At 32.4% G+C, this 108,067-nt stretch overlaps 3 protein-coding genes across 10 annotated transcripts; 1 reads left to right on the top strand and 2 right to left on the bottom strand.

Moving 5' to 3' along the window:
* Nucleotides 1-26,190: 26,190 nt before the first annotated feature.
* On the bottom strand, nt 26,191-50,859 carry LOC148614800 (KH domain-containing RNA-binding protein qki.L-like). Of its 5 annotated transcripts, none has more exons than XM_088589179.1 (9): nt 50,604-50,859; nt 45,302-45,435; nt 44,544-44,660; nt 43,062-43,205; nt 38,738-38,840; nt 36,433-36,534; nt 34,920-35,201; nt 32,986-33,074; nt 26,191-30,732 (listed from the first exon to the last, which is right to left on the bottom strand). In XM_088589179.1, exons 1-8 carry the CDS (start codon nt 50,728-50,730, stop codon nt 33,001-33,003), a joined length of 1,083 nt encoding a protein of 360 aa, XP_088445305.1. In that variant the 5' UTR covers nt 50,731-50,859; the 3' UTR covers nt 26,191-30,732; nt 32,986-33,000. The 5 variants fall into 5 exon arrangements, with proteins under 5 accessions (XP_088445305.1, XP_088445304.1, XP_088445308.1 ...); XM_088589178.1 differs by lacking the exon at nt 38,738-38,840 and adding an exon at nt 38,545-38,662; XM_088589182.1 differs by lacking the exon at nt 36,433-36,534.
* Nucleotides 50,860-60,490: 9,631 nt separating this feature from the next.
* Nucleotides 60,491-98,909, bottom strand: LOC148614799 (uncharacterized). The gene is made up of 14 exons (XM_088589173.1): nt 95,713-98,909; nt 94,452-94,511; nt 93,894-94,109; nt 92,552-92,614; nt 91,412-91,550; nt 90,680-90,780; nt 90,267-90,466; nt 88,809-88,923; nt 88,399-88,538; nt 86,694-86,855; nt 77,312-77,464; nt 62,800-62,970; nt 62,271-62,448; nt 60,491-61,071 (listed from the first exon to the last, which is right to left on the bottom strand). The coding sequence occupies exons 1-14, from the start codon at nt 95,867-95,869 to the stop codon at nt 60,938-60,940; spliced, it is 1,989 nt and encodes a 662-aa protein (XP_088445299.1). The 5' UTR covers nt 95,870-98,909; the 3' UTR covers nt 60,491-60,937.
* Nucleotides 98,910-99,139: 230 nt separating this feature from the next.
* On the top strand, nt 99,140-107,850 carry LOC148614798 (uncharacterized). 4 transcript variants are annotated; one of them, XM_088589176.1, is made up of 6 exons: nt 99,140-99,215; nt 104,399-104,493; nt 104,893-105,193; nt 105,415-105,600; nt 106,128-106,464; nt 107,248-107,850. In XM_088589176.1, exons 1-6 carry the CDS (start codon nt 99,200-99,202, stop codon nt 107,327-107,329), a joined length of 1,017 nt encoding a protein of 338 aa, XP_088445302.1. In that variant the 5' UTR covers nt 99,140-99,199; the 3' UTR covers nt 107,330-107,850. The 4 variants fall into 4 exon arrangements, with proteins under 4 accessions (XP_088445302.1, XP_088445303.1, XP_088445300.1 ...); XM_088589177.1 differs by having other exon boundaries at nt 99,195-99,338; XM_088589174.1 differs by lacking the exon at nt 99,140-99,215 and adding an exon at nt 99,244-99,302.
* Nucleotides 107,851-108,067: the final 217 nt, after the last annotated feature.

Here is a 108,067-nt window from a genome sequence, read left to right as displayed (position 1 = left end):
CAAACAAACATTTTTCTAATTCAAGTTGATCTTGAATGAAAATGAAAAGGATGCATGCGCATACGAACAAGGAGAGGCATTTCCGGTCAAGAGGGAGATATATCGTGATGAGGGTGATATATCGACGTGACACATCTTAAATACCAATCATTTCTAGGAGGCGGAGCTAGAAAGAAATAGACCAATTTGTGATCTTTTTATGAAGTATGAGATATCCGGATACACCGTCTCTACTTGTGTCTATCTTTGGCTGCCATTCTTGCTGACGCCCAACTACACCAGCCCAATTGTAATCTTTCTTGTCCATTAGGCCTCCTCTATGTTGTTTTAGGCCGATTAACCTTTCGCTTTTATGATGCCACGTCAATGCTGTTGTGCATATCATGGTGTTAATTCTGAATACATTTCTAATCAATCTCCATTTCAAGCGTGCTATTGTATCACTTATTTTTGTTGTTCTTGTTCTGCGGTGTAGTTTTTCATTTCTTAGTTTTTTTCTGGCCATATTGTCCCTTTTATCCGTCTCAGGCATCTGTTTCAAAAGTTGGCAATAACTGGTGAATTAGAAGAAATTCTGAAATTCTGAAAATTTTCCTTTTTTACGATTATATAATAAAATGTTTCGCCGAGCGCAGCATGTTTCGACCGTAGCCAGTTGACCTCTGTTCACTTGGGACAAGTGTGGACACAATATTAATAGGATAATTTATTGGAAAGAGTGTATAACCATAATATAATCACGAGTGCCGACGAATGACTAGATTTAACGAGTATGCAGAACTTTGCTCCGCCCACAAGTTAAATCTAATGTGTTCTTGGCACGAGTGATTATATTATTGCAGCAAGTACAAATGTTTCAAAATTTCATGACATCTAGTTGACTACTCCTATAGTTATCGCACGGAAAAGAAAATTTAACAATGACGACGAAATGTCATGAAATTTTGAAATATTTTTACCTGATGCTAGAAGAACTTGCTATCTAAAGTACGATCAAAAAGGGCCTAAAGGGGTAAAATATGTGTTTATTTAAAATTAATGTAAAAAGTTTATTTCTCAAATCAATATCCTCAATATTCTTGTTTTGATTTATTTCTTATGAAATACTGTGTTATGAATTTTGAAGATTTAAAATAGCGTTTTCAGTTTATAGGGGGCCACACCCTAAAATCAACTTTTTAAACGTTTTTGAATTTTTCTTATTTGATTCTTTATAAATCTTGTATTTTCAGATTTCAGATATCTCTTACGGTTTTCAAGTTATAAGGAGTATCTGCAGGGGCCAGATCCCCTAAAAAAATTATTTATTTTCGGTCCGGTTAATTTGAATTTTTTGTTGGATTGCTTATGAAAATCCCTGCCTGTGGATTTCAATTAGATTTCATATATCACTTGATTACGGGTTATTTTTAGTTATAAGAGGTCTAAGGGGTTGTATCACAAAAAAATCGCCTTTATTTCTGGTCCAATTTTGATTTTTTTCTTAAATTCCTTCTGGAAGTCCATAAATGCTTTGGTGTCGACATCAAAATGTAGCGAAACGGGCAAAATGGAAAGAACGAAGTCTGTGTGTCGAATGTTGTATTGTGAATGAAAAAACGTAATGAATATCCCATAATATAAATGTAACAATATATATAAATACGTCAAAGTCATCGCGTTGTGCAGATCTATCTATTCTCAACAGGTAGTCACGCCAAAAAAAAAAAACAAAAAAAACGATCAATTCACTTCACTTTCTCGAAAGCCATTCCACTAACATTCGAGCAGTTGGCAGGAGTCATTTTCGATTTGTTACAGACACTTATCGAAAAAAATACTCAATCAAGTCAGCATAAAAAGAAGAGACGAAAGTGATGTATTTCTTGTGAAGGGCACACAGACAGAAGTTCCGTGCGATTGGAAAGCATTTATGTGCAACATCCAGAACAAAAACTAACTCGTACTTTATTTCTTCTGCGAACGGTGTTATCAAAAGACAAATATGCACGCACACTGATAGGAAAAAAGGTTTTGTTTGTTTTCAAAAAGAAATGCGATAGCATTCAGAGTATTGATGGTAGGTATAAGTGTGATAATCAGTCAACAAAGACATCTTATCTCTTCTCAAGAGGAAGCTGATACAAAAATGATGTTACATCTTATCAATGCCGACTAAGCGGGAAACATGTAGTGTACATAAGCTTGATTGAAGCACAGTATTGAAAATGCCCGTTTCGCTACGGCTATACTATCAGCAGTAGCAACAGTCTAACAAACAGGACCAAGAGGATATGACAGTTCTTTTCCACGCTAACATTGTGCTGTTCTGTTAATAGTGTAAGCTACCCAAATAGATTTATTTCGGCTTTAACCTCAAAACTTTCTTTTGTGATGTTATTAAAGATTGTTTTTGTTTTCAATTATGCAAATGACAAACGTGAATGCCAGAAAAACAGACTTCTCAACAAATGCTCGTTCGCAAATTGGATAACGCCATTATAACCCATCTTATTAGCTTGTAGCCTGCCACAATGCTAATAAAGCATCATGCCTTTTTTTAACAGCAAGATCAAAGGTCAGTTTGCATGTATATCATACACAAAATCCACAAAATGACTTCTAGAACCTCTGAACTTCTGTGTCAACAGATTTAATATCAACATTTAGAAGGGGTTAATTTCTTTCTTAAATGGAACAGGTTTCAACAATAGTCGGCTTGTAGATAACAGGACGTCTTTTTGTTATTAGAACAGTTTTCTTTGCTATAGTCTTGTTCGTTTCTTTCTTGAATTACAATGCCGTGTGATGATTGAGTTGTTCCGGAACCCGAAGGAGTCTCTTCATTCAGACCAAAGTGGTGCCAACAAAGATGTGTGATATTTCTTTTTGGGGAAATAGTTTGCGGCAGAACAGTGTCCCTCATACTTATGTTATCACGCATCGCAGTTTTCTGACTCCAAAAACTGTGAGTATGATTGGTATTGGTCAGACCGATTAATCAAGGTCAGAAGTTTTGCAAACCCGGTCAAATGTCTTAAATTGATACCAAGTAAAAACAGTACATATATATATATTTTTTATTTTCCAATTCCCATTTGTACAATCTTGAAAAAAGAGTTGACATATATCCATGCCTTTTGATAGGATCTTTGAGCTTGTTTACCTGATATTACAACATTAAGAAACAAACGTAAAAGGAATGATATTTGACTGTTTTTTCTTTAATAACTAACAGATCATGAACATTTAAAAAAATGCAAGTCACCGAGAATTAATTATTAAGCTTATCCTTAAGCTTTTATGTCTTGCAATTAAAGTTGTATACTTTTGGATATTGTCTTTTATATAAGAAAGATACTTAATACTTCTCTATAAGCATAGAAACCCTCTCAACATTGCCTCCTCTAATATATTTTGTTTACTTAAATCACAAAGAAACCGAAAATGCATTTTTGTTCTTTTTTAGGGTTTATTTGATGTTTGAGCTATCTTTTATACATTTTTGTTCAGTGTTCTTTCTGTGGATTTATTTGATGTTTGAGCTACCTCATTGCCTAAGCAGCAACTAAACCAACATGACTGATTCGACAAATGAGAGACGCATCGCATTTCTTTTCCGGAGAATCTTTAATAGTCTTCTCGGCAGTCTATGTTACACATTTAATATGATCACTTCTTTAATATTTTCTGTTCTTTTCACAAAACAAACATTTTTCTGCTGGAAACACAATCGATGAAAGATTGCTTCGATGATTACTTTTGTTTCAATTGTAGTGACTGCAGTTTCGATTTCTTTCTTTCTGTGCTTCCTTTTCTTGAGTTTGCTATGTTGGCAGAGTTTTGGTAGCACCATCCATGAATTACATGAAAATCAGGTCCATAAAAATCTGTATATATTCCCACAGATGTCATCAAGTCTTAAATGCGCGCCAGGTTCACTTTGATGGGTTTCTTTACCGACTGAATTGTTTTGAAAGATGTAACGAAAAATGTTCGAAAAATATTGTCTGCACTGTTTTGTGGGAAATGAATAATGCAAAATCTTTGTTCATTGGATTTTCTTTACTTTTGACTTTGACTGGTCGCTCACTCAATCTGGAACAAATTCAGGAAAAATACACTGTGTTGATATATTTCAACTAAAAACAATCAATATTTCGAATTTGTACTTGTTTCTAGACATCTTAGTTAGAACCGAACGGTCACCACCAACGGTCAACAAGGTATTGTAACAAACTCTGAATGTATCAAAATTCACAAGATGAAGACGCACATTCTGGTCTTTAACTTAATAAAAAGCTGACACAAGATGTCGATAAAAGGAAGAACCTTTAGATCTTATTACCTTAACTACAGGAACCACAATAAAAGTCTTGTTTTGGATATTTTGAAAATTGAACTCAGAAATTAAATATATATATTTTTTTGAACGACCGAACGGAACGACCAAAAATTTGCATCGCAAATTTGACAGTTCTAACATCGTTGGGAAATTTTCAGACCATTCTATACGTTCACATATCTTCTCTGTGTCAATTTGATCCGATGGAGCTGTGTAACGAATATAGTCGTCACATTCTGAGACGTTTGTATATATATATGAATCGAAATTATATTGGAGGAGTATGTTTATTTATTTATTTTCAAACTTACTGTATTACGACTTAAGTTGAGATAATAAACCATATATTCATTCGGAGTGTAAAAGCTAAGCTTTATTTTGCTATCAATTATTGGCTAGTTTGTTCAAGACCAATATCGTTATAGTTGATTAACCCATTTATACCCTGTTTCTTTTAATTGTACTTCTGACGGCCTTTGATTTATCCTGGCAATTCCGAAAACCAACTAAAATGTGTTTTCATCTGTAATGGATCTTTGCGTGTATGTCACACATGCATAATGACTTTATACAGCGAAAACTTAAAAAGAACAATGTATACTGAATATTACATCTCAAAATCTGTATCACATACCGTACCAACCCGAGACTCCTATATTACCCCAAGGGCAAGCGGTCCGCGGGATGATATAGGTCGAGGGTTGATATCACATGTGATACAGATTTTATTAATTCATTAGATTTCATTATATCATATATTTTATCAATACTTCAAGTGTGTTCTTTGTAGTGGTGTGATATAGGGTATGCGAAATAGGTCTAGTGGTGTGATATAGGGTATTCCATATAGGTCCAAGGGTATGATATAGGGGTAACCGACATGGATTGAAACAATCAATTATAACACGTACCTAACAGAGGTATATTTTAATCTAAATATGTAATATATTCCAATATTACAAATTACATACCCTGCTTCACAAGCGACAGATATCACATGTGCCCTAGTGACTCCGAAATGAAGTGCATTTTCGTTCCGACTACCCGTATAAATGATGTACTATACAATGACTCTTTTAGATCGCATTTCGATCACAAAATGCCAAAAGAAAGAAATTGGTGGTTTTTTTCTAGAGGACACTAAAAGAGGATAAACTTATAAGTTAGTAATTTATGAGTTTTACACCGATTCATCATTGTAGAGATTGTAAAACACTAAGAATAAATCGGCGTGGTAAAGATTACCTTGGGTAAAATATAGTGCAGTTTAGATGTGTAACGTGAAAATTTACTGTTGGTTAGGTAGTATTTGAGATGTGTAACGCGACAGTGTACTGTAAGTTGCCAAGTCAGCAGTTGAAATATGGTTTGGATCAGCATATTGTCACACAATTGATATCTTTTTTTCAGTTGTGAAATAGAAAAAAAGTTTGCAAATACTGTGCAGAAGAGAAATGGACTGATAGTCACCAACACAATCATAGAAATTGAATTAGGCAAATCATCATCTGTAGATTTTCATTAGAAATTACTATTTTTAGTTGTAATATTTGGTTAAATAGGGGTAAAACATAATCATGTCTCTAGATTTATTTGTCAATTAGTTTAATGAATTCTTGTTAATTGCTTAATTAATTTTATTAAGTACTTCGTTTAAAAATCGGGCAAAATGTATATAGGGTGTGGGAACATGAAGGAAAAAAAATCGCAGAGATTTTATTGCATTAATCAATTAATTGTAACTGATTATCACCAGAAATAACCATCAAGGTGTTTCTAGAATTTGCCTTTTGAAGATATTGACAGGTCAAATTCAGTTGAAATGCATTATGGAAAGATGGCTGGAAAATTTTCCCGCACTCTTTCCCTATATAAGCAGTCAAAACATATCTACGTCGCAGATGCTTCTGGATAAACTTAAGTAGCTTTTTGGTTGTTTTCTAGATGTACTGAATATATTTTAGACAAAAACGACTAAATTGGGGAAAATGATGTGCCACCCATTGCCTGATTCTTACAAAGAAGTGTACCTAAATGTTTTAAAAATCCTGAAAACGAAACGTGCAATGGTTTATTCATTTAATATGAACATCCTTTGATCTAACAACAACTTACCTGTAATATATCATGTTAACGTTCGAGGAATACGTGTAAGTAGCAACAAAAGTGCATGCTTATCAAACAATCAAATACTAATTAAACAAATAGGTAAATTACAGGTCAGGTAGATGAATCTACTTCATTTTTGTCAAGCAGTTGAAAATCATTGTTTCCTGTTACTGTTGTGTATGTTGTGATATCCTCCCATATTACTGAATGGAATATCTTGAAACTTTGTTTCTCGTGTTATTATTTTCTTCAATTGTCCAGGATATTTTTCTTGTGGAAGATATGGTTTTTTTTTTTACTTTTTTCATTGCATAAAAATAATTATAAAAAATCAGTTTTTGGTGATATACCATTTATTTGTACACTCAGCGCAGAGAAAACAATACATATTTTAGCATTTTGACAAAAAGCACTGCATGTGTGATCTGATAACAGTTGTTGAATAGTTTATACAAGCACTTTTCACATTAAACAGTCTATTACAGATGCTGAGTCTGCAAACTGTATAGCTAATTGCCATTTGCCTGTCGACGTGTCGCTGTTTGCAGTTTACCTAGTACGGTCTCCATTTCTCTTTATCCGACGCAGTCGGTATAGTTTCGCTTTTTACCCTTTGACCTTCAAGACGCTCTTCCATGGAAACGCAAGTCACCTGATCAAAATACTGTTTCCAGATTGGCCAAATACTGATAACTTAGTGGGGATCGAAAAAGGAAATTGAAATTGCGTGCCTTGCGTTATTTCCTGATGAAAATTATAAAAAAAAAATAATAGTAATGAATAGTAAAAAAAAAAATACAAATTTTACTGCGTCGGCTATATTTTTTAAAGATAGTACTTGTTTTTCTGTTGATCCGACTTGGGAGATGTCTAATTAATTGTTCAATTGAAAATTTCATATAGTTCATATTAACTAATAAAATATTCAAAATGATACGAAATTAAATGAATTTATAGTTTTCTGTTTTCAGTTTGAAATAATTGTATTTGACTAACACTTCTAGTTAATCCAGAATATCTTTTTTTTTTTTAATTAAAAGTAATAATAAATGTTTTAATTTTCTTTACTTATTCGAAATTTGTAATATTTTAACCCAAATGTACTATTTTTCGTGCAGGTCCGGGTATCAAAAGAATAGGCTTGCAGCAGCGCTAAGCTTGTCGTAAAAGGCGACTAAATAGTGCTCACAAACCTATCCGGTGGCTAGGAGCTCTGCCCACAGAGCAACTGGGATGTGTGCTCCAGGTGGTGGAATGGGGTATCCCTGGCGTGTTACATGCTGGGGTTGTCAGGCTATAATACGGAAAACCTGACCGAAAACCATAGTGGTGCACCGTGTTGGGAAAGATGCCACGTTCCTTGCACGTTAAAGAATCCTGCTGTGGTATTCGATAGGAGTAGGAACCTTTGCGCCCCGCCACAGGAGGCTAAATTGCCCGACCTTACCCATCCCTCCCTTTTTAGTGGCAATTTAAATTTGTCGACCCTATTATCATTGTGTCCCATCCCTTCATTTTATTTCATCATCATTCATGTCCATTTTATCATCCATTTCATGTTCATTGTCTGAATATAGTTGAAATATTGTTGCTGCTCGGACGTTAAACCCCAACAATCCATCAATCAACTATTTTTCTCATCAAAAAGAGATAGAATGTAATTTTATCAAGTTCACAAATTGTTTTCAACAGTTAAATACGTTTTAAAAACATTAAAACAGTTCTAAAAACACCTATTGTTATTATATAAACATCTATTGAAATATTTTTGTTGACGTTCAAGGAATTGGTGACGTAAAAATGTTGACATTCGAGGAAGACACCTTTGCAACGTCCACATTTAAAGTTGCTTTAGCTGTCATTTTCGTAAACATTTGGTTCTTTTGAAATATGCCTTAATTTCATTTGCATTACTACAAACTTATATCATTAAATCAGCAAAATTCAGTAGAAAGAAATTGAACAAATTTGGCAGAAAAAGCAGGTATAAAATCGATCTCCAATTTTAAGCTTTCAAAATAAAGGAACTGAGATCAGGTCAACAAAAACTGATACAAAAACTAGAAAATACCGTGAAGATATGCAGTATCGGACATTCATGTCCTCCGCAAAGGGGTCGATGAAATTGTTGAAGAATTCTAAAGGCTTCTGAGCATTCCTCTTGTTGGAGCAATCTCTGAGCACTTGAAAAACAGCATGACAAGTATTGTTATTGGAACTCATCTGAGCAAGATCAAAAGAATCTAAAGCAACTTGGAAGTAAGACGCTTCATTATGGCGCGTGCCACATCTGTGATAAGCAATCAGATTTCAGGGTTTCAGAGTTCAATAACCTGCAGACCTTGCATGGTAAATAATGGTCTGCCAAATAATCATGTCTACTGCAGTCCGCGAATCTATCGACAGAATCATTTACACGTAACATGTCTTCAACTCCAGGATGCGCAGTTGCATAAGTTGCATACCTCGCATAGTTCTGGTGATCAAATGCAAAAAACGTTTCACACATTTTTGCAGTCCGCGATTGTGAACATCTAGATCACTTTCTTTTGTTACTCGAAGAAAATGTAGGATAAGTCATACTTTGTCTACTAGGTCTGTAGTTTATCCAAAATTGTGCAGTCTTCCAAAATGACCTTGTCGAATTGCCTCTATTTGATATTTATGAAAGCCATGGCAATACCTCATGTGCCTGTCCCGAGTCAGTGTAACCTGTAGCTGGTCGTTTTTTTTTATCTTTATCTTTATTCAGTTTACGTTCTTCTATAGATTCGGTCCATTGTCGTCTTTTACGAATAGTTTCACTTCATTTTTGTGGGGCCTTTTACAGCTTGCTTTGTGGTATGGGTTTTGCCCATCATTGGAAATCGTGTGATAATCTGTAGAAGTGTAGTTGTTCGCTGCTTTGCTTTTGGTTGATGACTGTCTCATTTGCAATCATACCACATCTCCTATTTCTATAAATGATTTTGTCATTATCAATTAATTTCACTTGGTTTTCATGGATAATGTGAAGAGAGTCACCGCATCCTGGTAAAATACATGCTCTCCAACAAACTCTGGCATTCAATTGTAAGCATGTGAACTCGAAGAGACCTACTAAAATGTTTGCCTGACACCACCTCCATGATCGATACACTAGCACATATTCAATAATCAATAATAATTTCCTCGAATTCACTTCCAGTCTTCTGATGTCCTAGAGTAGGAACATACCATATAAAGCACCCAAGATGTACAATGACATCATCATAAACTCTCGAAGACTGCCACGATAAATCGTATGCCTTTTTTGCAACAGCAAGTTTAAAGGTAATGATTGTTATCTGTCGTCCCACCTCCCTCGAAACCTTTTGTGAAACCTTTAAAAATTTCCTGGACAATTTATATTGTCTGTTATCGGAATATTGATAGGAGCCATGTAATTAATCACTGATTTTGGGTTTGTTTCTTTATAAGATATTAGTGTTAACCAACCAAGCACCCGTTCGTCATCTGTAGCTATCTATACACACAAAATCCATAAAATGTTTAAGACTTCTAGAACCTCTGGAACTTCTGTATCAACAGATTGAATAACAATAATAATCTAGAAATGGTTCATTATTTTTATCGAGAAAAATGGTTTCATGGTTTCAACAATACACAACAGAACATAATGTTTGTACATAATAGAACGTCTTTTCTTTATTGCAACAATTGTATTAGCTATAGTTTGTTTGTTTGTTGGGGTTTAACGTCAGAGCAGCAATATTTCAGCTATATTCAGACAATGAACATGAAATGGATGATAAAATGAACATGAAATGAAAAAAAAAAGGATGGGTCACAAGGATAATAGGGTCGACAAATTTTGATTGCCACTGGAAAAAGGGGGATGGGTAAGGTCGGGCAAGTTAGCCTCCTGTGGCGGGGCGCAAAGGTTCCTACTCCTATCGAATACCACAGCAGGATTCTGTAACGTGCGAGGAACGTGGCATCTTTCCCAACACGGCGCACCACTATGGTTTGCGGTCAGGTTTTCCGTATTATAGCCTGACAACCCCAGCATGTAACACGCCAGGGGTACCCCATTCCACCACCTGGGGCACACATCCCAGTTGCTCTGTGGGCAGAGCGCCTAGCCCCCGGCTAGGTTTCTGAGCACTATTTAGTCGCCTTTTACGACAAGCTTAGCGCTGCTGCAGGCCTATTCTTTTAACACCCGGACCTGCACGGGGCTATTAGCTATAGTACCATTGTTTCGTTTCGGTCATGAATTACAATGCCGTGTGATGAATAAGTTGTTCCGGAACCCGAAGGAGTTTCTCCATTCAGATCTAAGTTGTCACAACAAAGATGTGTGATGATTTTTTTTTTCTATTTGTAGCAATATATGGTGACCATAAGATTTATGCTATCACATATCGCCCCGTTTCTATAATACAATACAATGTAGGAGATGTCTTGGCATTTTCCACTGCCCATTTGTACAATCTTGAAAGAAAGAGATGGAATATCTCCATGCCGTTTGATAGGGTTCTTGGCCTTTTTTTACCTGATATTTCAATATTAAGAAACAAAGGTAAAGGAATTGGATTTGACTCGGCAGATGGTGGCAAATAAGGGTAACAACAAAATTACCAGACATTAATCCGATCCATAATCAAGTCAAGCCCAAAATAAATCTGGAAAAATAGAAAACTTCTGATTTGAACCTGAATAACCTCCTGAAACCCCCTTGTGGTCCCTTAGGTTTAGGATCTGAAGATTTTGGAAACTTAGCACCTGACGTTTCTGACTTTTCACCACCATCATATATCCTCTTCATGAAAGAGAACTCTAGTAAAAGTTATTACACCACCAGAGCAGCTGGTACCGCAATGGTCCTGACTTGGTAAAGAAATGGTGGGTTAAATCTAGGTTTTACATGCTATTGTGCCATAATCGGTAAATCAGCGGTCCAATCAGCACAAAGAAAGAATTACAAAAACAATCATTACTCATTACTTTAGAAGAAACTGAGTATTTTTCAAGGATAGATATCGAAAAAAAATTTGTTTAGGACAAAACACCAAATGCAGGAGATGAAGGTATATTGCTGCACAGGTAAGGAAAATTTGTGATATTAAACTCAAAGTCGTCTCTTTTATCATTAATTTTAGTGCTAAGATGATCACTGTTTTTAATTCGAGACGCAGATCCAAAAAAAAGATGCAGAACAAGCTGTTCCTGTAGTCTCCCTTTTCTCGAGCTCCGGCGGATATATTAAAGGTAACCATTTATCAAAAGAAGGATTGTTGATGGACAGTACATCATCATTACATCTGTATATAAAACTAGGATTAAGTATTTTTATATTTTAATTCTTTAAGAGATTCTGAAGAAATGCAGTCTCGTACGAATACAAAAACAAATCAGCCAGGAGAGGAGCACATTTAATGCTCATTGGAATGCCATGCCAACTTATTGTTGTTAAATAGCTCATCCAAATATGACAAATATGTTACCAATGAGGAAATCAAACATATCGCAAACCTGCTTTTCCGGGTAGCACATTTTGCTCTTCTGCAATGTTTTAGAAAAAAATTGAGGATTTGTTACCAAGAACAACATATTTTTTTTTTCGAAATAGCAAAAGATTCCCTTTCAAACGAGATTTCAATTTATCATGTGGCAACGTAGTGTAAAGAGTTGAGAAGTCAAAAGTATGGAGAGAAGTAATTTCCGAAAAGCTGCGGGATTTTAGATTTTGAAGTAAAACTTTATAATGTTTAAGTATCCACATATGATTAATGCCACTGTAAGAGTAGTTGGTATTGCAACTAGCTTGTTGTCCATCCTTCACTGCGGACAATATCTTTTTAAGGTGAATTGACATCTCCTTCGTGGAGCTAGATGAAGATCCAGCTATCTACTTTTTGTATGATAAAAATATAGCTTATTGTCCCCTTTCGGCAAATGCCGAAGGGGACTTAGGTTTGCACTCCGTCCGTCCGTCAGTCTGTCAGTCAGTCTGTCAGTCCGTCAGTCACACTTGGTTTTCCGGACTTTTTTTGTAATGCCTCATCCAATTGATTTCATATTTGTTAGCTAGTCTTATCATGACAAGTTACAAATTAAATTTAAATATTATTGCGGCAAAATGGTTTATATGGAACTTATGGCCCTTTGACATATAAAATTACATAAAATTTTATGTTTCATCATTTTGATGCAAATTGCTGCTGTCATTTTAGAGTTATTTGCCCTTTAATTCATAATAACGAAGTTTGTTTTCAATTTTCCAGGTGATAGAAAGAGAATGTCTTTATGCAGCTTTCTGTAATGCAAAAATGTTATTATCTACTGTAAAATGAAGCTCAGGTTTGATTTTGATGGAATTTGCCTTTGCTGTTCAAGAGTTATTTTCTCTTGATTGTTAAAAATAACACCATCCATTGTTAGTTCACATATATAAAAATCTCATAAAGGCAATGAGTTCAAAGGCCGAAAGGGGACGCTGTATTCCGACTTACAGTCATGTACTCAACGAAAACCATCCGAAATTCTTATGAAACAAAAATACAATACCAGTATATAAAGGACTTTAAGGCTATATCCATCGGTACTGATCCACAAATAACACTTCAAAATCAATATTTCAACTAAATCTTGTTTCACACAATTTTATCTAATTCTAAATAGTCACATACATTTGTAGCCTGTTTTGCAGCTGTATGAAATAAATCAAGAGGCACTGCCAGTATAATTTGGTTTCAGAAGCAACATAACGTGTATGTACATTCAGCACTCCACAACACTCATTAACTTTTCTTTAGAATATTTATTTGTATATATATAGACAATTGATGTCAGAGCTTCCAATTCCGTTCTTTCATAGCCCAAGTCAGAAAAAAAAGCTTACCAGACAATCTCTAGCACTACTGGAGTAATAAATAGACCATCTGTTTAGGCCTAAAAATGTTTCCGGTCACCCTAATGACCCTCCTTCAGACCCACTACTACATTTTATTTGAAATTATGAAGAAAAAATAAGGTAAAAATTCTGCCGATTGTCTTTCCGAAAAAAAAGAAGAAAATTGAAAACACACGTCATGAGTGTACTCTTGGTCGTGGATAATCCCTTTTTGGAATTAGATATTCTTTGTTTTCACCACCTCCGTCAAAACAAAAAAATTACCATGATCTTACCTGTGTATTTTTGTTTAGCGCTACAATTTTTTTTTTCACAACATAAAAAACGCGTAAAAATCAAAAACAAAATTAAATCTCATACAGTTAGACAACTACGATTTTTGGTTGTACTGTAAAAAAAAGTTTATATTTATATGCAAAACGCATGTAAACTTTGGCAGTGCATAATATTACTGTAGCATTAGAGTATTTTTTACCAAACCTAATCACTGCAGTTACACTAGTCAACTGAACCATAGAGTGCGTCAACTATTACCCTACCTGAACCTGACATTTCCTATTACTCCTGCAAATATATCGTCTGATTTACTCGTAATTCTTCAGATTACAACGATCAACTATATAACAAACTCGACAATTGTACGGTACTGATATGCACTGTCCTGAACGAGCCCGGTTTAGATTTTTTTGGGACCTGGTTTCGATAACGCAAGATGGCGGACGGGCACATTGACGAAAGGTAGTACTCCAGCAATGCTAGAGGTTGTCAGGCAAGCTATTTTCTGACTTGGTGCCATCCTAACCTCCAGCATCTGACACGTTGAAAGCCACAGCAAATGTGAATTAGCTAAACGTTGTAGGAGTATAAAGGTAGATATCTCATATAACTTTCTGGTACGACCTTATGCATAGTTGTAACTACTTAAAATTGTAACGCACAAACAGCAATGATATTATTTCTTTTTTTTAATAAAAGTAGTCGTATACGGACGAAAATGCCTTTAATCTCAACAGAACATCGATTGAAATCCCGTTTATTATGAACAAAACGAAATCAAATGAGATTTAAGGATCTAGCTAAACGATATTTTCTTTCGGATGAGATCAGCTATAAAGTTGGCCTCATAAGAGTGAAGGAAAAGGTCAGCAAGTAGAGGAGCACAGTTTGTTCCCATTGGAATATCGACCGTTTGTTGAAAAACGCGTCCACCACAATGCACAAACATGTTGTCGATTAAAAATTCCAGCGTTTTTTAAACATCTTCTTCTGTATATTTGGAAGATGATTTGGAATTATTTCTTACAAAGTATGAGGAATTTCTACCAAGAACTATATAATTGTATCTAGGTTTACCATCTGTTCTTTTGGAAAAACAACGATTTATAATGTTTTTAAGTCGGGATTTTAACTGAGTATGGGGAATAGAAGTATACAGTGTTGACAAATCATAGGTTTTAATTCTATTATATTCTGTTAATAGACTTGAACTGATTGACTCCAAAAGATCTTGTGAATTTTTCAGGATCCACATTGAATTTATACTACTACGGGAGTAACAAGTGTTGTGGTGGGACTGCAGACCCTCTTTGACAGCTGTGAGTATAGGAGTTAAAAGTTTTGAAAGAGGTTTGGTGGTACATATTGCAGATCTATGTAACGTTGTTTGTATGGATTCTTGTGGAGTTAAGGAATCTAGTACATAGACGGTAAATCACAATCATCGTCCTTGGTAGATAGACCAAAAGAGGATAGCACAGATTTATGGTTTTCCACAATATCTTCTTTGGAGAGTGTGGTAGCAGTATAAGTCTTATCACTGGTATTATTTTCTTCGTCTACCTCTGATAATAAGCATTGGACGTAAAACGTTTTGCAGACAAAAACAATGTTGTTTTGGGCTTTGGCTGCTGGAACGACAAAAACTTTCATTCGTTTCAGAATTAAAGACCTCACGGCCTTCAATCACTCTGACAGAGAATCAATGTCTTCTTGTTCTCGTTTTACCCATTTTCTTGTGTTGTCCTCCACGGCATCCATAAGAACTTTAAAGTTATGATTCCAATTTATGGAGCGTGGTTCACGGTACTTGGGACCTTTAGAAAGGATATTACGCAGAGATTCGTTTTCGGTGATGGACAAATGTCCCGTAACGACGTGACCGGAAAGACCATATTTTAATAAAGATTTTTTGCAAGAACAATCAGGTGGTTTAGTCTTGAAGTCCTCAATCTTGAGTTGCTGCAATAGCCTTTTAAAATTAAAAATTTTGGATGCAATGGGTGAAGTATAGGAATATGAAATGATTGGTATAGATTTGTCTTTGAAATATGGGGGAATTTTGTTGCAACGTTTTTGTGATGGAGGATGTTAGCCAAATTAATCGCATGTATACCTTTGTTGACAAACGGTAGTGGGAGGAATGATCGTTTTTCTTCGTCTTGACTTTTCACACAAACTGTTTTAAAGAGTCTGTGGAAACCAATATCTAAAATGATGGCAACAAGTCTGTATAATGATGAGGTAGGGTCAAAAAACAGGAGTGTCAAGACTTGTTTTGTAAAGGGAGTCTAGTAGAGTGAGAGGTATAGAATAGACTTTGGTTCTAATGTGATTGGTCCAAGAGGTTCTTGTATGAAAGGAAGGAGACCATCTATTGAGACATCATGTAATTTAGGTGACGTATAATGGCGATGGCCATGACTCCTTTCCCGTCTTGGATTTTTGTCAAATAAATTCATCATATTTATGCTATTGTTATATTGGCTTGAAAGGTTTCCTATAATTTTGATGTGTCATTTCATCCGTAAGGTATTGCAGTACCTAGTCTGCGTATCCAGTACTCCTCTCTTTCCCTACGATAGCTTTTACTTAGAACGGGACTGTTCATAGGATGGTAATTTTTTTCTAAAATACGAACTTTCATAGAGAGGATAGAATGATCTTGTTGATTAAAATGTTGATAAACTGTCGGGAATTTGGTGGTATTTATTCCCGAATGATGACCACACATTCTTTTGTTTAATCGTTCTTGTGTTTCACCGACATATATTATACCACATAAGTTCTAATTCTAATCCATATATTTAATTTAAGTTTGTTGGTTTGCAACTCAAGTAATCGAGACTTCTTGTGTTGAAGGTTTTGTTTGTAAGAGAAGTAAGAGTCGGTTATTAAAATGTTGAATGTTTTGCAATTTTTAATACCACGTTTTGATATAGCACAATGTGGTTTGTCATCGTTGTAGTCAAATATATCATTTAAAGTGATGGAACGTGGTTTGATTATTTTTAAATAGTCAGAATTTATGTACTGGAATAGATGGTCTGCAGACTGAACGTGTGATTGGGTAAAATCTACAAAAGGACATTTATTTGTGATGTATCGAAATATGCTCAGTGAACTTAGTTGGAAACAAACATTGTTTCTTATTTATTATTTTTCATATAAATCTTTAACAGTTTCTGCTATTAAGATGATGTATTATTGTTAAATAATCCTAGTTTCGTGGATTTCATATATCGCATCCACCCCAAAGAACTTGAAATTAAGGATACTACAGACACTGTAAAGTCGGCCTCATTTCTTGACCTAACTTCGAGATCGACCGTAATAGAAAAAAATTACCAACTATACGACAAACGCGATGACTTTTCATGTCATATTGTCAACTTTCCTTTCATCTGTGGCAAACTCCCTTTAGCACCTGCGTATGGAGTTTTCACATCACAACTCAAACGTTATGCCAGAGCTTGCCGTAAATACACAGATTTTTTTGGTACCGCGCTAGTCTTCTTACAATTAGGCTTCTGGAACAGGGCTATGTTGCTACAAGATTGAAGTCATCACTGCAGAAGTTTTATGGTCATCATCATGAACTCATGGACTGTTACGGTGTATACATCTGCACCATGAAAACTAATTAGTTCAACGTGTCATAGTTTTCCTTTCCTCATTCGTCTATTCTTGACTTGACTTTTTATGAGCAACTCGGTTGGGTGTTTCTAGAAAAGCACAGGATGCTTACCCTACCGGTGCAACGGGTCCATGCTCCCAGTTTTTAGTGGAGTCCGAGTCACTCATTCACATTTGTTACTTTGTATGTATTATTTTGGTTATTTTATGTTCTTTGTGGTGTGTGTCTGTTTCTTATGTCTGGTCTTTGTCACTGGATTACATTCTTTTGATTTCCGCTAGAATCTTGGTTTCCTTTTATTATACTCTTATACGGAAATCGATGGGAACACGCAAAGAAAACAAACAAAAATGCGCACATAAATTATCACTTTTGTGCTCACAAAAGTATTAAATGCGCAAATAAATAATTAAATTGTGCTCAGAAAAAATATGAAATGCGCACATAAATATTATACTGTGCCCACAAAAAAACGATAATGTGCAAATAGATAATTATATTGTGCTCACAAAAATATATATAATGCGCACATTAATAATTATATTGTACTAACAAAAATGTAAAACGCGAAAAATGAAATCAATTAGCACTGTTTTATATTATATGTGTAAAAAATATCATGATTACCAGCTAATTCTTTTAAAAAAGAATAATGTTAGTAAAGGTACAGACACAGCTACTTTATTCACCAAGCTGTGGTGACCGTTAACCGATAGATGGAATTATAACAAGAATTATTAATAATACAATACAATTATACTTACATAAATAGAAATATGGACATAAAAAATAAGAAAAAAGTAGAGTTAATCTTCTTTGCACCAATAGCAAAGCCGATTCGACCTAAACCTCCTATTTTGTTCTGCATGTTGATACGTCAGATTGATCGAAAAGCATACTTGCCAACATAAAATGATTCTTGGACTTGAGTGACAGTAGTGAATTAGTATTACATAACGTGAGCAAAATTGTGTTCCGTGGTTGGTTAGATCTACGAGATGGTGAAAATGTGACCCATCGAGGGTCGCGGCACCAACCATTTTATATGCGGAGATGGGGTATGATTCAATATATCCCCTAGTACTGAACAATATAGATTTTCAAATACATTTTATAACTCCGGATGCTGCTGGAATTATTGTTTTTCGCTTGGGACCCCGGCGATCTAAACACGATTATTAAGATCACGAAGGTACTGTGTCGACATTGAAACGAAAATGAATTGCACAACCGTAATAACTAACAGGGAACAAAAAGCAGGAGATAATGTCGCGGATGTCCGAAATAGACGAGAACCTTCTTGCAGAATGATCAAGATTTATATACTTACTTATATAATTTTGCAGTGCACTTAAAGAAACGTAGTACTTATAGTCTAAACTAAACTCAAGCAGAAGATCGAAGCAGACATTGTAACAAAAAGGATTCTCTACATTGCACCTGGGAAGAAAAGGAGATCCCTGGTGAGTGGTGTACAAACTAAAGGTAAAATTATAGTGAAGAGACGTGATTTTTGAAGATGTGATTACTGGATAGTAATAATACTACTCTAAGTTCTTAGTAAAATCTTCTATAGAATGAACCTGAACAGAGTTGATCAGAGTAAATAAAGAACATGACAAACCTTGAGACAAGATGTTGGTTTCAGAAAAGGAAGAGGTTGCTAGATCATTACGATGAAGAAAGAAGACACCTCTTTACATCAATAAAATGTATCGACAATAAACGCAGAGAAAATACTAAACAAAATATCGGTAGTAACCCTTATCAAAATTCGTATGTCTATGAGTCGCGGAATTACTCAAAATTATCATTATTTAAGGAGCTCTAAGTTTATTAATGGACCTCCTCAATAATTTCTCGATTCCACAATTCGATTTCAGGAGCACCTTAAATATTTGTGCACCTTTACAATTCGATTACAAGACCTCTATAAATATTGAAGGAGCACTACAATTCGATTTTATGACCTGAATTATGTAAGGGCCTCCATAAAGGAAGGATTGTTTTACTTCAGGACCCACAAAAATAATTGTGGAAGTCCTGAAATATTTGAGGACCCCCTGAAATATAACAATTGTTTTTATAAACTTCATGTCAATTTGTTAAATTTTGATTGGTTCAATACAAGGGTAATATTATGCTCTATAACATGTCTCAGAGGGTGATCGGAGATCAGAATTGATATAGCAGTCGCTAGAATCTTTAGATTTGTAAAACCTGTTTGCATCGGAAATTATCTTACACAACCACAGGGATATAATCCCACTGGCATACCCCATTTAGGTTCAAATGCAGATAGCTAGGTCCACTTTATAGGTATTTTTAGTATATCATATTTATTTCTATGCTATTTCCGCCAATAAATAAATCATATAAACAACTTTTATTGTGAAGTAAATATGCTAATTAATTTGGTTTGTATTAACAACGATCCAATTAAAAATAGTTGACCTCTGACCTCTTATCAGTACCTATTTATTTCTATGCATTTACTCAAATAAACCAATCGTTCATGATATTATATTCAATATGTCAATATATCGATATAATTAAGTTGCCTACAAATGCAATATTCTTAGACTCATAATAAACCATTTGATGTTTAGCAAGAAATGAAAACCCTTCTAGATTATGAATAGTCATCGTTCATAGAAACGAAAAAGAGCAATGCTGAGTGCAAATTGGAAGAGCTGTCTTCAGATATTTCATGCAGGGCCTGGCGGATCCATATATTTACAAAAAGGGGGCAGTGGTTCCGATCAAGAAACTTATTTGAAGAAAGAGGTTCCAGGAAGTGACTACACTCTCTGTTTCACGCTAATATTTTAATATTTGCCGCTCATTTTTTGCTAAACTTATAGCAAAAGGGTAGTATAACGCCCGAAACCATCCTGATCTATCACCCACTGTATCATGTGTTTCATTACGCATCGGAAACCCAGAGATGACAAATAAAAATGAAACTTAGTTTATAGACGATGAAATAAGAATTACGATAATGCATTTCTCAGGAATGGTGTCAGCCTGTAGTCTGGTATATTGCTTCTTGTAATAATAGTTATAAGGATACTGTTGTAGGTGCTTCAGGGCCTTAAAACTGCATGGCGAGTGCTTACTGCACCAGACATAACTGTTGAAATTTTATTCTAAGACTTTGGCGTTTATATTAATGTACGTGCCTCCGGAACTAGGTGCCTAGAACAGGTGTCTATGCGATAACTTGTAGGACTTGTCAAGTGAGAAATGTAGCTAGTTGATAGAGACATGTATAGAAGGGCATGTTTTATTTTAATGATTATGACTTAAGTTTGAATCATTTGACAGACAGTCTCGACCTGTAGATCTTTAGATTTAATTTCGACTTGAAAATTCAGAAACTAGGAAAGGCCAACTAGTAGTTTACAGTTCAATCGTGTAGTATGTTGGATGTTTTGTGTTAATTCATTTAGGATTCAAAGTAAACCAACATAAAACCTGAATACTTCACAAACTGGTGCACTGCATGCTACGATGCATGGCAAATTTTGTTGCGTGTTTATTAAATTCCTTCATTATCAGAATGATGAATTTAAAAATAAATCAAAGAGTTCCATATTAACCATTTACAATAATAATTTTGTGTTTTGATACATTTGAATTCGATCCTCATGATTTCCTTTTCTCTCTGCCTTTATCCCATATTTTTTTTGCAATTTAACGATTAGTTGAGGCGTAAAAATTCAAATGGTCGATATAAATTGGTTCAGTACATGAGTACTTTGATTTTTGTCTATTACCGTCTCGTGCAAAGCTAAACTGGTCCCGGTAAAAATTGTGTAACAGTTCTTGCATTTGAAGGAATCAATAGGCGCAACGTCCATACCAATATATGGATATAACATCGAGTAATAGACTTATAAATTTATTTTTTTTTACTTATGATGCCAAATCTACTACGAATCTAAACCCAAACATTTCTAACTGTATTGTCAAATTAAAAAGTCACTGAGGTAGGAACTGGAAAACTTAAAAAAAAAAAAAAAACAAAAAACAAAAAACAAAAAACAAAAAAAAACCCATCTTATTGACATTTCTGTTTGTAAGTCCATCACCGATAAATTGAATAAAAGTCACAAAAAGGAGTGCCATCCACAATTGACGTTTCAAAAAATCCGCGCTTCATACGTGTACTTAATATCTATCTATCTCCATGTAAGGTTGCATTGTACAAATGTGATTTAGGTGCACTGTTCCGTACACAAAACTGACCCGGTCTAATTTTGTAAAACTTAAAAATAAGAGGTGAAACTTGGTGGAAATATTGATTGTGGGTAGTAGAGCAATCGTACATAAATAGATGCAATACTTGTGAAGGTAAAGAGGTGTAAAATGCATGATTTAAGCTATCCGAAAAGATTCAGGTCCTTACCGGATTGGAGTCTCTTCTCTCCATCAACAGGCTGTTTCAAAAATGCAAAATTTCGCACGAACTTTCGGAATTAAAATCATGAACAAATGAACAGAAAATGGTCCACTTTTTATTTGTTTTTCTTACAATAATACCATGCCAAATTACTTTTTCTGGCAGTTTTTAAATTCCTGATATTTTAGAAAACCTGTTTTTTGACAATTAATTTTGGGAAGGCACCCAAAATTTGCTATGAAAACTGCTGTATATTTTTACTATGTTACCATGGCTACAGATTTTCATAACAAAATAGAAAAGAATATCTATCTTATTTTTATGGATCTCCATACTGAAAGGTTTTGAAAAATATATACCTTTAATGTCTCAATATAGCTTTATTTCCACAAATTGTCATAAAGTTATCTGCAGTGACCTATCTATATAGTGGAACCTAACCATTGAGCGGGCAATGAGAAAGACCAACAAGATCAACATTGCGACGACTACGAACGATTTGGAATTCCAGTCAGTGGAGTCATAGATAAAGCTGCAAATTTTACAATAGCAATGTAAAATGGGGTGAATGACGGAGTGTGACTAAATGTAACAAGGGACGCTGTCCAATTTTCTTTATGAATGCCTCTCGCCAGGAACGTAGACTATATATATAATGACCACGCAAATTAAACAAAGATTTGTTAAAAGATTTGTTAATTATGACGAAGTTCAACTGTGTCAACAACTAGATACAGGAATTACGTTTACAATTACATGGCATGTCTTCTGGGTGCCAGGGGCTCACATGAATGAACTATCCCAATGGACAGGGAAAGAGACCTAGAGGAACACCAAAGATTACCTATAGATACAGTGTTGAAATATTTATGGGGAGAGACGGAGGCAAAAACTAAGAACTGAGCCAAATGGGGAAAACTTCCATTTTTTTCTGGTTTACATATAATTAAAACACATTGAAAGCGGTACATTTGTAAATGTATGAGAAGAAAACTTAAGACACGAAGAGCTGACAAAAACACATATACAAACATTTATAGAATAATGCATACCAGTGTTAACAACACCATATCACGCTTATGCTCCTTTAAGTCGTCAATGAAAATAAATCGCTGTAGCACCCTGCCTTGTGGAAACAAAGTAAACCCTTTCCAAGTAATGAATTACTAGTATGAGGGGAATAGCTATATAGTCTAGGAAAATAACCCTCAAAATATATCCTCAACTGCGATTATTTTTGTACTGTACATAAATATTCTATTTCAATTTGCAGAGATATTCATTTTCATGTCTCAAAGTTCCATCACATAGTCCATGTTCAATACCACCACTTCGCGTCGAATACAGTACTAAATAGCATAAGTGTCCAAGTCATAAGCTTTTGGTTTGGTTTATTCTTAGAATTTTATTTTGTTTTGTCAGGATGTAGAAAATTGATGCAGTTTTCGAAACTTGATTTTATATATTTCTCGCATTTATTTAAAATAAAGAATTCTAATAGTACTACCGACACCAAGTCACAAATCCTACGTTATGCCAGAGCATCCTGCGTTATGTGACCGATTTGTTTACCGTGTCATAGTTTTCCTCTTCCGACGTGACCGAGGCGAGTGTTTCTAGAAAAGTAAAAGACGCTTAGCCTTCCAGTGCACCTGGTCCATGGTCCCAGTTTTTAATGGAGTACGGTTTTTTCATTCACTTTTATTTCTATGATCTTTTTCATATTCTCTGTTGTATGTGTCCATTTTAATTGTCAAGTCGTTGTCTCTAGATTCTGTTATTTATGACTAACGTATGCAAACATTCGAATCTAAGGTCTATGGCAGTACAATACAGTTAGGTCATTTCTGAAAATGTTGTCTCGTTTTGTTGAAATAAAGCTGTTTTGAGGCAATCATCACAGAAATTTCTAGTGTTATGTCATAAAAAAAGTGCATATTTTTGAAATCCTTGGTGTGTGGAGGTTCAAGTCATTTATAAGTAATTCAGTGATTATTGTTATAAAATCCAGTAGCCATGGTAAAATACTGAAAAAATATTTTTAGTACAAATCAGGGGTGCCTTTTCAAAACTAAAAGCCAAATACTGTTTTATAAAATATCAGGTACTTAGACACTACCACAGAATGAAAGCATGCATGGAGTAGATGGAAAAAGGGTATAAATAAGACCCTTTTCGATTCATTCTGTCACAATTTTAGTCCCAAACGTCTGTGCGAAATAAGGTATTTTAAAAATCAGCTATCTGATGCTGAGGAGAGAACCTAATACGACAGGGGACTGAAACGTTCCGGATACCATTCTTCATTTAAATTACACCTGTTCACCATTACATATATTACATCTGTCTATGTATAAATGCTTAACTATATTCAAGCAATGTATCCACCAAATTTCAACTTTTAATTTTAAGTTTTACAAAATTTGAAACAGTGCGCCTTAATGTAACTGTATAGTGCACCCTATATATGCTGTCTTGGGTATTCCGATGACTGACTGATGAAAAAAATATCCGCATTCTAAGGAAACAGAAGAATTATTTTGTTGCTTTTTACGCTTTGATACAAGAATGTTAAGGTGCAAGTAAACTGAAATATAATTTTTTAATGATTCGCAGGGTGCTGTTTGACTCGAATATAAGTTGTCACGTTTGGCCCCTTATTTCTCAGTAAGAACCCCAAAAATCAATCCCAGCCTTCCTTTGCTATACAATTTTAAAAGTGGTCCATTCATTTTGGTGGTAAAGTACATTACTGTACAATATTAAAGAGATCCATTTACTTCTAAACAGTCAAGTTGTCTGGATATCAGGAAATGTTTGATTTGATCCCATTTTGGTCTTTGATTCCTGAAAACTTCAAGTAATAACCCCAAAGTTAATCTCAGTCTACCTTTTGTGTACGACACCTTGTAATAAGATTTCAAAGAGTTCCATATATATTAACCCAAGTTATAGTGCGGACATCTTGAAATTGCTTGTTGCTGGCCCCTAACTTCTAAACGGTTCAAGTCACAAACCCGAACTATTCGTGGTATAATTCATAAAGACCTATGTTATTGTCCGGACATTGAATGTCTACGTACGATTACGACATCATACCGTTATACGACTCAATTGTAAATTATACTGGTACTTTTTAATTGTTCGAGCGGAATTGCACGTTCAACTCTGCCTTAGATTTCCTTCTCTTTTTAATTCAAAGTAAAGTTATGGGTTTCAGCGACAGTACTAACAAACGGTCAACATTTCATTGTCGTCTTAATAAATGAACTTGTGAGAATAACTACGAACATGACCTTTCGTGACCCTTTTTTTTTCATACATCTTTCTATATGTGTGTGTTATTTAATGTACTAGAGTAAAGAATTACGTTTAACAAAAATGAGGTTTTTTAATGTATGTACTCAGGTCAACCAACCACTTAGCAATTCACAAGTCTCTTCTTTCAAGTGTAGGTTTCATCAACTGTGTACCATCCAGATCAGCGAGACTTCCAACAATATACACAGACAGTCGCCGGAGTGTTCCCCGCATTCTTTAATTCACGAGATAAAAATAAATTTTGTGATAATGGAACTAATCGAAATCGAAATATACCCAACCAATGAGTTAAATATAGGAGTCTACTATAAAAATCATCGACTGGTTGAACCACCTTTGACTACATTACGCAGCTTGACAATACCTCACAAGTCAAACCCATCGTTATGTTATTATATTAACTGGAAGCACAATCCCTTAAATCAATCCACTCGTGGCCCAATTTCAATCATGGAGAACTGCCCGTAATTTTGTTAATGCCCGGAGACCAGAAATATGATTGTTTCAGCCCCCTATTCCCTCCATGGTTGATGTTTCATCAAAATCAATACCAAAATGTCTTTCCGGTACGGAACTATGCTGGAAAAATATTCATATCCACGGGCTAATATTCAATTATCGCGCGTAAACGAAGTGTTTTAGGACCACGGCATAAATTACACCAGGATCGATTTTGGCCTGCATGGTTCGTCGAACCCCATAAATCTGTCGGTCTACCTTTTGGAGAAGGGTACTTCGTGGTTAAATCACTTCTACTCAAGTTTTCATCATCAGATCAGGACAGTTCTTGTTTCGGGCCCATAATTCCTAAACGATTTAAGTCACAACCCTAGCCTTCTTTTTCATGGCATGATTTCATAAATATCTATTTAACTGTACTTAATTGTGTGGAAACCAAACTGCCCAAGAACATAAACAAAACGGCGACAGCATACTAGTTTTTTTTTTTTGCGGTCGTATAAAAACCTCTGCGACATGCAATTCCAACACATTTTGTTTCGTCTGGGCGCAATATGTAGATACTGTGTTTTGTACCAACACATTTGTATTCGAGTGCATGTATGTACAACGAATTCTAGTTGATGCCGTTGTTTTTAATCAACATTCGTATTAGCGTTTAAGTATATCACCTTGGCTAATATCGCAAGGCTCTCCAGTACTTATCTGCAACCATCAATAAGAGCAAAACTTGCTACTTCTAACAAAAACAGTCATCAAAATTTATTTTGATTGTATAAAAAAATCTTTATTTCTTTCTCAATATAATATAAATTGTGCCGACCTAGCAACACATCTTTCACGTCATGAAATGAGATTCAAAAAATGATGTCAAGACAAAAATGGCCAATTACAACAACTTGTAAATAAAAATACTGACTAAAAACCACTGTCAAAGTGAGCACAGTATAAAATGTCATGGTTAACTCCCTTAATATCATTTAAAAATTAAGAAGTTACTTCCCCAGCTCAAAATGTTAAATAACTCTTTACTCTGTGAATCAATGGAGAACAAGATGAAGTTGGACATGCTTAATTAAAGGCAAGACAAAAGTTTCTTTCCACAAACATGAAAATGGCACATAAACAGTAAGAAAAAAATATCACAGCTCACATATATTTGATTGATCATGCCATTGCCATTTAGTGCTGAATAAAATTTACTATGCATATTTCTTTTTGTAATATTTAAAGCTAATATTGTGTCAGGGCAGCTGAAAAAGGGGATTGCTTCATTTCTGATTGTTCCAGTGCAAAAATATTAATAAAGACTAAGCTAAAGGACGAAAATATACACCTGAGAACGGGTCATCCCCCATGCCAAGTTAATAATTCCTAATTTACCTACTATATTTACCCTTAAAGATAACTCAGCAAAATAAGTAATATATTGTGTCAGTATGCAAAGATGGATTTCAGTAAGGGTCATGCCATTAATATCACTCAAAGCAGGTTAGTTATACAAGTGTTATTCTCTACTAGTTTATCGGATTGTTATGGTCAATATTCCTTACTACAGCACTCGGTGGTAGGATACACCTGGTGTCAAGACGTAAGTTTCTTATTTTGAATCCATTTCAGCCAAATAGCAAACTTTTCTTCACTGGTATCATGGAAAATGCATTCATTCATTTACTAGAATGCAATATTCTAGACAAAAACTAAACTTACCTTCAAATCTGGGGAAAATTTAGGGACTTCAGGGAAAAGAATGATTAGTTAGTTCAAGCTCGGTCAAAACAAGCAACAGGAAAGAATAAACAAAATATCATTCAAGTTTCCAGACAGGACCAATATTCAAATGAAGTATGATTTATCATTAAATAATTTTCTTGGCAAAAGACCAAAATTTTATGTATGCACCATTTGAATACTGGTCTATCAAAAATCACAAAATGCATGCGATGAGTTGTGTTAGTAACAAACGGAACAGAAATCAGTTAAGTCCATTTTTATTGACAGCAGCAAAAGATTAGCAGCAAGTATGGAGTATTTATAACATGTATATATATAATGAGATTCATATTCAACATCAACAACACTCTGGCAGAATAATATACATGTACTTTTAAATCAACAGTCAGGGTCAACATCTTTACATGTTTCTTTTTAGGCTATTTTTTTTGCAAATAAGATGCATTATTTACTTCATAAATACTTATTTTGCACCCTACTAATGTGAGGTAAAAATGTGTTTATTCTTTATTTTTTGAGCGGGGTTAAAGACTAAAGCTAGCAGATAGTAACAATTTCCTTTCAGATACACTAGATTTTGTCATATTCTGCCAGAAAGTTAAATGATGAGCTATCACAAAAATACATCTCCCCCCATCCCAAAAAAATACTATAGATTATTTTCACAATTGAAATAGTCTATTAATTCAATAGCAACAATTTACTAACAGTACATTTTTTAGGGGTAGGTGAATATGAGTATTTAAAAATGATAAATCTGAAAATTTGAAGTCTCCATGGTTTTGATTAATAAACAATAATATCCTTCTTAAGTATTTGTGTACTCTTACACAATCCTACAATAAAGTAAATTCTAAGTGTATTTTTGTGATAGCAGTCAAATAAACTGCATAGCATAATTAGTACAAAAATATATTATGCTCATCAAAAAATAAACAACCAAAAAAAAAAAAGGTCAGTAAAAATGCTACTCAAAGAAATGATCCATGCTCTGTAATAAGTCTACAATCAGAAATGCAAGAATGATCAGGGATCTTAATGTATGGCTGTAAAACACAAGAGTTATTTTACAATTTCACAAACATGGAAAAATTTTGAAATTGTCAGGACTAAAAATTGGGTCCATATGTATAATGATAAAGAAGCTAGATTATTGCAAAACATCAAACCAGGAGCCAAGTCCAAAATGGTCTTACAAGAATAAAATCATTATGAACCATCGATTAGTTCCTTGGCAATATACTTCAGATTTAACAAATCACAACCTTCCTCATATTTTCAGTCCAAGAGAGGGACGTTATAGGTTTAAGGTACTTAATTTTCATTAAAAAAAAGTTTCACTCAAGTATATAGGGCAGTGAGGGACTTATATCAGAAACAACCATCCAAACCTTGCGAGTACAGCATATATTAACTGCAAGTACACAGGTGAGTATAACTTTTTGTAATATTTCACAGCCATACATTTGAGTATATTACCTAAGATCTAAGGGAGAGAATTCAGTGGGTTGGTGATTTTTGAATGAAGATTATATTGCAAGTTGAGTAATGCTGTACATACAGAAGTACAATTAATTGCACTGTTATAAAATCTCAACAGATGTAGTCAGGACACTCAGACACCAAAATAAAAATAGAATTGTAATGTAAATAGGACAAGGAACTGGAGTCCCCTTATACACTACTAATGCAACTGTATCTGTGAGCTTTTTTATTCAAATGAAGTAATTACGGCAAAAATCTACAAATTTCACTGATAGTGTTAAAATCTAAATGGAATTTGACCATGAAACTGATTTACATTTTTACAAACTGAATTCATGAAAAATGCTGCCAACCATTTGCTTACCTGTGTAATGAAAAGGTATGTGGTGTCTAAGTGTCATGAGTAAAACTTACAAGTGAAAATTTTAGTGAACTGTTAAAGGCTCAACTAGTTTCTGAGTATATACACAGGTCAATGAATACATCATATCATGAGTAAACAATAAAATCACATATTCATTGCATAGCGACTATTACTGAATTCAAATTAATGAAGCTATGAATATCCAAATAAAATTAATGAGGTCATGAATATTCAACAAAGTTAATCAACCATGATGTGGTGTACAACTTGTCATTGATAGGTGCATACAAATTTTTTCATTTAAAAATGAGTATAAAATTCAATTATACTTATAAGGTATACTTGTATTTGAGGATTAACTTTATAAATATTTGTTTTCAATTACTGAGTAAAAATTGTAAATAAGTAAAACAAATATCAGAGTATTAACTTCTAATTTAATATTTCTCAACAAGAAATGGAAACCAACTTAAACGCCAACAAAACATGTTGGTCTTTTTGTTCTAACATTGATCCAAATAAAATGAAAACCCAAAGAAAAATTATATTATCTTTCTTAATATTGAGCAAAAAAGCAGTTTAGCCATCATTATCTGAATATTGAAACAAAACCCCCCAAAAAAGAGAAAAAAAGCTGCTCTCAGAAAATGTGTGAGAGCTTTAAATGCAACTTAACATATTTCTTAATATATATATATATAATCTTATTGCAGCACCACATCTTATAAATATACACACAAAAACTATACAAAACAATGTTATATATATAAACTTTTACTAATCTCTAAGGTTTTAAGTAGGTTAAGCCTAATAGTCGTGTAAAATATGTATCAAAAAGTTAATCTCTTTGAAAAATAAAACTGATATGATTTGTTCTCTAAGTACATTAACTGTAACCATAGTGATAGAAATATGCAGTTACTATGGAAACAGGTCAAATGATTACAAAGCTCTAGCTAATAACAAACTGGTTATGGAAGAAGACATCACAATGAGTTATACAGCAGTGTAAACCGCTTGCCACAGAGATAATACATTAATGACATAGTAGTAAAGTGTATTATGTAATGAGGCTCAAAACTCCTACTTTCCTTTTGTTTAATAAATAAAAAAAACCAATGTGTGTTGCATTTCTTTCTAATGGAAGACAATGTAATTTAACAAGATACTGAATAGCAAAAAACTATTTATATGAGAATTGGGATGACTGAAAATGCATTGAGAAAAAAAATCTGCATTTATCTGAGCCTCTTTTTTTGGAAGACACCACATAATTGAAGAAAAGTAAAAGCACAAATAACTATTTCTACATTTGAAACAGTAAAATATGAATACTTATACATAAACAACTTCTGTTAATAACAAAGTGTATCAGCAGAGGTGAATAAATGCAATATCTTTACATAACAAATGTTAAACTTGAGTATAATTTACAACAATACATTAAACAATAGTTAGTCTTGTCAGGCACTTAACTGGTGAAAAATATAGTTGGCACGGTATTTCAATTCAACCCATCCTGGACAAAATTTTAGGTTCTCTGGTCCTGAGTTAGTTTCTTGAATGATATCCCAAGTTAGTGTTTATTCAGCATTCTGTGGTACCCACCACAATGTGAGAATCTCGGGTGCACTGAGAAACTCCTACCAAGCCCTGGTTACTAGTGGAAGCGGATCAGGCATGGGATCTTTGTGACCAGGATTGTGTTAGTTGAATGCAGCTGAAGTTTTAGTGAAAATAAAAAGAAAAGAAATTTGTTAGTTAAATACAGCTACCTGATTCATTCGAATATTATCACTAGTAAGACACTACTTACTAGATAGAAGTGTGCTGCTGCTTCGTTGTCATGCTCACGAAAAATGAGTTCTAAATTGATAGTATTAACATATCTTCAAGTGAACAAATGTTAAAATTTAGAGAAAGATTTCAAAATATAAATGAGGTTAGAAACTTAGAAGATTGCTGATGTTACAATATTTAGAATCTGGACATGTATTACAAATTTGTACATGCCTTGACCATGGTTGTAAAAGAGAGGGAACCAAGCAAAGGTCAAAAGTCAAGCTTTAATCAAGTACAAAATAATAAAGTTGAAATTGTTCACAGCACAAAGTTTGATTACAGCACAACTCTAAACAGTTAGTAATGCCACATTAGTGATTAAAGCCTATAATAGTATATTATAGAATACTTGTGACTAATTCCTTAGGTGCAAGTCTATGTATTAGAATATCCATAAACCGTACAAGATTAAGAAGCTACACGAGATATGGTAGAATGAATTATGTTGTGTGCCATTTAAATCTTGACATCAATAATCTCAAAGTTTCTTTGTCTTTAAAAAGTCAATGAAACTTGGCAAGCACACAGAATTCAAATTGGTGTGAAGTTGCCACGTCTTTCACTTCATAACGACAAAGTCAAAGTATTTATAGTAATTAGGATATAACCTACATATTGAAGCCTAGAATACATAAAGCAAAGCATTACGTTGTTCATATCCCTTTTTTTAAACAGGTTAGAATGATAGTTCTTTGTAGTATACATGTAGGTAATGTAAATAAGTTTTTCCCTGATCTTCAAAACAACATCCATGATTTCTACTTAAATAGAAACTAGGCCATGTGGGATTTCAGTATTCATCTTTATTCGATAAAAACATGTAAAAATGTATAACAATTGCACGTTTTTTCACGTGTTTGAAAATAAGATTCCCTCTTTTAACATGTAACAACTACCTGTACAATGTAGTTCTTATAAATGCATTTTGAGCGAACAAAATTTAATGGAATGTTCAATTTACAACACACTCAAACTGGACAAGACTGTGATAATAGGCAATCTCAGAACACTATCCATAAATCTATCCTAAGTTTGACCATGAAAACTGGTTTTGGGATTATAATTTCTTATTAGCTAGGTGGGCAAATGTTAAAAAAAATCACATTTAGCTTGCATCTTGTGTTTATAGTTCTAACTGAAATAAATGTCAATTATAATAAAATTATTCTTAGTGTCCTGACAGAATACTAATTTCTAAACTAACACCCGACATCCAAAACCAATTTTGCACAATATTTCAAACTTAGGGTAAAATTTGCCTAAACAAAACAATCTTCAAGTCTGACAAACACTGCACACTACAACACTGAATATTGCAACGGTGAAATATATTTGATAAATGCTCTTTCCTGAGACAATTATTATGCATGCTTTTAGATGGACAAGACATTTCACCACAGATTATTCTAAAAAGGTCAAACATTTATTTGAAAATTATTAAATTTTAACATTTAAACAGGTCATCAGGATTCACTACATATAAACTGAATACAATTAAGAGAGAAGTGGACAGTAGTTTATGTTAAAAGACATACATGTACTTGTTACTCAAATATATTATATTCAACTACTAGAAATGATATGCCAATATGTTTAGAATATAATCAAGCAGTTTAAAGAGAGACAAATGATCTGGACAGAAACAAGTTGACTCAGCAGACAGTAATAAATAATACTTTGTCTTCAATTACAGTTAAACAGGTAAAATATTCACAACTAAGCCTGAAGTGAAATAATCTTGCCATCTAAAAGTATGTCTTTGGTTTCCTTAAATTTTCAGGATTCTATTCTAAAAACACATTCACTTTCCCAACGAAACAACCTAAAATAGGCCATAATTATGTAAGACACATTTAACACTGATTATCTGAAATAAAAATCATCAATAAAAATTGTAAAATGTAAATATATAATATATAATAAATATGCTTTCGGTAGAAATAAAACACGAAATAAAGACATTGCAAATAAAGTGATTGTCAACATCTACTTATAGTAAACAATCTCTTCCAAACAACATATGATATTAACCTCGTGCATTTGACTCCAGTCCTACACCATATGACTGTCTGAATAGATGGTCCACTAAGTAATACCAGGTTTAAAAGGGATGCTTAGAAATTAAACTAACCTTTGTTCTTATCTATTATGAGAGAGTTACCCTAGCATAAGGGTGTGTTCTCATTCCTTCAATAGTTCTTCGGATTTTAGGGACAGCACCTACAATAGCCCAATATTGTATTTTGTGTCCAAAGATTTGTGCATTGGTAAGGTAGTAAGGAAAAGAAACCATTTTGATATCATTCATCAAAATAACATTATACACAGCACTCTATAAAAGTTTTATTGGATGGGATAAAACAGATATGAAGTTTTAGTTAGAATAAAACACATTACAAAATGAAAATTAGGATAGTCAATTCTGTATGAAAAATGTATAAATATATCATTTGTATCAGCACCAAAATTAGGGCACTCTGTATAATGCCACATGATGATTGTCACATGATATCAAAATGGCTGAAGACACTGGCACCTCCTGGTCCTAATAAATAAAAAAAATTGCGTAATAAAACATCAAACAATAACAAAAAATATCAGAAAAAATAACATTTCGGAAATATTTTCATAAAAAAAAAAACACCTTGAAAGACAACTGGTTCTCAAAATTAAAGCCACAGGGATTTATTGCTGAGTAAACAGTTAATTCTTGTTAAAGAGGTGAAGTTAAACAAAGTGGTTAATAGGATTAAATTTCTGCGCAATATAACAAGTATTTACAACTGCTTAATTAATTTAAATTAGGACAAAAAGTAGATTAATTCCCTAGTGAGGTTAATTTATACAACCAGGAGATGAAAAGGGGACTTAATTACAATGGAGTAAAGCTTAAAATTAATCTTAATAACAAAAGAAACACAATGGCAACAGAAAAAAAGTTAAAATCCTATTATGTACACTTAAAAATCCACCACCAAACATTTTATGATCTGTTACAGTGAATAGCCACGCTTTAAAGTACCTCTAAAAGTCCTACTTTTTACCTGTGACGAAAAACAAATTCCATTTGTTCATATTTCTCTGTTTTCTTTTTTTGCTTTTTAGTGCCAAAAATATGTATGGTTAGCCAATGGTTAAAATATCTTTACTATATATATATGTGTGCTGAATTGACAAAAATATTTTAGCAACATATTTACCAACTGCAAAAACAAACAAGCACTTCTCATTATGGAATGTCTTAAACAAAATTTTGATACAAGTTATAGCACTAAGTTAGCAAAACAATGAGCACATACTGTAACAGGAGTATTTACAAAGCAAGGAATTCTGATAAAATGCATTTAAAATTTTGGTGTTATAGGGTATATTATGCATAACATTTTGAATATTTTTGTTACCAGGACAACAATGTATGGTTGCTTAACATACCATATTTTCCTCAGTCTGGTAAGCATGAAAACAAATAACAACTGTGATAGTGTGGATTGTTTCAGAACATTTTAAACTTTTGAAATGAGTTGTCTCCTTTGAAACTTATTTTCAAAATTTTCTTTTATTCTTTATAGTAGTTCAAGAGAAAACAAAAGGTATAGGCTTAAGTGAGACAAACTTAATCACAATTTCTTTTTTTTTGTTCTCAGTGACATGAATTCAAATTTTGAAGGGAGACAACTCATTTCTCGACTCATAAAAACAGCTCAATTCCAATTTTCTAATATGCCACTTGGTGACAGGTCACCTTATAGATAAAACAAACATTCCTACTCAAGTTATCAATTAAAACTTGGCTTTTAAGACTAATTAAGTACCATTATCCCATAGTTCATGCATTTAGATAAAAAAATAAAATCTATTTACAGTTTTCTGTACATAATAAATGTAAAAAATATAAGCAAATCTTTATAATACAAATATATAGTAAACAAAAGGATTTCATCCAATTGGATTTTGATTGTCTGTTGGTTGTAGTGGGACATTATTTAATGTACATGTACTACCAATATGGAATGATGAGATGAGAATAAAATCACAGTAATGTCTATCTCACAAAAGAAAACATACCAGCTGCTGTTTGGTCAAGGGGATTTGGATATTCAATGATAGAAGCGGCAGGAGCTAGCCCGTAAGGGTAATCACTGTAGGGATTGTATATCAGGCTGGCAGCACCACTGGCATCTGTTGGTGATACAAGGGGTGGAGGTGGGCAACTAATAAGACCAGTACTTGTGGCTATATTTGGCATTCTAGGGGCTAGTATCAAGGGAGCTCCTGCTGGTGTTGGTGATCTTAATGTCTGTTGTACTCCTGTCAATGGTGAGGCTGTTGCCAACATTCTTGGTGTCTCTGTCAGAAGAAAAAATAGTTCCACATCAAAGAAAGCAGATGGTAAAACGGATCTAATATAATATAAGGGAAGAGCAAAATGGCAAAATTGGAATTCAATACAAGAGAAAGAAGAAATAACCATAAAATCAAACTACTTAAAAAAATGTCTTAAAAGGGAAAATCAGGTCTGTGCAAATTACTTGATAAGACAACTTTAGTTTTTAGCATATTTATATTTCAGAAGTGTTTTAATGTGTAATGAATAGTACATTCTCATAGAAATATGACCAATGTGGGATTAAGTAATTCTCATATTAAAAAAAATGTTATCGACTATGAATTCTTTGAATCAAAACTTTTATTGTAAATTATTACTTTTGCTGCATCAAGGGAAATCTGTTGTTTTTCAATCAATGAATAGAATTAGAAAGCTAACAGCGCACATAGCAGTCATTAAAATCATAACCACATCTCAGTTGCAAATTCTCAAAATAATAAACCTCATATTTTAATATTGGAAATCTTGCTTAGAAGTTAATGATTAATTTGATAAAGAACAGATTTTTGTATGAAAAACATCAACAGGTTGAAACCTACATTTAAAGTCAATTATGACTTATGCTAACAATCCTGTCTGTTCTGAATTAAGCAATCTTACATGCTCTTAGAACACATAAAATTCTTTTCTTCTGACATCAATTTCTGGTTAATTCATTCTAAATTGACCGACGCTTAACATCAAAGAAATTCTTTCCAAATGATCCAAAAAGATTACTCATAGTCGACCATTGAATGCATATTCTTGGAATCAAAACCAACTAAAATCTGAGGAATCTTAGGAAGACCAAGTAATGAACATAAACTTGACTTTGACTTTCCACAAAACTGGGGGCTTTGCAGTGAAGTAGTGGATCAGGATGCAGTCCACTGATACTTAAAATAAGCCTTCATTTTGTGTCAACAGAGATCTTATGTAATTATTTTGAACTCTATCAATTATACTGAAACATTTTAACCCACTAAATGAAACACATGGGACTAAACAAATGTTTCAGCCAAATATGTATACCTGGTACTTTGTTTTTTTTTTTTTTTTATACATATATAAAAGCTGTAACTTAATTTTTCCATTTCTTAAATCAGGATTGTAATCAAAATATTTTTTATAAATTTGATTAACAGTTAACGATTATAATAACACATCATAACCTGTCAGAAGATAACAATGTAAGTATGAAGAGTAACGCACCCTGGCCATTTACTTGTGTAGGCCCTGTTGTAACCCCAGATCCATTTAAGGCAGTAGCAAAAGGATTGGCAATTTGGGAAGTCAAAATCATTCTACCGTCAACTAAAATTCAAAGAAAGTCAACAAATAAACAAGCAAGTTAATATCATGAATATTCATAACAGTAAAAAGGTTCATGGTAATTTATCACTGTCCCAAGTGGTAGTTACGGCAATAAAAGGCTATACTGTGAAATCAAACTTGTCAAATTGGAATACACAATAAATATTATCAAAATTCTACATTCTAAAATTTTGAAAATGAATTATTCAGTTGAAATTCAGTTTAAGATTTAACAGGAAACTGATATCCATGATGATATACCCTTTCCTGCTAATTCTCTGAGCAGGCTCAGTTGGTATTTCCACAAGATAGTTGCAATACTTTCCAGTAAAAAAATGCTTGAAAACTGTTACCACAAGAGTGTGCTCAGAAAGTTAGCATGAAAATAACTATTAAAAAATAATACTATATAGAGAATTTTACAGTATGTCCATCACATTTCATACCCATGATAGTAACAAGAACTGAAAATTTATCTTGAAAGAAAACAAACAATATTTGATCAAGGTATACTATGCCTCATTACTTCAGAAAGAATTTAAGAAATTCTAAAAATAAGATAAAGTTTTAAGCCAAATACTATATTTAAATGTTGATTGATTGAATTTGATAAGACAGTGAAAAATTCTCATGAGCAAACAACTTGTAAAAAGAAAACAACTATGTGTTCTGTTGACAAAACACTCTCAGTTGTTCAATACATGCAAAAATCTTGTTTTGATTACTTTAGAAAGATTTAAACAATAAAGTTACAAAATTTTGTTTGACTGAAATGGAAAATTCCAAGTAAAGTGTCAGTTTAAATAAGGATAAATGCTTCTAAGACAGCTTTATCCAATTTTGCAGAACTTAAGTCTGCTTTGCATACAAATGTAATAAATTTGGACTAGATCAAAACATAAGACAATTCTATCATAATAATAAAGGCCAATTGAAAGCAATAATAACTTTTTATGGACAATTATCCTGATTACACATGAAAAAAAAATGTTTTTGAAGCCATAAAAAATGATATTATTGCTTTCCTGGTCAACAAGTGAACAATTCATTTTAAGACTGACACAATGTATCAACAGTTAACAACATATAACAATTATCACAATGCTGTAAGTCAGTCTTCAACAGAACAAGAAACATCTGAAAACCACTAAAAGGTATTCAGATTTTTCTGACATAAAAAGTCCAATTTTAAACAATTAACATGCAAACAAATTTCCCACTATATCCCAAATATCCTGTGCCATGCATTTTCACTACCCTGCCCTTGGTGTTCTGAATATTGTAAAAAATAAACATGCAAGTGAAATAAATGATTAAAGGGTGTATTACATTGTATGATAAAATGGGCAATAATAGAATCTGTAAGGACGGAGAAATACATAGAAAAACAGAATTGGAAAGTACAGAAGTTTGAAAGAAGAGATAAAAAGATAAATACTCCACCACCTAAGGCGCAAGTGCTCAAGAATATATGAAGTGAAATAGAAAAAGAAGGTATTGATGGTTTTTAACCCCATGGATACAGTTTAAACATTTCTTTATGTTTATAGATTTTTACAGTAAAACAAAAAACAAACAAAAAAAAAAAAAGGAGAAAAAAAAGGGGGAAAAAAGAAAAAAAAAAAAATCAAATGTAAATCACATAGAATAGGTGTATGACGCAATAACTACAGCTAGGTTACCATCTTTACCTTCTATTTAAGAAACAGAATCTATGACATTGTATAAAATATGGTGCAAGTGTAAGAATCTAATCATCTATGTAAGGGAGGTAACTATGTTACCAAAGTGTGTGTAAAAAAAGACAGCAAAAATCTACCGTTAATCCATATAATAAAATACCAAATAAAGTAAATAGCAAAATGGATCATGCAACTATAGAGACAAAAACCAAGATGTGTAGCCTCATTCGGATGCAAAAAAAAGAATATATAGTGACAGGCAAAAAATGGGGGAAGCTAATTCCACAGCACACCGACTTTGGCAGCGTATACTGGCCACCTAACTTACGAGTCGTAGACGTTTGAGAGGCTGATGATGTAGAAGGTTTAGAAGTGTCACGATATGTGCCATTAATGATAGCTAACTCCATGAGTTGTCGTTTCTTTAAGTCATCCTCGCCATCAGGCTGAAAAAAGGCAACAACAATTATGAATTATAAACCAAATAATACTATCCAGCAAAATAATGCTGGGACACTTACGAGTTAATGTTGGGATCATTGCTTTCGCTTGATCTCTATATGTTCCGTTTAATATGGCAAGTTCCATTAATTGCATTTTCTTCAAGTCATCTTCACCTTCCGGCTGAAATAAGACCATATCAGGTTATAATTCATATTCAATCAAATAATTTCAAACCCAACAATTCATCTTGAACAAAGGTGAGAATTCCAAGATACATGCACCTGAAATTAAATATAGAAGTAGTAGCAATAAATTCAAATATTAGTACCTAGATATTTTGTGAATTAACTTGTGTTTTTATGGCAGCAATGCCTTAACCTAGAATTGAACTATTTTCCGAGAGTAAAGAAGTATTTAAATTTACTAATTCATATTTCAATATTAAATAGACCAAGACAGCATATTTTCAACAATATTTCCCTATAAAGAATACTTCTAGAAATACACTATCAATTGACTCTCTCCATCCTTTTTAATGCAAGGAGAAATTTTTACTTGAAAAGGTGTCTAGAAGACAAATATGGAGTAAAATAAATCTATGCCAGTAAAGACATTCTACACAAGATAGATCTACGTGTACAGCAGAAGCTTTTGGCAAGGTATGACATCTATAGATTTTGTTCGGTCGACTGCGTGCATACACACATAATAGTCCCATACACTGGAGATTTAATTACTCATTCCCGAGAATATCTACCAACTAAGATAACATGGGGATATTGTATGAGACCTAATTGTTCCTAAGCCCAACGAGAGACTATTAAATCAAATGAGATAAAAATCTATAATCAAAATATATTTGAATGACATATGATTATAATTAAATGGGTCCTATTCAAGAAATGAAAGAAGTCATGCATGTCAAAATATATCAATTAACTGGTAGGGACATTCCTATCAGTTGAGCTTCTCTTTCCTCCAAAACTACAATGTAGTTCAGAATAAATATTCACCAAGTAATCAAAATTAACACGTTTATATAGAATTCTCATATGGGTTTAAAACTTTTACTTTATTGTTATCTTCATTCAAGGGTATCAATCTGTAAGAAAATAAATTTTGTGGGAAAAAGAATTCGGTGTCGTGTCAATTCTCTCAGGTGAAAATTCATTTCTATGTGTAATCAAATCAATTTGACCCTGAACATCTAACAAGGAAGCAAGTCATGTGTAATGTGATGTAGTTTAAGACATTCAACATGTATAATTTGTGTAACCTTGTATCTTCAATCGATATTTTTGTAGTTTTCCATTTTCAAGTGAGGCAAATTAAGCTCCTATCAAAATACTAAATCCCAAATCTTGAAATACTTCCACCATTGACTTAGTCTATTTGAGCAAGTGATTATACATACTTTGTCATTTCTGTCCCCAAGGTTTATTGTTCTTAAGTATTTTAAACAGCAGTTAAATTATTTCTTTCTTTACAATTTGTTAGGAGTGTTTTTAATCTGATCTGTTATTGCTACAGGTTTAAGGCTCCTTAAATGGCAGAATGTCTTTAACACAAACATGTTGAACAAACAGACCTTTCATTCAGGATAAAACTTGACTAGAAAACCGTATCAAGCTATAGTAACACTGTGACAAAAAGGCTCTTCACCAATTCTGTCAAATTTTCTCTAATCTCAGAAGTTTTTGTTACAAATTAAAAACCATCAGAATTCCTTATTGACTAACATTGAAAAGTCCCTTTTCAGTGTTCTATGCTTGAATCAACAACCTAATCGATGAACAATTAAAAAGCTTGTGACATCCATTGAAGGCTGTTGAATTCACATTTGTCAGATCTTTTTCAAAAGGTGTCTTCTAGAATTCATAATTAAGCTACCTAAGCAAACATGTATGAATATACATCACTCAAATCAGTTTGATACCAGTAAACTTGTTCCAATGGACTTGAAATTAATTAACATACTTTATGCATGCATTACTTTTTATGACTAGATGGATGACTGACAATACTGCTCATAAATGTAGCCAAGGAGATCTCAAAATTGACCTCTAATGGTTTATAAAGAAAACAACATAATAAATATGTCAATCTCCATGTAAGGATTCATACAAATTTTCCTACTATTTGGAGGAACAAGTGTTTGTTTTTTCTTTCTATATGAATATTTTTGGTGAATAAATCTTTAGTGAGATATTTCTGCCATAAATGCGACAAACCAGCCATTAAATACTTCCTTAATGTTAGTTATATTCAGGAACAATTAACAAGTACATTGTGTTTTTCAAAAATCATTTTTAAACCAAGGACTTGATGGCAAAAGGAAACTATCATTAATAGTTTCTATAGTTTCCTTATTGGTCTCTTCCCACATCGGGAAGAAATTCAATGGTCTTTTCCCCCAATTTATACAAAAACCTTGAAAACTTGAAAACAAACAATTAGGTTTATTTAGTGAACAAAAAGAACAAAGCTCAGTTCTAATTACGTCATTCCTTAATTAAGTATTGTTAAATATGTGCTAAAAAGTTATGTCACAAATGATAAAATTGTTTGTGGTCAACCAAACACATGGATTTTCAGCAGGAAATTATTAACAGGAAAAAGGACAAAATACAAGGAACAATATATACATCCAGGCCATGAAATTTCATCATCTACAATTTAGCATTTGAAGAGATCTATAAATCTAATTTTAGACAGAATATAGTCAGTAAAACCCAAATTTCACTTAGTGAAACAAATTCATTCATCCATATTACTTAGACAAAAGCACTGGCACTAATCCCAGATGCAATAATTTTGTCAGGCATCTAGAGTTTATATTCAAAGTGCATACATTAAATCATGGAGGCTATCATATTGCCCTAGTAAATCAGCTGGTTGTATATACCGCCAGGAGTTCTGATCTTTGCATGACAATGATGGATGTAACATTATAACAGATCACTGAACCTCTATCATGCTATTCTTAGACCCCTCTTTTCAGATACCATCTTACTTCTTCAAACAAATTCATTTTTAGGAAATGCAAAACTGTAATAACCACAGACAGTAATGGAAGAGCACTTCTCTTCAAAGTGAGTTCTGAAATTTTGTAATGACCTATCAAACGATTGTAAAGGTTTTGAAATTCTGTAATATTGAGCTTTAGAAAACACTCCCTTTTACATGTCATTAAATTATGCCTTCATGTTATTTTTTTCATTTACCAAAAAAAATGTTTTTTGAACAGGTGTGAGATTTTCTCAAATTTACAACCCAGTAGTACCTCTGTAGATAATAAATAACTCCAGCATAGAAAATTTGTCAATTTGTGAAATCTGTTATCTGTTTAATCATCTATGAAATAAGACTAATTGTTGTACTTCTTTAGATACTATAATTGCCCTGACCTCCAAACATTGTAAGCAAATATCGATTACCTTCTGACTGTATTGAAAACAAAACTTTTTTTGAAGAGAGGTATTCAAATAGGTCTCATTTTTTCTAAGGTCGAGTTCTTGAACACCAATTCAACATAAATACACACGAAAGCCTTAAAATTATTAACACTATGAAATACATTGCCTATTCAAGTAGGGAAAAAATATGTAAAGAAGTAAAATTCATAAAGTAACACACTAGCAATCAAAGAATTAATCAAAGTTTTGAAGAAGCAACATCAAAAGTATGACCTTTGACCTTAAATTCAACACAAAGGAAGAATATACAAAGCTTGATTACTTGCAGACAGATATTGCACACAGAACAAATGATCTGTCTGTAATCCATTCTTATCACTGCTGCACTATCAAGAAATCTTCACTATCTTTTGAAACACATTTTTGCACCATGTATTTCAGTAATCAGTTGAGGATCTCTGGCATAAATTTACTTTTTTTTAGCATCATATCTTGGTTTGTAGGAATTATTTTGCTTGAAAGTTTGGTTATATCTCCATTAAACAATCCAAGTTTTCTTCATTTTCGAGAAAGTTAATCTGATACTCTTTTATTAGCTTATAGTTAACTTCAGCAGCTTTAAAACTAATTCCTTTACTTTTTTTCTTTTGAAAAGAATCATTATATTGAAACTTTATCGAAACTCCAATAAATATGCACCAAGTCAGAATTCAAACACCTTGTATACAAGGATGGTTTTACAAGGTCCACAAAGAGGAAAATGGCAAAATTGGAAGTAAATATACATAAATAAAAAGAATCACAATAGTAAAATCCAGAAATAGGGAATTTCTCCAAAAACAAAAACAAAATCATGTCCGAGTATACCAATATGAAATAGCAGAAATTCAGATAAGGTCATATGAAAAAAGAATTTTATTGAAATTGATAAAACATGACAGCTTCATGCCATAAAGCAGAGAGTATAAATAAAAAAAAAACTTACTGCTGGGACTAATAATTTTTTAACTTCTTCTACTGCTTTCTTTAATTTAGCTTCAGCTCTGTTAGCTGTATCTTCTACTGTTAGTAATACATGTAACTCATCACTCAAATGCTCCCAGTTGGGTTTGCCTTTGTTCTGTTCTTCCTGTAAGCAGAGAAATCCACTTAATAAAAGAATAAAACCAACATGTATGGTTAACTCAAAAGTAAAGTAAAACCTGCCCATACCGATCTCCTAATGTACAGTTTACCAGTTACAGAATACATTAAGGGCTTTAAGTGTCTGGTTTATTAAAGTTTTGACTTTATTCAGGGTTTGATTACGACAGGTTTCATTGCATATTAATTTGACGTAGGACAATAACATACAGGGTGGTCTGTAATAATGATAGCTACATGTATATGTAGGTATCTGAAAACATCAAAATTTACTTAACCGACAACCCCAAAAGCTGAGTATGAATAACTCTGCAGGAACTGCTCCTGTTGGATGTGTAAAAAGCTTTTGTTATCAACTATGAGTGATAAAAAGAAACCACAGGTAATCAATGTAAAATGGCAGAATAATTATTAAATATAAGATAAATGCAATAAAATTTGAACACTCAAGTGCAATGCATCAAATGGCTCATACAACTCCTAACCTATATTGTTACATCATGTGTGTAAATTTGTTTTGAGAAGCTTCAAAATTACAACCCATGGCTTAAGTTATTATATCATTTCACTGGTAAGATTAATGACTCGGCTATTGAAGTACTATCTTGTGTAATCTCAAAGTACATTGTATTGTGAAATTGATACTTATACAAGTCATTTTCTACTTAAACCATTGGATGAAGTTTTTTTTTAAGATTCGCTTTCACATGTCAGCTGTTGCCATTTTGAAACTTACAACTTTTAGAGGATCTAATTATAGCATCTTTCCCTTTCAATGTTGATAGAGAATAATTAATAGCCACTTAGATAAACCATGACTGTTAAAAGAAGGAAATTGTGTGGTACACAAATCACAAAGATCTTGCCAGTTTTCGATAGAGAATCTTTTATCTTGTAGACAGTAGGATTTTTATTGCATTTCTCCAACTGATTACTATAAGTAAATGGGGCAAATGAACTCTTAATAACCTTCCTTTTCAATAAAACTTAGGTATGATGCAAATGTTGTCAGTTAGTAAGGACATAATTTGCAGACTTGCAAAACATCTGATTAACTTACAGAAAAACTACATCATTTCAGAAATCTACATGTACGTGTCATAGTACCATTCCACATTGAATGAGTGACAGCAATCTATCACCTGATTGCATAAAACATAAATGGACTCTATCTCAACTGAAATCTTACAAAATATCAGTAAGCCCCTCCATATCAATTTCCATCCATCCAGAAAAATGTTAACTCGAAATATTTTTGTCCTTTTTCTGATACTTGAATTATCATACTTTAATACTCTCAACAAGCATAAGAATGTGCTCTTACCTTCTTTTTGTCTCTCATCGAGCCTTTTCCTCGTACCATGATTTTGCATCCTGTGTACTGTTCTAATTCTTTGGCCGTCATACCACGGGGTCCCAATATTCGACCCACAAAATTGAACTATAAGCAAGCAAAAAGGTCACTAAGCATAATGACAGCAACAACATAAATTTATCAAAAACTGCTTAACAATGGCAGTCACTACTTTAGTTACATCACTCATCTTATCCTATATGTATATCCTTTATAAACTTCTGTATTAACAGTGAAAATATATATCTTCTAACAAATAGAATCTACAGAATCTAAGAAAGCTTATACAAATATAGGTCTAAAAACATGTTTAGGAATACATGTAATATTTTAACATGGATACCTTGCTCAAAAGTAGCAGTCTTTACTAATATCAGACAGAAGGTGATAAATGCATTAAAAAACCTACAAAAATCACTTAATTTCTAATTCAGAAACACGTAACGAGTTTGTTGTTATCATTCTTCATGTGATTTATTTTAAAAGGGAAATGAATGTGACTTGTATGGTTTATTCTTAAAATACAGATCTGTATACAGAAGACTAGATAGGTAAAAATATGGTACACGTAAATCAAATGAGCTACCATTGTTCAATGGGTTTTTCTGCACCTCTACCATTAGCAGTTTCTGAATTATATATGGATAGGAACTTAAAGATGTACTACTTTTACATAACCAGAACAATGTAAATGTACATGTATCAAGGAAGTTATACTGATGACATACATCTGGATGTTCTTTGCTTGGTACATATAACTTTTCTGAGAATGTCTGCACTGGACCTATAGGATCTGGTAACTGTAACTCTTCTCTTTGGTTGCCTTTGTGATGAAATAATGCTAGTCTCACACGATTTATTTCTGAAAAAGGCAAGTGACTCATCAACTAAATTTGTTTCAAATTTGCACATACTTGTACATTGGAACAAGCCACATGTACCTCCTGCTGAAATTTAAGAACATGTTTAAAATACATGTATCACAGTACAAGGTACATGCACATTTCTATACATGAAAAATGATGTGTCTACATGTACTGTAGTGCCTAACCAAACTCTGTAGGATGCCATTGCTCAAGAGTGTGTAAAATAGAACATTCCTTTTGTAAGAAATCCTTTTAAACAGTATACTCAGAATATGAGTAGAGAGAGAAAACTGAACCTGGCATTTACAAATTTCTGAAGTCATGCTGAACTCCATAAACCAGAAATAAAGAAGGGGAACTTGGCACCATAAAGTGACCATTTCATTACTGTAAGCTGACATGAGAATGCATTTTGCTCACGACATAAACAGTGTCTCAACCACATTGAGAAGGTCATTGCAGAGTTAGAAATAGTAGCCTGCCCACCAGCCCAAGACTTTTTGGCAGGGCTGGCTAATTTTAGCAAAAATCTATATAGCCATCTAGTAAATGTATTGAAAAATTGTATTCAGGACTGGCTAGAATTTCTACCCTGGGTCATTGTGTATTCAATTTTGCCATCACATGTACACTGGACTAAGTCAATAAATGGAACAAGTGAATATTCATTATATTCATAGAAATATTTTTCAGCTCAAGCATTTGAATAATGCATGAATTTGAAGTATAAATTGTTTAAATCAAATTTTCTTTCAAGAATTTGAAACAAAGCAAGTCCAAAAGGTTTTATTTCCACAAAAAACCCCATCAAATTCTTTAAGACTATTTTTGTTGTTGTTCGAGAAATATGGAAATGTACATATATACAATTTTAATTAGATTTTTACACCCAAAAATTTGATACTGTTTGTGATTAAAAAGCACTTTTCTAATAGCAGTTTTTTTCTGTTGATTGGGACCCAATGAGTTTAAGTTAAATTTAAATATAATACTTCTGGAATTTAGGTAAGTACTTTTATTTGAATTTAAATCTAATTTACCAGTAAGAATACATACATGTACATTAATTGGTTCAATGATAATGCACTATATATCCAGGTACAATTTTTTGTATTTATAGTTAGCTTTATTTTTTATTTTCAAATCATCAAGCCTGGAAGATTCACTATTCCTTACTGCACATTGTACCATTTCTTTTATAAATTTAGTTTGCACATGTACATTTTGTACCTTTGTACTACTTCCTACTAAACTGATTAACATTCTTATCAATGTCAAAGACATGTACAGAAATGTATGCAACACACTCCCAATAATCTGTTAAAGAATTATTCATTTTATTTGCTCTTTCTGTTTTTATCAATTAAGCTTGTCTCCATCCATGCTGTGAAACAGTATGAGTTTTCCCTGAGGAAGCTGACAGAATTTGACTTTCCACATCTTAACATCTGGAAATCATACCATTACTAATCTTGAGATTTTTCTAGTTCTTACAAGGTTTAATACCAGTCAAAAGTAAAACCACATGGTTCAATTAGCCAGCAAATGTTTTTCTTTCAAATGACTGATTTTTTTTCAGATTTTGGACTCTTTTGAGGGAACTGTTGACAAGAGAATACACTTTCCATTTGTGTACAAATGTAAAAGAAATGTAATCACTTTTACTGTTAGTAGAATTTTTTGTCATGAGGAAATTCAGTAAATTCAGTGAGTTATATCACTTTTCTCTAGAAATAAACCATACATAACTTAAAATTCCTTACAAACAGCATGTACAGCAAGTCTAATATACAAATCTACATGTACATGTACATTATGCACTGGTTTTCAAAGTAAAAACAAATAAATACTTGAGAATTTATTTCAATTTTGTTGTATTTTTTCAAGTGCCATTTAATAATATTGATAATACAATTGTGTAGAATCTTTATTATATAACCCCACTTATTAGGAAATAAATCATACATGTATTGATACAAAAATGTCTGGAAAATCTCAATTATCTAAACAAAAGACTGACCACCCAACCTGCCCGATTGTATCCAATTGATCTACAAATACACATGCATGTAACAAATTGACCAAATAATATAACATAATATTATATGAACCCATATGTGTATTCTGTGTATTACCTATTGAGTCCCTGAGGGGGGCAACATTCCTACTCTATTAATGGTCAATATTTCTTGTACTATGACACAATACACATCAAAAAGATCTCTTACCAAATTAAACATGTTTTGCAGGGGTCGTGACATCAATTAACAAGGCATAAATTTCAGTTTATGCATTTTCTTGTCCTAGATGTGTCAATTAAGATGCAATCACAAGTAAAAATGTGTATTGCATTTCTACTATACTTCTGCTTTCAACTATCTATTCCATAATTTCCTTCAGAAAAACTGAAGTTTAAAACTTCATCTGACCTTATGTCCTTCATACTAGTTAGAAAGTTGAGATTAATATTTTATGCCATTTAATTACATTGTACATTTATGCACATATCAATTATTAATGCATGTTTTGACACTTAATATAAATAGTTTTTTTTTAAAAATTGACACAAAAAGTGTTATTTATAATTTATCCATGGATTTCAACTGACTGAAGACTCAAAGCCAAAGAATAAAGATGATCTTGTGTGTAATAATACATATAAAATAGTATTTTATGTCTAAAATTAGTTAATCATTTCCAAATTTTCATAAAAACAGTCTTATTGATCAACAGGTATTAATCAGGCAATTTGACCCTGGTCAAACTGAAACATAATTTTAAAATTGTATCAACCTTTAATGGGTCATGAGTAGATTTCATTTTATCCTCTTTTCTTGACAAAACATTTTCATGTAATACTTTAATACATATAGCAACACATTACACAGTACAATGTGTCCTAATCCCTCATTAAAGGAACAAAATATATACTATTTATCAATACCATGGGAATTTTCTGTATAAAGCTAGATCTAACTAAAATATTTATAACAGTTGAAGTTTTAAAACAACCCTTCTCTTCTAATAGTCTGTGCACCTGTGACGACAAAAGTTACCAAGATCGGACAAGAATTTGATACAAAATGACAAATTCCATAGAACAAAACAAAAATGCAACATCATCAATACAAAACCACTCTAGTGTATTTAAAGGACATAAAAAGACATGAAATCCAACACCCACAGAAGATATATCGTTCACACGGAATCTGGAATATATATTGTGTGTGTTCAGTGGACCTTTATGAAGTGATTGTGATCACAGGGCAAAATTACATGGTTGCATTGAATTAGTCTTAAAATAATCTCAATACAAACAATAAAGGAGCGATGCCATTTGTGGTCAGATCTCATGATAACTGTTCACATCTTTGCATTTGTTCAAGAATAATTGTCGGCACAGACCTTTAGCTTTAAAATAAATACTACAGGTATTCCAAAATAACCCATTCCTTATCACAATAATCTCAAGTTTTTTAATCCTTTAAACTGTGAACTAAATAATTCCTGAATGTTGGTCAGAATAAACATAGCCTTCAGTCATGTTTTCTCATCCATGATAGTGTATGTGCCTGCTTGACATTGAAAATTAATGTTGTTGTCTTCTGAATGCCTAGGTCTCACATTTTCTCATAAATGTTTCTAGTGTCAATCGTATAAATTATGAACTCCATTCTAAATATATCTACCATGAATAAGCGATAAACAAAACAAATGTGCATTCACAAAGTGTACAAGTTCTAAACACATACGAGTTTACCATACCTTTTTCTCATTGTCCGTTAAGCTGTAACACAAATTATTAGCCTCCTTTCTCTTGAATGTCCCTCGATGCTGTTTGATTCGAAAATATGAATAAATCCCTTTTTGAATTTGTAGTTCGTATACAAGTCCAGTTGGACAGAGTTAGTATATTAGATTTGTATAAACTCCCAAGTGCTAAAGTTCCAGCAGCAAACAATGTACAGTACATTAAAAAACTGTGGGATACTGAGTATCTAAGAGCTACGTATAAGACCATGTTATTTACATATAATATAAACAGCATTTTATATAGTGTCTAATCTTTACAGATGGTAAACTTTGTGAGAAAAACTAGGATTAAATGGTAATTTGTATACCAACAAGCAAATCAGAGGCATGAAGAATATTAGAGAAAGGGTTACATGTACGTAGGTGTATTGAAGCATCAATAGTAATTGTTATTTAGTAAATACAACATGCTTTAGATGTAATTTCGTGCGAAAAACATGTGATGAAAGGGGGAACCACAAACTGTGCATATCATAGAGCTGACAAACTTTCCCAGGATATATAAGCCATACATTATTACTTACTGAACCTTGGGTTTGTAAAGCCAGAATCCAGTGTATACCCCAGTCAAAAAGTCGTGCAAACCAGTACTCTATTTGTTAGATTTATTGGGAGGCCAGAATATTACTAAGTTACTGTCTTACATTGAAGAACATTTTTAAAATACAGCTTAAATATATTGTCCAGATTGTCACTCCTTCAACGAATTCCAGAATACTATAGAAATGTATTAACTGCTAAATTTTAAAAGTGACAGCCAGGTGACTTATTTACAAAATCTTACCACTGAACACAGGTGTGTTTACTTATAGATTATCTGTTTTTGATAACGGAATGGCGCGAGAATTTCAATTAGTTTTTGCATATTGTGAATAAAATCTTTAAACTGGCCGAAAATTTTTCCCCATCCTAAAATTTCACTCGAAATTAATTGCCAGAAACTTATCGGCTCAGTGAAGGAGAATGAAATTTGTTTACGTTTGTTCATAATGGCTGACTGTAGTGTAGGCCAATGGCATCGGAACGCTAGAAAACCTGTTGCTGTCAGACGGTTAAAGTAATCTTTTACCAAATTACTCAATAAAAGAACTCAACATTTTTTTCCAAATAATATAATAATAAACTCTGAAGGTTAAAATAAGCTTGAAAACTTTCTTAACTAACTTTTTCGACTTTCTTCAGAAGTGTCAAATTACTTCGCACCCTTACGTCAATGCAAACTTCCTTTGTTGTTTAGAAAGTTATTTCTTCAGCTGTTGATGATGTCTTTTTACCGCACTATGTAAAAAGTTAAAAGTTTAACCAAAATTCCGACCGAAAAATTTAAGACGATTTTCCAAGATTCACTTACCTTCATCTAAAAGTTTTTCCAAGTGAATAAAAACGCTCGGAAATGCTTGAATTTGTTTCTTGTCTTTTAATAACTGTGCTAAATATTCTGGCGTGTTACGCTCGTCTTTGTTAGTTTCAGTCCCCATGTTAGAAGCTTTCAGCTCTGTAGCAAACTACCTGAGTTAAGAAGGGTTAGATACCAAACTACAAACACTACAATAAATTCTGATCCCTCTTTCATGAAACTTTGTTTATGAACACGTGCTGGTTTCTGCGCATGCCCATAGACTATTCTTCTTTTGCCCAGGTGAGGCAGGATGGCATATTTTTACAGAAAAGTCATCGTATTTTTCTTTAAAAATGTTTTTTTAGTAATCGAAAATTGTATGACAATTTTCATTTACAAATGTTTATTTAATCATCTGATTGATTGCCTGTATTAGACGAATGACCACCATATTTTGCTGCAGGGAAACAATTTATTGCTAGATTTATGATTAACCATCATACCGAACATATGAATTACTGAATTCATCACAAAATGTCTCATCAAGTTAAATTTGTGCAATTTTTTTTTATGTATTACGGTTTTGAAAAAAATGAATTAAATAATAAGTGGGCCAACTTCGTTGTACAAGAAAGAGGGGATTAGTTTAATTAAATCCCCTTCAAAATATTTAAAAGTGGATTTCACGCTTTTCGTATCATACAGGAAAGTACATGTTTCCAATAGCCCAAGGGCGTATTTTTTTTTTTTATTCAAAATAACAATCGTTTTTTGGGAAAAAAAAGGAAATTAAAAGCTAGAATGCTGCTTATAATCAAATAGATAAATAAATATATATTTATTCAAATTCTAAACATTTTTGTCATTAGATGGTGCCGGTGAAATCAAAGAAGCATATAAAGTCAGATATGTATGCTGACTATATTTTGTAGCATTCATCACAGTCATTTTCCTCTTGAACATATTGCATTAAAAATTTCAAGATCATCATAAGCCTTGCAAAATTTGTATGAATTTCCTTTTCACAGAATAGTTACAATTTTTTCAAATTTTTATACGTGTTTGTTATCAACGTTACCTCGAAAAAGATAATAATAGGAATTCCCAAACATGATATTTCATTGAACGAAGTGCTATGGACAAACTTAAAACAACAAAATAGCTTGACTTCTTAAAGAATCGGAGCACAACTTTTGCATAAAATGAATTCTATCAAAACCACCTTTACAGGGAAAACATGATGTTGGCTTAAATAGAATAGACCTCTAAACGTTGCATGACAAATCTTATTATGCCCCACTAGTTTTATAGTCTTTTGATTATTATATTCATATTTCTTCTTTGAGACTTAGATTGGTTGAAATGTACGCCGGGGTCGCCAACCTTGTTACAAAAAATAAGGTCGTATCAATTTTCTTGAAAAGACACGCAATGTCGTAGTTAAAGATAGCTTGCATTGACTTCTTTCAGTTGGTCCTTTTAACGGGGATAATAGGACAAAATTCTTCCCACAAAGGGTTTTACCATAAACCTTAAATGGAAATAAAATAGTACACATTTACATTAAGATCTAATTGGATTAAATGAGGCGGACATGGATATTGCATGTCCATACAAAGCTAATTTTAAGTACTAATTAGACTAGTAAATTTAAATAGTTTGCAAATTATTTCGTGACGGTTTCCTGTTCCCCACTTTTTTCTTGGGGGTGGGGGGGGGGGGGCATTTCAGACGCACACGTTCGGTCCATTGAATCTAGGTCATGTCACTTGAGAAAAACAGATATAAATTGGTTTCATGCATGGGATAGTTTACTCGGTTAAATGCTTAAAAAGAAAGGACTATTCTCGTGTAAGCTCTCTTCAGTAGTTTTCAGTTTTTTTTATCCATATAGCTATAAATAATAATTTTAAGATTGCGAGAGGTCCCTTAATAGTTCTCATAGCAACTACGAGCTCTGAAACTCATCGTGTCCCTCGGCCAGGGTTCTGAGCACTATAATATTGCCTTCTACGACAAGCTTAGCACTACTGCAGGCTTATTCTTTTGACACCCGGACCCGCACGGGGCTATAACACATGCAATTAATCACACCTAAAAATCTGTTCATTAAGGTCTTAATCCGTTGTTGAAACAAAAATAAAGAAACTGATAACACGTCACACAAATGCACAAACAGATTGCTACTAGTAGTTAACTGATATACCCGCTCCAGACCAGTTTAAACCTACAAAAAGTTATGCCCTCACCGTATATAATATCAATCCCAGTTCTACCCATGTGGGGTTGAGAACCATGACCTACATCATAAGTCATACAATAACAGCTTTTAAATGTAAATACAGCATGTTAGTTTCTACGTAAAGACCCTATTAAGCAATTCAATGTTAATAACCAAAAATGTCATTTTAGTTCAACTGACCGAAGGCCATGTAAGCTATTACCATAACTACAGTAGGCGTCCGTCGTCGTCGTCGTCCGTCGTTAACAATTTATTCAAACATCATCTCTTCTGAAACTACTGAACAGAATCTATGAAACTTAGCATAATTGTTCCTTAGGATGTCCTGCACAAATAAAAATCGTTTGGAAATAAATGGGACTTTCTTTTTTCAGTCTGAAATGCTCTACAAAAGTCTTCGTTGGGTCAAAGTTGTCGAACAACTGTTTGTTAAAGTTATTGCCTTTGGAAGGTAAAAAATGACGGTTTTACAGTTTTTAACCAATATCTAGAAAACTATAATAGACAAGAAAAAACTTTCTGTTTATGAGATGACTCTTACGATAAGGCCTACAAAAGCCTGCATGCATGGATCAAACTTATCGGACGACTCCTTGTTGGAATTATTTTGTTTACAGTTTTCAGCAAATATCTTGATGAAATAATCTTCATGAAAAGTCCCACTAAAGTATCTTCGAATCAAAGTTGTCGTATGGTCTCACTAACCACTTCTAAAGTTTCCATTACTTTACATGTTAAAAAAGTAATTTTCAAAGTCTCACTGTGAATTCCCAGGACAAATGACATCTTAAAGTTGCATACCATTGCGAAGCTTGGAAAATAAGGCTTCCAAAATCATTATGCTAATGGTACGATGATAGTAGAAATTCTTCACAAAATTTACTTGAATAAATAATACTGAAAATCCACATTTTTACCTGTTCTGCTAACTGACAGCATGGAGGCAAATTACTCACACGTGTAAACAATATTCATACACTTTTGTAGTTAATTACATATATGATTTTAAAGTACACATTCTCAGCTTCATTTTGACTACTTTTAATCATAATACACACAAATAATGCACTTACAATGCATATGTCTAGGTTCAGTGTGTTTTTGGTACTACATAGTGGGGTGGCCATTTGACCTGGAAGTGGTTAGTGAGACCTATGACTCCTTGTTGGAGTTACTGCCCTTGAATGGCGAAAAATGGCTTATTTTTTGCCAATATTTTGGAAACATGATAGCTTAATAAATAAGTTTTATTTGATGAAATAATTCTTATGATAAGGTCTACTACTCTACTTGGTCATTAAAGTTGTGGGATGAGTCCTTGTTAGATCTAGTTATTGCCATTGAAGAGCAAGCATTGAACTAGGTGAGCAAATTTTCACATTTACGTGTGCATAACATTTTTTTTTCGTGTCCTCGTGTTCCGAAGTACCACAGGGGATTGTTCCCACTGTAAAATATAAGCTCTCCTATGATATATAAAATACTACTAGTCGGTCTTCATATTTGATAACGGAAGCATACGGCAAGCCGTTTTCTTATTTATTCAATATTTTGGATATCTCATATTATATATCAGACACCTCATATATTACCAAGAGGTATCTTACCAAAATCTTTTTCAGACATCAGTCCTTGCATGGTTGAAAAATACCCAGTTTCTTCTAAAACAATGAGCAGTGATTGTTGTTCGTAAATTATTCTTTGTGCTTTTAACGATTATAACACATCACCACCCACCGGTATATTCACGCCGCAATGTAAGAGATATCGAGAGGTTTAGCGCGCTGTAAAACCTGGATTTAACCCACCATTTCGTCTGAAATGCCCGTACCAAGTCAAAACCATTGCGGTACCAGCTGCTTATATCTATTTGTCAGATTTATTTCGGACTTGACTTGATTATGACCGCGATTATAGATCGGATTAGTGTTCGGTGATTTTGTTGTCACCCTTATTCATATGAGATTCCTAATTTAATATATCAAACATCATATCTAACATATCAGATATCTCATATACTATATAAGATATTTTGTATAATATATGATAGATCATATATGAAATATCTTATACTAGTATTGTATAAGATATATCTGATATATTAATCAAGATATCTTTTATATCAAATAAGATATCTTAAATAAATTATCTTTAATAAAATATGAATATAAGATATCTGATATTACATATGAGATATAAATATGGAAACGCTTGCCATATAGGAACAAACCCAGGTGGAACTTTCGTGATAATGCGGTCCATTTTAAAACACCTTCAACAGAACCCCAATCCCGAGTGTGACAGACAGCAGACAAGAAGAACGGACACAAAGACTGAAAACAAAAATATATATAACACATTTGTTATATAATACAAAAATGTCTTGTCGTGACTATATATCTATGTCTGATAAGGTACATTCGTACTTGAATTGCAGCTGCACGTAAAACACTGTACTAACTATATTCGCTAAAATATTTTTCTTGTAACTCTGTTTCAAGTAATTCAATTACAGACATTATTTAAGCTTTAGTAATGCCTCGGAAAGATGAAAAGAACATTATTTTACCATCAAACCGTTTATTGTGCAACAAAGTAGAAAGAAAATCAGCGCATAGATGACATACTAAGATTGCTAATGCTATTTTAGTACCGTAGCATTAAAAATAGAAAAATCAAATTGTATTCTCTATTTTGAGACAGTTGCTAAGAGTCTGAATGAATTACAGCATAATTCTGAGGTTGTGTAAAAAGTTAATGGTAATAATAACTACAAGTGATGTCGTTTGTGGTTTATGTGCTTCCCTTCAACACATGTTTACTCGTTACAAATTACACACCCCTACTTCTATGGACCCATAACACACCAAAGAAACAGAGACAAGACGTGTATCTGAATGTTAGTATAGATGTATTGTCCATGAGAACTACTTGTTATCAAGAAAAGTGCTATAGTTACTATAGTAATGGTTAGTCTCCTTCACCGGATGAAGCAAAGGGGCAATCAAATCTTGACACTATGTACCTACAACTCGGTACATTTATGCTCCAAAGCGATGTACTATCATCACCACAGAATACAACGCATATTTTGTTCTGCCATGATAAAACCTAGTTTCACAAAAAATGAAACAAAGAGTTGCAATCTTAACTGCCAGAAAGACTCATCTTTATTAGTTCTGCATGACTTATAACTGTGGATTGCATTGCTTTGTGTTAATTACTAAAACAGGTACTTCGATGAAAATGTTATTTTGCTCGTTTTCCAGGACCAGAAAAACAGATGATCAGAAAACATTAATTATGTCCTTCGAGATTTACACATGGCACTTGTGTATACTTACGTGAATGGCGTTTTTCATGACACGTATGAGAAGAGAAGTTATGTTTCATGAAATATGCTCGCGATAGGTGGTAATCATGATGTTTTTGTGCGATCGGTATCGAACACAACTTTATAAGAGAGGAAACGATTCGTGGGTTCAAAGCGGAAAAAGGAAACAAACAAGAATAACATAACTTAAAATACCAGGGAACAAATGCCTGTAGTTGGAATGACATGCATGTACTAAAAAGAATGTGACCGAATTCCTCCGACTCTTTTTATGAGGAAACGTTTATCAAGTTAAGCTTTCATGTAGTTTTTTTTACTTTTGATATTATTTTTTTTTCGCCATATACCCCTTTGAGATAAAGTAAAGAAACAAAATATTATAGAAATTGAAAAAAAAATAGTACTCGATATTTTGACAGAAGAGTTTGAATCCCAAAAACAAACACAAAAAGCTGAGGATACTAGCTCGCGTTAGTAAAATATATAACAATTGAAGAGAAAGACACATAAAACCAATTGACAAAAAAAATCGCATTCGGGTTGTTATGAGTTCATACCGATCGCCATTCCCTCAAAGTTGGGCAACTGAAACCATTTTTGGGGGGTTTCAAAGAACTAAACGTGTAACTGACCAGGTCTTAGTCACGTTGCGCGAGATTGACCCTGCACAAAATCAAACATCTACAGACATTTGTAAAAATGTTACTAACCCTACAAATAACTTAAACGAGAACGCATGACTCGAAGTAATGGACGATCACTAAAATTGACACAAAATAAAGATTCAATATATACAAATTAATAGGCATTTTCTGGTTTAAGTTCTGTCTGGACAACATTACTCCAGAATTTCATTAGAATAAGACAGATAGTGCCACAGACACACATCAATATATTAGCCATCAATATAATCAATGTGATCAAAATCTCCATATAATTTGATAATGGGGAGATATGTGATAAAGCTTTACAAATGTATATTAAATGGCTATTTGAATACAGAACAAGAAGCTAAGATGTTATCTGAGTGAATCAACACAAAATATTGCTCTCCAGAGCTTAATAATGTTACATTAGGGAGCCGAGTTATGTCTATTTTGCGATGAGTTACTAAGCATGATTAAAAATCATTTTGTACAATAAAGAAAATGGGAAAAAACATAGATATGGATACCGACACTTTGACATCCTTTGCTTTCAGATAGATCTTTATTACATACATGTGGTTGTTGATACCTCAAGTGTTAGCTTTATCTCGTGTAAATCTTCTTGTTTGATATTGAATAGGTAAAAATCGAGGCCATATAAGTGGCGGATCACGAGTTTTAGGTAAAGGGGGGGGGGATTCTTGACAGGATCACCGGTAAGGATCACGAAGTTATCCGAATTTGCCAGGGGATTTGGGGGCATGCCTCCCCCCCAGAAAATTTTGAAATATTAAACCTCATATTCTGCATTCTGAGGGTATCTTGAACAATTTTTCAACAATTTTTAAAAATTGCCATTTTCTAAAGGGGGCCCGGGCCCCCTCCCCTGAATCCGCCACTGCATATTTACATTACAATTCGATGATCAATTTAGACTAATATCCCCAAGATTCTTTGTACAATCATTAAATTGTTAACTATATATATATTAGAAAGTTGGTATGGCGACCACAAATACCCCCGCACATCGAAGCATGCGCAACTAGGAAAAATAGTCATAAATGTGTAATATAAACGCGTGGTAGAAGTGACTAAATTAGGATGAGTGATGCTTCACATATCATCATGTCCAGCATCCATCCTTTCACCTGCGTTTGATTTTTTTCCTGACGCAGTCGGTATAGTTTCGCTTTTTACCCTTTGATCTTAAAGACGCCCTTCTATAGAAACACAAGTCACCTAATTGCAATTCTGTTTCCCGATTGGCCAAATACTGATAACTAAGGGGGATTCAGAAAAAAATGGAACAATCTTTGAAAGAGTAATCAAGGGAACCAAGGTTATAGCGGTAATCAAAAGAATGCAATCCAGGGACAAAGACCAGACATACACAACAAACAACATATAGTAACTTAAGTAGGATTTGAACTTTTTTGTTGTGAAATCGCTAAATTTGTTTGTGAAATCATTTCTTCCAAAAGTGATTTAAATTGATAAAGTTTGCACAAATACATATCATTCCTTATTCAATTTAGTTAGTGTAGAAAAGTTAGTTGAAAGTGTTTCGATATGTACACAGATGGACCAAAGAAAAAAAAAGAGCTGTGCCATCAGTTCACGGTATGCTCGTCTGTTTAATCATTATGATTCTCCTCTGCAGTAACAAGTCTTTAATATTACTTTTTTGTTTGTTTTAACATTGAATTATGTGTTTTTTACTTGTCCTGTAATGTCATTGGTTGTAATCCTATTATTTGGACTTTATACCAATAAATAATTTGAATTTGAATTTATACAATTGAATTCTTGCCTCATCACTCAAAAATCAATCCTAATCTGACGTGTAGTACAGAACATTGTGGTCCCAACATTATACAGATCCATACACTTCTACTTGAGTAATATACTTAGCTCTTATGAAAGGCTAGTTTTGGTCCCAGGTTCCTAAACTACAGAAGCCAAACTTCCACCCACCCAAAAAAATCAGCACCAACCTATCATTTGTGGTAGGGAAACTTGTCATAAAATTTATTCAAGATCAACCATCCACTATTTAAGTTATCTCAAGAAGACCAAGTGTCTATAAAGACAAGAATGGCTATATGGCAACACAGATGACAGCTCCATACCATTATAAAATCTTTTATATCAATTATCCTAAAATATGTAAAAAGTGTGGTTTTGTACTGAGTAGGACTGAGATTTGCTTCATATAATACTTCTAGATGACATTCATTCCAGCTGTCATAGCTTGGACACAATATCTGTATATTTCACAAAAAAAGTTGCACCTTACTAACTTGAAACAATTTGTTGGTCTATTGGATTAATTTATTTTATACTATTTAAGTAATAGCAATCACCAAATTTCTCTTGACAAACACGATTATGAAATCCACAAGAGACTGAACCTGTTGACAGGATTTGCGTCAATTGATTTTTATGATAAATTGAGTTAAGTGCAAAGTTTTGTCATTTCTGATTAAAGTTGTCAGACCTTTATTGATCAAAATCATGTAACGCAATAGGAACCAAATAAGTGGAAAATATGTAGTGTCAAAAATCAGTTGATCAGTTCCTAATTCTAGGAACAAGGTTTTTCAATAAAGAGCAAAAGGTCTCATTGCTGCACACCTTACAGATTCATAATACAATTAAAACAGTAAGACCAATAACATGTCTGGAAATGTGTCACTTCAAATGTTCAAATAATCTTCAATATGTGTATAAACTCTGTTCAAAGTTTGATAATGCTTTAGAGAAGGGTGGTTTTAGGTAAAGACAGTTATCCATTCGTTTCAAGTTGAGATAATTATACCATTAAATGACTTCATATTGTTTGTATTGGTATAAAAAAATATCTAAATCAAATACTTTCAATGATAAACATTGTATATTGTTCAAGTTTTTGCACAATAACTCAAAAGCACTTGCAACAATTAAAATAAAATGTGGAAAGTGTATATATCTCAAGTGGGAAGCTCCTATTAATTTTTTGAAAAATTCAAATTTTTCATTTGAAACAACTTGTGTGGTACTTCAGAATTTTCATTATGGTATCAGGTATTTGATCCAAACCAATCCTAATTTTTAAGTATAAACCTTTTAAAATGTGTTCTTTATGTATGGATTGATAGAAAATCTACTCAGCAGCTCAGTGAAAAATTGTTTATTTATTGTGTTGCCCAAAGTCAGTAAACAAATCTTTCATGTTTCCAAGACACAAAAAAGTTTTTAGGGAAGTCCTACTTTAAGTGTACCGGCTAAACAGTTGTGTCCCTATGGAGTGTAAGGGCATCACTTTGTCAAGTCTATATTTTGTCCCTTACAGGTATTACATGTAGAATTTGGAGAAGCAAACCCTCTCATTAGCACCATTACCATTGCTTCATTATATAATGACCCAGCTATTTATATTTTTTGTAGTACTTTCAACATCATTAAGTAATATGACTGTAAATATAGCAATTTTTTCTAAACCAAGTGTTTGTGTATGACAACAACACAGACAATGACAGTGTCATATCATTATACAACCACAATTTTTAGAAGATTAATACCAGTGAATATGTAGAAGAGTTAAACACAAAGTTCAACTTTATTTAGATATGATCAGGGACCATTACATTTCAAGGGATACAAAAATCACATCTTGTCCTTAGTGAACAAACAAATGTCACTTTAAAATATTTAATAACTCATGTTTCAGACAATATACATGTACACAAATTTATGATCTAAAGTGTGGTTAGGTAATTTTAAGACAGTTTTTGCTGGGAACAATAGTTGCTTTTAACAATGATCTAAAATAAATACATCAGGATGTAAATGGAAGGTTAGACTTGTGAGATACAATGCTCATTTACATGCTAATGTACATTTCAACAATAGTTTGCATTTATGGCTTATAGATAACAAACATGATACTCCTGTAAACATTTAAAATCAGTACTTATGTCAAATTTTATAAAACAGGTTAGTTCATCTTTAAAATTCATCATCTCTTTCATGATTGTTACTATTTAGATAATATTGTGCATTTTTCTCAACAATGTCACATCACTGGCATATACATATTGCAACATTCCTTGGTCCTGGTTCTTTCAAGTTATGCACTGGTTTGTCATCTAGTGAATTTCTTGCCAACCTGTTTGTATACCTTACTCTTGTGTTGCTGTTTACTCCTGTTGTAACCAAATGCTCCGCCACCTCCACCCCTCCTGCTAACTGTCTTGTCACTTCTACTACTGTGTACATCTAGTTCATAGTTAAGGAGTGTTTTAACTGGCAAACAAACAAGAATCACAACTACCTCAAGATAAATATGATTATATTTTCTGCATTTGTAATGGTCTTATGTTTGGTTAAATTTGCACCAATGGCATAAATTTGTCCATGCCTTTTCATCACTTTTAAACTCTCAGTTAGTTCTCATAATAGGTCAATTCATTGGGAAGAGTAAATAGCCAAAACATGATCATGAATGCAGAAGAACGTAAAGATTTAACAGATGCGCGCAACTTACTCTGCACTTGTTAAATCTTCAAGCGTTCTTCACGCAAGTATATCTTTATTTTGGTTATTCATAAAAACCAATTAATCATCTTATTTTTTATACAGATTTTCTCCATAATTATTGCTATTTATAACATAATTAAAAATTTTGTGATTGATATTAGTTTTGTGATATTTTGGTGGGAGAAAGTCTGATAGTGAAATTACCAACTTATTTCACATGTGAATTATCAAAATTTATTGCAAATTCCATCAATCACTGCTATCTTTATATTAATATCCGTTAACAAATATCATGAAAGAACTGTCTGATCAAACTACACACTCAAGTCCCCAAACAATGAAAAATTATCATAGAAAATTTGGTTGATATTATGAAGAAATTCTCAAATTCCAAAAATAACGAACAAATAAATATTTAAATGATGTGAAAATTCATACCCCTACTGCAAAAATAATTTTGCTATTATTGACATTATAATGTTCCAATGAGACACACTAGTCAATATTATTAACACGCAGCTGAAATGACCAACTATGGCCAATAAACACCTAGTAATATTTGTTGATTGAAAACTGGAGTGATATTTTTACTATATTAATCAAACAATAAATTGAAGATTTTTCATTTGATATCATTGATAATAATAGTCGTCCAGTCAACCAACAGAATTTTTACAAAACCCCCAAAACTTGTACACATTAATTCCTGTCCTAGGTTACTATCTCTTGGTGTGAATCCAGAGATTTTGAAAAGGGGAGTTGCAGGCTATTATTTGCTCATTATTGCCCACATAGTGCATGAAAAAACAAAAAACTAAAGTTTTTAACCAGTTGGGGGAAAAGGGGGAAGGAGATGTTCCGACCCCAGAAACCCCTTATTCCATCAGTGTCTTTTCATATTGAATATCTATACCCAACACATATAACAGAAAGGATACTCAGATCCACGTATGGTGGAACTTTGAAACCGAAAGACAGAGCCACTTTAGCTAGGTCTAAACTATTCACATCAAATATGTTTTTCAGACTGTGTGAAGCATAGGCCCTAATGTATGACTTGTAAGCCTCTTGTGCTGACTTGTGTAAGAAGTAGTTCTTCTCTATCAATTTTTCTAACTGAAAGCAAAGAATAAGAGAGTTAAAAATATAGGTACATAACAACTAACAAAAGGGATGAGTCAGTATAAAATTAGAATTATCTGAATTTAAAAAAAGAGGGATAATTATCTTATTTTTTTGGAAACCAAAGAGCAGAAAGTAATTAGAAACTTCTTAATGCTATAAATAACACATGTAAAATTCTTAAGTAATGGATCAATACTTTTAAATACCGGTAACAAATGTAGTGAAACATCCTACTCCATTCATTTTTAGTTAAAAATGTGATAATTAGCATTTCTCAACAATGGCATAATGCACAACATATAAATTAAAAAAAAAAATACAGACAATTTTTCCTTCCTTTACCTGTGGTTGTATGTTAGAGATTTTACTCCAAGAAAATTCAAACTCATTCAGAGGTACTTTGGCTTGTTTTAGGTATCTGAGAAATCCCAGCTCTTCTGGTCTGAGGCACAGCAAAGCATGACCAATACTACCTTCTCCTCGAGCTGTTCTTCCTACTCTGTGAATGTACTCCTACAAAATAGAAATTATCAGAATGTCATAAGGTTTAGTTTGTAATATATTTTTCCTTAAATCTGAACATAGTTTATTAACAAGAGCATCCAAAAGGTGTGCATGTCAACAAATATATAGTAGATCTAAAACCAGTATATACTGAATGAGACAGGATAGCTGTAACTGTTGGATAAAAAGTACCAAGAAGAAATGTGCACATATGATCAGTCAAACTGACAGAGTGATTCCTATATACCCACCAAAGTTTGTTAGTAGGAGGTAAAAAACACGTAAATTTGTGTTCATTGCCATATGTAGAAGACTGTACCTGGTTTGTTTGTTAGGGTTTGACGTCCGAGCAGCAAAGTTTCAGCTATATTCAGACAATGAACATGAAATGGATGATAAAATGAACATGAAATGAAAAAAAAAAAAAAAAAAGGATGGGTCATAAGGATAATAGGGTCGACAAATTTTGATTGCAACAAGATAAAAGGGAGGGATGGGTAGGGTCGGACAATTTAGCCTCCTGTGGCAGAGCGCAAAGGTTTCTACTCCTATCGAATACCACAGCAGGGTTCTTTAACGTGCGAGGAATGTGGCATCTTTCCCAACACAGTGCACCACTATGGTTTGCAGTCAGGTTTTCCGTATCATTGCCTGACAACCCCAGCACGAAACACGCCAAGGGTACCCCATTCCACCACCTGGGACACACAACCCAGTTGCTCTGTGGGCAGAGCATCTAGCCCCTGGCTAGGTTTCTGAGCACTATTTAGTCGCCTTATACGACAAGCTTAGCGCTGCTGCAGGCCTATTCTTTTGACACCCGGACCTGAAGATACCGGATTCCAAAAGTGTAAAATACTTTACCTCTGGTTATTTTTGTTTCAGGGTTTACCAGGATATGGGGAGTACATTTTTTTTATTGCCACTGATTAAGTATTTAAATACTGTTTAATGGATCTTCTGGGGTTCAAATTAGTGGTGGGCTGAGGTCTACGACCCTATATTTCTGACCCTGTACCATTACAATTTCATTTACATGGTTCTGGACCTTCAACCATGATAATTGACACTTTAATGTGGACTTTTGCTTTTCATCTAGTGGACCTTTGATTTGAAACTTGTAAATGTCCAAATGTCCAGGACCTTCCACTGTTGAAAGTAACTTGAAATCCATGCCAACCTGTATAGTAAGAGTAATCAAGGGAACCAAGGTTACAGCGGTAATCAAAAGAATGTAATCCAGGGACAAAGACCAGACATGGAAAACAGACATACACAACAAAGAACAGAAAGTAACTAAAATAATACATACAAAGTAACAAAAGTAAATGAGCAACTCGGACTCCACTAAAAACTGGGAGCATGGACCAGGTGCACCGGTAGGGCAAGCACCCTCTGCTTTTCTAGAAACACCTGCCGAGTTGCTCATAAAAAGTCAAGTCCGGGTAGACAAACAAGGAAAGGAAAACTATGACCCGTTGAATAAATCAGTTTTCATGGTGCTGATGGATACACCATATTAATTCACAAGTTCATGATGACAACCATAAAACTTCTGTAGTGATGACTTCAATCTTGTAGCAACATAACCCTTTTCCAGAAAAATACTATATAACATACTTAAATACAACAAACTGTATTATTTGTAACAATAACATTGTCAATGGGTAAAATACTTAATCACACTTATAGTCTGTTTGAGTTTTATAATTCTTCTAAAAAAAATTCTTATCAATTTATTTTTCAAAATATTTCAACTATTCTACTTGTAAATCCATTTTTATAGTATATTTGAACTTTGGAAAATATTTTCAGAATTTTAACACAATAAACAGCAACTTTTCCTATTAGACTTAATGTAATTTCCATTTTATTTATTTCTATTTCTATGAATATTCAGGTCAATAATTAAGCCATGTGACATCAACTCATTTGAATATCTAAAGATGTCAATTGAACATCACAAAACATCCTTTCTAATCCTGTATTGACATCTATAGATGTTCAAATTACTTAAGGTAGCCTAGTTTTATTATGTAGCCTGAGCACATGAATTTTTGTTTATATTTATTTCAAATATTCAAATAGATGTTCCAACATTCTAACAGACAAAATTATATATAAATATTTAAAATTAAAATTGAATTAAGCCTAATGGCAATTTCTTAGGTCTGTTGAGATAAAATTCTGAAAATATTTACCAGAGTTTGCATGTACTATAGAAAACTAAATGCAGTTGAAAAATTGAATTATTATGAAAAATGATTTTTTAAGAAAATCACCATAGCTAATGTGAGGCATCTCTTACAAAAAAGATTTCTACCCAGCACATGTACTAGTCAGTTCTATGGCAAAATGTTTCGATTGAGAAGTGATTTAATACACAGATTTATCTTGTTTTCAGAATAACAGTATTTCTTCAGTCTTATCAGTGAAATCTTTCAATGTCAAAAGTGAATTATTGAAGAAGGACTAAGTGTAAGATGAACAAAAGCTTCTTGTAAATACAGATTTGGTTTCAACTAAAGGGAAATATAAGAAAGGTGGACATCTTATGGACACTTCTTATTTGTCTTAAAATTTCAAACTCAAAATCACCCACTTCTGAAGAACATTTAGCCTCACTTTGACTGAAAAAAAAAGATCCACATTAACACAATTTCTCCAATTCACATTAAAATGTTTATTTACTTCGAAGAGATGCAAAATAGTAGATTATGTGTCTGAAAATGATTATGTCTCTCAAAAAAAACAGTTAATAGAAAAGCATTAAATTAAATGGAAGTATCTAGATCTTGTCATGATATACCTATAATTTATGATACGTTTATTTGATGTTTAAAGTGAGTGAATAGTTTTACCACTTTTTTAATGCCACAGGCAAAAAAATAGCACATTACAATATATTTTACATCAATTGCACCTTATCCAGTTCAGATGTTGAATTACGCAACTCAATTTTTTTCTCTAATATAAATTTTTACACTGAATGAATAGAAAAGGTAATTAGGGAGTGAGATTGCAGAATTTTGATATTTCCTTGTTCCTTATTCCTCACTTGGTGGGGCAGGTAAAGATAATGCATGGGACTTTCCATCCTGACTAAATACACATCAAAAAGTTAAAGAGGGGCATGAAAAAAAAAGTTTAAGAAAGAAAGAAATTCAACAATGATTGATTGATTGATTGATTATTGGGATTTAACGCCTGAGCAGCAATATTTCAGCTATATTCAGGCGATGAACATGAAATGGATGATAAAATGAACATGAAATGATAATGATATGAAAAAAGGGATGGGACACAAGAATAATAGGGTCGACAAATTTTGATTGTCACAAGATAAAAGGGAGGTATGGGTAGGGTCGAACAATTTAGCCTCCTGCGGCAGAGCGCAAAGGTTTCTACTCCTATCGAATACCACAGCAGGGTTCTTTAACGTGCGAGGAATGTGGCATCTTTCCCAACACAGTGCACCACTATGGTTTGCAGTCAGGTTTTCCGTATCATTGCCTGACAACCCCAGCACGAAACACGCCAAGGGTACCTCATTCCACCACCTGGGGCACACAACCCAGTTGCTCTGTGGGCAGAGCACCTAGCCCCTGGCTAGGTTTCTGAGCACTATTTAGTTGCCTTTTATGACAAGCTTAGTGCTGCTGCAGGCCTATTCTTTTGACACCCGGACCTGCATGTGGGCGAAATTCAACAAAAAATTTAAGTTATTTCCCTATATACACAATGAATTTCCTAACATTTGATTGTTTATTCTAAACAGAGGAAAAATAACAGGGAATTAACTTCCTTTCAATTAACTACACCAAAATAAAAGGAAAAATTTTCAAAATGTATAAAAAAACACAGTGTAGTGTAATAATAAAAGAAATAATGAAAGTTTTTAATGAAAAAAATCTTTGTATAACTAAGAAATTACTACATCAATGTTTTCGATATAACAAGCTCATGAAAACATTCACAAAAATTTTCAACCAATACAAGGAACTTATTTTCAATATAGATGTACTTGTAAACAATAAATACATGAGGGGATCTCCCACCCTATATTTTATGGTAATTTTCTTCACAAAGTATGCAAAGCTCAATACTCACCCAGTAAGTTGACTGAGGATATACTGTAAACATATTAATTTTCGCGGATTCTGTCAAATGAACATATTCGCGGGTATCAATTTTCACAGTTTAAAAAAAAAAAAAATTAGCAATATGTAGTTTTAAAAATCAAATTTGCGTGTACTACTTTTCACGGTTTTCTCTCAACCACGAAAATAGCCATAATATGTACACAGCGAATATTAGTACCTTTACAGTAGTTCTCATATAGTTGTCAAATCATTAACGGTAGCATTTTTTTGTATTAACATTGGTTCTCTCATAGGGTCTTTACATAGAAACTAACTCAATATATTTAAATGTAGTTGTACTAACTTATATTTATGATGTAACCTGGTTCTCAACCTGGCATGGGAAGAATTGAGATTGATATTACATATGATGAGGACATAACTTTTTATGGTTCAACTGGTCTGGAACTGGCATGTCATTTAACTGCTGGTACTCCTTTGTGCATTTTGTGGAACATGTAATCAGTTTCTTTGTTTCTGTTTCAACAAGGGACTCTGACCTTTATGAACAGATTTTTAGGTGTTTAATTGTGCACAGTGGATAGATTTAAAAAGGGGGAGGGTTGTGATCATGCCGAAGTATTTTAACCCCGCCACATTTTTCAAGCCTATCCCATGTCATGCATTTCTGGCTTCTGTATGTCTTATTTCAATTTCACTTTCAGTTTACCTTTACGTTGTAGGAGTATATAAGGGTAACTGTTTCATTCTACCTGTGTATAATGCTGTTTTGGGACCAGCTGTAGCCTGTCCTGTGGTTGGAGAATTTCCTTGTTGTTCATTGAAGACCCACAGGTGGCCTTGAGCTGACAATTTTTCATCCTGGTGGGGTGGTTGTCTCTTTGACATACCCCGGTATTAACCATATCCATTCTCATTATATGTTATATACACCACATTTCCACTTTTAGGGAATTTACTTAGTACTGGTATTTGAAAATACACCAAAATGCTTTATAGTGTAAGAAAGACATTTCCATCGTATTCAAAGCAAACAAAGAGATACACAGTATCTAAAGAAGAAGAACAACACCCAGATAGCTTTACCTCAAAATATTTATCCATTTGTGAACAGATATCACTCCATTTGTCCCATCTGTATCATGTCAAAGAGAAAAATCTTTAAAAAAATTCAACAAATCAGTAAAATAAGGAAGATATTCAAAGCAAGCTTTCAACTCCATTGTAAGATCAGCAAGACTTAACAGCCGCTCTTTTGTAGCTATTATCTTTGCTATCATTGACTTCTGTCAATAGAGGTATAGAACACTTGATCATTCAACACCTACAGATAAAGTTCTCTTTTGTTTACGTTTCATATCCTCTCAACTCAAGTATTCTGATAGTGCATCTGTCATGTGTATAAACAGCATATTGGGGTTTATGTTTATCATGCAAGGAATGCACTCTTTATGTGCACTTTGTATATTTCATTTCAGTTTAATTGCACATTTTTACTGTATATACTATCTCTACTTGCACATGCTGTCAGTACAATAATTTATTGCCCTTGGATGCTGATTACTTAATGCCCTTTGAAAATTTTCCATTGTTGATGCTTCAGTATTTTTTGCTACTTCTTGTTTCCAAAATTAAATGGAAGATCTTAAAAAAAAAAGCATTATTTTATACTGTTCCAATTAATGAATTAATATAAGGGAGAGAATGGCTTCTAACTTTATTGTTTTTCCACTGTTCATACTGCCTGATTCTATGTAGTAAGGCTACTGCTGTGAGACTGAAAAAATCAGCAAAATTCTAATGATGACATTATCTCAAATTGACTGTGATGTCGCTGATAAACAGAATGAACAGCCGTGCCACAAGTGCATGATATGCCCTTGTTTTATGAAAAATGCATGATAAATGTTTTTGGTATAACACAGGATTGTACAGGATATCATGCTTAGTATATCCTGACTCATTCCTTATTCCTGCTCAATAGTTAGTTTATATAAAAGACCTGAATTGCCAACAACATGTCTTATGTGATACTAAATTGAAGCAATAATTCTGATTAAGGGAGCAAAGATTTTTTAAATGAAAATTTAGCATGTCAACACTTAAATTGAAAATTTCAAAGCTCCATAAAACAGAAAGTTGATAAAAGAAACAAAAATTGTTACAACATGTTTCAGTGTTCATATTATAATGTTCCTCTAAAATGAATTCCCCGTATTGGTTCTTTCTAAGGGCTATTCCATAAAAAAATGTATGGGAGGGTTGGAAGGCATTTTTTGTGACCCAACCACCCATACCTATTATTTAAGGATTAATGCACCTCCTGAATTTCTCTCATTCTCTGCCAATCTGAACCTCCCCCCTTTTTACTAAAAACTTAATAAAAATTTCAATAACTCAAAAATAAAATTCATCATGAAAAAGTATACAGATTTCCTGATTAAAATAATTTACAAGTGTGTGAAGTTTTATGCAATACTGGTAATCATAAATCGTTTTTGAGATAAGTTGCAACATGTAAAAGAAACATCTCCTATTTTAGTTACAAAGTGCTGTAACTCGAAAAGATGTTCAACAAAACAAAGTATACAGACCATTTGATAATCATTAGAAACACTTATATTAAGTTTCAAGACTTTGGATAAGTTGTTCTTGATCAAGTTATGGTGCGACATGAGGGGGAAAAAAATGTCACTTTTTTTTTTTTATAAAAAACTCAATAACTCCGAAAAATAAAATATTGAATCATCAAAAAAAAGTATACAGCTCTTAAGAGTAATATAACTTACAAGTGTGTAAAGTGTTAAGCAATAATCACAAATCATTTTTGAGATATGGCTCAACATGTGAAAAAAACATCCCCATATATTAGTTCTGTAACTTGAAAAGTTAAACATGATTTTCACAAAAGAGTATACAGACCATTTGACCATAATAAGAAACAACAATCTTAAGTTTCAAGAAATTTGGATAAGTTGTTCTCAAGTTATGGTGTGACATGTTTATGACAGACAGACCCAGTACATTTGAATACCATAATATGTCCTGTCAATATTTTGACTGGTGTATAAAAACATCAGTTTTAAACCACCCTAACTGGATCACTGTGATATTTCCCATCTAGACTTTAAAAGTTTTGAAAACTGGCAACAAAAAATGGCAGCTGGCGATTTTTCTGGCGACAGAATTTTGGAAGCCAGAGCAGCCCCTGAAAACTTGTAGTAACAATTCTTTTGAAAAACAACAAATGAAATGTGTTTCACAAAACTTTTTTTCCTTTTCCACCTGATTTTTCTTGCTTGTAATGATAAAAATAAACTGACAAATGCTTGTTACAATAGGTCATCAAACTGACATTGTTAATCAACAGAATAATGCCTATTTTGAATATCTTAATTGACAGGGAAATCCCTAGTATCACATCTCAATGCAGTACTAGTGATAATTTAAGTTGCAAATATGAAACAGTGTTTTTCTTCTTTCTACTCTCAAGTCTCTGGAAATGGAGAATATTCCCTTTGTGGGCATGCCAGTGACTTTGGTCTAGCACTGATTGCACTAGTTTGTAACTTAGTCATATTAAGAAAGCAACATCAGTTAAGCGTATTAGACTACTGACCAGAGCAGGCAGAAATTAACAGCAGGGCAATTAAACTGAAATGTTATACAGATGTACTATTAACCTATACACAAATAAACAACAGCGTGGCTAATCATTTCACTAATGAATTTTTCAAGATAATGTATGAAGTCTAGGGTGATTGATCCTAACATAATGGCATGTTGTAAGATGCATAACAAAAATATCTGTGACCTCTGTACAAGATCATTTTATTTACAATGAAATTTTCTTTTCTGATGTGTTTTGGGTTGAAGGAACTGCAATTTCTGATGCACAAAAAAAAAGAAAGAAAAAAAGAAAAAAAAAAGAAAAAAAACTGAATTCATATTGGTAACTAGTAATGATAAAGAAATGATGCTCAACCTTTCTATAAAATTTAATTGAAATCTATTGAGTGGTTAAGAAAAAGTGCACTTACACTATTTTAACAAGTAAAATCCTTATTTAAACAAAACCCTGAATTAGCTCGCTTAGTTGACTATGAACAATAAGTTGCTTTTTCATGGACATCTACAAATAATGCCTAACCTTTTATGAAAATCCATTGGGTAATATGGGAGGAGTTCCACTATGACAAACCCTTAATTTTGATTACCAGTAACTCCAATTGCAGCAAGCCAACCATAAGTGTCTGTCTTAATGCATATGATGCTAAATATCATTTAAAATTAAATAAAGAGCTGTGCCACGAAGGCATCATATACCTGTCCGCTGATATACCAAACATTAAGTATTTATTTAAGTCCACTTATTGTGCATTTAGAAATGATATTTGCAAGACCTACATATTGTATCCTGGCCACATAGTGTCATAAAATTCAGTTTGGTAGTGTCAGACAAGTTGCAATGAGAAAAAGAGGACCTATGGACGGACACATAAAAAATGTTTATACCCCCAATAACAAAGCCCTAACTTTGTTGCTTGAAATATATTTCTGACAAAAATTACAAAGTCTAACTATCACCCAGTTCAGTAATATTTCATGAAAATCAAGATCCTATGACCTTGCACACCATCATTATGTGTAGAAATATCCTGCAAAAAAATTTTTTTTAGATAAAGTTCAAAAACTACAGGAGGAGAGAGCCATACAAGCCATATAGCCCTATATCTGATGAAAATAACTAAGTCTAACTTTCACCAATATCTGCAATATTTCATGAAAATCAAAAGCCTTTGACCCTGCACACCTTCATCTTGTGTAGAAATATCCTGTAAAATATTTTAGATGTAGTTCAAAAACTGTATGAAGAGATAGCCGGACAAGCCATGATCTATATATTTCTGAGTAAAATGACTAAATGTAACTATCACCAATTTCCATAATATTCATGAAAATCAAAATACTATGGCCCTGCACACCATCATCATGTGTAGAAATATCCTGTGAAATATTTAAGATGTTCATGTAGTTCAAAAACTGTACAAGGAGATAGCCGGACAAGCCATGATCATGTGTAATCCGGACGAACGGAAGGAGTGTGGGTAAATCAATATGCCTGACAGTTTGTCAAGGGGCATAAAAAGGGAGCCTATGACCATAAATACAAAGAATATCTAAAAGTTTTGCGGCATTTACTAGAAGCGTGAAAATAGAAAAACCACCCCCTTTTATTTAAATGTGAAAAATTCTAAATGTTAAAAATTAATGCAGAATTAACAGAAGCATTCTTCCATCAGTAAGAACAATTGACCTAAGTCTTTTCTTTAAATGGCTAAAATTATTTTGGAATTTTTGTTCAAAGTGTTGACAACAGATCAGATAGATGGACAGACAGACAGCAGTATACCATCATCATCCCATCAAAATTGACAGGTGTATTAAAATGGGTCAAAGACAGAAATGGCTAGGTTACTGTAAACAGGAAGTAGAGATGCAGCAGAACTGAATTAGCATCTCACTACTGAAGTTGTATACAAAATATCTAGTGGCTGTGAATTATAGTTGCTGAGAAAAATGTTAAGAAAATAATTTCCACATGCCCTCCTCCTCCCTCAAACCCATCCCATGACCCACATTCACTCTTCTATAAGCCATTACAAATCACAGAGCAGTTAAGGAGGATTTGCATTTACAAGATATATGGACAGACAAACAGCAATTCTGAATTTCTAGCTTTGCCACTGGTACAGTTTTTATTTAGTATAATACACAGTCTATCAATATTACATCATTTGTTCCTACAAAATCTCATTTAATAAATTACTATCAATAAATTTCATCACTTTACAAACACTTAATTGAATCTTTGATTTTGTTTGTTTAAAAAGGACTACACTCTAAGATTAAACAAACAGATGGACAGACATGTTTATCTCTTTTGTGCCTTTTGCAGTTATTAAAGTAAGATTGCAGTGCAAATGACTTTATTTAAAATATAAATCAAATTAAAAAGGATCACTCTACTTAATTTGATCTTGACAGTCCTAAAAACACAGAGACTATACTATAATAAAATATCCTATCAATGAAAAATCTTAGTTGTAACTATGGTAAAGTTATTTTTTTATGATTTTGGACACACACTCAGTTCTTTAATTATTTCATAGAATAATCATGTCAGAAAACAGTGAATAACAACAAAATAATTGATTTCAAATATTGTATTACATAAGGCCAGTTTTGTAGGATTAAAGGTAAGATATCAACCCAAAAGCATACACAGATAGCAATACTGTATGGCGTGTAATTTTCGATGGTGCCAAATTTTGCAATTTGCTCAATGAATAAGAATATTGAATTTTCGCAGTCTTTATTTTTCACACACATAGATACGATGTACAAAAGATTACTGTGAGACATTGGGAATTAAATTTGAACTTTGCAAATTTTACCCGCTATACGGTGATATTAGCAAGCTAATAAAGAGAATATGCACACTTCATATGGTGTTAAATATCAAATGCTAAACCCTAAAGTTGTATTGTATCCCTTCTGAAGTCCTTAAACAATATGCAAATTCCTTCATGTATATCCACAAATGATGTCAAACCTTCCTTTAATATTCCATCAAAATTACTTTTGTGGTTTAAGAGTTACTTACAAAATTGTAACAAGTAAGTAAAATTTTCTTTTGGAATCCTCTAACAATAATTACAACTCACACATAATGCCCAACTTCAAATAAAATTTCATCAAATTCCCTTGAGAAGTTAAGGAGGAGTGGTGGTCCAATGTTTACACAAGTTGGAATATTTCAATTTGGAGTCCTCAACCAATAATTATATTCCTCCATGCACATCAACATATTGATACCCAAACTTCATTGAGTGGTTAAGAAAAAATTCCCTTTACAAGAAAGGTGCCCATACAGACAGACTGATTACTATATACCCCAAACTCTCTTTGCAGGGTTATAATTATCTAGGAGCAATAAGACAGGACATTTTTCCTTGTAATATCTGAGATAACGCAACACAATAAATTGGGGGTTTCATGTACTACATTGAAGGGGTAAAAAGTGTACTGAAGGTAGGTGCCACTGACTTCTACAATAAAAGAAACATTACTATAACAACCCAATAAATACAGCTAGCAATCAAGTACAAGACAAATACCACATGGTAGACTGAATAAACTGAATACTATTTTTCTTTTCTCTGAATAATTTCTATTTTTTTTTAATAATTAGCTGTTATAGAAAATTAATGAGCTGATGATTTTGCTTCTTTCATTTTGCTTTTTTGAAAAGTATTTGAAAAAAAAAAACCCTAATCACCAGAGTTTCTTTTTTTTTATAAAAAGAAGAGTAAGCGTTCTTTAGTATATAGGTACATTCAGTAAGTTAGGAAACATTCAATTTATCACTCATCATAAATTACTATAATATCAAATACTGTTAACAATGTTCATTCACCATACGATAATCAACAGTTTTCATTTTTTCAGTAGCACTTCAATTAATCTGATTTCATTCGTAGATTTACCTTGGAACAAAAACAAATCTGACAGAACCAGCAGCCTACACTTACAGTTACACAGAACCAGGAGATAATAAGATTTAACAAAATATTTATTTTTTAGGAAGCAATGGTTGTTGTAATAAGAGGGCAGGAGATATAAATAACAAACTAAATGATAGATGGTTGACCTGGTGATCATGAGATCATATATGTACAGTGTAAAAGGGATATAACTCCTGAAAGAAAGTACCAAATAAATATATGTTGGACAGAAACACAGACAAGGGGATCCCTGTGTATTCCTTTCCTGCAAAAAATGGTGTAAATAAAAAAAATATAAATAAAATTAAAAAAAAACTGCACAAGTCTACAGTAAAAACAGACAATTTAAAGTTTAAGTTGTAACAGGAAGTTTAAAAAGATAATGAAATCCCATGAGCTAATATCTAATTTCTATCAACCAAGTGAAAAGGCACCCTAATGATACACACATGACAAACAAATGAATATAAAAACATTTCGAGTGCAATCATATTACTAAACAACATTCCTTAACAAATGTCACCACTTCAAAAAAAGAAAAGGATCTGTCAGCAGAGGACTACCAGATTCTAATATGAAACTGTTTGTTATCAACTGAATGCAGACAACAGCCAAAATTATTAATCTGGAGCATGGCTATTTCAAATAGAATTAACCCTTCTGCCAGATTCTAATATGGACTTGCCTGTTGGCCTAGATGCTCCTCTTGTGAACATGAAACCTCTCTCTGTTAGACAACATCAAAATGTTTTGTAGGGAATATTATGTAGCTTAATTAGGATCAGGTTTATTTTGGATGTGATTTATTAAAAAATCCTTTTATTCTGGCAAAAAGACTGAGGAAATCTTGTATTATACGTCAAAATGCCAGGCAATGTGAGCATCTAATTACACACCAACATGACTGACATACCGACAGGGTAGAAAAATATTAAAATTAATGGAATCAATTCTCCCTCCAAACAGATCTACATAACCTAAACAGCAATAACCCTTGTACAAACAAATAAACTATGATTTATTGCTCATGCTATAGTGATTCATTGTTCTGAGTCCTGAGCTTCATCTACAGGAAGTATTATATATTTCACTAATGGTTGTTTCAGCTTAACCAGTGTTTTAGCATTTGTTTTACTGGTTCCTACCATATCAAACAGTTTGAAGATCATTTAATGTAGCTTGCTTCAAGAGAAAAACATGACTGTATGGTATGGAAAAGCCTTTAGTAACTATACTAGTGCAGGCCATGAATGCCTATGTTCATCAATATACATTTAAGGAATGATTCCAATTTTTTAACAGTTATACAATATAATCTAGTTAGTGGCAGTTGACATTTATAAACATAAAACAATTTATAAAAAGTGTACACTGGCCCAAACCAGGCTATTGTGTATAACCTGTTAAATAATTAGAAACATTCCTTATAACTCAATTTCTAATGGGTGATAGTCCATATATTACTTATTGATTTGTAGTCAAAACCTTATTTTGATTGAGATTATTTGAATCATGGAGTGCAGAAATAACATAGTTTGCTCAAAGAGAACCAAAAAAATCAGAAAGCTTGCTACAAATTAAATTAAGTTATGTACTTATAACCTGTTAAAACCACAGATCTAAATTGCTTAAAATCAGTATAATTACCATAACTATTAAATTTAGTTCTACATAAAACACAACTTTGTATCTCATTCAAAATACATGTATTTGTAATCAGCTAAAAGTAATTTTACTTAAAACTTCTACAGAAATAAAAATAGCATTTTAATACAGGCACTTATTATATAGATGAAAAATTCTTATTCTAAGAACAAAACTATAAAGAATCAATGAGTCTTTTCAAACCCAAATAACATCTGTAAGCACAGTAGAAAAGTCATTATTTCAAGTACTACGAGAAATTTAAAATAATAAAATCAAGATTGTGAAATTTCATTGCATAATTTTAATGAATTTAAATATCATTTAATACCAATTCAACCTGAGTTTTACCACATTCCCATGCCATTTCCCCGTCATGCACTGGCATGTTCAGAGAAAAGTTTAATTCAGCTCCAGCAGTGACACTAAGCAATCAGCCATAATATCAACAAATTTTGCCATGTTATTTCAGTGATAGAACATAATATTTCAAATGATGCAAAATTAATAAACTCAGACAAGAAGTTTTGTAGGAATGAGTCAATTATTTAGATGTTCCTGCCAGAATAATCTATTAAGTTCAAGGTACTAGTATACAGAAAGAAAACAGAGGTTCTGGCTGTATAAATCAGCATATTGTCTACTTCTATTAATCAAACTTTTACCAAACGTTGTACTTTTGATCAAATCAGAGCACCGAGAAGGGTAAAATGTCAAGAGCATACATTTAGTTATTAAATTATTTGCTATAAATTTTGTTGAGCAAGTTTGAAATCCATCTTTTATCTGACAATATGGCACAATTTTACATTGACTTTATTAAATTCTAAAGAACTTAAATCATTGAACAGACCAACTCTACTGGCTTAGATTGAAACCACTTAATGTGTAACCAACTTGCAGTGCACCTGTCCTTTCCACCTGTATTATGATGTTTTATACCAATGCTTAATAACTATCCTTAAGACAAACTTTTCCCAATAAAACTTCACACAGTCCTAAGAATGAAATAATATCAATACAGTCACAACTCACCTTAGGGTCGTCTGGTGGGTCAAACTGGACTATCCAATCAACTTGTGGAATATCCAGGCCTCTAGCAGCTACATCAGTGCACAGTAAGATTGATTCTTTAGCATTACAGAACTGGAAAAATGACTGTGTTCTTTTGGTCTGTTTCTGCTTCCCCTACAACAAAAGAAAAGATTATCCTGTCTTCCCTCACTTATATAACTTATAAATTCCTCATAATAGATAAAAAATGTTTCCAGTTTTGAAACATTTAAAATCTTCAAGACATAAGATCATGTAGTGACAGGCATTTGAAGAGCTCTATCAGCAACTTACTTTGAAGTGGGATGACAATACATATTTTTTTTGTGTTGTGATAATGTGTGTATCTAAATCAGTTTCAACTCTGCAGGATACCAGGACACACAAAAGTTTAGTGTTCTAGGATTTTATAATAAAATGCTTTGAAGGGCACAGCTTGATATGTGTTTAAAAACATTTGACACAGGATAAGAATTTCACCAGAATCAAAGTGATCTCTTAAAATCAAAAATGGCTCCAGTCACAACCTCCAAAATCAATCCCAACCATCCTTTGGGGGTAAGGAACTCTGTGGTATAATTTCAAAGAGATTCAATCCCTTTTAATCAAAGTATAATATGGACATCAGGAAAATGCTTCAATGTTTTGGCCCTATTTTGGCCCCTCATTCCTAAAGGGATCAAATTTAAAACCCCAAAATCAATCCAACATGACCTTAAGGGTAAATAATACTGTGGAGCAATATCAGAAACATCCACATAATTTTATATAATAAAAATGATATGAAATGCTTGATTTGGTCCCATTTTGGCCCTATATTCAAATGCATTAGGAGAGATAATCCACAAAGACAAATACAAACCTCCCTTGTTGTTATATAAAGATTAACTGATCAATATTCAAATTAAATATCTACAGAAGAGGACAGCCCATTATGTGACTGCAAAGGATGAGGGTGCATAAGGTGCTGTAACACCTACTAGAAGATTGAAATTATCTTCTTTAATGAACTCAAAATTGTTCCATTTTTTTAAATTAAAACATTTTGTTTCATCTGAATTTTTAACAAATCAACAGAGAAAATGTATTTTCATTTATAAAAGAAAAAAAACAAAGTTATATGCATATTCAATCAGTATATGATAAATAAAGTAAAAAACAATTACACCTCAACTACTTGATAACACTGCATATATCTTCCTAACCACTTAGCTGTCACAAATATTTCTCCTGCTTAACTACAGACAAACAGACAGATCCCTGAGCAACGTGTTAAATGTATCTGAGTACAATAGATGAAACATAATAAGCAGGAACATGCAGTAATCATTGTTGATAAACTTATCATTACTTTTTGTTAAATCAACAATACCTATAATATTTGCAAAGTTTTAAAATATATATAAATGAGAAATACAAAAATGAAACTTTTTCATTAGAATTTATGATTACAAATAGCAGTAAACTAATGTGGGAAAGTTTGAAATAAAGACATCTATATAGGTATTAACTCTCCTCCTTTTGGCTGGAGCCTCCTGACATTTCATCATAGATTCCGTAATCTCAAATGGTCTTGTCTGTCTTCCATTGAGAGTTTAAAACCTGCTGGGTCAGAATTTTTCGCTATTCATCTGTCATAATGATGGGGATGAAAAGGGAAATTAAGAAGCCCAGAAGTAACACACTTCAATTTTAGATCAAAATAACATGGGGTCTCCTTTTGTAGACTTTCTGAAGATTAACATCAATGCAAACAATATCTTTGTTTAATGCATGAAAGCTTGGCATATCTTAAATTCGGGTTCGAAAACTAATTTCAATAAATTTCACGTGGATGTTCATACCAGTAAACCTCAGATGGTTCACGGTCAAGTCATGCTTATAAAACCAGACAACCTACAAGGCATTATTGCACCCCATTGTTTATGACAATAAGTATATAAAATCACAAATCCTGCTACTTTTATAGTTAAAGGTCTTCTTGGCCATGCTTTTCAAAAACTTTCTGTTGGGAGTGTCCTGTTGCCAACTAAACCTTACTCTTATAAGATTTATAAATGACCAAGCAAAGCTCCTACGTTGATGAATTAGTTTATTTAAATCAGTTTGCTAAAAGAATTAGATTAGTTATTAATGGTGATATAATAAAGGAAGTTTTTTGTGATGGTGTGAAAAGTCTATGATATTCTGTTCTGATTCTATTAACTTTGTTTATCAAAAGTTGTTTTTGTGAAACTTTCTTTTTGAACCAGAGAAAGGTTGGAACTGAGAGTTAAATATTCCAGTATTTTACTAACTCTCCTGTTATGAGTATTTTTTATTCATTTTGTGTTCTTCTTGTTGCTGGACTATGTATGTACTTGTCCACAGTGTCATAGTGACGTAAGTCTAAAGACTAAAATGATGTTAAAATCTTTAAACCATATTTCCTGTTTCTATGTTTTCAACAATCAAGTGCAGTATTCCACTTCCAATCACTCAGGGTAGGTGCAGTTCTGGTAGGTCAAGTGCAGTGCTCTAGTATTCCACTTCCACTCACTCAGGGTAGGTGCAGTTCTGGAAATTTATTTATTATGCTCTTTTTTCCCTTTGTTAAGTTTTGAAAGCAGACTTTCATTGTGGGAAAGTTAATCTTCATCATTTGATAAAACAAAGTTAATAGAAACAGAACAGAATATTGTAGACTTTTCACACCATCACAAAAACCTTTCTTCATTACATCATCATTGCTAACTAATCTAATTCTTTTTTGCAAATTAATTTTAAATAAACTGACTAATTCATCACCATAGGAACTTTGCTTGATCATTTATAAATCTTATAAGAGTAAGGTTTAGTTGGCAACAGGACCCTCCCAACAGAAAAGTTTTGAAAAGCATGGCCAATAAGACCTTTAACTATGAAAAGTAGCTGGATTTGTGATTTTTTTATACTTTTTGTCATAAACAAAGGAAACCTAATTACTTCTTTGATCAGGCACTTTCAATCATCAATACCCTACTGGTTTCCTAATAATACAGATTTATGTAATTGTTTTGTAAGGCACAAAGCTTTTCAAGAAACAAATAAGAGATAGTTGCTGACATGTATTATGTAAGAGTAAACAGAGCTGTTGGTGTAAATCATCCAATCACAGATATGTAGTGAAGAAGTAAATAAAGTGAACAATACCAAATCTTTGTAGAAGAAAAATCAAGGGAACCAAGATTTGAGTGTTAATCAAAAGAATATGATCCAAGGATAAAGACTAGACAGGAAAAACATACACATACAACAAAGAACATGAAATAACCAGAAAACTTGTACAAAGAAACAAAAGTAAATGAGAAACTTACAATCCACTAAAACCTGGTAGCATGGACCAGGTGCACTGGTAGGGTAAACAGCCACCTTCAGCTTCTATTATATTTTCAAAACTAATACAGGCATATATGATAATCAGATAGGGAAAATCTATGTTGTGGACCAACATTTTGTCAACATTTATCTCCCTTTGGAGCAGGTGTCTATTCAGAATACGTAAGGTTTTCCATCTGATATCGAGGATACATTAGAAAATCTCGAAAGTCAAAAGGAAATTTCTCGTTATACTGACCCTGCCATAAATTTTCTTTACCCGGGATACAAATGAAAATCATCCATATGTAACCTACCAACAAAATGAAACAGCCTGTAAATTTTAGAAACACCGTTGTATATGTCTGCAGGGGATTCCATTTTCATTCGAGTTACCTCTTTTTTCTGCATCTGAATCCGAACCGCGATTAGAGAGACTTCAAAATTACACCTGCTCTTACAGGAGGTAACTCTGCAAAAACAGGATAAAATATGGCTGCATCCCGAGCTCCGCAAGTAAGGAATAGGTAATGATGGACTTAAGATGAAAAAGAAATGAATAAATCACACTTATTAGAGAGCAAAAGAAAATAGTTAAATCTGACTAAAAACTGCTGTCAGATTTACATTGAATTGGGCCCTAAAACAATGCCCCATTTCATCTTACCAACATACCACAAGCAGCCTTTCAATGAGTAATATGGAATTAATTAAATGAGGGAAAAGGAATTCAAAATTAAAATACTTCATTCTAATTAGAATTATTTGAGGAACCTAATCCTATTCTAAAATGAGGTTAATGCCAGTGATAATCAGAAACACAACAGAATCAATTATCTTCTGTCATCTTTTTTGTTTCTAATTTCAACATATTTGTTTCTAAAAACTTGTTTTGCTATTCCATTATTAGTAACTTTAATATGAAAAACAATGCACTAAAGTAATAGCATCTTTCAGCATCATTACACCTCTTTCATTTGTTTGCAAATGATCTATGACTAGTGTTGCAAAGCAGCCAGAAATTACAGACGTAGGTACACACATTTACTTATTATTTTCCTAGTATCCATGTGTCTAGCAAATATTACATGACAAATACATATGGCATCATCACATGACCCTTCCCATGGTTCAATTAAAACATGTCTACCTTGTCTGGAAGGTATCCAGGTTGGTTGCCAAGGATTGAGGTGTGTAAACATTAAGAAACCACTGTGTCACTGAACTTAGACTAATTATCTCGACCAAATGCTCAAAATCAAAGAACTTGTATTTCTAATGAAGAGCTATTTAGCTTCCTTTTTTCTTAAACTAGTTAACAAGAGACTTCTGTATCTTATAAAGGCTACACCTGATAATACTTAAAATAGCAAATTACATGTGTAATGAAAACATGAAAGGGGTAGTAAAAAAGAGAAATTCTTTTGTAGTTGTATCAATAGTCATTTATATGATTCTATAATATTTTGCAGAAAAGAAATTAATAGAAATATCTATAAAATAATGGGCCAATAATTTAAAACCTAAATTCTTCTTGCTAAATGATTTCTTTTTCATTGAAGAATGCAAATGGGTGATTTTTTTAAAACATTTATTTACTTCACATTAAGTGCAGGATAGGTTTAGGATAGGCTACAAAAATTACAACACCTCTTTGAACATTTATTTCAATAGTGTAACTCGGTGGGTGTTTCTAGAAAAGCAGAGGACACTTAACCTACCAGTGCACCTGGTCCATGCTCCCATTTATTTGTGGAGTCCGAGTTGCTCATTTGCTTTTGTTACTTTGTGTGTATGATTTTAGTTACTTTATGTTCTTTGTTGTGTATGTCTGTTTTCCATGTCTGGTCTTTGTCCCTGGATTACATTCTATTGATTACCGCTATAACCTTGGTTCCCTTGATTACTCTCTATTAACATGTTATTATCTGTTGTAGATTCACAATTTGTGGAAAAGAGGAAAAGTTCTGATTTCTAAAAGAAAAAAATCAATTTGAGTAGTGTTAATCATGATTTCTTTAGATTTAAACTGTCCAGTAAAACCCCTGAATAAACCTATGCCAATGGTAGCATTACAGTAAAGTTAAAATTATCAATAGTCTACGTAATGGAATATATCCTATCTATTGCCAGAAAGAAAATAGTAAAAGATGAAAAGTAAAAAAGATGCACTCTTGCACTTGGCAAACAATTACACTGATGTTTTAAAACTTGTGAGACATAATTTATCTTTGGAGTTTGTAGGTATGATAAGATATCAACACATGTTGGGAAATCTGTTATCATCACTTTAATGTCTTACCCATTTCCTTTCAAGTGACCCATGACCATTTTATAGTAATATGTAGAAAATTAATTATTTTCTACTCCTACAGAATTAATCAATTTCAAATTATGTAAGCAGTATAATAAATTTGTACTGATAATTAGCAATATTTTTATAAGTTATAAACAGAACTTTTGGATTATACAGCACATTTTATTTTCATCGGTAATAAATCAGTCAGTGTCATCCAGTCCATCAGTAAGGAATAGTTTTCAGTGCAAAAATATTACTTGGTAAAAGGGAGATAATGCACATGAACACTCTATGTGGTCGAATCAATTCCTCCCAAAATAGCAAGGGCACATCCCATTGTCACACATTTTTATTCAATTTTTCTAAATAAATGAGAAAATATTTCAACAGAAATCAATCAAAATATTGTATCTGAGCATTACTTCCTAAGAATAGAACTAAATTAAAGAGCTTAACAAACACTGAGGAAATTGGCAATATCAGATGTAAATATACAGTAAAAGAATTATGAAGCAGAATTCTGTGTTAAAAAAAAACAGGTCTGTAATAATTGACCTAAGGATTCTCCAGGCATTTTCTGCTCTTATTATAAAAATAAAAGAGCTTTTTAGCAATCTAGAAATTGCATGAAATTATAGAAGACTATATTACACAATAGAATAATTCAGGAAATAAATATTGTGATGATGACATTGTTTCTATATTCTATAAATAATTAAGCAAATCCACATTGACATTTTAAAATGGAAAAAAAATATAGGTTAACATGTATTTGATGAATTGTATTACATGTACCAGTAAGTAGGATGTCATACTGAAGCTTGGAAGTGCAATATAAATGTACATAAATCTAGGAAAGATATTTACAAACATCTGACAATGATTATCTTGCATGATGCACATTTAATGTCTGGCGTACATAATATATAGTGTAGGAGTAGTTATACTTACAAGCTGTAGAGGAAGCAATATAGAGTTGTTCTTATGAACCCCTAAACCTTGTTTGTTAGTTCTCAAATAAAAGCTTTGCACCATCACAATTACCTGCTAGTATTTCATCTACACTTACTCAATCACAGTTTCAATTTAAATATGAAAGGGTAGTATGTGACCATTTCCAGGGACAAGGTGATGAAATTAGATCAGTGTAATAACTTTGTGGTAAAGGTGGTTGAAAGCAAGCAACTACAAAACAACTTGCGAAATGAAAAAAAAAATCACTGTTCAAGGAGGTAGACCTATGGTAAGGGATATAACTCTTGAAATCAGAGATATGTTTGTATCATATTCAATTTTACCAAAGCCTTTCAAGCTTTCATTTGAAACAGAATGAAATCAATCCAATTTACTTTAATGCTTACATGAAATTGATGTAAAATGCTGAATACAAACGTTCCAATGATTTGTGTCCCTTACCTTAGCTCTACCTCCTTAATAAAAGGTGTGAAATATAAAAATAAACAAGAAGAAACATGCTTACAGTACAGAGATGTTCCTAGCAAGCCAGACTTAAACAATCAGTAAACAAGTAGTGAATTCTCAATCAAGACACAAATTTAAGGCATAGTATTACTCATCATGCTTAAGCTAAATAGCAAATTCTAATTCATTTCAATAAATGCTTTACTTTTTGGCTGACTAATGGGACAGAAGTATGGATGGTAGTAAAACTTAATGCTCCTGATGCCCATAGCATGGGCATAACAATACATTCCCCCCTCTGCTAAATTTTTGGCAGTTTAATAACAATCTAGCTAAGGCTATTCCCGAGTTAATTATGAAGGGGGGGGGAGTCAGGAGACACCTCTATTAAAATTTGATGGGTGTTTGTTCTTTACATTTCATCCTTTAATAACAGTGAAAGAAAACAATTGTAAACATGGTGGGTCAAATAAAAAGTGCCTCCCAACACCCCATTCATTTATTTCTAGAATAGCTCTTATAAGATTCAGTTTTTTGACAGAAAAAAAACTGTGGTATAGGTAATTAGAACTTGAAAGTTAAAAATCTTGAAATTTATTTATACTGGTCAAAAACAAATGAACAGCAGTGCCACAAGTGCATGATACGCTCATCGTCTTGTGAAACAACAACATAATAGATATGTTTCTGGAATAACACAGGGTTGTACAGGATGTCATGTCAAGTATATCATCACTCATTCCTGCTTAATTATAAGTTTATATAAGAGACAAAAATTGCCAACAACATCTTTTATATGATACTAAATGGAAGCAATAATTCTGATTAAGGGAGCAAAGATTTTTGAAATGAAAATTTTGCATGTCAACACATAAATTGAAAATTTCAAAGCTCCATAAAACAGAATGTTGAAAAAAGAAATAAAAATTGTTACAACATGTTTCAGCATTCATGGCATAATGTTTCTCTAAAATAAATAACATATATTGATTCTTTCTAAGGACTATTCCATCAATAAATGTATGGGAAGGTTGGAAGGCAGTTTTCTGTGATCTAATCATTCATACATATTTTTTAAGGATTAATGCACTCCATATATTCCCCTCATGCAGCTCGAAATGTAAAAAAAAACAACACCACTGTACTCAACAAACTCAATAAAAAATTAAATAACTCCAAAATAAAATAAAGAATCATTACCAAAAATTATACAGATCTTCAGATTAGTATAACTAGCAAGTGTGTGAAGTTTTATGCAATAATCATAAATCGTTTTATGAGATACAGTGCGACATGTGAAAAAAATAACTTCCTTAGTTACAAAGTCCTGTAACTTGAAGTTTTAATCTGATTTCCACCAAGAAATATACAGACCCTTTTGACCATCATAAGAAACATTTATTTTAAATTTCAAGAAATTTGCACTCCAAAATACATCCCATCAAAATTTTGACAGGCATATAAAAATCTAAATGGAGGTTAGATATAGTAATACCCCCAGAATTCAGTCTTTTTAAATAGTGGATAAAAGACAGAAATGGCTGGATTTCATTAAACAGGAAGTAGATGTCCGACAGGCAGTACCTGATGCTAGGTACCATGTAACCAAGAGGCTGCAATTAGTAGTTGATGAGAAAAATGTTATGAATATAATTTCCCCACCTGACCAACTAATATTCACCATACTGTAACCAAAATTTTACTTAAATTTGGCTGACAATCAAATAAACTTATATTTTGGATCCCTCAGACATCCATGAGATATCAATCAATAAATGGTCTTAAATTCAAAAATCTAAGTATAAGTTTTATTCATTATATTATGGAACCTCAAGAAATAATTTTTTCTCAAAATGTAGTTGAATTTTGACCTTCACCTTGGGACACAGATAAGAATGAACTTGATTCAAACCAGATTTATACATAAAATATTTTATCAAACCCTTTTGAAACTGTCAAGAAATAAGCAATTATACAAAGATATATAAAATGCTATTTGTTGGTCCCTAATTCCTTAATAAATGGGGCTACTACCAGGTACTCTTATAATCCAAAACTTCTGTTGGTGGTTTAAGAACCTTGTGTCAGTCAGCTCCATTGTCTACCATTAAAAGTATTACAGAAAAGCCATGTGTCTATGAATGAAGTGGGAGCAACACACATTCCTTTAAATATAAGAATGCAATAAAATATGAAAAATCTAAATAGGTTAAAGATGTATCAACAGAACAGCAGTATACCAAATTTCACATGTAAAAAAAAAGATGGAATATAAAATTCAACTACAAAAGCATATTTGTAACTTACATGTATACAGGAGACTGGTAGATCAATGTAATTTAACAGCTCATGGTGATACTTGACAGATTTACAGGAGCTGAAGAAAACCATCACTTTCTTTTTCCTATTCTTCTTCAGAAAAGTGAATAACAGCAAAAATCTCTTCTCTGATGGACACACAACATAACCCTGAAATAACAAAATGAGACTGATTGGGCCAGGTCAACAAAAAATATTTTATTTAAAATTTTGTGATTTTGGAAATATTGAATATTCTTGGCCATGACCATGCAAAAAGATGGCTTTCCCTTGAACAATTGCAACCAGGACTCTTTATTACTAGAATTTTCTGAAGGTCTCTTTTTCTCTAGCAATAAAGCTCAGAAATTTGGACCAATTTCTTTCAAGCATTTCCTATCTAATGTTGTTACATATGAAAAAATATGTCACATATTATCTTACAGTTTTAGTACCAAAAAAGTTGATAGGTAAAATATGTTGCAAAATGATGATCCATCAAACATCTCTCTTTCAGAAAATTTACGAGGGAAATCTCCTCTTTTGGGTTTTCAAAGATTAATACCTATGTAAATAAGCAAATTTTCAATTCAGAAAATATAACAACTAAAGAAGTATGAATGTAATTTTGAGTAGAATGGCCTGAGGAAAACTATTTTCTTTAAAAAATAAATTAAGTTTTATTCATCAATTTATAAATGAATTAAAAATCTAACAACCCTGAGAGTGTAAGACAGGGAAATCTCACACACACAGGGAAGGGTAAAATTCCAAAATCTCTAATTTCTAGCTAATTTTCACACCCCCTGATCATTTGGTTATAAATATTTCTCGCTCTAGAGAGTTTTCTGTTTCTCAGTATTTGATTTTAATTGTCCTAGTTCCCACCTTGAATTACAGTGATGGTCTAAGGTGTTTTATTGTCTTAATACAAGATAAATTTTAGAATTTTCTTACACTGAATACGTTTTTTGATGGTAGTTATGAAGCACACAAAAAGTCTAAAATTGACTGATTTATGATTTTAGTTACTTTATGTTCTTTGTTGTGTATGTCTGTTTTCCATGTCTGGTCGTTGTCCCTGGATTACATTCTTTTGATTTCCGCTATGAACTTGGTTCCCTTGATTACTCTTACATTATTCAGAATGTTAATATGCGTGTGACGACACGTTTGTGTGAAAATCTGTATTGCAACGATTCACATGGTATTTAGTTTTGGGGATTTTTTTATATTTAAAAGGCATTTGGATTATTTTTGTCATAAAAAAATTAATAGAAACAGATTTTACAATTACAGCTTGTTGATTATAAAATTTCAAACATCTTGAGATATTTGATTTCTGGGCAAGCTTCAATATTAAAAATATGAAAATTTATTTCTCTTGATTCTAGAAATTTCATAATAAACTCACTATTGTAGAAGATTCTATAAATTGAGGCATAGAGAAAATCCTACCTGAGAAAATCAGAGATTTAAAGTTTTTCTAGCAAAATTGTTTTCTTTTTTATCACTTTAAAATTTTGTGATAAATACCCAAATTCAAAACACCCTCCTTGATACTATTTCATTGTATATAAAGATGTCTTAAAACATTAAAATATGATATCACAAATATTGCATGTTTTATCTCACCTGTGGGAGGGATAAGAAATCTCAAACTGGTGGAAATATGCATATCCTTATCTTAAAAGTGAGTATCAAATAGTTTTACCTGCTCTAATCCCTCAACTGTAGCCTTTTCTCTTTTATCATCAACACCAACATACAGTGGTTCCTTTTTTAAAGAAATGCGAGCTAAGTCTTCTATCTTCCTTGTTTGAGTGGCAGAAAACAACATGGTTTGTCTCCTTTCTGTAATGAACATCATAAACACTTTACAAACAGAATAGATTTTTAATTTAGACAACATTCAAGTGAAATGTATGCAATCTGTAGGTTCCTCAATAATCTTTTAATATCGATATTAATGAGCTTATCTCTAAATTCAAAAGAATAAATATTCTCCAACAATGCTTTGAACCCTCTCTAACCTACTTTTCAGGAATAGGCCTCATATAAAAAATTCAGTATAATACTGTTTTTAAAAAATCAGCACAGAAACATCTGCAACGTCCTACTTACTAGGCAAAAGTTTCACAATCTGTTTCATTTCTTCCTCAAAACCAATGTCTAGTATTCTGTCAGCCTCATCAATAATCAAACACTGGAGGTTTTTGTACATAAAATGTGATGTGTTCTGAAAAAGTAACAGAATTTGTATGAATAGGATAATTCATTTTTTTTCTTCTCTTTCCTTTCTTTCTGGTGATGTTCTATCTTAAATACAATTGTCTTATAAGCTTTTAAATATCAAATATGTATTTTCACAAGATTGAGTGAAAGCTTTTTTAACACACAATAATTTATAAATATAAGTAAAAAATAAGAATGATATAATTTGTAAATTGGCTCAATTAAGTATAAATATAAATAACAAATAAGTGAACAATAGGTGCATTTAAAAGGTTAAATACAAATACAAATAAAATGAAAATAAAACTTAATAGACTGGGCCTCCTTTTCCATGTTATATAAAGTAATACAGTCAAACCTCGGTAGCTTGAACTCCAAGGGACCATTGAAATGTGTTCGAGTTATCGGGAGTTCGAGAAATTGGAAATTTGAATATTTCCGGATTTTTTTCCGACTTTACCAGTAGAAATTGCTTACTTCTTACATTGTGTTAGTTCGTGGATCCTTTTCATTCACTTTCAGAAGATTATGTTGATTTGTGGACATTAAAAATGCTGTGTTTGCCTTTATAAACGTTCAGAGTTCAAGTTCCTTGGTCAATAAATTGTTTTTATCTGATTATCTTTCATGCTTTCATCATACCGACTTCGGAACATTCTCAAACTTTAATCAGTACTATGTTAAGATCAAAACTACCTAATTAGTGATGACTCAAGTATTACCTGTAATTAACTAAAATGACTGACTAATGATAGGGTTTCAGTTTTTCACACCTTTTATTATCCAAGCTGACAAAATGGCTGACGAGTTCAAGTTAGTGATGGTTATTCTCTAAGATTTACCACCGAACAGACCGACTAGTCAGTTTGAGTGTTTGAGAAATCGAAAATAGAGAAATCCATGGTTATTTATATTGATTATATAGGAGAAAATTTTGGTACTTTGAATTGTGTTCGAGAAATCCCAGGTGTTCGAGCCATCCGAGTTCGAGCGAGTGAAGTTTGACTGTATTTGTATTTTATATTATTTAGTTCCCTTTTACCTCTTGAATAAGGCTATTGTTCACTTATCTATTTTTAATTTTACAAATAGTCTTGATACCTCAAGACCATTGTACTGGTTATTTAAAAAAAGTTTCCTTTTAAAAGGTATGCATAAGGGCTATTTCATGAGGTACTCGGGGAAGGCACTTTTTCACCCATGGAAGTTCTATTGATATATATATTAAACTTTATATTTTGTCAAGAGACCTGAACATCCATGCATATTCAATGAATAAAAGCGCCTTCCCTCATATGTTTTACTGAAACAGCCCTAAACGTATCTTCCATTTGATATGCAAGTTACCTGTAAATGATCAAGCAACCGACCAGGTGTGGCAACTAGAAAGTTAACTCCCTTTGACAGCTTCTTTGCCTCATCCTGACGACTGGTGCCTCCCATTATTAAACCAAAGGTATGACAATGATGCTTCAGTAGTTCTTTTAAGACTCCAAATGTCTGCATTGACAGTTCCCTTGTAGGGGAAATAACTATACAGCCAGTTCCTACAAAACATTTACTATTTACTAATTGTCCAAAAAGACACCCTTTGATTAAAAATTATAAATCAGGGTTTATGAAAGATTTTTATTTGTTCAAAATACTTGAATTTCATGATATTCAATATCAAACAGAGAATAATTCTGCACATTAATATATCCTTAGTGAAATTTCTGTACCTAACATTCAGAATCTTAAAAACTACCATTATATCTTACCATTTCTGGGCATGAACTTTAGTTTATACAGCAGCTCAATGGCTGGGATAAGAAAAGCCAGAGTTTTTCCACTTCCTGTTCTAGCAGCTCCCATCAAGTCTCTAAAACAAGAAGTGCAACTTACAAATAAGTACCAGTCCACATAAAAAATTCAGACACTGTCTCTTGTAGAAGTGATTCTTGGTGTACAAAAACCCATCCAAAAAAAAACCCAAATGTTTTTTTAGGCTACATATTCTACATTTTCACATAAACATAGTCCTTTCTGTATTCAGATGCATGTATTTGAGAAAAAAACATACATTCTCCTTCCATTAAAATCAACCAAATGAAGAACAATAACTCTTGCAAAGTGTCAATTTCACACACAGTCTTTATTGTATCTTGAAAGTGCAACAACCAAGTAAAAATTAAGACTGGGTATGTGGTCTATAAATGTTTCTGAATAAGAAATAAAACGTGAATTTGTTGGGTTTTGGCATTTTTTCACCCACTGTATGATTTTTAGAAAGACTACTAAATTAAACAAATATCAAAACAGTTGTACGTGTCCTGTATGAACTATTTCGTATCTAATTCTAGTAGTGGCTTTGCTAAAAAAATATAGTAAACTTTTCTTGTTCTGTGATTGGGCATTCTCTACAAATTTATCAAGAAAAAGAGCTATATCCCCAACTGTGGAAGAACAGCATTATTTTTTGGAGGGGACAACACATTTGTAACATTTATTACCTCCCTTGCAGCAATGGAGGAATAGCATTAGCCTGAATTTCTGTCATATTTTTAAATCCCATATCTTCAATGCCCATCTGTGTTAGATCTGATATCTCCAATGAAGTAAACTGTGTGTCTGTAAGGATATTCTTTGAACCTAAAATTAAACCAGATATCTAATTTCAATATAATAAAGATGTCCACCAAACCTATTAACCAGTAATTATAATAAACAGTTTTGATGGTTATGATGTAAATAAAGAATTCTAATATGACATGCTTCAAAGCTCTTAAGACCATAGCCATGGTAAAAAAGTGATTAACATATGACCAACGTTTTGTAAAAACTCGTAGACTGCATGTATTCAAAAATATGAGGAAACTTGTCCTATTAGAATCAAAATTAAATCAAGGAAACTCTGTTTTACAATGAGCTTGCCATTTATGTTGTTATTTTATCGCTCGGGGTAAAACAATACAACATAAATAGCCAGCCCTTGGTAAAACAATGATAAAATAGAATTTCTGTGATTTATTTGTTAAATTACCATCATATTCACAGCAAAATGGAAAAATCATTATGACCTTTGTTCAGAGTTGAAATTTTAATCAGTGATGTCACTGTAAATATAATGCTAAATGTTTAATGAAAATCATTAACGCAAAAAAGGTGTGCAGTTGCCTGATAATAAATTATAAAAAACAGGCAAGTTAGAACTATCAGGCTGATTCCAAAAGGGTTGAAATCCATAATAAAACATTCTATATATATTCATATACCATTTCTATGGTCTTCAATCAATGGCCTGATATGGGGACATAACTGATATCAAAAAACATATTTAATTCATTTTTTGCATTTTTGAATAAATGAAATACTTGACTTTGAATAATTCAAATTGATATATCAAAACAAAAAAATATAGTACAATCTATCCTATAAGCATAGATACTACGGATCACTGTTAATACCACACAAACCAGAAATAATGATGGACCCATTTTTCTTTGACAAAAATAGAACAATGCTAATTGAAAATTTAAACCTTTAGTGTAATTCATAACTGGCAAATTTACAGACAAAATCTCACTAACTATGCTTACAAGGAAAAAAATTATTTTACTGTCTTTTTTTAAATTTTTTTACCAATCACTTACAAGTACTTCCAGCAGGTAATTCTATGTTTTTAGCAGATTCAACCTTCTTCTTTTTAGGTGGACCTTAAAAAATAAGCAAAATTAGTACATGTACCAAAATCCTAGTAGAAAACATATTTGACTGAAATAAAGTAGTAATTGATAAGAGTACATGTTGTATTAAGATTTGAAATAAAAGCATATCCCATGTCCTATTTTTTATGACATTTAATAGTCTGGGTAGTTTAGACACTGACTGTACATATTGTCTACTAATTTCAATGGTTGTATTAAATATAATTTGATGAGTCCAAAGGCAGATACCCTTATCTCATTAAAGAGAAAAGACAATTTTTAGCTGTGTGAGATTTCCTAACTCACCCATGGGTTGAGACAGAACATGTGTGCTTTACTAAAAAAAAAAAATAGGCACAACTGAATAACAAGTTAATGAACAAAAATGAATTTAAAAATTCTTTTAAAACAATATTTATAAAAGGAATAATCGGTCAATGATAATTTCTTGTAGTTTGTTTATACTGTTTTTAAGTGACCTAAATTTTACATATGGTCATGACGTATCACTGGCCTGTAATATCACAATCAGCTGTTAAATGCAGATCATTTCAATTCAAACATTTTATCAGAAAACAAACTTGAAGTGAGAAAAAGAATCAAACTCCCGCTTTGCTGATGCAAGATTGGGTGTTTGAGATTTCCTTATCTTGCAGAATTCCAACATGCATCTGGTAATCAGGATGTGGATGATGGCAGAGACTTACACACCGTCAAACTCATCACACTAAAGCTGCATTCCTACTTTGAATTCCCAAAATTGATGAACAAAAAATCAATCAATAAAAGAGCATTTAATTTCTATCTGATTTCTGGTAAACTGGGATTTGCAGAACTGAGACAAATGTCCAACACAGTTTACAACCATCACACTAAGATACTTACATGTACCAACTTCTAACAATTCCCAATAAGAATTTTCTTCATTTAGTTCAAGAAAAAATCAACAACACAGAAAATTTAAATAGAAGACCAGTTAAACGGAAGTGACTGAGTGACCAAGACAAAAGACTTACATATGGTACAACTCATCACGCTGAAGCAGGATAGCAATCCCATGAATGATCTCACAATTTAGCTAATGAAGTTTTTATGGGAGAGATGTATATTCGTAGAGAAAGCAGTAAAACTTAATGTCCCTTATGACTAAAGAAGAGAGCTTTAATTTACAACCCATTATTCTGTTTATATCCAATGTCATAAGACATTTCACTTGCTATAATTCAATCGTAGACTATAAAACTAGCAGTGGTGTCAATAGTTAGGATAAAGAAATCAGAAGTCCTACTTTCATGTTCATCTTCTTCATCAGACTCCTCCTCATCATCATTTCTATCCCCATCCTCATCCATACCCTCATTTTGTCCATTACTCTCTACTTCTCCCTGTGGATCCTCATTCTTCTCCTCATCAGAATCGTCTCCATCATCCGACTGACTATCTTCATCTAAATCTTCATTGTCACTTAAAGGTTCTTCTTCAACAGGTGTCTGTGGTGGAATGTCTATAAATAAAGTTAAATAAATGATCACTGAGGTAATTATAAAATAAAAACATGAGTCATATCATTTACAGTTTAATGTAATTCTTACATTAAACATTAAGTAGGAACTGATTTTATAGGTAATGTATAGGTCATAACATATGTAACCATGCTGTATTATATACCAATCCCGAGTCAGGAACTTGTTCCTTTGTTGTTTGCAAGTCCCTCTTTTTATATTTCTACATGACTAAATTGATGGTTGTCTTGTGTCTAAAGATGAATTGACATAAAATAAAGGTTCGCTTATTTGAAATAAGAAAATTATTCTATCATTTGATAGCTCAAAAAAAAAAATAATACTTTTCTTTTTCTTCTTATTCTTATTGGTCTGTTTCTCTTCTGGTTCAACTTTGTATATATCTGTAAAAAAGCCAATTTCATTTTTACAGTCTGGTTTCATCACAAGTATTGACGCATATAGCAGTAACACCCTATTAAACTAAGCAAATGTGTAAATATAATCAACATCAATGAAAACCATACCTTCCACCTTTGGTTGTACTTGCTAACAAGAGGCTCCCAGGAGACTGAATTGCTCAACTGTTTAAAGTTTGTCTTCCAAGGGTAATAAATTTATCAAGGAGATGTCCAACAATTTTGACTCAAGAAGACTTTGTCAGGACTTATCATAAGGATCATTTCAGCAATTGAAAGTTTCTTTCTATCTATTATAGGTTTCAAGATATTGGCTGAAAACTAAAAAAAAAAATTCCATCTTTCAAGGGCAATAACTCTTACAAGGAAACGCCTGACAACTTTGATCCCTGAAGACCTTTGAAAGCCTTTTAATAAGAATCATTTCAGCAACTGAAAGAGTTTGGCTAAACCTAACGGTTTTGAGATATATGCGAAAAACTACTGTCTGACCACTATGTTCTATTTTTAGTAATGGGGCCATGTTTTTTGATGGATCAAAAATCCCCACATCACTTCTATGCAGGCTATCACAAGAAACATTCATACCAAGTTTGGTTTCAATTAGTCAAGTAGTGTCAGAGGAGAAGATTTTTGAAAGAAAAAACATTAAAAATAGCAGAAATCATTGAAAAAGGGCAATAACTCTGACATGGCTTAATGGATTAAAATCAAAATTTGACCAGAGATAGAGCTCATCATGCTGAACACTTTTAACCACATCAAAATTTAGCTAAACTAACGGTTTTGGAGATATATGTGAAAAACTACTGTCTGACCCCCTATGTTCTATTTTTAGTAACGACGGCCATGTTTTTTCGACGAATCAAAAATTCCCATATCAGTTCTATGCAGAATACCCCAAGGAACATTTATACTAAGTTTGGTTCTAATCAGTTAAGTAGTTTCAGAGGAGAAGAGTTTTGTACAATTGTTAATGACGACGACGACGGACGCAAAGTGATGGCAAGGTGAGCTAAAAATAGAACACCTTTTTCTTGAAAAAAAATGAATAGCCCGATTGTTTTAGTCAATTGATAAATAAGAAAGCAGTTTTCAGGATGGCCCAACAAATTAATTGACAGTTCATTTTTTATTTAATAGAATTAAAATAACAACATTTTTCAATCTTGTTTAAAGAAAATACCTCCTTTAGATAAATCTAACTTGGACTGTTCCATCTTTAAAAGTTTCTTTTTCTTTTTCAACATTTTAAGCTTCTTTAGATCTGAAATAAAAACACATAAATTTCTTCCCTTGTTTTCATACAAAAAAAATTGACATTTTGACAAGGAAGCTGACATACTTGCAAAATTCAGTTCTCATCCTGGTTCTTGGAAGCAGTATCATCTAGTAATTTGTTATATATTCCTGTTGTATTTTAAATTAACCATGTTTACTGTTGCAGTGTACTGGTAACATCATGCAATGAAACGTGAGGCTTTGCCAAGTGTTTAATTTGTCTCAAAGTCATGCAAATTGAATAATATTCAGCATGTTAAGATTTAATACACTACAGAATTACTGGGCCCACTATACCTACATGTATGTCCAGAATAGGTATTATTATCCTTGCAACTTCATTCAGGGGCTTAAAAATAGTATCACGGCAACTCTATTTCAGTTTACCATTATGTAAATGTGATTGGGAAACATAACAGTCTTGGAAAAACATTCACTGGTTTAGATGATTATTTACAAATCAAATCATAGCTTTTTCTAGATCGGAAGTGCCAGAAGAGCAAGGATTGGGAAGATTTTCTTGCCAATGTGACTGTGGCCCCTTACTTACCATATGAATAGGCCATTTTAGTTGATGAAGGGTCATTTCAATAAAGCAATAGGCCATCATACATGTAAATCACTAAAATGAATGAACCATACTGGTCAACCACAAAATATGGGAAAAAGACAGAAGCCATTACACAGAGGCTGGACCGATATGTGACATTTTGTAATGGGTTGATGAAATAAGCATTGTAACACATTTTATTTCAATTAACACTATTACCTTTAAACATATTTGTAACACGAATTCACAATTTCAGTTCAAATGAAAGTTAGTCACTTTAACAAGTCAAATTAGCAAGAATCTATGTGGAGATACACATATTAACGGTCCTCTTTTTTAACAGTCTGTTTTTGAGTGCATTTTATTTCAAATTTTGTGCCTTTACAAACTTTATACGAACTAAATACCAAAAAGAATAGAAAATAGACAACCACTTGTATACAAACACTCTACATGTATCTTGTCATTGTAATTAATCTATATTTATTTTGACTGAATCAATACTAAAACAGACTTTTGACTTCAGAAATTCAAATATACCAAAAAAAGTCCATAATTACATTTTGAAAAATTTATTTTGGTCGGTAATGGTGTGTTGTACCTCTTTTATTATTTTTGGTTTTTAGCTTAACCATGCACATGGTTCCGTTTTGTTTTCTATAATTAGATATGTTTGTCACTTGATCAAGACCAAATGTCACAAGGATAAGTAGATTGTGAGCATTTTATTTTATTAATAAAGCTCTTTTTGCATCTTCTTTAAAGAATAACAACCCTCCGCTTTGAATCTATTATATCAGGATACAGGAAGTGTAATGAAGATCAAACATATTTTCCAGTTATTTTTAGAGATTGAATCATATGAGTTAATCATGTCACCCCATTGGTCGAAACAAATAACTCTACCTAAAAAAAAGAAACAGGGAATTCACAATATTTATCATAGAATGTTTTCCATCAAGAAATAAATAAGACATTGAAAATTGACTTTTAGCCATTGTATAATTATTTTCTTTTTCCCAATGGAAGAGTTGAATGGCAGAATTAACAAGTGGCTCACTAGGGCGCAAACATAATCAACCTAAATGCGAAATAATGACTTTCAATGCGCAAATTGCACATGGCTTTCCCAATCCCTGAAAGAGTGAACAGTATGATGGCACCCAAATGTTTAGGAAAATAATCAGTCTTTCCCACACTTTATTACCAATGCCAGACATTGGACTATGACGATTTGGAGAATGTGTTAGGAAAAAATCAAATCCTATATAAAGAAAATTTAAACCATATTAGGGCAGGAGGGGATGATAATCTACTATTTAATTTTTTAGCCCTATAAACAATCTCTTTAAGTAATAATTAAATTATTTTTTAGTTTTCACAGAAAATATAGTAGTATCAACCAAAATCCTCCCACAAATTGTACATTACTTTGTGGGAGTTTCTAAATTTTTCATTGATTTTGTGGGAGTCTCCACCTAATTTGACATGTTTGGGAGGGTTAACAGGTATGTAAATTCTTTGATGTTTAAAATAACATGATTTTAAAGTCTAGTCCTACCACAAAATGTATGTACATTTCAGACAAAATAAACATACTCTTCATGCCAAGAGTGAATCAATCCTGGGGTTGCATCATTATGATGGATACCCTGTTGGAAAAGTCTTGTTTAAAAGGTTTTACCCGTCTCATATCATTTAAAAGCAGAAAATGAATTTTAATCATTTAGATTCTGCCGTGCTTTAAATAATTCACAAGTGCACGTTTGTTTGTAGTTCAATGAAAATTTGTGGTGAAATTAAGTTCATATCTATCAAAGAGTAATCGAGGGAATCAAAAGATTCGAGCCAAAATCAAAAGAATACATTCCATGGATAATTACCAGAACAAAGGACATGAAGTAACCAAAATAACAAATAAAAAGAAACAAAAGTAAATAAGCAACCTGGACTCCACTAAAACTTTTCTGTTTTTTCTAGAAACACTGAGTTGCTAATAAAATATCATGTATAGGGTAGACAAATGGGGAAAGAAAAACTATGACATTGTGAACAAATTGGTTCTCATGGTGCAGATGGATACACCATTACAATTCACAATTTCATGATGATGACCATAAAACTTCTGTAGTGTAGTGTCTAGTGGCGACTTCAATCTTGTAGCAACACAAGTTTAATAACCCTGTCCCTGTTCCAGAAGCCTAATTGTAAACTGCTAAAAAGTCAAGCTCGCTTCATAAGTTTGCTTAGTTAGCAAACTCTTGATGATATAGCCATATGTGAAAGGAAAGATGACACTACAGAATGAAAAGTCATATAAGTTCATCAATCATCAAAACTAAGTAATGGGTGAGATGATAAACCTAAAATTAGGGGATTTTGAATGAATTGATGAACATTTTGATGTGAACCTGTTAAAAAGGAAAAACCCAAGTTTCTCTTTCATACAAGCACTAATTAAAATTGCTATTTCAACCTTTAGGTGATGGATTTTCCATATTTTTGCTAACACGTGCAATTGTTGATCTTTTAGGGTTAATCAATATCAATAAGAAGCATCGTATTCATGTATTGTTCAGAATTGAAAAAGCATCTTCTTGACTAAGAAAAAATTCAAAATAAATCTTACATCTCCGAGATTTGAAATTCTAATATTGTACAACAAAATTTTAAAATAAACATTTCTTTTTTACAATAAAGTCTGTTGTTGACATATGAAATATTCTTTACAGTTTTATTTTACAAAATATCGCATGTCCAATATATTTGTAGTGTAAGAAAATGACACCGTATAATTGACAGTATTAAATTAGATGTTTTGCAAGTTTGATAACTCTAGAACATGGCCGACGAAACAGGTTGGTTTCTAATGACGCTTTCCTCATATTATATGCGTTTTAGAATTAGTAGCACTTATAAGGACGAACGAAAAACGAATTTCAAAAGTTAAAGTTTATCTGAGCAGTTAGATTAAGGATGTGGTATGTTTTGATTCCCCTCTTAATGTATTAAGCATATACGACAAGAAATGTGTGCAAAATTGAATTAAAAGGAGAATTATAGAAGGAGTAATAAAAAACCCAATTGGCTACAGTTACTCAGATTTACCTTGAAAAGTAACAATAGGAAAAATTAGTATGAGGAAGGTGAAACCTTAAACACTCTTGAAAAAAAAATCATAAAAAAAACTTTCATATTTTTTGTCAGCCCTTAGACTTAGTGTTATAGTACATTTTTCTTGATAGCATCCAAAGTGATAAAATTTGTTATGGTGTACTGTTTTTATTGTTCTAATTAATGCATTTTCTGAATTGTCATTGTCTGAAATGTTCATGGGCCAAAATACTCGGCATTCATTAAGAACTATGGGTGGGTCCATCTTTTTACTCAAATTAGCATGAAAACGTCTTGAAATACTATTTAAACAACAGTTAAATAGATGTTCAGAGGCAAATTAATTATAAATAACCCAATATTTATGTCTTATGCTTTGATCTCACAAAGTTGTAACACATAGATACTATGATGGATATGACATGAATTTCTGTACCGGGTTTCAATTTTCAGCACAACTGATATTTTATTTGAAAAAAAAAAACATCTGATGTCTGTGTTAATTGCAATTCAAATTAGTCAGCCTCTAAGAAAATTCAATATAGTTATATGAATTATATGTCTGTTAAAATAATTTATTCTTTCTTTTAAATTATGCAAATATTTACCAAGGATGAGGTTATGTATGATTTTTAAAAAAATATCTAATTCTACTAGTATTAAATTTTTATACTGTATTTACGAATTGAAATACTGTAAGGAATATATTACTACTATTAATTCATATTAAAAAAAATTTCATTAATACAAAATTCCCACATTTCTTGATCTTGAAAAAAGTACATGTACAAGAATTCTGCCCCTCACTTAATTTAAAAAAAAATAATTTAGATATTCCAAGTCAGACAGGAATTTAAATGAATGCTAAATATTGAGTTGTTAAATAATATGTTTGTTGCGTAAAATGATTACAAGCAATATGCAAAACATTCTCAAAACTTATAAATGTATGCGAGGGCCGTGTGCCTGTTCTATCTTTCTATATGTCCACACAGAAACACATGTAGCTTCGAGTTTATTTAATTAAAAGAGGTTCCTTTTGAGGCTGTATACAAATTTTACTTTCTTCAACTTACTATCTGTGTATGGAATAAATTTTTGATTTTGATATTGAATATTTTGGGTATTTATATGGTAAATAGAAGTAATGATCTGACTTTATAAAAATAAAATGTGTACAGGCACTAAGTTCTCTCTAACACGTCTAAGATGTGGCAGCTCGTCAACTGAGTCCAGTAGAAGTAATACATTCATTCAAGCAAGTTAATGTATAAAAATGAAATAACACGGAACAGAATAAAACACGGAAATTGATGATATCCGTTGAAAAGCTGAATAAGTCATACATTTTAAAAATCATAAGATTACAATATATATCTCACTTGTTCTACAAATAGCTTCTTCTTATGAACAAAACAACTTGTAAGTTCATTGTAATGCAAGCAATAAACGACAAAAAAGACCACAGGTCATTAATCAGTTGTAAAGAATATCCATTTTATCATTAGAGATAACTGTTCTATTTATGGTTATTACTATTTTTTAAATAAAAAACAAAAAAACAATGAGAACAATAAAAATAACTGGCATTCATTTTACAGTTAACACCACCTGTAAACCTAAACAGGGACTCTATATTACACCAAAACAATCTTAATTTTTAATTGAAATCCAGTACGGAAATTTGTGTCATCTCTGTCATTGTATCTTTGTTCATTTGTTACAATTTTGCGAGATCAAAGCATAAATTGGGATATTTATAATTAATTTGCCCTGAAAATCTATTTAACTGCCGTTTTAACAGCGTTTCAAGGCATTTCCATGTTAATTTGAGTGTATTTGTGTAAAAAGATGGTCATGGTCCAAATATCTTTAGGTTGAATTTCCAGTATTGATAAGCTGATTGCTGTATAGTAATTTATTTTCTTAGGGATAAAATTTCATGGTTTTGACTTTGAAACTGATTTTGTGGGGACAAATTTTTATGGATTTTAACGATATTTGTTCCTTTCATCTCAAATATTGACGCTTCCATCTGTTTCCAGATATGTGCAAACCAAAGGTTTCACTAAAACAATGACATCGTTACCAACACTGCAAACGGAAACAATATTTAATATGACAAGCTTATTTATTGAAGTTTTGACATCCATCTGTAAACAGTTAATCAGGTGGTTTAAAGGAGAAGTGATGATTGTTTTCATAAATGATCTTTTATCTTCTGCTAATTAAATGACAAAGGGCTCTAGGACAGCTTGGCACTCCCGTTAATGTGTATTACAGGTTCTACTGCACACATAGGTGAAGTAAATTACGGCATGTGTTGTATATTTAGGATTATTGATTTTATATACTTACAAGTGCATTTGAATTCAGAATAATGTGTTAATAATAAAATTGAGATATACATTTGGAGATGAATTTTCATGGGGACATATTTTCGTAGATTTGTTCTACCCATGAAATAAACAAAATTAAATCCCCAACAAAAATTTCTGCTTTAACATTATGTCATTTTCATAAACATTCTGGTGCCATGTTTTGACCATCCTTATCTTGGAAAAAGCCTAGATTCTGTTTGTATTTAATCATCAAAGCTGGCTAATGTTTTCCAAGACTGGTGTGGTTCTCAATTGCATTTACAAATATACAAGAATGAAGCTGCCATGTTGCAATTTTTAAGATTCAGTTTCCTTGGGAGTATATTATTGTTACTTGAGAGGCTAATGGAGACTAATTACCAGAGCGATTGCCGGTTGTGGACCTGATTAATTTTAAGTAACAATACTTGATTTCCCTATTGTTACTTGGTGCTATTATTACTTGAAAATGTTTTGTATTTTGAAAACGTGTGTTTCTTGGTGTTTCTGGAAAAGCAGAGGACACTTACCATAACAGTGCACCTGGTCCATGCTCCCAGTTTATAGTGGAGTCTGAGGATGATTATTTCCTTTTGTTACTTTGTATGTATTATTTTGGTTATTTTATGTTCTTTGTTGTGTGTGTCTGTTTTCCATGTCTAGTCTTTCTCCCTGGATTACATTCTTTTGATTACCCCTAGAATCTTGGTTCCCTTGATTACTCCATCCAATAGGTTGATTTGGCTGGTTTTTAAGTCCAGCAAATGGTATACGATACCATTCTAAACATCCATTACAAACAATTAAAGAAAGAGATTGGGCATTCTGGTCACACACTAAACATTCAGCTTCCACTTTCTTAGATTAAGATGTTCTTTAATTTTTTCTGAGTTAAAATATATTGAATATTTATATTTTCGTTCAGTATTTTAATCTGGAAAAAAATTAAGAAAAATTCTCAACTTAACACTAAAATAGAATATTATAAGAAGTTGAGTTGAAATTGAAAGAAAAATTTGAGATCTGTAGAATTTGTAAGTCAGACACCCAACTTTGTGATGACACTTTTCACAAAATGATAATGATAAAGTGCATATTTAAGTTTGGTCATTATGTGAATTACACTTTGATCTGGCATTTGAAATTGTTTAAATGTTTTTTTCTGTATAAAAATGTTGAGCATTGTATAATTTTTGTTGCCTTCTGAGAAATGTAATCATAAGTAGTCGAAAAAAAATCATCAAGTACATCTTGAAAAGTAATTGATTGTAATGAATTACACATGATAAACAGTTTAATAGATTATTAATCAATTACATGAAAACAACCCATGTATTCAATTAATAATCGATTATTGTTGAAAGTAATCATGCCATCCCTGAAATTGTAGTTGGGAGACTCTTGAAGGGTTGAAGATTTTCAGGCAGAATTATTGACGTCCCATCAAGCACCGACACAATATGTGCATCTTTTGATTATAGTATCCAACTTATCATTGCTGTAATTTGAAAAAGACTGCATTTATTATACATCTTGCAGTGATGTTTACTTGCACAGTTTTGAAAAAAAAGATTATTTGTGTATACAGGAATACTTAAGTTCTTGGTACACAAGTTCTTTCTCTGTTATTTCCCACATTGCTTTTTCACTTCCAAATGTAATCAAACTTCTTTCATATTGTACAACAAAATTGCCTTCTTGATTCAGTTTCATCTTTGTCTCAAATTCCCTGAAAGACTTGATTTTTTGTACAACTGGAAAATTACCTCTGGCCTGTTGGTAGCTATCTTTAATATGTAGTGAGTGAGCTCGTTCACATAAGGAATAATGGCAGAATGTAAGACAAATAAATAAACTTTATTATTGTCCAAAGTGAATTGATCATAGATATTATATAGAGTTAAAAGTAATTGAATTACTCACATAGATTTTATTTTTCTTATTGTTTCTTTGTCGAGTAACTCTATCCAGTGCAAAAAAAAAAAGAAAACTCAAACAAACATCCATAAAATAAACAATCGAGAAATCACAAATGATTACCAAGAAAAGGAATAATGGATTTGTTTCTAAGAGTACTAAAAAAAAAAGAAATCAAGAAGGTCAAATTGAGTATAGTTGGGCTTAAGTTATTAATTACTGATCTGTTGTTATAATTAAAACTTTAAGGTACCTATATCAATCTAAGTTCTTCATTAGTGAGAGCCGATTTAGATATGGTTAAGGTGCTAACAATTGAAAACTCTAAAGCAGGAGATCTCCCTCTCAAAATTTTCTCAAAGCTAGAAACTTGCCATGGTGTTGTTTACCAACTATTTTATTCATTGCCACTTTAATTCCAAATTTGATTTCAATTAAATATTGAATTTAACTTTTAATGTAATCCATATCACAATACCGTAATGATAGTAATTGTCTTACATATATTTAGACACAGGTTTCATGTAAATTTATTTTGACAAGATTTGAAGTAATTCATACACTGTAATAATGATTTTAACTGAAAAGTTTGGGAGAAAATTCTAATAGTGAAAGATATTTGCCTTGAATCCAACATTTTATATTTACAGATATTCCTCCTTTGGAGGACATGACAGATTTATTGGACAAAGTGCAGTTAATCAAAGATCAAAGAGATAAGAGACAAAATGATAAAACAAACAAGGTAAGATGGGGGTATACTATAAGGGAAAAAGGAAAAAATACCATGTGTTAATATGTTTTCAAATATTATTTACCATAATCATTAGTCACTTTTCATTTCATATTTAACTACTGGTATATCATGCTGATTACAAAACAAGACAATTAATAGTGATATAAAAATCTTACTAGTAGTACAAAGCAGAGTATGCTCTATTGATCAAAGGGTCTTGTCCTGAAATGCATGAGGTATCTGTTTAGGAGTAAAACCACAATCAATCAATCTTTCGAATGTAGGAATGCCCTAAATTGGACAGAACACCATTTTTACTTTCATATTTTTGTTTTATAAGATGATGTTTAAATGTGTATACATGTTCAAACTGAAATTTTGTATCAATATTTGTCTACTTAATTACAGGTTTCATTATCAAATGGACATGCTGAATCTGTCAAAGAAATATCTAAGGAGACACAGAATTCAACAGCCAAGCCACCATCTCTGAAAATGCAAGAAAAAGAGTTGATTAAACAAGCACCAGAAGGAAAGAAGACAGCATCAGGTTTTGGTGGTATGAAGAAGGGGTTTATGTTTGGTGGTTCATCAAAACCAAAGAAAACTGCCAAGGAAGAGTCTATTCCATATATTAAAAAGAATGAAGAGGCAATGAAAATTGATGAAGTACAAAAAGCAATGAATGATACAATAACAAGTAAAAAAGGTACCTGAAAATTAATAAAACTTTTACTGGTGTACAGTTCTTTTAACCAAAATATCATGTTATATGTACATGTATTATGTTAAATGCCTGAATTTGTTTATACCTTTGCAAGTATAATTTTTAGTTTAGCTAGTTTGCATCACTAGTTTGAAACACAGCTTGCTTACAAGTAATATAGTATTAATACTTATTGGCAAAATACATATGCATATTATTTCCAGATGAATGGCTGACAGATGACTTGATGAACAACATAGAAAAGAATGAGATCTTGATGAAAAAATTACAAGATCCAAAATTTATGGAGGCTGTTCAGATGTTCCAAACAAACCCTACTGCAGCAATGGAAAGATATAAAGATGACAAAGAAACGCAGGATGCTTTTATGCAGTTCTGTGGACTAATGGGTAAAACATTTCCAAGTTTAGGGTCTATTTTGTTTGGAAAATAATTTATACCTAAATACTGATGAATTTTGTGTACTTTTAATAGACTGAGTTAAATTTCTGATTCCATTAAATGAAGGAGAATTTCTTTTCAAAAGTACTGTAAACTTATTAATTTTCACTACTTTCACAGTAAATAAATACACTCTAAGAAGAGTGCCACTGCCTGTGAATTGATTTTTACATTATAACAAGCATAGTATTTTCAAAACTGTGAAAAATAAAAACCTGTGAATAGGTTCATTTGATAGAATCCATGAAAATTAGCAATAATGAAAATAAAAATGCTTTACAGAAGTTGTATCATTTACTTCAATGGTACTTATGTTTTTTTTTTTATATAACAATGTTTTATCATAAGTAAAAGACTATGACAATTAAATGGCAAGTGATAAACAGTTATAGTTTGTGAAAAACTCGAACTTTGTGATGTTTATTATAATGTATGTAAGTTTCACAATTTTTATTTTATTTTTTTTATTTTAAAGGAAACCACTTCTCAAACTTAGGAGAGAAAAGCCAAAAACCAGATGATCAACCAAAACCTTCACCTAAAATACAGGAAATTGATCCATCCGATCCAACCATGTACACACCAACTGGTCCCCCAGTGGCTTCTCCAGGGGGTACAGTATTAACCAGGCAGTCACAAAATGGTGCAGATATGTCAGTTAGAAGCTCCACAAATCCAAAGCAAGCAACAGCTGAAGATGAGACAAAAATGCAAGAAATTTTATCCCAGCCTGAAACAATGGAAGTTTTAATGGACCCCTGGGTACAGAATTTATTACATGTTCTGAGAACAGATCCAGGAAGTGGTCAAAGGTATGATGAAATGATCATTTGAAAGTCTGTGTGGTAACTGTTTTATTGTCAACCTAAATGTATCCCTTCAGTGGTATTAGCAAAGGACATTATTTTTTTCTGTGTTGTTGGATCTAAGGTATTTTTCATTCATATGGCAATAGTCCTTTTTCATATTCCCGACTTTGGCTTTGTTAATTAAGATTTTAAGCAAAGGGGAGCAATTTTCAACAAATTTGTCATCCGACAGACTGGTTTACTGTCAAATTGAAGCAATGGACAGCCGTAGACTTCAAATTCAAGTATTCAATTTATTAGAGCTATGTTAAGTACTTGGATACTTTTAAATAACTTATTTCAAACCATTCAGGAAATTACCGAAGTGAAAATAGTTTAAGTTTCCAAGAAAAATGTTTACTGTTTTTCCTTTCCCCAATGAGACCAGCAACCAGGTTGTCAAGTATTGGTGGGTTACGTCCCTTTGAAAAACGTGCTAAAATTACTTGCATTCCGTAAATATGAAAAACGACTAATGCAAAATCTTGAGGGCTTTTCTCAGTTTTCCATTGGTCTTTATTTTAAATCCTCTAATAATCCTAGTTTTACTTCTGATTGCAAACATTTTATATTTCTGACTGTAACTTTTACATGGCTCTATATCAGTACTTTGAATATATCTGAAGATATTACTTACAGTTCATCTGTCTGTCCACAAAAATAATTTTCCTTTAGCTTTCACTCGGACAGATATTTCTTTTTTTTCTATAATATCAATTTTATGAAATATTTACTTTTTATTTACAGACTGTTAACAGAAGCTGATAATGAAAAGAAAAAGAAAATTAAGAAGCTTGTGGATGTTGGGCTTTTACAGTTTCAGCTGTGACCTAAAGATATAAACAACTTTGACAGAAATAGCCATGTGGTAGTTTTATTATTCATGGTGATCATTTTGGTCAAACATTAGCATTCCATTTACAGAGAATCAAAGAAGTTCATTACCAGACGATCAATAGAATGAACAAAAAAGAAGAATTAAGTTTCACGGATTTATAACCCCTTTGAAGCAGTACATAATTGTAATGTAAAATTATAAGTAGGGAAGAGTTATTTGTTCTTGTGCCGAAATTCTATGTTCTGCTACTGTAAATAATTGATGTCAGGAATTAAATAGGTGGTAAAATCTTTTAAATAATGTCCTGAAGACAGTAACTCAATCAATACAAATACAGACAGGTATGGAATACATATGTTTTTTTTTTTTATTTAAAGATCTATTTTTGTATATGTATAACTATAATTAAAAGTGCACTTATGGTGACAACTACTATGTTGTAAATGCATACAGTTTGAATGGATTATATACATATATGCTTGTACAATAAAAATAAGTTATTTCTTGACTCATTTGATGTTTTTTTTTGTTTTGTTATTGCAGCCCTCCATTTTCTTTGTGTTTATAAGAAAAGTGTAGTTAGAGGTCATAATTATTGTTACATTGTCATATTTATTATTTTCTATGTTAATTTGTATTTGAAAAGCATTATTATTGTGTAGTCAATTTACCTCAAATTTTCATGTAATTATAACAAATCAACAGGATAATAGATTTAGTCATATAGTA

The sequence above is a fragment of the Perna viridis genome, chromosome 6, assembly GCF_037379345.1.
Source record: "Perna viridis isolate PV_CMFRI_1.1 ecotype Kerala chromosome 6, ASM3737934v1, whole genome shotgun sequence".
In the NCBI taxonomy this organism is placed as follows: domain Eukaryota; kingdom Metazoa; phylum Mollusca; class Bivalvia; order Mytilida; family Mytilidae; genus Perna; species Perna viridis.
This window is presented reverse-complemented; position numbering and strand designations above follow the sequence as displayed.

Excerpts from the sequence above, each read along its gene's own strand:
- LOC148614799 (XM_088589173.1), bottom strand. The coding sequence starts at position 95,869 with ATGTCAGCTTCCTTGTCAAAATGTCAATTTTTTTTGTATGAAAACAAG. Across the intron at positions 62,449-62,799 it reads TCTCTAACATACAACCACAG|TTAGAAAAATTGATAGAGAA; the intron begins GTAAAGGAAGGA and ends CTTTGCTTTCAG. Across the intron at positions 61,072-62,270 it reads TCCACCATACGTGGATCTGA|ATGTACACAGTAGTAGAAGT; the intron begins GTATCCTTTCTG and ends ACTATGAACTAG.
- LOC148614798 (XM_088589174.1), top strand. The coding sequence starts at position 99,248 with ATGCGTTTTAGAATTAGTAGCACTTATAAGGACGAACGAAAAACGAAT. Across the intron at positions 99,303-104,398 it reads ACGAAAAACGAATTTCAAAA|ATATTCCTCCTTTGGAGGAC; the intron begins GTTAAAGTTTAT and ends TTATATTTACAG. Across the intron at positions 104,494-104,892 it reads AAAATGATAAAACAAACAAG|GTTTCATTATCAAATGGACA; the intron begins GTAAGATGGGGG and ends ACTTAATTACAG.
- LOC148614800 (XM_088589178.1), bottom strand. The coding sequence starts at position 50,730 with ATGGGGACTGAAACTAACAAAGACGAGCGTAACACGCCAGAATATTTA. Across the intron at positions 45,436-50,603 it reads GGAAAAACTTTTAGATGAAG|AAATAAATCGTGTGAGACTA; the intron begins GTAAGTGAATCT and ends TGCCTTTTTCAG. Across the intron at positions 36,535-38,544 it reads CTCTCAAACGTCTACGACTC|TTGACGGTAGAATGATTTTG; the intron begins GTAAGTTAGGTG and ends TTTGAATTTTAG.